Source organism: Drosophila virilis, chromosome X (genome assembly GCF_030788295.1).
Source record: "Drosophila virilis strain 15010-1051.87 chromosome X, Dvir_AGI_RSII-ME, whole genome shotgun sequence".
Lineage (NCBI taxonomy): Eukaryota > Metazoa > Arthropoda > Insecta > Diptera > Drosophilidae > Drosophila > Drosophila virilis.
The window spans coordinates 26,605,546-26,749,724 of record NC_091543.1 but is presented as its reverse complement, the minus strand read 5'-3'; the positions used below and the strand labels follow the sequence as shown (position 1 = coordinate 26,749,724).

At 42.7% G+C, this 144,179-nt stretch overlaps 3 protein-coding genes and 4 long non-coding RNA genes across 13 annotated transcripts in view; 3 read left to right on the top strand and 4 right to left on the bottom strand.

Moving 5' to 3' along the window:
• The first annotated feature begins 52,046 nt into the window (after positions 1 to 52,046).
• On the top strand, positions 52,047 to 54,935 carry LOC116652190 (uncharacterized). Of its 2 annotated transcripts, none has more exons than XR_011416798.1 (4): positions 52,047 to 52,407; positions 52,460 to 52,543; positions 53,932 to 54,183; positions 54,249 to 54,935. It is a non-coding gene; the product is annotated as an uncharacterized lncRNA (long non-coding RNA). The 2 variants fall into 2 exon arrangements; XR_004305188.2 differs by having other exon boundaries at positions 54,261 to 54,933.
• Positions 54,936 to 55,778: 843 nt separating this feature from the next.
• Positions 55,779 to 56,331, top strand: LOC138911436 (uncharacterized). The gene is made up of 3 exons (XR_011417057.1): positions 55,779 to 55,847; positions 55,986 to 56,116; positions 56,195 to 56,331. It is a non-coding gene; the product is annotated as an uncharacterized lncRNA (long non-coding RNA).
• LOC6631689 (uncharacterized) lies at positions 55,938 to 105,097 on the bottom strand. Of its 2 annotated transcripts, XM_070210590.1 has the most exons (9): positions 104,988 to 105,097; positions 104,626 to 104,769; positions 59,183 to 59,301; positions 58,457 to 59,104; positions 58,115 to 58,387; positions 57,404 to 58,042; positions 56,519 to 56,683; positions 56,282 to 56,464; positions 55,938 to 56,071 (listed from the first exon to the last, which is right to left on the bottom strand). In XM_070210590.1, the coding sequence occupies exons 4-9, from the start codon at positions 59,022 to 59,024 to the stop codon at positions 56,061 to 56,063; spliced, it is 1,839 nt and encodes a 612-aa protein (XP_070066691.1). In that variant the 5' UTR covers positions 59,025 to 59,104; positions 59,183 to 59,301; positions 104,626 to 104,769; positions 104,988 to 105,097; the 3' UTR covers positions 55,938 to 56,060. The 2 variants fall into 2 exon arrangements, with proteins under 2 accessions (XP_070066691.1, XP_070066694.1); XM_070210593.1 differs by lacking the exons at positions 55,938 to 56,071; positions 56,282 to 56,464; positions 56,519 to 56,683 and adding an exon at positions 56,926 to 57,347.
• On the bottom strand, positions 80,684 to 81,394 carry LOC6631691 (uncharacterized). The gene is made up of 2 exons (XM_002055111.4): positions 80,985 to 81,394; positions 80,684 to 80,920 (listed from the first exon to the last, which is right to left on the bottom strand). The coding sequence occupies exons 1-2, from the start codon at positions 81,313 to 81,315 to the stop codon at positions 80,889 to 80,891; spliced, it is 363 nt and encodes a 120-aa protein (XP_002055147.2). The 5' UTR covers positions 81,316 to 81,394; the 3' UTR covers positions 80,684 to 80,888.
• On the top strand, positions 82,491 to 85,084 carry LOC116652098 (uncharacterized). Of its 5 annotated transcripts, none has more exons than XR_011416894.1 (3): positions 82,521 to 82,569; positions 82,867 to 84,365; positions 84,427 to 85,084. It is a non-coding gene; the product is annotated as an uncharacterized lncRNA (long non-coding RNA). The 5 variants fall into 5 exon arrangements; XR_011416893.1 differs by having other exon boundaries at positions 82,522 to 82,569; positions 84,430 to 85,084; XR_011416895.1 differs by having other exon boundaries at positions 82,522 to 82,569; positions 82,867 to 84,597; positions 84,637 to 85,084.
• A 28,706-nt stretch (positions 105,098 to 133,803) lies between the features above and the next one.
• Positions 133,804 to 135,819, bottom strand: LOC6631692 (serine/arginine repetitive matrix protein 1). The gene has a single exon (XM_002055112.4). It carries the CDS (start codon positions 135,658 to 135,660, stop codon positions 134,038 to 134,040), a length of 1,623 nt encoding a protein of 540 aa, XP_002055148.1. The 5' UTR covers positions 135,661 to 135,819; the 3' UTR covers positions 133,804 to 134,037.
• Positions 135,820 to 141,932: 6,113 nt separating this feature from the next.
• LOC116652080 (uncharacterized) overlaps positions 141,933 to 144,179 on the bottom strand; it is a 2,673-nt gene continuing 426 nt past the window's right edge. The window contains exons 2-3 of the long non-coding RNA XR_004305077.2: positions 142,252 to 142,357; positions 141,933 to 142,193 (exon numbers count right to left, since the gene is read on the bottom strand). This is a non-coding gene — a long non-coding RNA (uncharacterized lncRNA). The remainder of the gene's footprint in view (positions 142,194 to 142,251; positions 142,358 to 144,179) is intronic.

The window sequence follows — 144,179 nt, the reverse complement described above, 5'->3', positions numbered from 1 at the left end:
CAACACATATCAAATTGAAGGCATCTCTCAAACCTCTATCAACGGAGTGATAGTATTAAGCTACTTAGAACTTAATCAAAACCCAATCTTGCTCAGTTTTTTAGTTAACTGAGCTAACTGACTGTGCTGAGTCACTGAGAATCAAGAAACCAACAGAAGCAACTCACATCTAATTGACAATCCTTGTGTCAGGACTCACACCCTCTCCTCTCTCTCCGTGCCCCTCTATATGTCTTTCCTTTTCACTCTTGCTGCTGGGCGAGCAAGCGTTGGCAAACGTTGTCACCTTCATCTTTTTTTTTGCTATTTTTTTCATTTTTTATATTTTTATTTGTTTTTCTGTAGCGCCTTATATCAACTCATTAATTTCTATTTCTGTTTGTCTTGGGCATGAGTGCAATGTGCTTGTGCCTCCGTTGGCCCCTTGAGCGCACAGCTACATATCTGAAATTATACTTTGTCCTTTCTATAACAATAATTATTATTTCTTGCTTCAAGCAGCAGCAACAACAATTGCAGTTGCAGCAGCAGCAGCAGAAGCAGCAGCGCAACAAACAGAGCGTCTCTGGCCGGTTCGGTGGCCGATGGGGTGTTTGGGGTAGGGGGTTGGGGGTTGAGGCTCGCTGGTAGAGCCAGCAAACACTTAAAAATGCTAAATAAAACATATTCCACTTAGAGCGCAGGCAGCAGGCATCAGGCAGCATTGGTTCTGTAGCCGACTCAGAGCTTAGGGTGGGTTGGGGTCGCGGTATGGGGTATGGGGCTAGGTGCTAGCTCACAGGTGCCGCTTGTTAAGAAAACAGGCACAGAGGGGCTAAAGCGGCAGAAGGCTGGCCATATTTGCAATTCATATACAGCAGACGTCACACACACACACACACACACGCAAACACACACACACATGAACACGGCAGAAAAAAAAATAATAATTTGCAAAAGTAGCGTCGTGTGACAATTGCTCGAGCTCGGGCTCGAGCCTGTGCCGGCCCACAGTTCCAACCATGTCCATGTCCATGGCTCAGTCTCTAGTTTTGAGTCAACGTCTCGCTGCTTTGCGTGCCCAACTACTTTTTGTTGTTCGTGTTGTTTGTTGTGTTGTTGCTGTTGCTACTGCTGTTGCTGTTGCTGCAGTTGCTATTTGAATTTTGAGGACATTGTGATGAGGCTTTAGTTTGCAAATCTCTTGCACACACTGCAACAACAGCAACACATGGCAAAAGATGTGCCCAGCCTCCTCACTCATAAACCATAGAGGAACAACACATAAACAAACGTCAACGAGCGACGGCAACATCAACGCCAACTGCGACTGCGACTGCAGCTGAGCTGCTGACTTCGATGCCAGCGGCGCCTCAACGCTTGATATCACCGTAGCCAAGCTCCATGGGCAGCTAACACCCACAGCCAAGCCCCAATCCAGTCATGGAGACAGGTGACCTGCAGCTTGAAATCATTGCATACTTTTGGGCACCATACATAACCTCAAAATGGCAATGTGCATGTGTAATGGTTAGATCAGAATATAATACAAGCATGCAAGTCCACGTTTCACAAGCCCGCGGCCAAAAATATTTCGATCTGAATGTCGGGGAAATGCCTTTATGAAATGTTTCTTACAATACTTCATAATTTCATGCTATAAAAGCCATATTAAGAGACAGCCTTTGAGACTTCAACAAATAGCTTACTTGCCAATATCTGTCCCTCTTTATTATTTGTGCACATTATATCCAAGTAGAACTCTATGCTTTTCACCTAATCGAATTAAACCTCATTTTCAAACATCTATGTCTAAATGGAGACCCAAAATAGAACAGGAAAAGTTACACAGTAAGTAGCTATTGTGTTAAAGAAATGAGTTGAACGATTATTTTTACCCTGAACCCATTAAAAATGGGTTATAAGAGTGGGATATAAGAGCTATAGACTTGAAATTTTAGATGTAGGTGCTCCTAGTAGGCACTAGGATCGAGTTTGTTTTTGATAATGAATAACTTACTCCGTTTCCAAGCAATCGATACAAATCGATATCGATATCCTATTTTATAGGTAAATAATAAGAGCTAGAGTCACGAAACATGATATGTTGCTTCTTAAATAGAATATATATATGCATTTGATGTTGGAAGAAGAGGGTTCAGGGTATCCCCTAGTCGGAAGCTCCCGACTAGAACCTCTTACTTGTTCTATTTATATATGTTTGTAAGAATGTATGCATGTATGAATGTATGAATGTATATATGTGTGTATGTATGGATGTATGTAAGTATGTATGTATGTATGCATGCATGCATCTATCAGTGTGTATGTAATTTACGCTTTTGATAACTCTTCTAAACTAAAACATAGAGCGCCCCTCTATGCGATTCTCAAGATTTCAAGTAAGTTCTATAGGTTTTCATGCTTTGAATATAAGTGTTCTGTTAACAAAGTGTGTTGGCAGACTAGGCATGAATATATATGTATGTATGTATATATGCATGTTTGTATGTATGTGTGCATGAATATTTGTATGTATGTATCTATCTACGTGCGTACGCACGTATGTGTGTATATACAGGTTCGCTTACGCACTTCTTTATAGTGTTGTGTTAAGAAAGTGTGTTTCACGGATTTTCAAGCGTCTTTATTAGCTTTATGGCAAATCATTTTGCAACAATAAGGACTCTATTAACGGACTAGCCTATTATTTGGACATTATCAGTCCTTTTGGCCGGACATTTAATCGCAACCTTTTTGTATGTTCCAACAATTTTGAGTCAGACCTCGTCCATTACTAAAACTAATTACTAAATTCTTAGATTTTCATATGCTTTTAGCTGCTGTCACACATACATAAATACCCACTCTCATAATACCGAGCCATATGTAATATCTCTCTCTCTCTCTTTCTCACTCTCTCACCCTCGTTTGCTCTCTAGGCTTATTACCTATTGCATTCGTAGAATTTTTTATTCTTTGGCTTTGCAGCTGCATTTCTTTTATAATAATTTCTCACTTGCTTTACGACTGGCAGCTACAACAAAATGAGGGGCAGATTTAGTGGGCGGCCAGAGCTAACGTGCAGCTGTGCAGGTGTCTCCCACGCATATGCACACACAAACGCATACACGCGCAGGCACACGTGCACCTACACATAGAGCACCCACCACAACCCCCTTATGCGCGCCTTCCGCAGTCCGTGTGCTGTCAAGTGCGCTTATGGCTGTCATGACGCCCATAACATTGTCATCAACATTAGTTTTGAAATGCGGGGGCGCCGCCTCTAGATGGCGCTGCTCTGCGCCCAACTGCGCAGCGTTTTGCATTGCTTTGCCCGTTTCGCACTGCTGTTGTTGTCATTGTTGTTGTTGTTGACATCGCTACAAAAATTGGTGCAAAATGCTTCAGTTTGTGTGCGTTATTTTTGTGTGTTTCGTATGCTGCTCTTACACAAACACACACACACAAAGATACACATCTATACAGACAGGCAGACCTGCATGCACATCAATGTAGCATGTGTGCTTAAGATAAAAATCTCGCCCCTAAATATGTGTGAGTGTGGGTGTGCAAGTTCTTCTGTCTACGCAGCTTAGCTACACAGTTATTGGTAACGCCACAAAAACTAGGCTATAGTCAAAAGCAACGCACGCACAGACAAATACACTCGCATAATTAAGCGTTGACTATTCGTAATTTTTAATAAGATGGCCGCCCAAAGCAACAAACTTCCCCGCCAGCTTGCTGCCCCTCTAATCTGACATAAGGTTCTTGTGACGTGGGCGGGGATTGTTGCAGCAGGGGTTTACGATTGGGGATGGGCTATGGCTGCTGCACTGACAAAACAATATAAAATAAGCATGAATAATTAGAATATGTTAAGTGTTTTGGGGCCAGGCGCACACTCGACATACGTAGGTGCATGTATGTGTGTGTCGGTGTGTGTGGGTGTGTACGTGGGCGCCCGCATATTGTATATTTATATACAGTCAGTCAGTCAGTCAAGTTGGGCGCATACAAAAGCCACGCCCACACAATACGTTGTCGTCACTCGCACAGGTAAACAAAAAAAAAAACGACTCGAGTGCCCACCTGACTTTTTGTCATTCAAATGAAAACTGTACGTCGTCACACTCACACTCGCACTCACACTCAAACGTGTACTCAAATCCGTTCCCATACTCGTACGTATACTCAGTCGCATAGCCATCGCGACCGTCATTATCATCATCTTTTATCATCATCATCATCATCATCGTTGTAGTAGTCATCAACAGCTCTACAACATGTACACACCCACACCGCCCCACACACACACACACACACACACACACACACACACACACTGGCACACCTACACACCTGCTCTGATTGCTTTGTTCAGCATTTTTCCAACAATTTCTCTGTCGCTGCATCTTTTGCATTGCATACACTTAGGCGCGACTTTTCACTTGTATTTGTATGCGTGCCTAGTCGTTGTTTTCTTCTTCATTTTCTTTCCACTGCTGTTTCTTCTTTCTCTCGTTGTTGTTGTTGTTGTTGTTGCCTGGCATAGAAAAATTTACAATGCAATTGAGTATGCAAATATTGCCTACTTGTCATGTAGACAAATACAACGCCCATTTCAGCCCCCAAACTCACCAACACCAACACACACGCTCTTGTTTGATGCTCGTCTCCTCTTGCATATGCATGTGGGTGCGAATGTGTGTGTATGTGTGCTGCACATTTGTTATTGTTAGGATGCGTCTTCATTGTTGTTGCAATTTTCAAAATTAAAATAACAATATGGAAGACACCGGGCGGATCACATAACCAAACACAACTGCAGATGCGTCGAGAGAACGCCAAATGAGGTCTATGCACTCATATGGATTCTGAAAATAGTAACTAAGGTAATAGCACACAAGTAATTCATATGAAGTTCTCTAAGGCCTCACCAAGGGCTCTTCCTTATAATGTTGCATAAATTACTATTTGTTCTTTAGTTCTTCTCTACTCTCTTCTCTCTACTCTCTACTCTCTACTCTCTACTCTCTACTCTCTACTCTCTACTCTCTACTCTCTACTCTCTACTCTACTCTCTACTCTCTACTCTACTCTCTACTCTCTACTCTCTACTCTCTACTCTCTACTCTACTCTCTACTCTCTACTCTCTACTCTACTCTCTACTCTCTACTCTCTACTCTCTACTCTCTACTCTCTACTCTCTACTCTCTACTCTCTACTCTCTACTCTCTACTCTACTCTCTACTCTCTACTCTCTACTCTCTACTCTCTACTCTCTACTCTCTACTCTCTACTCTCTACTCTCTACTCTCTACTCTCTACTCTCTACTCTCTACTCTCTACTCTCTACTCTCTACTCTCTACTCTCTCTAATCTCTACTCTCTACTCTCTACTCTCTACTCTCTACTCTCTACTCTCTACTCTCTACTCTCTACTCTCTACTCTCTACTCTCTATAGGAAACGTACATCTTCCATGGTTATGTTCACTATTGTTCCCATCGAGCTTAAGGTTTTAAAAAATAATTCAAATTTATATTCATATTATTCTCCGTGGTCCTTGGACTTAAAAGTCAGCGAAGACACCTCATCGAAACTTGTACGCATTTTATTTATCTCCGGCTCGGAGATCCCGCTTTATGCGCGCGTTCCGGCTGACATTTATGTCTATGCCATTTATAAGCAATGTTTTTATTTATTACAAATTTTTTGGTATTAAAAATGTACGAGTATATTGTAGGTACATGTGATATGTGAGAGGTGAAGCACCGCCTACCAGGAAAAAAAAAACTTTGCTCAAGTAAATCATTGTCTCTGGGCGGGGTAAGGAGTTGCCCTTGCTCAACCCCTGCCACTGCTTTGGTCTCGAGTGGAACAATGGCAATGCATGGAACCGGCGGTTATGTATTTCTTTTTGGCATCCAAAAATGCCGAGAAATTAATGGCACTTGGCAAAATTTATGGGCGCTGTGATATTTGTGTGTCTCGCTTTTCGGTAACTTTTGGAATGGGCACTCGAAACGGCTTTGGATGCCGTTGGTTGTCAATTGGAAAACGAGTGACTGCTGTAATACTAAGTTAAGATATTTTGAGCAAAAGCATTCGTTAAGCCAGCCAAGTTTTCCGTGTTAACAATGTAGATCAAATATGAAGCTACTATTCTTATTGTATGTATATTTTTGGTTAGTTTTTCTTCCGGGTTCGGCTATATCCGTGTCGTGTGTGGCAAGGGTTTTTGTTAAGCTATTGTTTTGTTGATGATTTTTTTCTGTGGTAGTAAATTCAATTTACAAAATGTGTGCGAAGGTAATGCAATTTATTTGGACTCGTAATAAAAATTAATAACGAAAACGTGTCGGGCCGCTCGGAGGTCGCATCAACTGAGCCACTAATATGACTAAGCAGGAAAAAGAAAGAAAAAAATAGAAAAGAAAAATAGAAATTGTGGGTGCGTTTAGTGCCATGCTCCGCATATTGTCTATCCAATAAAAATCAAACAAATTATGCTAACAAACGGGATTTCATAGCTCGTTTTATGTGCCGCCGTTGCCCGGTTGAGTCCTGTCCCGTTCTGTGCTGTCCTGTCCTGGTGATTTGCTCAATAACCCTTGTAATATAAACAGAGCCCCCAGAGTCCAGGACTGGCGCAGGAGAAGGAGCGGTAGCGGAGCATGCTTAGACGGCACGGAACGGGACCCGCAAACATAAACACAAAGCTACCCACACATGACATGACTTTCACTTGGCAGCAGTCCATCAGCTGCCGGACAAGGAGACGGTCCAGAATCTAACGGAGCCAGCAAAAAAAGGACATGACTTGAAAATCACTTAATCTACTTGCCACTGTGGGTGAACAGAAAAAAAGCAGAAACAGCACGCAGCACACAGCACGCAGGACAAATAATGCCGAGGCAAAGAAAATGCCGAGTGAAATCGAAACTGAAAGCGTAACCCTTTCAAATGGGCCCCGCCCCGCCGGTACGCTCTCCAGATCTGCCACACCCAGACCCTCTGCTTACTTAAGGGCGCGTCCGGTTAACCCCAAAAGGCGCACACACACGCTGAGGTCGAAGCGATAGATCGTGGGGCAACTATTTGCTTCGGCCAGGACATCCGCACAAATCAACAAACCATGACAACGGCATATTTCACATATGAGCCAAGGGGAAAAAGGGCAAAAAACGAGGGCGTTCAAAATTATTGCAAATCACTAAAACCAACAACAAAAAAAACAACAAACAGGATAAAAATGCGCCAAGAAACTGGGCATACAAATTCGTGAACAACCACCGCGCGCCGCGTCCTTGTTAAAGGCTTCGCTGAAAGGGAGCAGGCGGCGTAATTGAATTCAATCAAAATTGTTTGGTCCATCAAACAGACAATTACAACCCATACACAGTACTGTCAATACCCTAACAATGACAGAGAGTGCACAGCAATGAAGCAAAGAAACAAACACAACAAGATGCTAAAAAAAAACTGCAACATCCACCCCTCGTTTCTGCTTTCTTTTTGGGCATTTCATAAAGTTGTCAGTCAAAACGTGCCCCGACCCCGAACATGATATGCCCGACCATATGTCTAGTGTGTGGGTCTATAAGTTCGATATGGGACTGTGGAACACACACGTAGACAAGCAATTTGTCAATCGCTCGATTTGATGAGCTTAGGACATTGGCAATGGATTTACCGCTTCCTTCTCGTTGGCGAGGCACGAGTACAAAGGGGGTTGGAAAGCCCATAAAAGAGTTAAGAGCTGTTAAGTCAGAGATAAATATGCGTGTACTATATAATATTATTGGAGCTTTTAAGGAGCTTTCGGGACATCTTGCAAGACTTATCTGCATATTAAGTTGCCATTAAAGCTCTCTTAGATCAGCTCTACTTGTTCTACATTACACAAAGAAAAAATTACTAGAGCTTTCAAGTAACTTTCGAGTTGTAAGATTAAGAATATTTGGAAGCAATTCACATTCAGTATTTGAGCTTTTTATAATAAGAATTGGTTTGCAAGATACAATAAGTTAATCATTCGCTTAAAGCATTTTATTAAGAGGCTAATATTGGAACTCGAGCTTTTGTAATAAATAATTGGCATTGAGTATTGGGCATTAAATACTCGAAGCAGTTGTTTGGCGGGATGATTGCACTCTAGTTTACAATTGGAAGAAAACTACATTGGGTATCAGAGCTTCTAATACTCAATGAATTTATTTTCAGGATAACGCTTTTTATTACTAATCTTTTTTTAACGATATCGCAAATCAGCCTATACTTGCACTTAATCATAATGAGTAAAGTGCTTTTTAAGGTATGTTGGAATCATTTCATTATTTATAAATGGTCTTAAATGGAATATTATAAGTTGATAATGTAGAGTTTTTAATGGAAATCGAAAGATATGATCTTTTTGCTGATTTTGCAGGTAAAGCTCTCTATTACGTTTTCTATATTTGATGATCATATCAGAAAAAGTCGCTAAAAAGCTCTGGCTTAGTTTGCGGAATTTTTTTGCTATCGAATTTTGCTCGTCCCACAAAATATTGATTCGAATGGACTGCTTTTCTTAGCCGCTACAGCAAAAGATTTAACTGTATCGGTTTTAGAAGGTCTTTTAAATTTTTGTATGGGCTATTGAAAGCTCTTAAGCTGCCGCCGCATTTCCATTCTAGATATTTTTCTATTCTTTTCTATGGTCACCCCCGCAACTATGTGCATTGCTTTTTTGCCAAATCACTTGACCAATTTGTCAAGTGGCACTTAAGCGTGTGCGTCTGCCCCGAATCTGAATCCGAATCCCAAACGCCGAGTCCCTTACCCCATCCCCGTTGATTTGTAACTGGGCTGTGTTGCTCGGACCGGGGTGGATACGCGTGTTACTTGTAGTCGTCTTGTTTGCGGTGGTCTCCTTCAAGTTTGCCATTATCCTTGTTACAATTTGCATGCATTGTGGTGGGGCCCATTTATTTAGTTACAGCCCCAGACCCCAGGCCGGAGATTTGGCTGTGGCATCATCTTCAGCTGAAGCCATTCATCCATACATCGCTCCGAGCTTGTGTTTATCTTTTGGCTCTTGGCCCAGTGATAAAAAAGTCACTTGTCATTTCTTTTCAACCCTCCCACCCGCCTCCATCGCCCCCCGGACGACCCTCTTGTTGGCCACTTATGCCCAGCTATTTACTTTCTTTTTTTATGATTTTATTAGCTGCAAAAACAAGCAATTTTGTTACAATGTTTATTGGTTATAGTGTTTCCCCAGGAGCCGAAGGGTTCGCAGGGTGAGGATTCGCTCGATTTGGATTTCGTCCGGCGCTGCTTTGATGTGCCCTTAAAAATCATAAGCGTGAGTTATGCTCTATGCTTCTTATGACTGACGGTGGCCAAGGGGTTGCTACCACCCCCCGCCACCTACTCCACATATGTGTTGTGACTTTGCATGTGTGGATATGGCTTGGAATATGACCATAGATATGGATATGGATATGGATATGGATATGGCCCTTTGCTAGCCCAGGGCAAATTGCGTCAGCGATTTGGCTTGATTTGTGTGATTTCATTTGATTTGATTTGATTGTGTGTAATGCAATATGTTACTAGGGTGGAAGGGCTAATAGAGGTTTGCGACTTTAAAATATGTGGACTGGGCTGCAATTAGGAGCGCCATTCAGCTCGAAGTGTATTATGAGTGAAGCCTGCTGCTTCATGCTTAGTTGAGCCCTTCCAGTAGGGGGCTCTAGCTTCCGTTCAAAGCTCAAGCCTCAGCTGACAGTGCTTTTTAGAGGTAAGTAGGATTTATACATGCCAAATATATGTTAACCAGTCTATCAATAGCCACACGCGCTGTTCATTTTGCTGGCGAATAGAGTCTGGCGATAAAGTGGATCCAATTTGGGGCGCCTTTAATGAGCAGAGGCAAGGAACGCAGACATCTTCATTTCAATTGTTGTCTGCCCCGCACTGCAGTCCAACCCCCACCATGCGGCACATTCTCAGCACGAGACGCGTTTGCTTTTAATTGCCCAACCCCACACCCGCCCTCGAAGCCCCACCACCACATGCGTACCGGCCGGACAACAACATGCTGGACTGACCATTTCATTAACTGGGCGCAGTCTAAGCGAAAACGCTGCGGCGATTAGTTCACAGCCATAACACACCGACCGTGCCATGCCCCTGACCAGTGCCAGCCCCCAGCCCAAACACTGGTCATACCCACTATTGCTCCTGCTGCTGCATGTCCGCCCGCTGGGGACGAAACTAAACTATAAAATTTTATGAGTTTCTACAGGCCAACTCACACACACACTCACACACACACGCACACACGCTCAATTGGTTTCTGCTTTTTTCCATGTTTGCAGGTAGTTTAAGCTTTCCCCCCTCCCATCCCCTGCGCTTGTGCACCCCGCTCGCAGCGCCCAAACCTCGTTGCCGTCGTTCGCCAAATTGCGCAAAATGTTAACAAGCAATTGAGCAGACAAACAAACAACTGTTGAAGGGGCGCCGGGGGTGACAGGGGCGCCGCAAGGTGGCAGCTGTCGAATGCTGAACGTAGCTGTAAGCCGGGCGTGGTAGGGGACCGCCTCCCTCCCAGCCAGCTGCCTTAGCTGCCTTGGGTGGCTCGTCTGCAATTGGAGCCCGTGCGTTGATTAGTTTAACGCGCCCAACGTTGCGGAAAGTTGCGACGGCTGCTCATTAAATCGAACCGCGCCGCCTTTTGGCTTATTAGTTCCAATGTGTCCTCGTTGGGTGGCGTCTGCCGTTTAGCCAGCTCGCCCAATATCCGGCTGCTGTGCTATAAAATTCCTTTTTATATTGAGCTGCTGTCGTGCACTGTTTTTATGACCTGTAAATGTCCGATCACCGTAAACGTAAGCCGTAAGTCCAGACGCCACTTTAATATTGGCACTCTTTTTCTAGTTTCTTAATATTTGCACTTCATTTAATTTTTCTTATGCATCTATGCTGCTCTATACACACCTTCCTAGTCACTTTATGTACAATAAATATGCCATTTAGTGTTTGCCATTCCCTGGTCTACCGGATTGCCATAAAAGCTTGACTGTTACGAATATATCATTCATCTTGCAGGTTAAGCCTGCCCAGATATAAAATGTTTTAATAGATATTCTCTATTCGAAAGAGCTGACATGCAACAGAGATAGCGAGCATATTGCAGAACGAATGTAAGTGGAGACAACGCGCGCGCAAGTTAATTTCTGAGAATCGCAAAGAAAGGCAATACTGAAAAATACGTTTATTTTCAAGTGTAGCGCAGCGGAAAGTAAACTCTTGATGTTGACATCAGAGGACATATGCATACTTACAAACATACATACATACATTATGCATACGTACATTTATACTCACATACATACATACAAACATAGCTACTAACCTGCACTCATGGTCACTTAAAAGAATATCTCTCGAATTCTGATAATATTATACTGTGCTCTTCTACCTAGTTGGCAAATACGCCTTCCACATGTACATGATTCAATAGATCTCTGCTCAGTTGCTTCCCTCTCCACCACATCGCAATCCCAATCCCTTGCCCAACGTCAAAGCTTCACTGTCAATATTGACTCGTTGCGTGGAAATCGCGCAACTTTTTGGGCCTCTGGCATAATAACTGTCAAAAATCTTTCAAATTTTAATCAACTTTATTTTTAGCTGTGCTATTTGCTCTGGCACACGTCGGGCTCCGAGCTCACAATCCGTGTGCCCCGCCCCACAGCGGAAAAGTTTGCAGTCTTCTGTTTTTTCATAGCCAAACAAATATGAGCATAACTGTAAATGTGTGACAGCGGAGCCGGGCAACTGCCTTGCGTATCCGACTTTTCCATATGTCTGTTTGCCCGTGCAAGCCAGAAAGTATTAAAGACGCATTTAATTAAGTCGAAATTGTTCACAAAGTGATGCGGGTGGGCTCCATGGCGCAAGTAAAAGTCGAAGCCAAGGACGAGAGGCGAGGCCGAGGCCGAAGCTGAAAGTTGACGCAGCAGGCGTCAGGCTATTTTCCAAGATTTTCAATTTAATCATATGAGAGTTGCCTGCCTTTCCACATATTTATATTTATATAAAAAAGAAAGGGATCTCTTTAGATATACGTATATTTGTAGCATAAGAAGATAACAAATATTTGAATAATTAAAAAAAAATATGAAGACTTTCAATAGACCAGGTTTTCCGTCTAAGAAGTATTAAGAGATTTACTCAGATCAAGCTCTGTGAATGAAAGGTTCCTTAAGCTAGAGGACTAGCCAAGGCTTTTCGGCTAATCATATCATTGGTATCTCTATGAACACACGCATGTGTATGTTTGATTAGCGTGAAAATAAAGTGTGATTTGTCTTTGTCGATTACCGATTGTCAAAGGCGATTGCTGCAATCCCAAAAAAAAAGGTTTCTGGTTTTTTAGTTTGCGGCTTGAACCAGCTTTTGGTTCAAAAGTCAATTTCTCACACATATAATTTTAAATTTTTAATAAAACGATTTAATCCCTTACTTATTATTGCCCGTTCTGCCGAAATTATCGCATGCCATAGATATTTTCTCAAAGAAATTGCGGGCTATATTTGAACTCTGCTCAACATTGTCGTCTACCAAATAGTACAGATACAAAAGGTTATTTACTTTAATTGATAAGAATCTATCCAAATACATGTTATCTATAATGCAACATATATGCATGCATAAACGACTATTAACTAAAAGTCATAAATGCAAGTTTTCAGTTGATGTCGAAATACATTTTTTGTAATTAAGGGAAAATTATATAATTTTCAAATTGTGGGCAATCGTTTAGGAATGCATTTGAAAGTGCACATAAATTTATTATTATGGGTAGGGGTCAAATATTATGTTGACAAAATAATATTACTATGAGCATGCCATTCGACTTGTCCAACACTTCGATTAATTTCTGTCTGCTTCCCACGCCCACTCAGCCGCTTGCTTAGCTGTCAAAGCTGTCAAATGGCAAACGTCTACCCATAACAGAAAATTAGAAGAGAACCCCTACCAGTTGCCCCACCTGCGAGCCGCGTGTTGTTTGTCAGAAAATTTAACGCGTAAGTGGAAAAGCATAAAAACAGCAACAACAAGAACAACCAGAACAAAAGGCGCAACGCATTTTTAGAGGGAAAACCACCCAAAATAAGTTGTAAAAATTATCAAAGAAAATTTGTACAACCACCCGCGCGACCATTGATAACGCAGCCAGCCCAAGTTCTATCCTCATCCGCATCCAAATCGCGCAGCACCACCAGCACCACCCGAGCGGCAGCTCAAGCCAAACGAGACGTGTAAATGGACTTTGGGTGCTCGTTGACTGACTGACTTACCGATGCTCATCCGCTGTCCCACACCCGCCTGCCCCTTTGCCCCACTTGCCCCACCCACTCATCACTCAAATGCAAAATGGCGATTATTCATAAATCATTAAACACCATTTGGCAATGCGTCGGGCGATAGGCGATGGGCGAAGGGGGATGTTGCCTGGTCGCGGTCGCTGCTGCTGCCTTTTACATTTTTATCGCTTTCCCAACAAAACTGGCGAAGAAAAATTCCTAATGAGCCAAGAGAAAAGCCAAAAAAAAGCAGCCAAAAAAAAGTTAAAAAACTTCGGAAAAAATCAAAGGCCGTTTCTGACCGGCAAGCGGTTGGAAAGCGGTAGAGTGGATGGGGAAGGGGGCGGTTGGGTTTTGAAAATTTGTTGGGCTTTTTAACAAGGCGGCCAGGCATAAGGCATACGACACAGGCACAGCTACATCCTTAGCCTCCCGCTCCCCCCGCCCCCTCCACACACACACAGACTCGCCTCCTCCCATCGGGCACGGGCGAAGAAGACATTAAAAATTTTGTTTGATACTTTGGCCACGGCGCTGGCTCGGTCGCTGTTCTGGTCGTTTGATTTCCGCTTCCGTTTGCCGTTGAGATTAAAAAACATTTTTCGTGCATTTTTCCCTCGTTTTCCTGATGTTTTAACTACGACGTCGGCGGCGGCTGCTGCTTTTTTACGTTTCGCTGGCTGCGCTTCTTCTATCTGCGTATCTGTGAGATACATTAAATTAAAAATTCATCTTTAATCAAAAATTATTGTTGGCATACGCAAGACAAAGTAGCGACGGTGACGCCGACGGGCGATTCACCAAAAGATGCACCCAATCCAATCTGGAGTGTGGGGCGTGGCTGGGCGGTGCGGCACAGGAAGGTGGCTCAGACCGCGGCGGTGCTTTACAGCCGGACAAATATAGTTGACAATATATCAAAGTTTTTGGCATCTCAATTGGAAGGGGCGGGTGTGGTAAGGGAGTGTGACACGTCGCCATATTGTAATTGCTGTAATTTTGGGGGATGTGCTTGATGTGGGCTGCCTTTGCTTTTGTCCAGGTACAGTACGCAGCTGCATCTGCCAAGCAGGCAGAAAACATTAATTGACTTAAATGACCAGAGGAAAATAGTCGAGTGCGGGCTTACTGGTAAGTAAAAACAAGAACACATTCATATGTTCAAAGTTTTATTAAGATTAAAATCTACACTGCTCCAAAAAGTATGCAACGCATTTTGTTTAATGCATGCGAAAGTTGAAAAATTATCTGCAAATTATGAAAGGCTTTTCTCTTTCCATATATGATATAAAGAAACAGATTTTCAAGTATATAGTGGTTCGACATTGGCGATTCCGACACATGATCTGTCTGCAATAGTGGAAGGCACCTGGGCAAAACTTACACGATGATGGCTTCAAAACTGAAAGATAAGTTTGCAGTGAAATAGACAGACTCTTAATTTTGATCAGGCATATACATTTAGGAATGGACGTCTCCTTTTAGGCAATGTACATTCCTAAACTAGATTTCCATACCATACCAAAACTTCACTCTTGATTTTATTGTTATCAGTGCCAAAATTTTATTTGGTGTTTCCTGTTTTTCCCAACAGAAAATTTGGTGAAGAAGCTTTCTTCTAGTTAGCTTCTTTTAAGTTTCCCATCAAATCTATAACTATATTAAGGATGTTTTTCCAACTAAAAAAAAAAACTAAACATATTACCCTGCACTGAAACAGTTCTTAAACGTCTATTGGCGGGGGTTGGTTCCCTCTTGCCCACGAAGTTTCCTATAATCCAATTAGCCTGTTCCCAAAATATTTTTGTTCGCCATTTGGCCTTAAACTCACAGTTTAACTCGTTGGCTGAGTAACGAAATACTCCCTTAGCTCGTCAACCCTCCCACCAGCTCTTCAAATTTGGCATGCCACATGCCAGCCTGCTCCACGCATTTATAAGCCTGTCAATTTTTTGTTGTTCTTGTTTTTTTTATGCTAAAGCGACTTAAGACTTGGTTATCAAATCCAAGCAAATCAAGCTCGGGCGGAGAAGCTGCCATTAAACTCTCTGACAACAATGACAACAGGCAGGGCAACAACAACAGCGACAAGTTGCCGGTATTAAAGTCAAGTAATAACAACAACAAGCTGGGCAATAAAAGCATTAACCGGCACACCCCCTCGCCGCACACCACTCGCACACACACACATGCACACGAAGCCATTTGCCTATCAGAAAGTTTTGATCTTTGATTGTGTGACTCGGCTTTTTAACTAATTTGCGCCACCTCCAAGCGTCACATACGAACACATACCCTGCCCCCGCCCACTGCCCCTGCCGCATTACACCGCCACCCACACACATGGAGCTGGCAAGCAAACGTACAAAGCATTGCCTCGTCTTGGCTTTGCAAAACGCGCAAAAACCGCATGCAAAACGCGTCACATGCAATCGCTAGGGAATTAACGGCCCACAAGTCAACACACCCACACACACTCATCCCATCCACACACGAGCGCACACACACACACACACACACGCACATACGCTCTTAAATATTTTGCATACGTTTGCTGCGTTTAAGCCCCCGCCTTCGCCTTCGCCTCCGCCCCCGCCTGCTCTACCTACTCCCCCTCTATTGCTTTTATTCGCGCAATATTTTTCTGATAATAACAAATTCGCGAATATGTTTATCTGCGTTTTCATTGCCGCCGTCTTTGCTCCGTCAGCTTCGCCTCTTGCCGCGCCTCACTCTGTTCTCGCCTCACATCTCGTTTTTTCGTCCTCCATTTTTTACGAGTCTTCCTTATGGTAAACACATCTTCTAACTGCTGCTGCTGCTGCTGCTGTTGTTGTTCCTGCTGTTGATATGAAGCTTTCGCGCTTCGGCTTGGTCTCGGATTTGCCGGCATCGCAGCCTTGTTTTTTTATTCGCCTTTTTTTGTCATTTGCCCGCGTGCCGCTAATTCCATTTGAGATGTAACGAAAACGAAAATGACATCAATTTATTTGTTGTCTATGTTTGTTGTTGTTCCCTTTCTTTTTTTTTGCGTAATTTCTTTTGGTAACAGAAACTTTGAGGCACGGAATGTGCGTGCTTGACTTGCGTTTCAGTGTGAGAAAAATATTAAACAAATATTTTGTAACTACAGAATTTATTCATGCCCGTTTCTGAAATAACATTCATCCAATTCGTGCCCATATCAAGAGCCGAATACAAATAGCTTAAGCATAAGTACATATCCTATTTATGTTCATAAATATATATGTCCTGACTGATTAACTGATTGACGATGAATACACAGCATGAGCTGTACACCTAGACTTTATACTGTATTAATATATCTGAAGGCGCTAAGGCCAAAATCGATGGAATATATTTGAATTAATACACTTGCATTAAGCTCAAGCTAATTTCCAAAGAACTCCGTAATGATTTATTTTACCCATTTTGAAAAAAGGCTCCCCGTTTGTTTGATTAACGAGGAATTACATACTAGCGAAAAATGAGTGGAAACTGTTGACTGGCATTTTCTGGGTTTTCGTGTAATCGAATGGAAACTCATTTTCATTATATATTTTTTGTTATTATCTATCTATTTCTATTGATTAATCTATGCGTAACCTGGCTAATACGCAATTTAAAAAGCATTTGAGAGGCGCCTCGTATCGTCTTTATCATATTTAACTGCCACAAAGCTGGGGCCGAGTTTAAAATGCAAACAATAACAACAATTACACCCAAAGGATCAGTTGAAAAGTCAATCAACTCCAACGCATCCTGGAGACCTGGCCGACCGGACTGGTACGGAATGGCATGGAACGGCATGGGAACTTGTTGAAACGGACGCTACAGAAACGCGCCAAAAAGCAGCCGCAAAATAACCACAAAAAAGCAAACAGCAACAACGAGGCACGGGAGAGGGCTCAACGGGGCGACCACAGAGGACGCGCCCACCCTCAACTCGGGCTAACCCCTGCCCACTTCTTAACCAGCCGCCCCGCGGCGCAACCTTTTCCAGCAAAATATTTGTGTGTGTTTGCGTTATTTTTTGTTATTTACAAAAACCATAAATCAATTGGACACGCCACACACACACACACATGCGTATATATGTATATATGTATACAAATGCAAATCTATTTTTAAATGCGAAATAATACGAATTCAGCCGAAAGGAAGATAGAGATTGCCAAACAGTGAGACGGTGTGCGAGCGAGAGGGCGATAACCCCCGTGGCCATGCGTTGAAAATCGCGCGCTGCAGAAAAAAAAGGGGCAAAAAATGCCGCAAAATATAAGCGAAATACGGCGAAAAGGTCGAGCGGTAGCGGCAGACTGAACGAGAGAGAGTGGGAGAGGGATAGAGCTGGAGAGGGGGCAGCAGCGAGCAGCGAGCAGCGGCAAGCGGACAAAGGCCACGCGGGAAAAGCCGCTGATACGACATGTGGGAAAAGTCGAAAAGTGTAAAAGTCAGCGCCGAAGCCAGGCGTAGTGGAAAAGAGACAGGCGAGAAGTCGTGTCGCAGGCGCGGCATGCGGGGCTGAGGCGGGGGAGGACCAAGTGCAGAGTACTGGTTACCGAAAGGGCAAACAAGGAGTCGAAGATGCGACGCCGACCGCCCGCCGGCAATAAAGGAAACAAAAAATAAAAAACACGAGCAATAAAAATTCAACATTCTGCATGCCCAAAAGCAAGTCGAACGGGTTACCCACGGGCCGCCCACCACCCCGCCAAGGACTTTCGGGGGCGCAAGGAACAAAAAAAAAACTGACATACTTTAAAGGCAAACGCCAAGGAGTGGAAAGTGGATTTGGTCTACCAAGAAAACGGCAGCCTGCCCAGCGGGCACACAGATTTGAATGTGGATAACACCAGCAGAGCACCATCTCATAGCCGCACCACCCGGATGGGCTGGGCGGGCAGTTCCACATTAGTTTTGATAGACTCGCACGCATGTCTATGAAAATGCTTCGCCCAACAAATCAGGCAGCAGCAATGCCAACTGGCCGACAAGGATGAGCACCAGGACGAGCACGTGGCTGTGGACATGGACAAGGACAGGCACAAATCAGATTTCCGTTTGACGGCCCTGCGCCATGTCTTGTGTGGTTCGCTCTTGGCAGGTGGCTCTCCTTTGGCAAAGTGGCCAGCTTATTGGCTTAGAGAAGCAGCCACCAGGAGGAACAGCTAGTCGAGCGAGTGCAAAAGCTTTCGTATTACTTGTAGTGCATTCAACTGTTGTCTGCTTATAAGTTTTTAAATACTAATTTGAACTTTATTACGCCTAGTTCTCTGCTTTTAGGCCATAAATATTAATATTGAAACATACACTATACATAATATATATAGATATATGATCTACGTTTTAAATAGAACTCTATTTAGTTTGATTTCAATTTTATCATTTGACAGTTTTTCCAAGCTCTCTAGTGCAATATGTTTGGGTGTGCTTTGCAAGCTTGATGCCATTTTAGGCATAGCCGGCCTTGAGGAAGGGTGCATAAAACAAACTATTTGCGCTTTATCAAAAGAATTTTTCACGCGCCGTTGACAAAACGAAACGTGGCAAAAGTAAAATGGAGAACCGGAGAAATGGAGCATGAAGAGCAGGCGGACAGGTGGCCAAAGCCGGCAAAGGAAGCAAGCCACGAAGATGACGATGATGAAGAGCAGTGCGAAGTGGAACTGGATGCAGCTGTAAAAGAAGCGGCACCAACTGCAAAAACGCATGGCGGAAACATGTTTGGTGAGCGCGTATGGAACGGTGGATGTGGAACGGAAGTGGGGGCGTAGTTAGGGTAGAGTGGGTGGAGTGGGGCGGAGTGGGGCGGAGTGGGGGTAGGGCAGCAATGAGTTGCTGGCAAAAACTAGATGGTGCGCACTTATTCAAATTAACATAAATCAAAAGAATTTTCTGCGCATAAAATATGAGCGCCAAGCAGAGACAGAGAGCAAGGTGAGAGAGTGAGAGAGTCAGGGAATTAGAGAGAGAAAGAGTGTGAGTGAGCGAGCAGGAGAATGTTAGAAATAGAGATATCAGCTTTGGGATTCACCCAGTCCAATCGAATGTGGTTGGGATTAGACTAGAAAGCATTAGGATAAAAAACCTTCAACTTCCAGAATTTATAATACTTGTGATCCACTCTGAAATTTTACGGCCGAAGTACGTGTTTGGTATTTTAAGTGGGTTTCTATAAAAAGAAAACCGGATAATGATTCCAAAGTTATCTCACAGATCTCTTCTTGATTTCAATGCTCGCCCAATCAAGCGTTTATCAAGTCTTATACATTCTAAGATAAATCTTTACACATTTCTATTAACAAGCAGCATATATCTTCTCAGAGCTTCTTAGTTTAGATTCATGGCTAGCTTTTAGTAAATATATTTCTTTTGGCTTCCCTTCTTCCATTTTTTCTTTGGGCTTACATAGTTTTTGTATTTGTCGTTAGTAAGACTAACTGATCCAATAATATCCTAAGCTCCATTTCTTTACCTCTTACCTCTTTTTTTTGTCAGCTAACCCCTTTGAATACTCACAGCAGATCGTAGATCTTATGGACTTTATCTGATGCTGCGCTGTGCATGTAAAAGTCCTTTTCTAAGTGAAACGGTAGACGACTTTTATGTGTGTCCCTGTATGTGTGTGTGTGTGTGTGTGACTAACGTGAACATTTTTGTGATTTTTCATAATTTTTTTGGAGCGTGTTTTTCACACCTTTCGCGACGCTGGCGACGACGTCGCGACGTTTTCGCATCATTTGCTCCGCTGTTGAGCATTTCCATTTCCATTGCCACTTCCGTTTCCGTTGATTTGTTGCCGCTGCTACTGCTGCCTCAGGCTATGGCCGCGCGAAAGGGGCGGGGCTTTCAGGGCAGGAAGTGGCTGCTTAAAACGTCGCACGCAGCTAAAGGAGTTGAAAGGAAGCCAGCGTCGACGCCGAGGCCTCAGTCGCTGCTGCACATAATTTGTAACGATTTCGCACCCGCAGACATTCCCGCAACACCGCCCCCTCCCCCTAAAAAGCCCCAACCCCCAAGCCCTTCGCCTGCTCTTTCTTATCACATTCATATGCCAATAGGTGGGCGGGCGGTGCTTGTGGAATGGATGGCTGAAGCGTGCACAATCGCCACATGCATTTGCCCCAAATTGCTCGAATTTAAAATAAACCCCGCCAAGGCTTACCCCTCTGCCCCGCTGCCCTATGCCCTCCCCCGACCACCCTATCCTTTGGCAGGCCCCTTCCCGCCCCTTAAGTTTATAGCGCTTCCTCTTCCTAACGCTTCTTTTTCATTCTTATTTCTTTTTTTTCTGCTCTTTGTCTGTCCTTCTCTGTTTTGTATATATGCGAATATAAATGAAATTTTTGTTGTTTGGACGTGACACATTTAGTTTGGATATATGACGACAGTCGTCGTCAGTCGCCAAGTCGCCAGTCGTTAGTCAGGCGCGCATTCGCTCGTTAAGCGGGTAGGCTGGCAGCGGGGCAGAGGGGTACAGGGGTGCAGTGGAGGGTGTCGACTAAGGATGACGGCAACGGGATTTCAAACTGAAAAGTAAAACTCAAGGAACATATTGGCTCGGCTCGGCTCACCGCGAAGCCTTTATAGCTACGATCTGCCTAGAACACAAATCGGTTCGGGAATTGTGCCTCATCATTTTCCGATCTATCATCTGACAGTCATTTGTAAATTGTAATCTAATCTGCGAAAAGCTTTAATTACAACCAGATGTGTGCAAAGGAAGATTCTAATTAATTTAAAAATATCAGGACAAGGATGTTAATATCATTTCATTTTAATTGTGTATGCATGTTTAAATGTATGTGTGTATATGTGTTTGTATGTTTTTCTTATTGCAAACAAAGCTTTATCATTTCCTTTTTGAATAACGCAACCAACTGCCCTTCAAATGCAATAAAAGTTAAAACACCCTTCTATGCGATTCTCAAGAATTCAAGTAGGTGCTTTTGGTTTTCATTTTTTGATAAAAATTGTTGCTTAACCAAACTGTCTCTTAGAATTTATTTGTGTTAATATATACGTATGCATGTATATGCATGTATATACATATATTTATATGTATTTATGTGTGTGTGCATTAATGCATGTATATGTGTCCATGCACAGACAAAGGTAACTTTTCACTGCAATGCGAGTTAAGCATATCTTTATATATTTCCCTACTATGCGATTCTCAGAAATTCAAGTTAGCCTTGCGGGCATTTATGCTTCGGAATTGAGAGTTATATGAACAAGTGTTGTTGGAAATTTTAAAACTTGCACATACTCTTACTCTCATTTTGTCTTTTGCACTCTATATGTCTGCTGACGTATCTCCCGTTTTATTCCTCCTGCTCTTATTTTTTTTTAGTTCAGTATCATTCTACTACCATATATGCATTTAAATATAAATGAGAATAAATGTTTAGGCAGTGCAGACATTCGCACGTTATCTCTTAGTATTGTATAAAATGTAGTCTTAAGTAAAGTACCACGCTGTTTGCGAGCCGACCTCCTGTCACGCTTGCCAGCAATTGTTACACCTTTCGCCGGGCAGTTGTGGCCGCCCACCCCTCTTCTGCACGTACTATGTGCCCCCGCTAGGCACGTAAAGTGCCATAAATCACATGTACTCAATGTCAGCTCAATGAACTGCAATCGCCAGAGTTGGAGACAGAGCCAGAGCTAAAAGCAAACCCCCACCTCACAGCGCTACGAGACATGACAAGCCTTGCCCCGCCCCCTCTTTTTCCACATGCCTCTCTAAGGCTCTACTGAATTTCAGATGCCAGTTGGCAGTTCGTAGCGCTACAGGCAGATGCAAGTGAAGCTGGCGTCGCGTTATTTGTGGAATTTCTTGAGTACATTTCGATGATAAGCAGCAGCAGGCAGTGGGCACATGTGTAGCGAGGGGGAAAGGGGATGCTGCTTGAGTTTTCTTAACAATTTGTCATGCATGGAACGCCAAATATGCCGAAAGGAGAAAAATGTATTAAAGGCAGCCGCCTTACAGTCGAAGATGTAGAAATGCGAGAAATGCGCAAATAAATCATTTCTTTTGCGTGCCTTTTTTTCTGCTCAAGTGTGTGTGTGTGTGTGTGTGTGTGTGTGTGAGAGAGTCGGTACAGATAGCTAGAGGAGTTTTGGGTCCGTGGCTGTTGGCTGTCTGAAGTAGTTTTGGTTTTGCAGGCACTTGAAATATTTTCACGTGTTTCGAACAAATGTCAAATACAGAGAGCCAAAAAAAGGGGGAGAGAGACATACAACGAGGAAGAGAGAAAGGTGGAGAGAGCTGGATATATGTTTATACACATAAATCAAAAATTGCATTGCCACAGCTGTGTTTGTGTGTGTGTGTGCCACTCGAGAATGTATTGAAAGGTAACGCATTTATTTTCATTACAAGATGCCCGCAAAAGTATGCTATGCAAAAAGGCGCAGCGGCTGTATGTGTGTGTAAATGGGCGAGTGTGTGTATGTGTGTATGCGTCACTAATGTGACAGTCGGCAGCCCTTTAAGCCGCTGCTGTCGAGCCCTAAGCACTTTATTGGATCATCAGACTTATTTTGATATGCGGCCAAATATAAAAAAAGAAGGGGAGCAAAAAAAACAAGCAAATGCGCTGTCTATTTGTGTGTATGTGGGAGTTATACTTATGTGAGCATGTGTGTGGGTGAGTATGAGTGTGTGTGGCAGGCATTGACATTTTGCAAGCGCACAGGCTCATAAATTCTTGTCAGGCGGCCGGCAACGAGGACGCAGAGAGTCCTCTCCTCTTGCCGAGGATGTCAACTTTGGCTCAAGCTATTTTCATTTGTGTAACATTTTTGCATACTTTACGGCGCATTTGACGCACGTTTGCGTGTGTGTGTGTGTGTGTGCGTGTGTGCGAGAGTATGTGTATGTATGCTCTTTTGCCGACTACATTTTGACAAATCTACTTAGGCATTTTCTTTGGTTTTGCTTTGTTTATTTATGTTTATTTGTGATTTATTTCGATAACATAATAAATATCATGCATGTCTACGTGCCTGTCGCTGTGCGTGTGTATCTGACTATGTGTGTGCTGTGTGTATGCTGTGTGTGGATAGCTTTTGTGCACTAGCCTCACTTGGAGTAGTTCCCAGTTCACTTAGCATTGAAGGATATGCCATCTACACTGAATACTTATTAATGCCTAGCTCAGACTCATAAACAACTCCCCACGATTTATTTTGAAAGCGTTTAAGACAGACAGACCTAGCTAATGCTGAAGCGATTTCCATACATAATTAATGTATAGGGTATTCACATATATTTAAAATACCTTGCTGGGCAGCTCAATGAGCCTTATCAAGCTCTGTGTACTTTGGCTGCATCACATACAATTAATTTGCATTTGCATTGACCGCACAATTTCGATAGAGTCCGGCCCCAATTTCTCAAACAGCACCCCTCCCCCTTCTTTGGCCAGCTGTCAATTCAAATTATAGCGAATTTCCCATTAGTTGTAATGGAGGTGCTTGGCTATCAAAGCGCTGCAGGTGAAATGTGCCAACAGCATTTCGATAGACAATTTCTGTGTTTCTCATTTTCTCTTCAATCTCGGAAAGCCACCACCGCGCTCCCTCTGTCTCTTTAGCTTGGCTAGTGGAAATTTTTATGTAGCTTCGCTGCTTTTTTCTCATTTTCCATTTATTTATTTTATATTATTTTTTTACCCCACCCTCCTTCTTGCCCGCTGGCTGGCAGGGGAAAACAGGAAATATCTTTGGCAGGCCGCTCGTTCGTCCTCGGCTGGTCCTTATAAATGACAACGCCTCATCGCGCAATTTGTTTACCTTACATTTGTTGTGGGTGGGTTGGGTGGCTGACTGGCTGGCTGGCTGGGTAACTGGGAGGGGTATTGGACAGCCTCAACGTCTTCTTTAACTTTCTTCGTTTTTTCTTGGCCTGCAACAACAACATCAATTTGGAAATTGCTACATTAGTGTTGCCCACTTAACAAGTTTAAGGGGCCCTCGAGTTTCACCCCCTCCCCGTCCCCTTCTGACTGACCCTCCTTCCCCCGATGGAGCATTCGTGCTTGATGCTGGTGGCGCCGCCGCGTTGCGTATTAAAATTAGTGATTAATTTTTACGTTCAAAATATGCAAATGTGTTGCATTGATGAATACATTCACTGGGGCGGGGCGTGTTGGACGTCTGTTCGGTTTGGTGGGGCGTGGCATGTCGGGGCGTCACTTCATTTTCTACTTCATTGCCAAAGTTCGACATCGACATCGTGCCACTTGTCCGCTGGGAATTGCAACACTCGCCCAGCCGAGCGGCGTCCTCTTCGTCGATTTGAACGCACTTTGCTTGGGGAAATGAAAAATTTTATGTCATATTTTTTATTTAAATTTTTTCTTTTTTTTCTGCTTTTCCTTCTGCTCGCTTTTTTCTTCTTCGCAAGCCAAGTGGGCGTGTGCGTGGCCAGCGGCCAAAATTGATTATGGATGAACGCAGCAAGTCGCAAGTCGCGTCGCGTCGCAACGTAGCGCAATTAACATTATTTTTAATTCCGAGCTGCCCACTTTCGGGCGCCGCTAATGAAGCATGCAAATCACCGAATCAGGACGAAAGCGGAAACGGAAATGGGGCAGTGGCTGGCAGACGGGGCGCCCGCCGAGCTGGAGAGCTTGATAAGTTGCGCTCGTTGCGAACGCTTAACTTAATTTTCTCTATTAGTGTCGAATTTTTAATCTATTTCTCTGCTCGCCAATTGATATGCAAATTTTGATTAAAAAAGAAAAACTAAAACGGAATGCGCAAAACGAAAAATTCCATTGCCTACTTTTATGAGGCAGTTAAATATTTCTTTCTGCTGCAACTAAATTTGTTGTGCATCATTGAAGATATAATTGTTAATTTTAAGACGCATTAACAACTCATTTTATATTTCAATTACATTCGACTTTAAAGGGAAATTAATTATATTCGAGAGATAAAATATAAGTAGGACAAGAGAGAATATTTAATTACTAGACCCTTTGAAAACTATTTTCTTACTTAAAACTCACAACTTGGCCTTATTTGATTAAGTTTTGCCAACAGTTGAGGTTAAGGTTGAATGGATAGATCTAGTGATTCGATCCAACTCGAAGAAAACATACGGATTCATGCCAAGAAATTCTTGCCTTGATCTTTCTATGACCAAACCCATTGCTAGAGTACTAAAGTTCTTGATTCTCGTTCTCATTGTTCCCACAAAACCCTGCCGTTGGCTCACTATTTTGGGCTTTCAAATCAAGTAATTGGAGGAGCCGTTGTCTTTCAAATGACTCTCGTGTCTGGAAAATGAAAAAGCGTTTGATTTGTTCGTCTGATTGCTTGAGTTTTCGCTCGAAGTCTTTTTTTGATTGTGCAAAACTCTTTTTATTAGTTACCGCAAATAGCGTAATAGTTTTTTTTGCAAGCTATCGATAAGAATGCAGCACAACTCTTCGCTATCTGCCTGGTATATTACATATTACGCATAATATCAAATGACTGACGGCTTTAACTTTATCAGACCCTGTATCAAGGCTGCATGTACACAAAGAAGTCATTCCTTTGATTATTGGTTAACATTTGAGCGAAATTATTCAATTTTATTGCCCGTCCTCAAAAGCTTTTTAGCGTGATCCAAACCAGCTTATAGCAAAATTAAGTTGGGATTGAGTTTCGATTCTGCTGTTTTTAAGCGAGCTGGTTGGGCTTAAGGATCTGTTCATTTAAAAATATTAATACGAATTTCGGTTTTGAATATATTATGTTGGAGTCACAATTGCAAATGCCAGCTGTATAATCTGTTCAAATGTCCATTTATCCCTTCACAGAATCTGCATAGATTCACAGAATAGAATTGGAGAATTTTGAGCCCTTTTGACACTTCATCAAAGACTTTCTTTAGTTTTAGCTATTGCCAAATATCTTACGGATGGATGAGGGCTGTGCACAAGACAAGTGAATTGCCCAACAGCTGCTAAAACAGCAGCCCACGAAGTCCTTGGTACAGATCTGGTTCAGTTGCAGGGCATCTTTTGGTTTGCTGCGAGTTGGTGGCGGGGCGGAGGGGCGGCTCTTTGCAAATGCGCTGCTTGGGTTCCTTTGCAGGCATTTGCCTAGCTCCTAGGTGCCCACAACAACAACAACAACAACAATGGCTGTGTTGCTGTCTACGAGCCAGCCCACGCCCCCACCGCCCACCTGTTTTGGCCATTGTTGTTATGCCCTTTCTACATTAAGAAATTAAAATCTGCGATACAAAAATGCACGGAAAACTGTTTGCTACGCGTAGCACACGCAAATGCAGTGTAAGGCGGGGCAGGGCAGATACGAAGGCGCGTGAATGACTAAAGCGGGGGCGGTGGCGGCGCGGGGGCGTGGCTGGTTGCCGCACATGTGGCGCGCTCTCAACGCCTTCACCCAGCGAATGTTTTGTTATTTTTGTGGAAGTTTTGTAATTGCGGAAACGGCAACTGCTTTAGTTTTAGCTACACACTCCATGGCTGCAGCTGCAGCTGCCGGAGCCCAGAGACTTAGCGAGTCCGCGAATCTGAGACTACGGCGGAGTCTGTTGCTCAAGTGTTCGATATGCGGGCCGCCAGCAGCTAAAGGCCGTGCTGGGGAGCGGTGAGGCAACCAAACTTGCAAAACTTGAAGTTATGGACGCGTAAATTGAAAATACACATGAACACGAGCCCACGCGCCAGATTTATACATATACATATTTATAAATATATATATATACATATCCAACTCTCTCACACATGGCAGACAAATAGCTGTAGCATGTAGCGAGTTCTGCTTCACATTATTGAAACTATAAATTTCTGGAAGCAATCTTTTGCGGCCAGACAATGCCAGGGCGCTAACATAGAGCAGCGGGCCGTGCGGAAGGGACAGGGCTTGGAAAAGGACTTGGCGAGCGTCACACGTTGCTGCAAGGACCAACAGGCGCACTAGTTTATATTCGTGTTTGCATTGTTGTTTTAAGCACAGCGTCCTTTGACTCCACCCAAACCCCAAACGCTCGCCACTTCTTGGCACATTGCGTCGATGTTGTGGTCGCAAAGTTTTCTCATTTCGCGTGGCAGCGCCAGTTCCCATTCCCCTCCCCTCTAAACGAATAGCCCACCAGCACTTGGCAGCACAAGTGGGCCACATGAAGAGGTTGAATAGTAAGATCGTCGTTTGTTCAGATAATTCTATCACAAGCCCTATCGATTGAGCGAAACCTCACCTATCATTCTATAAATTTATCGATATTTTAGTTTGGGATAAAAAAATTAAGGAATAATTAAATAAACGATGCATCGATGGCGTTGTAGACCACAAACGATTCCTAGATTCTCCAGTATCCATCTCAATGTCCACCGCCGAGTGGTAAGCGAAGACCTCATACATACATATATAGCTTATTTATGCTACTTGGCGTGCTCTGCTAAACGGTTTGCATAACATTGCCCTTCTATGCGATTCTCATAAGTTCAGTTTACCATGCTTTTATTCAGAGTGTGGACTATCTAATAGAAAGCTCTAATTCTGCTGTTACTTTATATGAATGTGTTCATATAGAATTCTATCTTCCTCCTGCTGATTAACAAGTAGATAATTATATATATTATTATATGAAAACATGTGTCCATATAGTTTTCTTTCACTCAGAGCACCACCTGCTTATCAAATATATCAAATGAACAAAGCCGTACAGCTCGTGTAAGTCAAACCTCTGGACAAACGCTTAAGCAATGTCCAATCAACCAACTTTGCATTAGCCGTGATATTATCTTTGGTCCAGACACGAGGGCTGCGAGAGGGAAAGACTTTGGGCATGTTTGTGTAGTGCATTAGCGCATCAAAGAAATTGATAATCTCTTAATAAGCAGCAGCCAAGACGGTCGAGCAAACAAGCTGAGGCACGAATCCTTGCGGCTCGTCTCGACTCGAATCTTTTCATATTAATAATCAGGAGGGAAGCCCAAAAGCCAACAAATAAGTGGAGCGACTGCAGCGAACTTCAAAGTACCCACAGCCGGACACGTGGAAGAATATCACATGCCAAATACTTAAAGGACTCTCGCCCAGCGTACGAGAGTACCGTGGAGGGGGCAGTGTGGGTCAACGCTAACAAGACGCCCCATTCCCACTCCCATTTGACACGCACACAAATCACTTGATTCAATCATCTCGAAAATTGATAACATGCCATTTACAAATGACATTGAGCACGAGGAGGAGAGACTAAAAAACGCACTGAGCTCCTGCCGCCCACAAGTATGCAACAAATTATTTATGGGCGGCAAAAGAGCAGCCGAGAAGAAGGAGGAAAAAAAACAAGCAAGAAAGCGGCAAAGAAAGCAACAAAAAAGAAATCAAAATTAGGACACGTGCCACAAGTTGACCAAACACCACAGCCAAACAATGTGCAGCCCTCGTCCCAGCTAAGACCAACCCTAATTGTGGGATGTGGATGGGGCGGTATGGCTTGGGCTGGGCTGCGGCAGAGCCAGCGAAAGTTGCAGCAAAAGTGAAAGTGAAACTAAAACGCTTCAACCGCACAACGGCACGCACCCGCCCACGCACACGCACACGGACACACACTCGCATACCCTTAAGTACTCAGAGCACACGCACACGCACACGCACACACACACTGGCACACGCACACTCTCTCAATTCCCGACACTCATTTGGGATGCCCTGCACGCTGCGACTTTCCTTTCAATTTGAACTCATTTTTTTATTCCTTTGGTTTTTTCCTTTTTTTTTTTGTGTTCACAATCTGAACAATCGGTCCGGCTCAATTGGACAATTGATTTGAACGCATTTGCGTGTTTGCCCCAAATAACTGCAAATTATTTTCAGCCCGCGTCCCTTTAAGCCAGCCTCCCCTGCCCTGTCCTGCCCAGTCCCCATTGTGCCATAATCATCTGGCTGTGAATTCCATGGACATCGCCCATCTTTCAATTGGCTGCTCCCTGCTTCCTCACAATATGGAATCAAGTTAAGTGATTCACTACGTGCTCCTCTTTTGGGCCCCAGCAATACCAAAGGAAAGGAAAGAAATCGGATGCAAGCGACTGCGCAAATACTCTCTTCACTTCAAAAATAAAGCTGATATCAGAAGAAAGTAGAGTTTCCTATGTTAGAGTTACTTAATCTGAAACAAACACAAGACTATTTTTCGCTATAGACAGACGTCTGAACATTGCTGAAGCTTAAATACTCTCTTTACATTTTGAACAGGGTAGAAAGTAGGATGCAGTCAGCTGAGAAAAAACGACAATAACAGCGATGGCCTTTAACGAAATATAAAAACGATATCGTAGTTAAACCAGCTTGATTTTTAATGTTTACAGGTGAGATCTAGGCATTCAACTCGTTTAAATGAACTTACCCTTTCTATTATAGATTGGCATTGTGGTTTACGATGACGAACCCCATCGTGAACCATAAAGACGCTGTTTCAGAAATGTAACTTCTAAAAAAAATAGTAGACTTTTCTACAAGCGTCAATGTGTCCTCATGCAGTTTTATTGTTTTTATTATACAAACATCAAAAAAGCTAAGAAATGTTTTCTAGATTTGAATCGACGCTTTCGCTTGGTAGCTCGACGCTAACAAATCTGTTCCCAATCTATAATATTCGCTCACCAGCATCTGAATCACGCCCACCTGTTGCTCTTTTTTTCAGTTAAACTAAAAGTTCAAAGCTAAGGATGACACTTATATTGAGCAATCGAATCCGGTTAACATCCTAAGCCGAACCGAACCCATCAGCAAACAAATGGTTCATTATATGCAAACAGAACAAGCGCCACAAAAAGACTTGAGCAAACTTTAATTAAGAGTCTCAGACCCCCAAAATGCAGGCGAAGAAGATGAAGAAGAACCGTTCTACAAACAAACTCTGAGCAAACAGCCCAACAACAATGTCCTTGGGTCAGTCAGGTGGGAGGGGGGCTGCTAAGAGGTAGCTGGGTTGGGGTCCCAGTGAAAAAACTGACCAAAAGTCAGCAACACTTAAGCAAAATGTCAAATACACAAATAACAAAATGAAAATGCCCTCCGGGGTGCATTTGCTGAACTCGAATGAATAGTTTCAGTCAAACTGAAATGACCAAAAAGGTTGAACTCCATGCTCCCCCCAGGCCGAAACCGAGCACAAACCGGAACCCAAATAACTGCCTCTTAGACCCCTTTTGCGACCCAAGTATCGATAGTTTCGGAAGCAAAGTTTGAGAGGGAAATAAAAAAGAAAACAAGTGAAAAACAAAAACAAAGTGACAATAACAAGCACAAATGGACGCTCCTGATGATGACAATGGTCTTGGCCCCAGTCCTGGTTCTCGTCCTCAGCATCGTCCTGGACAAAAGCAAATTCTTTAGACGCCGCCAGACGCCGTCTGTCCGCTTGACATCCGGCATAAATGTCAAACGCCAACTTTGACCACAGAATACATGTTGGGTCAATACAAAATGTGTGACTGTCCGCCCAGCGGGTTGTGAGGAGGGCGGAGAGGGATCAGTAAACCAAATATATTCATAGCCTGGCCGATTTCAATTGGGCCGGGGGCATTATTTGGGGCCAGTTACCAACTGCTCACTTAACGGTTGCCCTTGCTTTATTCCACAATTAAAATGTTTGATGCTGTGCAGAACAACAGTCGACTTTCCGAACACCCTTTGTAGACGCTATGGAAGTTCAAAACTGATTTGAAAACCGAAACAATAGAGATATGTCTCAATTCTGACTGAAGTGCATAATTTGTGATGAAATAGTTGGTATTGTAAGAAATTGGATCTCAGGCAGATAATGCAAGCAGCAACACGTCAGTTTTAGGAAACAAGAGAAAATTCATTAGCTCCATAGAATCGAAAAGCTTAATATGTTGTTTTCTAATATGTAGAAAATCTTTCAAAAAATCAGAAAAATAAATACCAGAAAGAAAAGCTTAACTTTTTGCATTTGTATATTTTAGAAAATATTTTCAACATTTTCAAAATGATTTTGCTCAGAAAAGCAAATACATACAAGAAAATCGTTTAGGAGTTGGTTTCATATATTTTTAATATATTTTATCATAGTATTAAAATGTTTGGCAATTTATTAAATATTCCAGATAGAACATTCTTAAACTCAATAAGATAATACCAATTTCCTCGAACGCAGCAAATGATTTGCAATGTGCTCCATAAAACAAATTTAAAATTTGCCAAATTGACTTAATACAAATGAATGTATATTTTGAGTAATAGATATTTGTTATTAGAATTATTAAAATATTAACATTATTATCTCATGTCTAGTATGTCATATCGAGTAACCCCTATGTTACATATTCAATTTCGAACTATTTTATTTCGATCTAAGGGGCGCCATCTTCTTAGAAGTGTCTCATCTGTAATTGCGTGTGTGTGCGTTAATGGCACTAATATGCTAACATTTGTGGCAGTGTATTAGAAATGACCGCTGCCGCAGTTGTCATGCTGCTCATCTGTTTACCCTGGACAACAACAAGCAAATCCAACCAAGTGCGTCGTTTAATTACAAAACGAACAACGCATAAAAACCGACTCAACTGTGGCCACGCAGAAGGCGCAGAAGAGGCTGGCTGGCGGTATGGGGTAGGAAGGGCATCCAGAACCGCATTTGGTAGTGAAGTGTAAGCCTGAACGGGCCACAGGCTGGTGCAGACATGCGACATTGGCATTGACAGTGTCAACACTGGCAAACGCTGGCTTTTGTCTGCCGGGACCCATCTCGGCCTCTGGGCTCAGCGTTTGACATTTGCAATATTTGACATTTAAGTAAAGGCATAAATTTGCGTTTAATGAAAGCTAAAGGCTGCCGCATCGGACTCCGTCTCTGGCTTCGGCCCGGACTACAAGTGCGACAACAACACCAACACCAACACCCACAACGCCTACACCGACTCAGATTTCGAATGAAGCACGCGTGTGCGTGCCCCATGCGCCACATGACGCGATATCCACTGACTATGGCCATGGCCAAATTTGTGGCCATTATAGGCGGGCAGCCGCAGGACCAGATGCTGCCACTAACCACCAAAGGGGAGTCTATTGAGCGGCCATTGAACATGATGTCCTGAATGTGCTCCTCTCCCTCCTTCTCTCTCTCTCTCCCTCTCTCTCTCCCTCTCTCTCTCTCTCCCTGTGCTTACATGCTTATCCCTACCGTGAGTGCCGCATGGCCTAACCCAACTGTGAAGCTCAAGAATTTTATTGTCATCTATCGGAAAGAAAATATTTTGCAAATTGTAGAGATTACCTACTCGTCCCGCCTGTGGAAAACGAAAAAGTATTCCACAAAAGTTGGCTCTTACGGTTTTGGCTGTGCATCGACCATCAATCAGTCAATCATAACAAGGACTTTTATATGTAAGTTACCTATAGGCATAAGAAGAACGATCTGTGCATGTTAATTAGCAGCTGGCAGCTTATCCCACAACGAATCATGGCGGTTGGTGAGTGAAGAAATTCATAATTTACAGAATATACAGATTCTACCAATTGGCGAAAAAACATTGGCTTAAGCGTGAGGCGAGGCTGTGGACGGGAACAAAGAGTTTGTAATTAAAAACTTAAAATCTGCGCTACAAAACAAATAAAATGCAATTAGCATGATTTGAATTAGTTAAGTGGCAAGTACAGTAAGAACTGACACAAGGGGAAAAAGCAGGAACGAAATAAATTCTTAATTCTTAATTAATTCTCAAATATACATTTATCGATGCTTCCTATGTATATCGATAACTATGTCATGTATGTTATCGATTGGCTAGGCAAACTAAGATAAACTCCAAAATGAAAGACGTTGAGGCAAAATGAAAGGAAGGCCGGGACTGCTTTAAGCAAAACACTTGACATCAATTGCTGCTCAAATAGACATTTATTGATGCTTCCCATACATATCGATAGCTAAAATCATGCAAGTTGCGTTTTTTCTACTTGAACAGCCAAAGTGAAAGTTAGAAGTAATTGGAATTCACATTTAGTCAATTCTCACTGTTCTAAGTAGAAGAAAATGCAGCAAGTGGCTCGTACTGTGTTTCTGGTGGAGAAATTTGGCATTTCGAATGGGAAAGTAAGCTAGCGGCAGCGCCTGGCAAAGACGTGTGCTAGACTACACACACAATCGCACACGCACACACACACACACACACACACACACACAGCTGTTGTCTTTTGTTTATCTTGCACAACACACAAACGACGACAATGCGACGTGGCTGCCAGAGCCACTCAAAGCTAAATGTGGAACTGGTGCCGAGGCTGAGGGTAGACAACGGGCAACTCTTTTTGGCATGTACGAGCCTGGCAAGTATTACTGCTGCCACGCCCACAGAGCGAACAGGTTGGAGCTGGGTATAGACAGGCGGCGGCGGCGGCGGCGGCAACAGCAGCAAAGTGCAATTATCGCAAATACCTTAAGGTTTACATCGTCAATGTGTATGTGTGTGTGTGTGCTAGTGTAGGAGGTAGTGGGGGGAAGAGCTGGCAGCTACTGCTGGGTCACAGGTGTGCCAGGGCTGTTGCCACACACGTGAATGTGTGTGTGTGTGTCTGTGTATGTGTGCCATGCCGTTTGTCTGTTGCTCTGCCTTTCTGTTTACCCAAGTGCTTTGTATTGAAGTGCATTTTGGCATGTAATTTGTAGTTCTTTGCTATTTGATTTTTGAGCACAGCGCTTAAGCCCCCCAAGTCGCCCCGCCAGCCACCACTGTGCCAGACAACTCACTCTCGCAACTAGTTCGCAGCAAAGTCTCCACCCTGACAGTGACTAGCTAAGCCTGTTTTATCACTGCAATGTCTCGACTCTGATTTAAAATCGTTTAACGAACTTGTGCGTTGCGCTGATTACCTGACTGCTCTTCTAATCATCTTGATCACCACAAGGAGAAGCAGCTGAAGAAGAAAAGTAGTCGAAAAAGAAGCTGCCCAAAGTCAGGTGTTGGCACATAGCCACATAAGCTGTCATGGATCTATAAGCATTACGCGTAATTAGCTGATTACTGAAGCCGAGACTCGACTCAATGCCTGAATTGAACAATTCTATGCAATACCTGTGAATTACTTAATATACCCTGACCAAAAAGGCCATGCACGACTTGTGGGCAGGTATATAACCTGCAGAGGTAGACATATATACTCTGGGTCTTGTCCATTTGAAAATCTGTTTGTTTATTAATTTGCATACCTCTTTAAGGGAACAAGCAGAAGGCAGAACAAGCTGAGTACTGCATAACTACAGCCCTCCCACTCTTCTTATTCATGTACATAGATTAAGTTATTTGCGGAATAATTCTCAAAAAGGAGAGTAGAGTAGAGTAGAGGCTGCCTTTCGAATGTTTTCGCAACTCGTAGGGTAATCACTAGTCGTATACTTTTGTTATCTTTGGGATTCGCTGCTTCTCACAGCTTAAAAGAAGAAAAAGCAGAACTTGCCGTCACAAAGCTGAGCACAAACACGTTCAAAGCTACAACAAACAGCAGCTGGCGATCTTTTTGCAAAAGATCTTTTAGAGGGGAGATGGAGAGAGAGCCGTGGAGCAGGGAAGGGAAGCTAAAAGGAGTCTCGCCTTTGATGTTCGATAATTGCAAATTCCATGTGCATGTTTCAGTTTGCATCAAATCGTCGTGCAATGATCGGATTTAAATCAGCGACTGTAGCGCAACTAAATTGATCTTTTATCGCTTCAACGACGCTGCCAAGGAGCAGAGGAGCGGAGGAGCGTGTGGCGAGGAGAATCGGTTGGCGGCTGGATTGGTGGGGCTGTGGCTGTGATAGCCGGCGCGTAAAAGCTTACAAAATACGACAACGCACAGAAGCGCATAACTCAGCCAAAGGCACAGGGCAAGGGGTAGCCAGATCTGAGCGGATGGATCGACGGACGCGACGTTCGCGCGCTGGGATTAAATCGGAAGTTATGCGAGTGTCAAAAGCTCGTTGCTGCTGCGCTCTGTGGCCCTTGATTGGTGCGGCCGGGTGATGAGGTAAAAATTGTTACCGTATCGAATGCGGATTAAAATCAGCTAAACAAGTTGCCAGACAGTTTTGCCAGAGATCAGCAGATCGGCCAGCGATCCGCGGACCTTGTCAATGCGCCAGAGGAGCCATTCACAACGTATCAATTAAAGCTGTTGGACTGCTGAAATTTTCTGGTAAAAAAGGTTCTCAGGTCTAAAACTCGCTCTCTCTCTCTTTCTCTTTCTATGTCTTAGGCGTGCTGTAATCAGCAACATTTGAAGTGGCGGCTAGAAAAGACTGAAGCTCAAATCGCCTCAAAATGAAGAGGATTAAACAAATAAATCACTTGGCTCTGTTTTCAGGACATTCTCGACCTTCGCGTTGGGACACATAACGGCGCAAAAAAAAAGGGTTTTGCCCACACCAATTAATGAGTTAAAAATTGTGCTGCATTCATTCAATTGTGAATGAAACGAAGCACCATCCGCACCACCCACACTCCCGCCACCCAGCAACATCCACAAGCAGCTGCAGCAAAAGGCTGACCGAAATTAATGAAGATATTTTCCGTTGTCGTTGAGGGTTTGCCAGCGGGTTAGGGTTGGGGTTTGGGGTTGGGGTTTGGCCGGGTTAAAGAAAAAAATCATTTGATTTTTAATTACGCTGATTTTTTTTATTTTTATTTTCTAATATCAAGAGCTGAAACTGAAACAGCTTGGCACAGCAAACACCTTGGAAATTAATACACGAGTGTCGAGCAGTGCCCGCAGCTGTGCGAGAGATGCGAAGATGCAAAGTCTGATGAGAGCCGCCGACAACATCGGAGAGCGGGGTGTACTGGCCAAGTGACTCGCCGTCGGCTCTAAGTTGGCCACTTGAGCCACTTGCTGGGGGCTGGGGCAGAGCGTGGCATGGGCCAACGGCAGCGGGGGGACGGCCAGTGGCCCTGACACGCACGAAAGGGTTTCAACTTAATTAAACCGTTTCTTTTTTTCCCCCTTTTTTTAGGTTTTATTTCTTCTTTTTTTGTATGGTTCTCTTCACTTTTTGGCTGCCTCTTGACGGCAACTGGCAGCTAACTGGCAACTGTCATCGCATCGGCCGCGCCGAAAAGTGGGCACAAATTGACATCTAAAGTGCTTAAAATTTTCTTTAATTAAGTGTGACAAACTGTGGGCAAAACAAGAAACTGGAGGACAGCCCTCAACTGATGATGCCCTGAATGAGACAAACGCCTTCCCAAACTCCGTGCCATTCCTTTAGCGACCCATTTATGAATAACTAACCTGAGCTTTTAAAAGCCATTTCCATTACAGGTGGGACATTGATATTGCAATGCTTTTAGTGTTATATTTTCACTGTGACACTTTTCCCGGTCAAAGGTTGAAGGATTACTGAGACAACTAGGCAAGGTTCGTTGACTCCATTGTGAGAGTCTTTCAAATAAACGAGCCAACCTATGACTATTAAAATTATCGATTGTAACCATCATCGATAGCAAAGCGAAATTCTCTAAAGTCCAATTAGCTGCTCAAGAGATTTCTTTCTTATCGCAAATGTAGCCTTAGCATTCCAGATTTTCTTCATTTGTTAAGTGCTAGACACACTTGTTGAGTTGCAAAGTAGCAACTATCGATATATACTTACTACTGATAGTAGCGCCAGCCAAACCACACGCTGAAATTTGTGCATTCCTCTTTCTTGCAATTCCAGTCTCTGGCCCTGATTCTGGCTGGCATCTGGGCTCTGGGCTCTGGGCTCTGGCCAGCAAGTGACTCATCGCTCTGAAGCTACCCACGCTCCGGCGCGTGGTTGGGCCACGACTGAGGCTCAATGGAAGTCATTTGGAGCTCGTAAATAAGCAAAGTGCTGCATTAATAGCTGCTGATTAAGCAGCGCCTACGAGAAATTAAAATTAAGTAATTTAGTTCAACGACTTGTCCACTGCACTTCATTTCGCGTAGGTGGCCATCAAGGCGGGAACCTGAATTGAAACCTGTTTTGGTTAACCAAATTTGGGTAAAAATCTAGAGCTGTTGCAAAAGCATAAGCATAAGAATAAGGGAATGAAATGCAAAAATTAGATTATTTATTCTTGCTTGTAGTAATTATATCCGCAAACTGTTCCAATGCTATAGTTATCCGATATTCGCATAATTTGGCTGTTATTCTTGGAGCTTAGCTTGGCACAGAAACACACAGACCGTCGAATACCCTCTATTTGGACAACAACAACTGTAATAAAAAAAAAAAAAAAAAACATTTTGTAAATATAAAACAATACTGATATGATTAACTTTTAACGCTTTTAAGTAGATTTCGCTCGTATCTAAAATTTGGTAATGGACCCGGCACAATTAGCCGGGCGTGACGATGGGCTGGAAATGAAATGGCAAATGGCTGACATAAACTGGCATAAATAATAATCAATTTGAAATCAAATTGTTATTATGCTGGGCAAGGGGAATGGCGGCAGCTAGCCAATAGGGGGGCGACGACGTCTTGCCAAAAATCAGAATTGATGATTATTGCTTTTTGACAGAGATTTGCCGGCGAGGCGACAATAAAAACAACAACACTACAAGGCTCAGCGACTCAGCTCCTTTTATGGCCAAACTTGCCAAATATGTGTGTGGCGTGTGTGTGCGAGTGTGTGTGTGTGTGTGTGTGTGTGTGTGTGTGTGTGTTAGTATCAATAAAATAGCCACAGAAGCTGGACCAGGCAAAAATATTTATGTGCATGTTATAGTAAGTGCAAAATAATAGCCGCCAGGGAAGGGGCGGCTGTGCGAAGCCCAGGACCAGCACCAGGAACAAGAATTGAATCAGCAGCAGCAAAGGCAAGACGCAGGGACAGGGCCATGGCCAGGGGCAAAGGGCTTGTCACACGCGCAGGCTGGACGACAGGCGGTTGCTTCTAGCAGTAAAAATGCTCCAACAATTACCAAGGCGTATTGCATATATGTATATGTGTCTGTATGTAAGTGTGTGTGTGTCGGGCAATAATGCACTCGACACTTTTATTTCTTTTTCATTAGCCAAAAAGCGACAACGACGAATGCGTTCAACCACCGCACACAGCCCCCAACGCCCTCTGTTCAACAAGACAAACGCCTTTTGCTTTTACTTCGTGACCTTCACATGTGTCGGCGCTGCGACTGAAACTGCGGTTGCTTCTGAGTTCTGGATTCCGGGTTCTGGTTAGTGAGGCAGATGCCTTGCTGGCATGTCGACTGTTACAATAATAAAATGAAAACAACAGACTGAGGTTGGATTAGTATTGGGGGGAAACTAGTCTTGAAACTAACCTAACAGAAATCAATAGAAATCCAGAACTGAACCCATGGAAATAAAAAGCCAAAAGAACCAAATAGAGATCATAAGAAGTTTACAGCTGATGATGAATAAGATGAATATCTAAAAAGATTAAAAAAAGAAGCAATTAAAAACATTCCTGTCAATTGCAATCGACTGTTAAATACTCTGTTTATCAATGTAAATGTTGCCGAAAAGGTTTTTTTACCCTGAACCCATTAAAAATGGGTCAAAGGGTATATTGTATTTGTGCAAAACCCAAATGTATGTAACAGGCAGAAGGAAGCATCTCGGACCCCATAAAGTATATATATTCTTGATCAGCATCAATAGCCGAGTCGATTTAGCCATGTCCGTCCGTCCGTCTGTCCGTATGCATAAACGCAAGGATCTCAGAACCTATAAGAGCTATAGACTGAAATTTTAGATGTAGGTGCTCCTAGTGCCCGCACAGATCGAGTTTGTTTCCGATAATCGATAACTTACTTCGTTTCCAAGCAATCCATAAAAATCAACATTGATATACTGTTTTTTTTTTGGCATTTTTGGTAAATAATAAAAGCTAGAGTCACCAAACTTGACATATAGTTTCGAAAAGAGAATAGATATATGCATTTGATGCTGGAAGAAGAGGGTTCAGGTTATCCCCTAGTCGGCAGCTTCCGACTAGAACCTCTTACTTGTTTAATGTTGTGGCTGTTGGCTCTGGAACTGTAAAGCCAAAGCAGTGACCCTCAAACTGTGGCTTTAGCTCGATCCTTAAACTCAATCAGTGGTTACCTTAAGATTTGGTGTCATTAGCCTGAACACTATGACGGACATTGTGAGCAGAGTATTAAAAGTTGAACTTTGTCAAGTTAAAAATTCTAAAATAGCATGCAAGGCGATAGAGAACTGAAAGTTATTCCTATAAGGACATTTTTCTCGCAGTGAAACACAGCTTCATATTTTCTCGCTGTGTATTTGCGCCGCAAAGCATTTAAGTGTAACACACAAATCGCAGCGTCTTGGCCATTTCTTTTACTACACACAGTTGGCCGTCTCCACAGGCACACACACACACACTCTCACACACACATGTCTTTTGCTGTTTCATTTTCTTTCTTTTTTTTTATTATTGTTTATGTGCAAGACAACTGCTCCAATATGCTGGCATTGATGCCAGGCCCTGGCTGCCTGGGCCAATAGACGGGCCCTTAAGAAGGCAGTTCTCTGTTTTGCTTTCTTTATTTTGGGGGAAATCTATAAATTTTCGTATTTACAGCATTGATGCCAGTCAGTTATGTTTTTCGCCTGTTTTCGCAGGAACTGCAGGCAGAACTCACGAGCTCACGCATCGTTTTATTTGTTTGCAATCGTTTATTTGGCACTGAGCGGGATGTGTGGAAGGGGATGGTGGGTGGGTGGGGTTGCGTTACGGGCGTATGGCGCAAATTGCTGGGGCTGTCATCATTTCTAATATTAAATACGGAACTGCGGATAGGCGTCTGTTGTTGTAACCCTAGTTTATTGTATAATAATGTTGGAACTGAGCTGCGTGCGTGTATGTGTGCGCTTGTGTGTGTGGTTGTGTGTGTATGCGTGTGAGTGCGTGACGTCTGAGGCCAATAGTTTGCAATTAGCGGAGAGCCCTATAAAAAGGGCAATCAACATAAAAATAATCGAGAAAAACTCTCGTAAAACCGCTTCAAAAATCTTCAAAAATCTTTCAACTAATTTGCTAAGTTTCTGAACTCATTACCAAATATATATATATATATATATTAATTTTAATATTATTTTTAGTAATATTTCATATAAATGAAGAGCTGGAATATACAACAATGTACATCTTCCAGATCTTCCAATGCTCCTGCAAAGCCCACATATAACCACGACTTAAATATCACAGCTCTGCGCCTCAGATTGAGTTGTCCGCAAAAGAAGAATACTCTATCTCGACTGACCTTTCTGGCAATGTAAGCAGAGTATAGCGCTATCGTTTGCATTCGAATGCAATGTTTTAAGTAGCTTGGAATTGATTGGCTGCTCCGTTTGTCCATTTGTATATCCCTTGCCATTGCTTCGGAGCTACACTGCAATGCTAAGTGTAAAATTTAATTGAACACACAACTGTGGACCTAATCAAGCCGAACCCAACGCCCTGGCTCGCAACTCGCCCTTCGCCCTTTGCCACGCTGTCTGCAGCAACTGCGCACATTTCCCACCGCAAAAGGAAAAGAAAATACAAAAAACAAAAAAAAAACGCAGAAAATCTATTAAAAAATGCCAGCAAAAGTAGCCCAAAAAATGTTTCGTGTGCGCGTTGTAACGTACAAATTATGTAAACAAAGTGGTTGGAGGGAGGCTTCAATGGGCGGTGGGCTGTGTACGGGGAGGGGGCTGGAGATATAGGCAAGAAATTATGAACCTTAAGGGTATGGACTCGGGGTCGGACCAGGTCTGCGGCCAGGTCTGGGGTTGGAGCAGGGCAGCAGATGAAAAATGCGACCCTGGGCAATATTTACAATTAAAAAATTAACGTAAAACAGAAAAGAAAATGATGCCAGCGGGGGCGGGGCTACGGGCCCCTGGCCAAAAACTGTGAAAAAGCCCTAAAATCAATACAAAAAAAAAAGAAGAAAAAAACTGATAAAAACATGAGAAAAGTATGAATGTGGTTCGAGGGATTTTCCGCGAGGCCTAATGGAAATTGTATTTATCTCGTTTGAAGTTTTTGGGCATACTCGTAAAAGCCACCACCACCAACACCATCAACAATAGCGACACCACCATTCGGATTCGCCCCCACCCGCTGCCCCGGCAGCGACACTTGGCCTCACCTTGCCCACGTCTGTGCCCCGCCCCTCCTCGCAAAGCCCGCTGGGCAGCCTAAAGCGTTTTTTATAAATTAACAACAACAACAAGAACAGCAACAAGAGCGCATGCTAAGCACAAAAATTATCAGAAAAACGAAATGAATATATTTTCGGTAATTTTGTTTTATTTTTCTTCTTCTTCTATTTAATACCCTTTAACAAAAATTTCATAAATTTCAATACAAAAACAAACAACAAAAATAACGTAAGTATATTAGTTAAATTTCATAACAAATAAATATTAAATAAAAATTTGTGTGTTTAGGTAAAAAATTTCTTTAAAAATAATTATGACAAGATTATTTAATTGTTTTAAATTCCAAAATATAGTCTTCTTAAAACAAATATATTTATATGTATATATTATATGGAAAAAGTGAAAGAGTTAAAAAATGTTGAGAAAGAGTATTTCACAGTCACTTTCATCACAATCAAAATGTTGCTTTTTATTTCAACATGAAAAAAAAGAAGAAAATATGGATATAAAATGTGTTTAAAAATTTTCATAGGTAATTCGTTGGGTTGGTCTTCGGTACCTTTTTGAATGAATGATTCGGTATCTGTGCGCTGCTGGCTGCTGGCTCGGTGGTGTTGGCGGTGGTGTTGGCGGTGGTGGTGGCATTCTGTGCCGATCTGTGGTCTTGCTGCTGGGCTAATTTGGGCGTTAAAGCGTCCTGACTGACAATGGGAATTGGATTTGGAATTGGCATTGTGATTGCGATTGCGATTGCTAAGGGACAACAAGACTATGACCGAAAAATGAACAGTTGGCCAAAAGCCAGGTCGATCTACGGGGCTGCAGCGGAGAGATTGGCATAAGGTTATAGTTACAACTTGTCGGGGAAATTGCATTTAAGACTAAAGCGACAACCTATGAAAATACAAAATAAATAGTTACGCTTAATATAATTATAAGATGCATAACTGTCAAACTAAGAAAGCATTTCGTGTTTTTCATCATAATTGGCGAAAACGGAAACTATTCAATTTAAAGTATTCATCACACTATACATCATAAGGACGAACTTCGTTTGTGTATTCATCATAAATTACCGCTATAGAAACTCTTTCATTAATAGTATGCATCATAATTTACATAATAAGAAACTATTTCATCACAGCATTCATCAAATTATGCAACTCAAATGAGAATTTGTTCCAAAAACAAACATTTTCAAATGTTTGCTTTATTATTTGAGCTTACAACAGCTGTGTATGTGTGTGTGTGGGTGTGTGTGGGTGTGTGTAGCTCACATTTACACTCAACTGCCACACGTAGCAGCAACGTGCGTTGTTTTGCCAATTGCCGTTGCTGCTTTGATGATGGGAAAACTTTTTCGATAATACTCAAAAATAAGTGCGAAAATAGTTAAATATGCAAACGGACAACTAACACTAACACACTCACACTCGCACACGCACACACAGTTGCAGTTGCAGCGGCAGTGTGGTTACATTTTATTGTTGCAGCACACGGTTTGAGGCACTTTTTGGGCGACTTTGCCACTTTAATTGAAGCCTTCCTGCGTGTGTGAGTGTGTGTATGTACATGCGTGCATGTGTGTGTCTACAGTTGTTTGTTGCATCTGTTCTTGCCGATTATTCCAATTAACCATTTGCCACTTGCGCCAGCTGCTGGTGGAAAAGGCAATCACTTATTCATAAGTTGCAGCGTTTGGCAGCTAATTAACAATGGGGAAACTAATGAATGAACAATGAATAAAAGATATGCAGTGTGCTTGCTATCAATATTTCTAGCATGTTACTAAACATTTTGAAAAATTGGCAATATATGCGAGGGAAAAGTGTGCTAATAAACAAGCTGCTCTGTTTGGCTTAACAGTCAATTGCAAATGACGTCATTGGCTTACAATAAATATTAAAGTGCCTCAGCTGCGAGCACTTTGAGTCGATAGACAATAAAGTAACCCACACTACCACACACATAGCCACACACACGCACACACTCACACACACGAGAGCGAACAATCCTTTCGATTTCATATTTGCCACGACTTTCTTAAATGTTCGCATCCGCTTCCGTCTGCCACCCTCGCAGCTGAGCGAGCCCGCCAGCCACCCCCGCACCGTAGGACTCCCTGTAAGACGCACAGCATTTGCATATAGAGAAACTTCCCTGCCAGGGCTGTCAAATTTTATGATAGCGCCAAACATAACTCATTGACAGCTTTGCATTTTCACATGCCGCCCCCTTCGCCACGGGGTGTTGCCCATTGTTCTGCCTCTGGCTCTTCATGTTCTGCGTGCTGTTGTTGTTGTTATTGTTGTTGTCGTTGTTGCTGCTGCTTCTGCATATTGCACAAAGTTATGAGCCGCAAATGATAAACTGCGACGGCCTCATGGCAGTTGGGGTAGGGTGCTAGGGCGGGCACTATTGATTTTTACTTTCATTTCTGTAACCATATTATTTTTTTGCTATTTTGAATTTTCCATTTTTCAAATGAATTTTTTTTCTATTAATATTTTTTGTTTGTTTCTTGTTTGATTCGTCAGCGCTCATCAGCGTGGGGCAGCGAGCGCGTTTATTTTGTCATCAAGCTAATTAATTAATTAGAAACAAAAGCAGCAGCAACAACAACAACAGCAGCAACAGCAGCAGCAGCAACAGTTGGTGTGAAAGGCGACAGGACACACCTCAAAAAAAAAGGCGACTTTGGTGCGTTTGGTGTGTGTCAGTGCAATAAAAAAGTGTCCCCAGTCTAATTAGATAGTTGGCAATTGTTCCCGTTGTTGCTGTTCTCGTTGTTGTTGTTGTTGTTGTTGTTGTTGCTGTTGCTGTTCGGCGTAATTCATCAAATGTCAAACGCCAAGGCTGACATCGACTGCACCCTTGGGCGTGTTGTGTCCTGTTTGGATCTATCCTGCCATAGGCCTGCCAGAAACAAAATTTAAGGCATTTCGATACCCAAATATAGTTGAATCATGCATCTGCATCTAACTAATGATTATTTTATGAAAATTAAATAAAATTTAATTACAAAACTGGTTTCTTCTATCAACTTTTTGAACAATCAGAGCTATTCAGCTCTTATTCACTGAGTGGTGTACCCAGTGCTAAATCTCTACGAACTTCTTTTGCACACACTTGCTAGCTATTAAACGATGAAAATCCCGATCCCTGTATCTTAGACACTCTTTCCCTGTGTTCTATCCTTTATGCTCTGTTTATAGGGAAAACATATTTTCATATTTCCGGCTTTTGTCGCCAATTCGTTTTTATTGCCCTTTTTTTTATAGATGTTTATAGTTTTTTACGCCGCCGCGGCGCATAAATTTCAGCCGCAGACATGCACAATAAAAGGGTAGTTCGATCTCTGAGGCTGTGTGTATTTGGGCGAGAGCTCTATTTGTGGTCTGTCGGTGAGGAAGGGGGATGTGGATTTTATTTTGTTCGACGGCATTTTGTCAATTTTAGTATAAGCGCGTGCGCCTAAAAATATGCAATAACAATTGTCATGCATGCAAATGACTTCATTTGCCCAACTCGCAAATTCTCTCATTTCCCCGGCCCCGCCTATTGCCGCCCTTTCCACTGGCTTGACTCAACTGGCACTTTGCATGATTGAATTGAGTTATTGGCGACCCGCACTTCGCTTGATTTCCTCCCGGTTCCAGTATGTGGTTAGATGCTTTATGAATTTTTTCTTATATATATTATTTTGCGCTTTTTCTCCACATTGCATAGTTTCAGGCGCTGGCTCAATAAACCCACACACACACAAGCACACAGCTAAATGGGGTGTAGGGACTGTATATATATCAAGGATTTTATGTATGCAGATTGCGTGGCGCACGTAAATTCATTTAATAGTGTTCTTTGCAATGAAAATGTCATGGAAATAAGTCAACTCACACACACAAGCACTCAATAGCTGAAAGTGCAATTGACCCGATTACCAAACCAATAAAAACCCCAGATCAAATTAAAACATCCCACTTACCACAACTTGTACCCATTTAACCGAATGACGCGTTACTCTGCAAGCCGAAAAGAAATTTTCACTGATTCCGTTGAATGAACCAACTGCCTACACCAAAGCTCAAAGCAATTCAATTTCACATTTCTTAGTGCCCATTCTACTGAAAATAGTTTAAGCCATACATATTTTCATAAAGAAATCGCGGGCAATATTTGATCTCCGCCCAACGTTGCCGTCTACCAAATATGGTTAGATGAGTCCAATGATTGGGGCCCAAGTTCTTAATGCTTGGTGCTGGATTATCCACAAGAGTTTTATATTTGCGAACAATCGGTGCATTCTGATCAAAATAGAGTATTGTTATGAGACCCTTTATATAAATTGGTATCCGAACAAACAAAGAGTTGCATATTTTACAAGTACATTAGCATAATCCAGTCTACCATATAGCTCCGATTCGGACATCTAAGTGTTCAGCCCGATTCGAGCAAGAAACCTTGAACTAACCCTCAGCTAGCTATAGCCATGTGTATATGTAAATACTCTTATCTATCAGATCTGCATTTTCGTTTTGGACTCGTGTGACGCAGGCCCCATAGTTTCCGGCACAACTATCGAACGATTTGAGCCAGAGTTTAACCCTTAATTTGCCTGGCAGTGCTGGTTAACAGGGATTGGACTCGGGATTGGCAGAGTGGTGAGTGGAGTGCGGAGTGGGGATTGGCGTGGTAGTAGCGTGGCTATCTGGGCCGTTTAATCGCGCGTCATTCATCATCCAAATCGAGTTGCGTTTTGACGGCGCGGCGCGCGATGCGAACTATCGATAAGGCGGCTGGGCGTATGGGGCGAACTTCACAAACTCAACTTAATGGCAATTTTATCGATAATGTTCGTGCTGAATTTTCGATTTTGTTTGCTTGCATGTCGGGCCGCGAATTATGAGCGATCGACACGCCAACAAATACCAAGCAATTGTGCAAATCAAGTCTGAGTAGGACCAGGAATCGGCTCAAACTCTCCTCTTACCCAACTCAACTCCAGGCAGATTGGTTTAGAAGTTTAGCGAACAATGTGTTTGTAGGTTTTTGCATTTACCCTGTACAATAATCGAACTCTAATGGATAGCTCTCTAATAACAGAATTTCATTCTTTAAGTTTTCTTATGAAACGTTATCTTACATTATCGGTTATCGGATCAAGCCTGAAGAACTGTATGTTGATGCAGCCAAAAGCTACATACATTTATGGAATTTGGAATAGTTCTGTCTTTAATCTTAACTTGCTGCAAATTGTGAGTTGAACCCTTTCTATTTCTGTTGCGCAACTACGCACAGGGTATATCATAGTCGATCAATGGGCAAACTTTCACATAGCTGACAGCTTTTGGGCTTCGTTTTTGGGGTTTCAGACTTTGGTTTATGTTCCTGTTTCGGTCGCAGCAGCGCAAATTATGAGCACGCGAATATCGAACGGTTTCTGCTTCTTGTGGGCGGCTCACAGGGCCTGTGGGCGTGCCCGCCCTATCAATTAGAACTGGCGAGCGAGCATCTTGATAAGCCCGGCCCTATAGCAATACAAACAATCGGTATGCGACCAACTTGTATAAATAAATAAAAATAAAGTGCCAACAACGAAATGCGCTTCGAATGGTCATTAAAATTGCGCGTCCAGGGCCTAAAAGCATGCACTGCTAATTGCCACATAAATAACCAGTCGAATCAGTCGCCAGTGCCAGCAAAAATCTGAGGGTTGTCATCTGCCCGCTCCACAAATCGCACAAGTCCAAGTCGCAAAACAAACGAAGTATAATTTTTCGAGCATAGATTTTGATCGATAATTATCGAGGCGCACACTTATATCTAAAAACATTATTTTTTTGTGTTAGGTTAAGTCATTACAAGCTTTGAACGTATTATATGTTTAATATTTCATACTTCAACAGTTATTCAACCGATGAAAATGTCCTCTTGAAGCTGTCTACTCAAGTTACAATCGATAAGCGATGCATTTATCGAAAAACATCAATATAATGCTTGACAAATCGCAGTGCATGGCATCATGTAATATGTTTATAAAAATGAAATGCTCTCTTAGATGTGAGCCTTCTGTATTTCACTTAGCTTTACCAATAATAATGATAATAAGAAATTATAAGGAACCACACTTCTGAAGCTGAGCACAACTGTACCTTAGGCAGCTTCTGATAGGGCCGACAAGTGCAAGGCTCAGGGAATGAATCAAGGAGTAGCACACGAGCACAATATACGATAAGGTCTATATGTAGCTGTTGTTGTGTTTGGTTCCGTGTGTGCTGGCCAGAGCATCGCATTAAGTTCAATTTCAGCTACTAGATCAGAATTTATGACATTGACGAAACGATAAAAATGTCGGCAGTGGCCGGCACACACATAAATGTGCATTACGGAAGTGGCAGGGCGGCTGAGAGAAGACAGAGACGTGGCCGGAACTGGAACTGGCATGGTTTGGGGTGTGAGTGGGTGGCAATATAACTGACCAGGCAGCATGAAAATGAAATGCGACGCTCAAACTCACGTCAGCGAAAGCGAAAGCGAAAGCCTAAAACTATTAATTTCATCGTAGTAGAAAAGACTGAGACTGGGATGGAAAGCTGGAAAAGCTGGGTAGCTGTCCGTCCGCCCTTTGGCCAGGGAGAAATCTATATTTACGATTATTGAAGTTTATGACGAAACGTTTTCGTATCATTTTGCGTCGCCTCATAAATGTTAAACGAGAGACTGACAGCGGTCTCACGGCTGGACCAACTACAGCCACATAGGGTTGAGAATTTCATAAATGCTTCTGCACGCAAGCTGCTAATAATGCCAGACAGGCAGACGGGCAGACGGACAGATGGACGGACGGAGAGACTGACAGAATGACAGACTGAGAGACAAACTGGCCTGGACAGATACATCGTGTATGCGAGTGTACGAAGTGTACATGGGATATGTCTCGTAGCACAGGTGCCAGACCAAGTTTCGGTTACGGATTTGGGTTCGGTTTCGGTTTCGGTGTCTTTGGTATCTTTTGGGGGTTGTATGGCCGCAAAAGTGCAATACGCTCGTAAAACCAATGGCCAAATAGCCAAACGAGAAATGTCTAAGTAAAAATGTTGTGTAATTACGTTGCGTTACGCACAGATAGAGATACAGATGGTAATGAAAATAGAGTGGGGAAAATGGCCAAAGGCGTTGGGGGCGACATCGGTTGGAGTCGGAGTTTATGATACACGGCAACCCCAGCAGGCACAAGAATCGTACACACTCCAACTACGAATTGACCATTGTCAGATTAGAAAAATCATAATTAGGCTTCGGCTTGCCCACATGCCCCCATTTCGGTGTGTGTGTGTGTGTGTGTCCTTTTTATTGTTTTAATGAACACCCGAGTGCAATTTTTTGACCCCGTCCCCAGTCTGGTAAGAAGGTTGGCTGTTTCTACAACTGTTATGGTTTGTATTCGTTGTAAACACTATGCGTTGGGAATCAGACTAGCAAAAGATCGAATATCGATTCAGACTTGCCCAGAATCAAATCAAATCGGACTACAATATGAAGGTTGCAAAATGATGTTTCAAGTAAACGGCAAATACTTGCCCCAGGCAAAGCCGGATAATACCCACTATTCACAGACAAATAAATAGAACTAATCAGTGGAAAGTGAAAAAGCGCGAGGAGTCGCAAAATTGATGACTATTTTTTAGTTCGCATTGACACTTCAAGCAATTTATACAAAATTGAATAAATAAATAAGTATAATAAATAATAAACTAAATGTTTGTAAATATTGTATTCTTCTCTGTGCATGGCCCCTCGGGAGGGTGTGCCGATTATAATGACAGTGACACCTATGCCGCGACTGAAATTGGAGGAACTACCAAACGTGACTGTCAAGTGTAAATTTGAAAAATTGGACAGGCTCCGTGCTAATCGCACTACTACAGAGGAAAAGTATGTGCAATTTTCGCGTTCCATTATATATTTCCTATAAGCTGACGGACTTTTGTATAGTGTAGCTTAGATTTTGTATATAGTATATAGTTTAGATGTACATACGATATACGAAAAACATTGTCGCTAAGATACCCCTGGCCAATCGTTAATTGTTGACAGGGTATAAAGGTGATGGCTTGCTCAGCATCATGCCACGCCCAGCTCCTGCTCATGGACACGGAGGCACACAGACAAGAGTAACAAGCCGAGATAACATTTAAGCGAAATCGCTTTAAAATCAATTAACCGTAAAATCACTCGGCTATTTGCAACAACAATCGAGTCGCGAGTCCTGCAGGACCTTTGTTGCCCGTGGACATCGATGCGACGGCGGCCAAACAATCAAATGTGATGACAATAACATTAGCTGCCCCACCCAAATGCTGCATGCGTGTGGATGTGTGCCCGTGTATGTGTGTGTGTGCAGCATGCAGACGGGCAAACAATCTACCAGAGCAAACACAGCCCCCATTTGCCATGGATCCCCAGCCAGGCCCTGGACTGCTGCACTTGACCGCCCTGCCGCGTGGGCTGTGTTGACGAGGACGTGCTGCCAGGTATTAACCTCCATTTAATGTTAAACAAAGCCGCGTTACATGTGCATGGGGCGAGAGCAAAAAAAGAATAATAAAAACACAAAATAGAACAAGCAGATATGCCACGCCCACTCTTAACATGGGCAGCCGCCAAACATTTCGATTAACATACGCAAACACACACAGGCAGAGAGCCGGCCAGCTGGGCGGCGGGAGCGCGGGATGCACTGAAGTAGATGGGTGTGGCAGCTGGATAAAAAAAAAACACATAACGTGCATGGCCAGCAAATTGAATTGCTGGCATACAAGGCCGAGACCAGCAGGAAGGAAGCTCCGAACAGAAAAAATGGACACACCAGAATCGCAGTCGAAGTAGCAATTGGAGTTGGGCTCGGCGCCGGAGTCAGAGTCGGAGTGGGCTCATCATGGTGCCGGAGAATCAGCTTCATCGTCATCAAAATCGTTTTAAACAAAACGGACTAATTAAGCGCACGTTGGTCGTTTGACCTGCTTGGATATTACCCAGACTTGGCGGCCGCACCGGACACCAGCTCCGCTCCACACTGCGAGTTAAGTTTTTGGTAGCAAAGTGACCTGTTGGCAAAGCTCGTTAAATGCTGCGAATTGCTGCTGTTTGCAACAAACTTAATCAGTCTGCGTTTCACTAAATATTTAACATGTAGATCAATTCCAGTTGTTACCCTGGATTCATTGAAAATGGTTAAATCGGGTATTTGAGCAAATGTATGTAACAGGCCGAAGAGGAAGCATCTCCGACCCCATAAGGTATACAAATTCTCGATCAGCATCAATAGCGAAGTCAATCTAGCCAAGTCCGTCTGTCTGTCCATCTGCCCGTCTGAGTCAGCAAACTTGGCATGTTGCTTCTAGAAAAGTATATACAGGTGATGTATCTTTAATTTTATCGCCAACCCCATACATCCACCCATAGTTATAAATCAAATATTTATATGATTTACTTTTCATTTATTTATTGTTCATAAAATGTATTCTATTTATAAACATATTTTAATGTAACCTAAATAAAAGTAATTATTCTAGCTTCAAACCGATTTGATAGCAGACCTTCGAAATCTGCTAAGGTTTTTATAAGGATTAAGCTGTATTAAATACAAGCGATTTATATAAATGTAATGCTCGTGTATGTGTGTGCCTTTATATAAATATACATATGTATTTCTATTAAGCTGTTCTTGTTGCAACCTGGGCCAGACTTTATGAATAGGTAGAAGAGGAAGCATGCAGAGAAGCAAACAAACAAAAAATATCTTTTTGAGTAGTCAGTCACAATGGTCGGGTAGTTAAGGCGCTTTGATGTATATGTGTCAGTTGCTCACACCACACACGCACACACACATACACACACACACACACACACTCGCACACAGGCAGACACATTTTTGGTGTATCGTCGCGTAAATCCGTCTTTGAATAATGATGCCGTTGATAGCTGGGATTATAATCCAGGCGCAAGCAATAGTCTCCCTCTCCCTCTCTCTCGCTCTCTCTCTCTCTCTCTCTCTGTGTGTGTGTGTTGCCAGCCTGGCCATTTATTTATTATGCCACAATATTCAATGACCCTTAATGGCATTTCGTAATAAAAATATTGGATTAGTTTGTTAGTTTTGGTCGCGCCGGCATATCAACCACCGCGTCGAGGGGCCCATCGTAGTGCTCAGCCACCCACTGGACACTTTATCAACTGGCCAGGCATTACGTATTCCATTAAACGCCTAATGAGCCCATTGTGCGGCGTCTGGGGTCATCAGGGGCCGTCTGGTTGGCGGTGTGGGCGTGACAGGCGCCCAGGTACTTAGACTTAGTTAGTGATCAAAGGCAACAATGCGTGCATATGCCACGCCTACATCAGCACTGTCTACACAATCAATTCATATTTGTTATTTTTTTTTTTGAATATAATAACTGTGTTTCAAGTTTTGGATCATAGCCTATTACAGTTGTATAGCTGGACTTAGACTAAGTTGGCTATACGGAGGGAACATTCTTGTACAATTGTTGAAAACATTTCGAAATTTTCAAAAGTTTTTCAAGTACTTTTAAAAAATTCTCAAAGTTCTTTTTTGGTTTCTATTCTTATGAAACAAATAGTCAATAGCCGTGTGTTGCTTAAAATCTGAGAAAAGGGGGATAAAAAGTTTATTGAAAATATTTTGATTTGAGTTTAAAGGAGGATTCCCTGAAATTGTTTCAGGAACGTGGTAAAAGGCTAAAGATTGTAATGCGCTTAGCCTTGGCTACTTTCATATGCATGTAGCATATTAAAATAGCCAGAGTCAGTTGCCCCGGCACGTAATCGGCATCGGAATCGGAGTTTGGAGCTGGAGTCGGGACCCAGGATCCGGTAGCGAGTAGCTCAGGACCCTTAACTCAAAATGTTGGACTGCATGCATGTGACATAATAAATATTAATGACAACTGACCGACAGCATTGCCATAGATCCCTGCCCAGTGGGTGGGCCGATGGACGATTGTGGGCCGTGCTGGGGAGGAAGAAGGCGGTTGTGGCTGAGGTATGGGCCATACTGGCCGGGTTGACGTTGACACACATTCGACATGTGACAGATAAATTATGGCAATTGGATGAATGCCGCCACACCTCTTCAAACATGCCCCTGGCCAACATCATGCAATTTTGCTTTAGCTATGAGATCATTTTTCATTTTCATTTCCTTTTCTTTTTTCCTCTCTTTGTTTGTTTGTTTTCTTGGTGCGGGTTCATGGTGCGGAGGTTGTGACATATGTGCGTTCACGACTAATGGCAGTCAAGTTTACCATAACCAAAGGACTTTAACACACAAGCACACACAGGCACACTGTCAAGCATTAGGGCTATCCTTAATAGTTTTCAGTTCGCCAATGATACGGTTAGCGTACTAATGACTGGATGCCACCAGGCTCAAATAAATTACAATAATCATTTATTGTTCAATAAGCCCAAAAAGAAGGCATGCAGAAGTGGCTGAGTACATGCACGTATACAATTGTGTAACAAAAATAATGATAAAGTCCCTGGAGCTAAGTGATCAGTTTAAGACATTCATCAAATGAAATAACTTGCGATGACACGAGTTTAACATAATGATTAATTTATACATCCATTTCGGCAAATGAGACTAAATATGTTTTCTAATTCTTCTAAAAGCTTTAAAAGCACATGAGAGCTTGAAGCAGGTTGTGCTTACTTCTTCAGGCACTACTATGAGGCATTATGTAAAACTAGGCTATATTTAAAAATTTTTTAACTTGAACTCATTCGATTTTCAAGGAGCTTAAGAGTATAAGCGCTTAAAGCAGTTTGCAAACACTTGAGTGGGGGATTTTAACAAACTATCCTCCCCATAAAAATTGTATTTGCCAATCTTTCGCTTTTCAAACAGCTTGAAAGCACTTGAAATCAGGCTGCACTGTGGAATTTATTAAAGTGTTGCCTTTTTCAAAACTAAATTAAACCTTTACAATATAATAAGTTTTAACTCTCGCTTTTCGTATAGTGTTAAAACACATGAAATCTTAAATTAATCAATTAAAAGCACGTTAAAGCATTAATTAAAGAAAATTCACATTGATTGCAGGTAAAAAGGGCATGATCGATGTTTGAGCAGTCAGTTCTTCGAATTATTTCACTTATTTTAATAATTTATTTATTTATTCATTTTTTAACTATAAAAAAAGTATGAGAGCGGGAGGGCGAGGGAGAGAGAGGAAGAGAGAAGGGATAGAGTTAGAGAGAATTATATTATTTTTATAGTATATAAAAATCATCAATAAACAGACACCCTTTGGACATCATGATCTGTAATCAACCATATTGCACATTGAATGTTCAAAAAAACTACTACCTAGTCCATAAAAAACTACACACGTTTTCCAATCCAAGCTCTGATATTGTAATCCCCAGATATTTACAGACTGTTTGTGCCGGAGAGGGCTACGTGACGGAGGACCAAATTAAATGTACTTGCTGATCATTCTATTTCATCATACCATATTTCCCTTGCTTTAAATATACATTTATTCTAGTTTTCCATATAAATCGAATTTGTTTATTCTGTCGCAATTTACTATAATTTAAGAAACAATTTGGAGCCCTTGCAAATGATGTCAGCACACATTCCCTACTTATGATGCGGTTTATTGACTTTCATGAGAAGTATGTACTGTACGCCGATTTTGACATTTTCCATATGTGATCAGGTAACGCTGACAGTTTCTAAGATTTATTCACAGGTTTCCTATAGAGGTTACAGCTTGTTGAGTACGGGCTGCGCTGAGGTAGAGGGTCTTAAAGCTGGCCACAATTGGAACTGTCGTAATAGCTGAAAGTGCTACCAATAATGAAAAGCAATACAAAAGCTGCCAAGGATTATTTACAAGCGAGGAGCTTAAAGCGAAAACCAATTCAAAAAGAAACCAAACAAACAAACAAACAACAACCAAACAACGAACAACAAACGAACTGCCCCTCCCAGCCCACACTCTAGACCACCCCAAGTGGTGGTCGCTGTGGCAAGGGAAGGGCTGCGGCTGAGGAATGAGGAATGAGGGATGAGGGCTCCAAGTAATACGCGTGTATAAAAGAATCAAAAATCTAGATTTTGATTTGAGATACTATGGACTATAGAGACAGACTGGCAGCTTGTTAAGTTTGGCCAGCAGGGTGGGGTTGGGTGTTGGGGTCAGAATGGAGTGAGTGGCTGGCTGCCCTGTGGATCTGTATCAGTAGCTCCAGCTGTAACGGCAACGCGGGCCGTAAGTCAAGTGGCGCTTAGCGCTTTGTGTGCGCGTTTTGTCCGCGACTAAAACCGCGCACATTTTCCAAACGATGTCGACTTTTCGGTTCTTCTCTCTATACATATATAAATATATATATATATATATTTTTTTTTGTATTTCTTATGGATTCCACTTCAATGAATTGAAAAATTGCCTTGAACAAATTTGATGCGGCAGCGTTGCTGCTGCTGCTTTGCATTTTGCTGTCTCTTGTTGTTTTTTTTTATTTTTTTTTTTATGTTAACTCTGAGGGTTTCCTTAGGTTTTTGGGTAATTTGCGGAGTTGGGGAGCCACAGCAGCAACAGCAACAACAACAGCAGCTTTCCAAACATGACATTTGACATTTGATAATGTCATTTGCCGCGTAATTGTTTTTTGATTTGATGCTCCGTTTTGCCGTTGCCATTTGAATGCTATTGCTGTTGTTGTAGTTGTTGTCTTTTGTGCTGTTGCCTTTATCTGCCACTTGGTTTTTTTTTTTTAGTCAGAACGGAGTTGTTGGGGGGCCGCCCGCTCCCCACAGCCAGCTGCCTCGTCTTGAGCGCATGCAATGCAAATTGATTCGAGTAGAGTTACGACCAGTGACCCTTGTTACATATATTTTAAACGCTTTTCGATATATTCCATACTTTCTATTGCCTTGTTTTTTAGTTCCGCAAACCGGGATCTTTCCGTTGATTGGAAATTCATATGAAGGTAAAACAATTTTGGCCAAACTTGAACAAAAGATTGAATCGTAACTGTTAAAAATGATCGATTCCCAAACTATCGTGCATGTAGTAGATCATTATCGATACCTACAATTTTCTATCAAATCAACACTTTTGCTTCCAAAGTGAAATAGAACGGACGCGTAAAAGGAAATTATCAAGAGTTGCTTTAGATATCATCGACAACATATTATAAGCCACATGAATTTATCGATAGTTGCCTTGAATCTTATTGACAGCATATTTAGAGCTGCATTATTGGTTTTTCTTAGATTAGTTGTCCCTAGTCTGAAAAGTCCAACAAATAATATACATAAATAATTCAATCAAGTATACAATGCTCAATTTTGTTTATTGGAATACTTAAAATAGAAAATACATATATTATGTATATACATATATATATATATGTATTCACAACACCGAACCACTAATATACATTAATATTTATTTTTTTATTATTAATAGTTAACATACAGAATTTGGTTTGGCTCCAAGTGAATATAATAAAAACAATTTAAACATGGATTAAGTCAACATTTTTTAACGATGGTCTGCAAAAAAAAAAAAAAGAGAAAAACATATGAAAAGCTGTTTATGTAAGTTAATTAAAGCTCGAACTTTTACTTTTACCTTCACCTCGCATTAAAATATATTACTTCTATTCTTCTAACTAGCTAAATGACAATCTTAATGTACATTAATATATATCCTAATCACTTGGTCGTGACCAACTAGCCCTTTTTAGTATATGGCAGACTTACCAGGCGAAGAGGCAGCGTAATCCTCGCCACAGATATCCATTCGGGTTGACTGGATGTTGCCGTTCTCCTTGCCGTTTGATATACCCGACAGGTTGGGCAATGGATTGATGTTATCATAGGTAAAGTGGTTGTATACAGGCGATGGTGGCGGTGGTCCTGGCGGCAGTGGGGACGATACTAGTCCTGCAATTAACAAGACATTAGATTAAAACCAAGGAGGCAGCTGCTTCTACTGACCTGTCGAGCACATGGGCTGCCCGCAGCCCAGGCGATATCCACCGCAGGAACCGGCATTAAATTCATTTTCATTGACCGACTGGCGCGGCACAATAACCTTATTTCCATTAGCGTCTAGAACGTGTGCGAAAGCCAACTGATTTATAGATATGCCGGAGAAGCGATCTATATCGTATTTAAATTGCATGAGTATCATTAAATTACGAGCTTTTGTAATTAAAAACAACAATATATAGAAATATATGTGTATTATATGTCCCAGATTAATAGACGACAAGGTTTAACTTTTCTGTTCTTCGCTTGACGCTTACAATTCTCAACAAGTTAATGTAACGAAAGAGTAGCTAGTAATGTCTGCAGATGGTAGAACCAGAAGTTACTTAAAATACAAGCATTAAAAGACCCAAAATTGACTTTGAAGGAGTAGTATTATATATATGTATGTATACATTAACATTTAGAAGCTGAATTTATACATGATTCGCCCCAATCAGAGTGCTTAACCTGTAAGAGGTTCAATCCCATAACCTACTCATTAATTTAGGTGCTATTATAAAACGTATAGCATATGACTTGATGCTCTAATACAATGAAAACTTCACTAACAAACAATTTTGTATAGGTGACTCGTCCTTTAGCGGACATCTCAAATCATTATAAATCAGCCTATTCCCTCTTTGAGGCGGGCACTTCTCTTCAACGGACCCGACGGCCGCTGACAGCCCAAGCGAGTTTTCGCTGTATATCCATTGCGTAGCTCTGAACTCGTTCGTGCTCTCGTCTGGATTGAACTGTCAGTGGTTCAAACCCATTGTATTCATTCATATTCCTATTCAAATAATGAACCGCTTCAGAACTAGTTGGATGCTGGATGCTGTCACTTACCTGGCAAAGTCTGTATCGAATCCACGGGGTTCTGCTGTAGCAAAGAAGACATGGGTGAGCGTGACGAGAGCGGCGACGGGGGCGAAGATGAGTGCGAGGACTCGGGACGACGCCCGGACATGGCCAGCGAGAGGGCGCGCGCCTGAGCCGAAGTGCTAGGCATCAGACTGATAAAGCCGTTGCTATGCAAGCCAGTTGGCAACAGCGAGAAGGGCGCCATTTCCGGCGTACAGGGACGCGTTTCTAGCTGGGACTCAGGTGCGGCCAGGCAGTTTTCGTACCAGCCCGGCACAGTAAGCTTGGCCTGAGGATTGGGATCTTCGCTAATGGCGAGCGAGGCCAATGCCACGGCCAGAACCTCATTGTCAATATCCTCGGTGCCTGCCCCGAAACGGGAATCAATCGGCGATTGGACTCCTTGGGCCGTCTGCAGTTTATCGGAGGGCAGCACTTCCTCAGCAAGTAGCACCATTCCCTGTGAGGACTGACGCTTATGCTTGCGTATGGGCATGGTCTTAAAGCGATTATGCTCATCATCGCGAACGCGATCCGCCCGAAACTTCTCAATATGATCCATGCCGAACTCGCAGTCCAAGTCTATTTCCGTATCCAGTTGTGATGATGTCTTCTTCAGTTGCTCTGTAATTATATGTGTTGTCAATTCTCGTCCGACTCGAGCCTCTGTCTCGGAATAGATTATTTTTTTGTTACTGTGTAATCGTTTGGCTGCCTTCGTTCTGGGCGAGCGCTTGGCAGATATCTCCATGTGATTGAATTTCGGCTTCGGCAGGGCACCAGTTGGCACAGTGACAGGAGGCGACGGCTGATATGCGGCCTCCTTCTTGGGGGGTTCCAGTTCCACGATGACCACATTGCTGGCACGTGCGCCCGGCATGGCCAGGGGCAAGGGAAGCGCGCCGGTCTCGGCCAGACTCATGCAGCGCTGCAGCTGCAGCACGAGATTGTCGACAAGCGTAAAGATGACTAAAAATGAAGGACACGAAAAAGTTAGGATTTGTAATGCGGCTGGGCCTACGACTTAACTCGACCTACATAGAGCGCGTCGCTCGCGACTCTTGGCCATGCGCTTGGGATAGGGGAAGGGAGCATCGTAGCCCAGGCCGCTCCGCTTGGGCGGCGTGCACTTGGCACCCTTGCTGTCCTGCAGAAAAGGCATAGCCACCTGGTGATACCCACGTCGAGCCTGCCGCTGCATTTGTGTGCAGATGCAGCGTGGAGGTGGCAAGGGTGGCACCAGCTCCGGGCATTTGAACAACGTAGACGCCTGTTCATCCGCCTCGGCTATGGCCAGTAGCTCGGGCTCTACGGCCGATGCCGGCTCTGGCGCCATTTCGGTGTTGATTTCCTCCAGCTGCAGCGGCTGCGGTGCCGGCAACGGCAGCAACTCTGGCAATGGGGTGGCCAATCTGGCCGGTGGCTCACTTAACAGCAGACGCTGCATTTCTAGCTGACGCTCCAGACGTTCCTGCTGCTGCGCCACAATGTCCAGCAGCAGCTGCTGCTCCTCGAACAGCTCGTAGAGATCATGCTCCAATCGATAGATGAAGTACTGGTCAGAAATGTGCTCCTCGGGCGAGCTTGGGCGCTCCGAATGCGGCATCCCGATGGTCGATATTCAAATTGGAGTCGCAATTGGATTTGGATTCGGCGACCCAGGCCCAGCTACCCCTAGAATAACAACTGGGCACGCCCAAGTGATTGAGGTTACCTATTGGTTATTGGCTATTGGCTATTGGCTATCAGCAATCGATACGTTACCAGATCCCGAGCAGGCGCAGTAGCCGCACGCAGACCAAATACGTTTTTCAATCGGCCGCCCTCAAGGGGCTGCCAGCGAGGCAGCGAGGGATGCCAGACACGGGCCACAATCATAAAAACTTGCATCAGTAAAAACACGAAATAACAAAAAACCAACAATAAAAAAAATATATAAAAAAAAAAACACAAAACAAAAATACACTCGATAAAAGCAGGAACAAATGTAAAGCGTAGCATGAAATTGGCAGTCGTTTGGGTCTCGAGTGCAGCAGCATAGGATCCAGGCAGACGGGACTGGGTGGCAGTCAGCCACTTCCGGCAGCTGCCACCCCAAATGCACAACGCCAAACGTAAATTGCGCTCCATTTTTATATAGTTTTCGCCCGAGCGCAACCAGCCGGTGTCAATTTTGGGCAACAATCGCGCAGCGGGGGCAAAAGGGGTTCAGATGACCAGCAAGAAGTGCGGGCAAAAAAAAAAATAAATAAACGAGTGTTGATTCTCAGTTCGTGGCAATAAAACCATCAAATCGGACATCAGACGGGAGTGTTAGACTAGGAGATGCCTTATACGAAGCGGCACAGCAACATATTCTCATATCAGTGATCAGTTTTTGTATACCGCGGCTGTGCTTCTTCTTTCATCAGTCTTCCAACCTGAGAAAAACTGCATTCTCGTCGAACTGAAGTGCTCTGAGTCGGATCTATATAGAATTCGACACACAAACTGTGTTTCTATACCTCAGCAAAGGTCGATTCCTCTTAAAACGAGTTTGTGAGGGAAATTGGGGAACATATCCAGAAAAAGAAAAAGTGCTGGATCTGTGTCAGCCATTCCACATTTTTAACCCATCTTGTGTGGCTACAAGGTATAGTCATTGTCAATCAATACAGGGTATAATTATTGACAATTGCATGGGAAGCTTGGAAGAGGGAAAAACGAATCTTATTCAAAGTACACTTGGGGAACACACTAGACTTTTGGTACTATGCACTTCTTATCAAACATATATTTACTATACAAATTCTATTTAAATCATTGAAAGAAATATTTAGATTGTTCGCCTTAAAATATAACATTTTTAACAACAAATCATCCAAACATTTAGACAAAGCTGTTTTCGATTCTTAAGTAGATAGATATAAAGTGAATTTTATTGCTTCGCATCAGCATTTTGCACTTGGTTTTATGTTAGAAGTATTAATTATTTAAAAACAAAACTTTTTATTTAATATTGCAAATATATACGCTTAATATGGAAACCGTATAACGAATCTCTCCGGCAGTTGCCTTAAATCGTGCTTCAGCTGCATTCGGTTCGGCTTAAGAGCCATTCGCATGTGCACTCACCCCTGGCAGACCCGACTAATAACTAACGCCACCTCCTGTCGCTTCTGCTGCTCGTCGAATGCTCTAACAGACCAGCACCCAGCACCCAGCCCCCTTTGCTATCGCCTTCTCCGCCCTCCGCCTCACCATTGGTTCTGCCAAGCCCTACAAAGTTAGTTTACGGCCAAAGTTCAGCGAAAAAAAATACTACATAAAACTCATAAAAAATTGCAAAAAAAAAAAGATGTGTATAAAAAATTGGCCAAAAGCTAGTCACAAAAAGTCACAACGTGTGAGAATCGTGAAAATGCTGTAAAACAAAAAAAAAATTTATATATATAAATGGAGTCAAAAAAAGGAAAAATGAAAAAAACTGTATGCAGACGAAAAAAATTGGTTTGTAACGCAATTTTTTTTCGTTTATTCGTTTTTTTTTTCGTGCTTCGCTTTTCATTTGGCGTTGGCAGCCATTAGAGCAAAAATCAGCAGCATCAGCGGGTAAGTGCGCCACGGGGGCAGTGGCAAAGGCTAGCTGGGAAAGGGGATGAGGGGCTGGCGGGCTGGCAGGGGAATGGGTTGGGCAAAGGTTAGTTGTGGCGGCCGCTGCCGCTGTTGTTGCTGTTGCAGTTTCAGTTGTTGCCACACATGTGGAAATTGTGCGCGTTTTGCAGTTTTTTAATTGACCAACAAATTTATTTGATTCGTTAGCGAACGAGGCGGCGTTTTTGTAGCTGCTGCTTTTTACAATATTTCTCTACCTGCATATACTATATATTTATATAGTATATATATTTACTTAAATAGCATGCAGATTAGCTTTAATTAAGCAAAAGCCGGCACAGGCTCAAGCAGCAGCCAGAGCAAATCTCTCTCGCCGTCTCTCTGTCAGCCAATTGAAATTCAAGGCCAGCTCTGCTCCAGCAGAAGCGAACAGGGCGTGGCGGGGGCTCGGTAGGCTGTGCTCTTGTTGCTGCTAAGGATTACATATTGGTAAACAACGATTACAACAACAACGACAACTTATTGTGCTGCAAATTTGTTTGCCCGGCAGCCGCCCCAAGCTCACTTTTGGGGCGGGCAGCAACTCAGAACTGTCGGGCGGGCGGGCGGTCGTTCGGTTGGTCTGTTTGAAGGGGGCAAGGCGGTGGCGAGGGGAGTAGTTGTTTGGTTTGATTGTTGACTTTATTGGTCAAGCGGTCCTTTAGTGTTGTCGCCTGTTATTGTTTGTTGTTCTCGTTGTTGTTGTTCTTGTTGTTGTTGTTTGGGCTTGTGCTTGTATTGTTTTAACGATATTTAATCTATGATTAGAATCGTTTTTGGCCAGTAAAATCAATTAAACGCTACACTTGACTTAATTTATTGTCGCGCTCGATGAGCATAAAAGACAAGTAGCCGCCAGTCGAGTTTTTTCTTGTTTCGTATACCCTGTAAGTGCGTGTTGTATCGGACATGATGAGCTTGAAGTAAGCAGAAGAACTCAACAGTTTGCTAACATTTTTATATGGATTGCTCTTGACGACAATGGCTGAACTTATAGAAAATATTGGAGGTGGTTGTATATATTCTCCATAAATCTGGGCTTTATACTCTTAGAGGGCAAACTCCTTTTACGCACAGCTCCCATAACCGATTTTCATGATTATTTCTTAGCAAAGTCACATTACTTAGCTCCATGGATTCCCATCATAAAGGGTATTTGCTAGTCCAGCACACCCTGTTGTCTTGGGTTTGTGAAGAGGTCGTCTAGCGAGCGAATACCAAATCCGATGCAAAATGATATCATATGAACTGAAATGGTCGTAAAATCAAATTGGCCTCTCGCTCGTCTAGTCGAATACCAATAAAAATACGACAACAAATCTGAACACACACAAACGCTTTGTCGGCGTCTGCCCGCTCGCTTGTTGGGGGTTATCTTTATAGCTCGATCTCGTTCCCGGACCGATGTCGATGTCGATGACGATGACCGGCGACGACGGCGACGTCGGCGACGCCGCAGATAAGTGTTTGCCTTGGCCAGCGGGCGGGTGTACACATATTGCCAAAAACAAAACAAAAGCCAGGCTAAGGCAAAGAATAATTAAACAAAATAAAATAATAAAGAATTTAAAACGCAGGCATTAGATTATCTAAACTTATTCGAGCTCGCATGCGGAATTCGTTCAAAATACAAATAAAGGGCAAGGCAAAGTTGGAATTCTCTCCATGAAATAAGCTGCAAGTCTTCATGAATTCTTAGAGCCAAGTCATATTGAATTCAAATCAAGCTCAGTCGCCTTATAGTCCAAAATTAACTTAATATAATAGAAGCATAGATACAGCGACATAAGCCTTCAGGCCTTCAGGCTGTAATTAGAATAAGTTCTATGTAAAATATTGGAAAGTGTATAAATCATAGAAATCTCATTAAGGCAATTATAAGCATTGCCTTTCTTTAGGGCTGCAACTCCTTAAACATGCTCGCTTGTTCGCATCGAGTGTCAACCCTGGTTTGTCGCATTTTGCAAATGCAAATGAAACAAATTAATTTTCAATTTATAACTGCCCCTTCAGCTGAAAATATTGCATATCCTATATATTTTCATATAGAAAATGCGGGCTAAATTTGATAGCTGCCCAAAATTGGCATCTACCGAATATGGTTAGACAAGGCCTATGATTGGGCCCAAGTTATCTGTGTTTGAAGGCTTCCTCAGAAGTTTTTTATGCGGTATAAGTCAAACATTTATTGTAATAGGAATATGTTTATCTCAAGCCTAATACAAAACTTTGGCAATGCTTTTAGTAAATGGAGCTATGTTGAAATCGTGTATTGAAATATTATCAAACATTTATTGCAAACCTAACAAACGAAGAAGAAGCAGAAGATGCAGTGGCAACAGACTACCCCTACACTGAGAGAAAAAGAGATGATAGCGTGAGTGGCATTTAGAATTCCGTTTAATGATGCAATTGGAATTTGATGAGTCGGAAAACTGAATGAAAATCTGACGCGGCTGATGAAACGCAATCAATGCGTCGCCACTTCTGGGCAACAGCAGCAGCAGCAGCCGAAGCAGGAGAATGAGGAGGAACAGGACTTTCAGTTCGAATCTGCGTCCGCCGTCCGCAGTGTCGGGAGTGTTGGGAGTGTCAACAACACACGGCGGCAGGTAAATTGCAACCAATAATAATGAATAATTGAAAATCCAATCAAACACCAAATGAAAACGGAGGCGCAGAACGCCATGGCCATTGCCGTTGCCATATTCATATGCCACACACACATACACACACAGGCAAACCTATACACCCACCTGTCCGCACACCACCCCGTTGGGCACATTTGACAAGGCCGAGCGGTCGGTAGCTGCTGGTGTTGATTTTGCCGGCTTTATCGAAGGACATTAGCAAACGGTCGTTGGATTCGGTGAAAATGCAATCAAAAGTGTGGGCCAACAGCCAACAGACAAGCAAAACAACAACACGAACAACAACAACAACGTGAAGAGTAACGACAAACCAAAGCGACCTGCATAGATGACACCCCAGGGACATGGCCAAAGTCAATGAATGGTAATAGGTGTCGACATGGCGTTAGGGCGTGGCAGCCATACTCAGCCTCCGTCTGATGTGTGTGTGCAAGAGTGTGTGTTGTTGTTGCTGCGGCTTTATTGGTGTTGTTCTTGCTGATTGCCACTCTCGGCCATGGATCGAATATGCTCCGGTCAGAGAGCCACACGGACGGATGCACGGGATGACAGATACAGGCACTGACTCAGGTTGAGGTTCAGTTCCAGGCACAGGTACAGGATGGGGGCAACATGCATTAATTGCCAGTTAAATTGACTTTGACTTTCTCGACTGGCTCTGTGTCCTGTGCCAATGCATTGATTCCTTCATTTCGCAGCACTGTGGCACATACGAGCTATACTAATTGCTGTTGCCGAGGTCACTTTACAAATTAATTAAAATTAATATATGCATTTATTAGGAATTCAGAATTATAAGTTAAATAAGTTTCTCTTTATTTATAGATGCAATTGTTTTCTATTCATTTCATTCGTGATTTATTATTAATATTTTTATAAGCAGTCAGTCAATCCAACTATTTATAAAAAGGACTGTATAGAATGGACCTTGGCTAAGATCATACTACATCCGTATACCCCATCCCAGGATTCGAACCGGCTTGTTATGCCACCTTCCACCTATTTCAATATCCCATTTAGGTTGACGAAAACCTGGCAAAAATCTAGCTGAGAACTGCGTTATGGCGCGTGCTCTTCTCTGTTTGTTCAAGGCAAATAGGTTAAATATTTTTATTGGGCAACGCATGCAAACAAACAAATGTTGCGTATTGGAAATGCCAAAAGGCGATCGACAGTGCCAACAGCCAACAGCAGAGCTCGCTTCTACCAGCTCTAGATTGGGACGCATGCCGCATGCCGCATGCAACCCTCCGCATGAAAACCGCAAACGCATTGCAAATTGTCGCCTGCGGCTGTGGCAAGACAAAAGTTTATATTTGCCTTTTTGCAGCACTGATATGGCAAATACACACACCCGCTTGCACACATGTGAGTGTGTGTGTGTGTGTGTGTGTGTCTATATTAAATTTTGATATAATTACACGCAAATATGCCGCCAACGTTGAAATATTCGCCAAATTGAGTTGAATCCGAGTTGCGAACGTTGCTGTGCGAGCGCGTGTATGCATGTGTGTGTGTGTGTGTTGTGTGTCGAATGTTGTTCAATTAACGTGCCGCAGTGTTTTTGTTTTTGTTGTCTGTTAGTGTATCGAGCCCCGCCCAAATCTCCTCCTGCCAAACACACACACACACACACACTGAGAGAAATGGCACCGCAAGCGTTTTACCGGCTGTCGAATTTGGACTGCAATGGGAGACGGGAGACGGCCATCGCAGCGTGCTCAGCGCGGCATCAACATGTTGCACAAATATAAACATAAATCAATTAACAATTTCGACGACGAGCAACGACGTGCGCCAGGTCCTCTGCACTTTTTGGCATCGCGCCTGCGGCCCTCAATTCCAAAATCGACAATTTGCGACAGCAGCCGCGTTGTCTGTGCAAATTGCGCGTTGCCTACTTTTAGGCGAACGCTGAAATGCCAGCAAAAGCCAATGGCTTTTCTGAGTGTGTGTGTGTGTGTGTGTGTATGTATGGGTGTATCTCGTTGCATACATGTGTAAACAGAGCTTTGTTGAGTACAGTTGACGCAGACCTATACCAACTGGCTTGAGCCAGATGCTACAGGAAAGCGTTCCATTTGAGTGTCGACTGGTAAATGGATTGGCGATAGAATGATACAAAGAAGACACTGTGCTTTATTACTTTTTCAGAATGTTAATTGAATTATAATGAAAAAATTCAACTTCATTTTTGACTCTCTTCGGACGAATGCGTTCCATTTGCTAATTGGGTATAAATATTTACTAACAATATAATTTTGTTAACACAAAAGAACACCACAACGCCTCAAAATGCTCTAGCCCCTTTCATGTTAGTGGAATTCCTGTTGTGAAATTTATAATGTTTCATTATTAAAGAATGTTCAGTTTATTTCCTCAAAAAAATTATACTTTATATTCCTTAAGTGATCCACTCACTTGGGCAACTGACTCCTAAGAACAAGATTAGCTAATAGATGGCCAAGTATTAATTATTATTATTAATAATAATAATCATAATAAAAATAATGATATTGCTAATACTGAGGTTAGTAATAATAATAATAGTAATATTAATATTACTAATTATAATAATAATAGCATAATTAATAAGAGTTTTGTTATGCAATTGATAATTTCAGATCGTTTATATAGAAGATCCTTATCCAGACTCGCTTGGTTTCTGTTAAATATGCTAGCGCTTAGCCAACCAACAAAAACAAAAACAACAACAGCAACAATAACAACTAAAACGTAAAAAACAGTTTTGGCTGCTTGTCAATTATTCAGTTGAATGCCATTTTGCGGGAAACGGGGGTCACGCATACTTTATGTGGTCTGATTCACATAAAGTCAATGGCGGCCCATAGCCATTATGCCGAAAAGCACACACATACGCACACACAGGCACACACACTAGAGGGAGACAGTTGGGTGATATAACACACATGCCCATAATGGCACGCCCCGCAACAGACTCGAGCTAAACCGAACCGAACCGAACAGAAACTGAAAAACTTGTTTCATAAATTTTCTATTCAAAATGTAATTAAACCCTTTCGCTGTTGCTGCTGCTGCTGCTGCTGTTCATCTAATTACAACAAAAAGGCATCCTCGAGCACTCAAATACCCCCCTGGCAACCCTTTCCATGCCCAGCCACAAGCGCCAGCACGGCCGACAGCCAGAAGCGTTACAGCTCGAGTTCGAATCGAGGCAAAAGGCGCCCAGAGCTGCGCCGGGCACGAGACGGACCAGCCAGCAGGGGATTGGGGCAATATATTCGATAATTGCAAACGAAATGGCAAAAGGCGGCAACAACAACAATAGCAGCAACAACAACATGGCAAATGGGAGCAGGACGAAACGGAGAGTCTCGCCTATTTCCATAAATATCTTCGGAGTCATTAAATTTCACACATGTTGGAGGCGAGCGCTGAATTGTTTTAATTTTAATTTTAAAATTATTGTCATTAATTGATTTTTGATACACACCCCCCACCTCACCGCCCCGCCGACCCACCCACTACACGCCCAGCTCCTCAGCAGAAGCCGAGAGCGAGCCATAAATCTGCATGTGTGTAAATAAACACTAGGCAGAGGGAATGGCAGGGATAGGGGTGAGTGGATGCGAGCAGGAGCATCTTTGCCGACAGTTGCGTTAAGTGCGAGAAAAAACAACAACAAAATAGTAACAAATAATTAGAGACTCCGAAAAAAGCAAAGGGTTAGACGCCTAGGCTGGCTTACGGGTTGGCAGGGGGATGGGGGTTTGGATGGAATTGAAATTGGAAATGGGCCTGGCAGGCGGCGGGAGGCTGGGGAATCGGTTGCTCTAGTAGTCGGGTGGTCGGGTGGCTGGGTGGTTGGGTGGCTGCCGGCCCGCCTCGCTGGGCTGCTGCACTTTACGGTTTTGTGTGATTATTGAGACCATTATTTTTGTTTAATTACGTTACGGGCGTTAATGTGCGGATGGCACCAGCAAATAGCAGCCCGACTTTATATGCATGGGCCATGCCATGAATTCAACTCCCCGAACTCAACCTGGTCGCATTAATTTCATTTTATATTTATATTCAACAACAACAACAACAACAACAGCAACAGCAACAAATTTTTGAAATTTTCAATATATGTTTTTATGTAAGTGTTTCAGTAGTTTAGTATCGGGGGTTGGCCTCTGAGTTAGGGTTGACTCTCGTGCTACGCAACGCGGCAAAAGACTCTTCACTTCTCTGGGGAGTTCCAGCCGAAAATTCTGTGCATACATTCGATGTGCATATATGTCTAGATACTTCCTATGTGGCTGTAATACACTTCTCTTATGGAATATTTCAATATAAAGAGACAAACTCAAAAATTGTCTCTCTTTGTTATACCCTGTACCCATTGGCAATGGCTAAAAGGCTATAAATGTTTTGTGCAAGTGTATGTAGCAGGCAGAAGGACACATCTCCAACTCAAAAGGAATATATTGTCTTGATCAGCATCAATAGCCGAGGCGATCTCTCCGCCTGTCCGTCCGTCCATTCGACCGTCCGTTAGGGCTATAGACCTAAAATATTGAACGTAGGTTCTCCTCAGGCTGTGGGCTAATAATCGATAGCTTGTACGTTTTCAAGCAATCGATCAAAATCGATATCGAAGTAGTCTTTTTTGAGGAAATCTCTTTGCTTTTACTAGCTAGAGTCACCAAATTTGGGAGAAGGCTTCTAGAATAACATATACAAATCAAGTATCTTTCATTTTAAAATGACATAATGACATATTTTCTATAAACTAACGCCTTGTAGATTTAAGCACAAAGTAAACTTTTGCAAAGAATTCTCGAAAACAACTTGGAATCAAAACTAATCCAAGCATGCGACAAATGCCAAGAGCCTACGTAACGCCCATTTAGGGATTTCGACTGCTCGGCTTACCCAGGGTAATCCCAAAAAGTAGGCAACGTTATTTGATGTCTTTTATTTTGTTGCTCTCTTTAGTTTCTTTTTTTTATCTTTTGGTCTTTTGTCTCTTTAGACAAATTTGTGACACGTTTGCGACACGTTCCCCATGTCGATTTTTCTTAAGCAAAGCGTTTGTCGTGCGCCCACATACTCATATATATTTATAACTCTAGACGGGGACGATTTCGCAGGAGGCGGATGAAGCTGAAGCTGGAGCTGGCTGCCATACAGATCACGCTGCTGGTTTGGCGAGGTGGGTGCGGAATCGTAGTGTGGGCAGCTAGAATTCGACGCTGGGGTGCAAATGCATACCTGTGCCAATTCCACATGGGACATGAACTAGGGTGGCGCTCGTCCTGCTGGCGGTGGTTGAAAGATAGCCGTCATAGCTGTTGACTCATACGCAAATTTTTACTCATATGCCAGCCTGTTCTGGCCAGAGGCGGCTATGTTTCACTCCCATTGTTGTTGTTGTTGTTGCTGTTGTTGTTAATGGTTTGATGGGTTTAAAGTCGCGTGGAGGGTGCGTCAATGTATCGCCTGCTCCGCTTGCCCTGCACACTCGTATGCTCATAAACTCGTATATTTTGCATATGGACGCACGCCTGGGCGGGCATTGGATTGCAGAAGCGTTCACCCAACCACTTGGCTGTATCTTATAGCTTTAATAACTTTAGTGCTGCTACGTGCCATTGATCCTTGATATGTATGTTTGTGTGTGTGTGTGCTGCTCTTATATGCATATGTATGTATGTATATATATATATATATATATAGAAAAAAGTGTGTTAAGGAAAATGTGATAAGAGTCATGAGTGAGACATGCTGAGACAGGATGTTTAGTAAGATGCCTTCCTTGGAACATGACGTCCTAACAGTCAAAGCATTTATGTCAATATAACCACAGGCTGAGCTTGTTGTTTCCATCCCAAGAACTAGTTCAATTTGCGATTCCAGTTGCGAGCTTAAGGCTGACTAGTCACAGTGTTTTGTCCATTAAGGCGATTGATCGCACACCAATTCATTTAGAATGCTTGTAAACAACGATTTGCTGAGAACATTTTGGATAGATATCTCCTTAGATTCAGTTAGTTGGGGAATCGGATTTCCTAAGCGAGAACTGTGTCTAGTAGCTCTGTCTGTTACAAAATCGTAGTTCTTATATATTTTTGGCTGCGATCAGCTTGAATTTTAACATTCAGAAGTATTCAGGAATACTATAAGCTCATAATGAAGGACCAGTTTTGTTGGAATTTTAAGAAACCTTGATTTCTTATTGAGATTTGTGTCCAGAAAAGCTTCTACTCTGTCTGCTACAAAGTTGTAGTTTTTGCATATTTGTGGCTGCAAACTAGTTCCATCAAAATCCATCAGAAAGTAAGCAAATCGAGTTCTCCGAAGAATTCACATTTAAATAAGTTTGATCTGCGCGCGATAGAGCCCAAAAAATTCGCCGCGTTTCTGCTGCTGCTCTGAGCGCTGCCTCAGTCATTGGCAATATATTCGAATTCGCCTACGCTTTCGACTCACTTGCTTTGGCGAGCAATTCCCCAAGCAATTCGCCGGCCAATAGCTGCGCCTAGTTTGTATTCGCCTTTGTGTTGTACTTTTTGTTGCTTTATCGCTTCTTTTATTTGCCACGCTTTTGATGGGCCATTCGTACGCCCACTTCTTTGGTATTTTTTTTTTCTTTGGTTTTTTTATGCATAAATTTCATTTTTCTGCTCTACGCTTATTGTTCATTTCCTTTGCATTTTTTGTTGCTCTTCCTTTTGCTTATTTATTAACGAGAATATGTGTGTGTGTGTGTGTGTGTGTGCGTGTGTGTGTGTGTGTGTGTGTTATTAATCTTCGTGGGAGTTATTGCTATTTTCTCGTTGCTCTTGAATTTATTTGTATTTTTTGTTTTTTTTTGTTTTCAGCAGGAAGCCACAGCAGTTGGAGCCCCACCCCCATTTCCCCACAGCCTACCACCATGATTTGCGTTCATTTGTGTATGAAATTAAAATCACACCCATGAGATGCATTCACTTTTGGGGGCGAGCTCTGATCAGGGGCCGGTGCCCATGGACCTGCATTTGGCAGCTGATGAACGTTGTTACTTATTTTTTTTTATCATATATAATTTTTCTGTTATTTTTCGTTTCGTCTGAAATGGTCACCCTGTGGGCAATGGAATTCCGCATTCGCGTCCGGCAACTGTAAATTGAGTTGTTGCCCTTTTGTCGAAGCGGACGATGCTCGCCAAACTTTGCCCGTCGCCTAATTCATTCATGAAATCCGTTGGACGCAGCCTTAACCAGCAGCTACACCTCCATCTCCTCCATCTCCTCCTGCCCCTTCGCTTACTCCTCATCCTCCCTCGTTTGCTGCTGCCTCTTCTTCTTCTACTGCTGCTTAGCATACAATTGCCACATTAACTTGCCAGCCCCCAAAGATAAATCGCGCAGCTAGCTGCGAAATTGTTGTTGCTGCAGTTGTTGTTGTTGCAGCTAATGTTGCTGTTGCTGTTGTTGTTGTTGGTGTTGCAGCTATTTCGCACTAAAGCCCGCAGCGCAACACACACCAAAATCGGGACAAGTTTGGAGGAAATGCTTTTTTGCAAAGTGCATTTGAGGCCTCGAGCCACAGCAACAACAAGCAAGACTAACCCCAATTGTCTAAGCCGAACCTGGGATACCCGAACTGGATCAAAAACAAAATATATATAAATAAAGAAAAGCTAATAATTAACTGAAATGCATGCACATATTTCATATAGAAAGCAAATAAAAATAAATAAAAATTTTACTTAAATTTTCCAGTTATTTAATGTCCATAATATGCATATTTATAGCTCTATAGAATCGATGGCCTTAGAAGTTAGCTCTGCTTCCCTTTAGTTATTATATTTTTTTTTTTTTTTTGTGTAATAATTAAAAACTATAGTTATTATGAAAAGATCAAAACAAATGTCGATAAAAATAATTGCAATTTGATGCCGACAGGGCTGAAAACCTAAAATAAAAATCGCTGGTTCGATTTCCGTTTCACACGAATCTTTCCGCCCAAAAACCCAGGTTTTGGCTCAAATTTGGATTCACATATTTTCAAAATTCATTTTATTTTTAATGCAATATAGAAACAATGTAGATATTTTCATAGCGAAGTTCCGGGCTATATTTGCCAGGGCCAGGATCTTTATGTTTTGGAACTGAGTCTCGATCAATTTTCTTATTTAGACTTAAGACTTGGTTTATTCTTTGAAAATAAATTGGGTAATTTCAATCCGAAAGTTCAAACGTTTTACAGTTTTGTTAGCAAATATTGGGAATAGTAAAATAAGCTCTAGTATTTTATGTGTGATATATTATCAGAATATTTAAGGAAGTTTTGTTAAACCTTCTTTATTTTCTTATACTTATTATAATAACTTTATACCAGGAAATATTGAAATCAAACTTAAACGATAAGAAAATACTTATTTTAGTTATAATTTGTGAATTCGCATAATCTAAATGTTCTTTCGTTTCAACTTATTTTCTTTGTGCCTGGCATAGCTCTCTTTTAAGTACTTTTACTTATAATAAATATTATTCATATATATATATATATATATATATATACATGAAATATGTGCCTAAAACAGACACATTGAGGAAACTACCTTCCATTGTCAGTGTAGGGTAGTGTATATCCGGCAACAACAACAACAACAACAACAACAACTGACATGCAGCAGTAGAAGCATTTTTAATGTGTTTGCGCTTTAGCCAAAAGTTGGCGTTGGGCCCATTTTTCTTGGGCTTGTTAGACGCGACTGCTCTCAAGATTCGAAATACTTTGCCAAAAGGTTCGCCGGGCAGCCAAGTGCAAGAGCAACCGCCCGAACAGACAACAAGTTGTTGTTGTTGTTGTTGTTGTTGCCGTAGCAGTTGTAGTTGTTGTTTATGATACGTCAGTTGTTGCAATTGTTTGAAGAAGTTGTAAGAAATAGGCTTGCCAGCAACTGCTGCGAGGCTGAACTGAGGCCCGCGGGCGGTTGGCTGAGGAGCCGGCAAACCACCAGACAAATGAGCAGCCACCAGCTGCACAGTGGTGCCAAAGTGCGCAAACGGAGCACAGATGCGCAATTGGTCGCAGTGCCGCCAGCAAATGGAAGCGCGGACAGTGTACGGCCCGAAATGAAGTAGTTAAAAATGCGCTAAAAAGTCGTAGCATCTATTACCCGAAATGCATTGACTCCGGCCTCAGTTCCTCAGCTCACAGTTGGCACATGCAAATGCAGGAAGTGGCCGCTGCACCGTGGCACCGTTGCACCGTTGCACCGGGCCCAGGTCCAAGCCCACTGAACCAAGCGCTTGATGAATTAGACACAGCCTCGTGGGCAATGGACAACGCGGACACTGGGCAACCGGCAACCGGCGAATGGCAACTGGCAACTGGCAACTGGCAACCGGCAACTGCATAGCTCATTTTTCGCATGCTGCAAGTGAGAGACAATTCATTTATTAAACTGCACTTAACATCAACACCACATCATCATTAATATTATTGTATGCACCAGGCGAGGCCGTGGACACATGCAACACGACCTCTAATCGCCTGAGCTGTTCACAAATTTGTCTGAAGAGTCTATGACAGGCGCTTTCCAACATTAACCAACGATAACCATCTTTGCCAGCGCATGGAAACTATCGATAAATTTCGATTTCGATAGCTCTCAATCAGTCCCACACTTAATCCATAGACAGTTCTCAGCAAGCGTTAAATTGGAAATTCTCTCTCCCTCTCGTTGTCTCGCTTTAGCTCTTATTCCAACGACCCTTTGGGCAAACCAAATTCAACCTGCTGCCAAGAGGCTGGACTCGGCCTAGCAATTGCCTGGATATGGATCAATGATTGGGGGTCTTTGGCTTTAAGCAGCTCAAAACTAAAAATTATTTAAAAGCCAACAACGAAAAGCAAAACCAAAGTCAAAGCCAATTCCCGCGCGCCAATGTCAAGAACTCATGTTCAACTGTCAAACTCAACCGACAAACCGTTAATTAGCAAATCAAAGATATGCCATGCCATATCCCAGGCCAGAGCTGCGGAGCTGGAGCCGGAGCCGGAGCTGAAGCTGGAGCTGATCTGTGGTGAAGCTGTGGAGCCACAGCCACTGACAGCGCACAGAAATCCGACAGTTGCGTACATTCGAAAAAGATCAATGAGAATTGTGAAAGAAGCTGAAGAAATACAGCAGACGACGGCGAGCAATTAAAAGCCGCGAGAGGCGCGACGCGAGCTGCAAGCTGCAAAAGGCGGCGGCTGAGGCAGCGGCCAAACCGAAATCCAAAACGTTTAAAGCGCCCAAAGCACGTCAAGTTGTCAGTGCGGATGGATGTGGACGCACTCGAGGATGGCGATGAGAATGGCAGCGTCAGGGCAAACATATCCACCAGGCACACATCGCAAAGAATACCCAGAGCATATCCCCCCAGTCCTCCTCCAGTTGCCAAGCTGCGTACATCCACGGCTCACACTGCAGCTCAATTCAGTCGTAGTCAATCATAAACCACCGCCTCGTCCCCCACCAACACCGACAACACCGGCGACGACCAGGAGTATCTTTGAGTGCGTCGCGCAATCTCTAATTCTGCGCATATCTAAGCGCTTCTAACGCGCAGGCGCAGCTGTCGGATTTGCATTACCGCGCCGACTTGCCTTGAAATTATGTGAAATTGATCAATTTCAACGCTCTGTGATCCGGACTGGCTCTGACTCTGGCTACGGCACCGGCCATGGCTCTGGTTCAGACGCTGTCTCAGTAAGAGTCGCTGGTTCTAATTCTCGTTCTGGTTCTGGTTCTGGTTGTGGCCCCGACGGCCCTCTCTCAGTTCCAGCCAGTTCATTTAATGTAAAATGTCAATCAAAAATTGCATATACACAAATAAAAGAAAAACACGTTGAGAATTTAATTAGAAATGCGGCGATTGCGGCGCTCAGTCTGCGTTCCGGCCTGGGAAAATGCAAAATATTTAGCTCAAAGCAAAAAATGATTAGTCAATTGAAGCCATGAGAACTCAACTACATTTGATGGATAGTTAAATAAGAATGTGAAAAACGATTTAATTGCTTAAGATTCTATTTGAATATATGCAAGAATTTATTGATAAAAAATACTTGGGAATACTTCAAATACTTAAAAGTATTGCAGGAGAAGAGAGCATAATATTTTTTTATTATAAATATTTATAAGATACTTTGGAAAAAGCTTATTATATTGCGACGAGTTTTCTTTCATTTTAAGCTAAACAAAACTAGACAGCTGATCAAATACTTAAAAACTAAATTCATCCGATATATAAGATGGATATTAGTAATATCAGTATATGGATAGATCATATAATGGAAAACCCAGCACGAAAAGCTCGTAGACAGTGAATACAAGAAAACTGATTCAATTTTGATCAGGAGATCAATATAGCAATTAGTATACGCAGCTGCTGGACGGGTAGAGAAATGACGAGCAGAGCGAGAAGCGGAGATAAGTTGCATGTAAAATATGTGTATGTGGCAGCAGCAAGAGCTTATAAAGACATAACTCATATCCTAATGATTATAAATATGTTAGCTTGTGTGTTGACATGTGTGTTATTAAAGTTTTAGCTCTATTCGCTGGAAAGTGTAAAACAAGGTAACAGCCGAACACCAAAACGCTCAGCAAACGGTGAGAAAATGCTCGGACCATCAAATTATGGCACTGTCCAGTTGAAGTTGAAGTTGTATTTTGTAGTTGTTGCTGTTGTTGTTGTTTTTGTTGTTAATTGTTGTTATTTCGCTTTTTATAGCACTTCCAATTTAGGGGCAACTGCAAGCAGCTCCAAATTAGAAATTCAAGTCCAGGCCGCGGCGGTCAACTTCAAACGAACCGATTGACAGCCCCGCAAAACTCGCCGATCGCAGTTTTGTGTATCAATTTGTCAACCGATTTGACAATGCAAAAAACATGCATTAAACAAATAAAACACGAAAACGAAACATGGAAAATGAAAACTAAACGCTAGAGCTAATACACTGAGAGAAAATCTACAGCACCCTCGTAAAATTTAATTTTTTTTCGACTAAAGCAAACTATCTTTTGACCAGTGCTGCAAGCCTCAAGAAATTGTAACTGGTTCGTTTGAACCGATTTTATTCCTTAAGGTTGGGTTCATGAACCAGTCTATAGTCTATCTTCTGGTTCAAACCTTGGGTTGTCATTTTCAAAACCTTAACAAAACAGTTTAATTTGGCATTTACAGCGGCCCGTTCTACTGAAAATATTGCAATTCGTGAATATTTTCATAATGAAACTTCGGGCTATATTTTACTTCTATCCAGCATAGCCAAATTTCGTAGGATAAATGCAATGAAAGAGGCCTTAAAGTTTGGGGCTGTGTCTTCCTCAAAGTCTTTCATTTTGTTTCATTTTATTTTTTTTTTAAATACAGTTTCGTTCTGGTTTTGGCTCAGCTGTTGTTTAGTTTAAGTCGCGGAATGTGATAGGTAGAAAATAAAATATGATTCCGAGATCGAACCGGTTCTCTTCAAGCCTTGTTGCACGCGACCTTTCCCCATAACTGAACTTGCCATTTACTAGGTTCACAATAATATAAGCATAATTTGATTTTAACCGAATTGCTATATAGTAAAAATTGGTCTGAAATAAAGATAAGGAAAGCGAGTAACCAATTTTTTAACCAGAGTTTTGGTTCACAAGCCAAACGGACATCATAAAGTTAGTGTTAATCAACTTCTCAAATTGTTTGCAGTGTATGCAGATCTCATGGCAAAGTCGAAATGCTCGACTGATAAAAGCCAACAGCTCGTCGCTGGACATCATCAATGGAGCACCAGCTAATTTAGTTATGAGCACTCGAATGCACACACACTTACACAGCATGCATGATGTATGCGCGCGCGCGCACGTGTATGTGTGTGTGTGTGTGTACATATCTATAACATTATTTTTTAATATGCTTCATTTCTTTGAATTTCATAATTACACGGCTTTGACCGCTCAACGACTTTGTCTTTGTTTTTGGCTTATTTTTTTTCGTCGTCGTCGTCTCGGGGCCGTCTTCAGTTATTGCTACTCGCATATGTGTACAGAGGTAAATACATGGTTGCCCCCTGGCACCCGTCCCTCCCCTTCCCCTGGTACCCCTGTTGGTCAGCCAGCAGAGATAACTGTGTTTTTGTCGCCATTCTCAGTGTTCAGTTTTTGTTTTTCTTGAATGAAGTGGTAACTGGGCAACTGGGCAACCGGGCAGGTTGGCAACTTGGCAACTTGGCAACTGGTTGAGTGCCTGTTGACTGGTTTTGGGCTCTTTTAGCGCTTGGCTTAATTAATTACGCGTATTGTTGTATAATTTGTAGTTGTTCAAGCATAATTCACAAGAAGCTCATGAATGGCGCGCTTTACACATTTCCGGTACAGTTGCGCACAAAAGTCACAGCCAATGGGCCGTGGCCCGCCCAGTCAGCTGAAAGAAAAATACAAAAAAAAAAAGGGCGTTGTGGGCAATGTCAATCAATTGGTTGGCTGCTTGGCCCCTGGTTCCTGGGGCTGGTTGGCTGCGGACTTGGACCTGTGGCCCAAGCAAAAATGGCAGCTGACTGACAGACAGATCGAAAATGCTGCCACAGCAGCAGCAGCCAGTAACAACAACAACAACAACTGAAATTGTGCCGGGGACTGGTCGAGACTTGCGGACTTGTCAGGCGGTGGCATGGCACGGCCACGACTTGCAGCCAGCCAAATCGATCGAACTGCCTTCATTAAACAGCCAAGACACTGGCGCTCTCTCAGCCTCTACTCTCCCTCTCTCTTTCTCTCTCTCTCTCTCCCTTTCTCTTTCTTTCTCTCTCTCTCTCTCTATATGCAGCATTGGCTGTCTCTGTCTGACTTTAATAACTCCTTTCCTGCCGCCGATTTGCAGCCGCCACAAGTTCCAAATCGAGATCACGGCTGCTGCTGCTGCTGCTTCGATCAGGCAGCAACCAAATGGACGAGCTCCACTAATTTCCATGTTGGCCACAATTTGACTTCTGTTCGTTGCGGCTGCTGCTGTTGTTGTTGTTGGCCACATTTTGCAAATTTGCGCGCCGTGATTGCGGCCTCAACAGCAGCCCGGCCCCAGCTCCAGCTTCGAATGCGACTGGCACGCAATTTGCGCTAAGCAAAAAATACAACAAAAAAAAAAATCGTATGAAGCAGAGCCGAGCGGAGCGGAGCGTCGCGCAAGACACATCTGCAACAAATTGGAAGCCAATAATCAAATGTCAGTCAGTGAGTTCTGCTGCTCGCGCTCGCAGTGTGTCAGCTCGCCTCAAAGTCATTCGCGATCTGGCCCCTGCCCCTGCCCCTGTCCCGGCCACGGTCGCGGCTGGCCACGTAGTAAATCAGTTTTTTACCCCCAGTGCCTCATTATTCAAACTTGGCTCACAACTGGCTAAGGCGGCCTCCCCGTACCCCATACCTCGCACCCCGTACCCCACTCTGCTGACGCTGACGCTGCCGCTGCTGCCTGCTGCCTGCCCGTCTTACTTGGAGCAATCTCTGTTTTATTTTTCTGGGGTTTGGTTTTTTTTGTTGAATTCTTGTGGCGTGTCCGATCTGCATGTCTATTCATTTAAAAGTTTTCGATTTTGATTTCATTTCATTTTGGCATTTGGCATTTTGCCTTCACGCTTTGCTGCTTCTTGACGGCTGCTGCTGCTGCTTCACAGGAGGCGGGGCGAGGTGGGTCAGTTGCCAATCGGGTTAGAAGTGTGTGAGTGGAATTAACATGGCTCGGGGCTCGGGCTTAGCTATTAATTGTGCTCGTTGTCGATCGCATTCAGCATTCTTAGTATTGAAATAATTAAATGTTTAACTCAGAATCCCATTTGATATCAATTCTTCTGCATAGATGAGATCACATAAATAGCTCCGAATCGTGAGATTATCGAAGTTGTTGTTATTAAATACCTTGTCAGTCAATTGAAACTCTCAGCTCTTCTGGACAAGCAATACCAGACGGAACACAAACTGTACAATTAGCATCGTTAGCTCTTAGTACTAGTAGAATATTGTCTTTGATTCGGCACACCGAAGATTTAATGCCCTTATAGACATGTGAGAATATTGAAGCTTGTAATCGCAGAGTTTGATAAAACCATCTTGGAAGCAAAATATTTTGACACACAAAAACTCACACTTCTACCGAACCTACCTATAGTTTTATATAATATAGTAGTGTGATCTTGGCATACAAGATCTTAGTTTTCAACCAAATGTTTCAATGCCAGCTATTATACATAATGGTCCGATGTTGAGAAGATTTTAGCTAAACGAGCTTATGCCGAATTTGGCTAAGATATCTTGATAAACCACCCTTTTAATGACAGCTCCTTGATATAGATGTCTGATCCGGCCGGGGTAGGCGATGTCTGCTTCTGTGTCATGACGAAAATACAACACCCTCTGATAGGTTATAAAAATCTTGGGCGTATTTATAGCTGAAATTCATATAAATTCCTCACAGCAAGAACATAATTAATGCAATATGTTATTAGAAATCACAACTTCATGATGAAGAAGTGTATTGATCGACTTTGTCTCATTTAGAGGAATATCTCAAATCGATACTGTCCATAGGGCGATCGATGGTACCCTAGTTAACAGCAAAAACCTTAACCCCGATCCAACGTGCAGCTCTCAGTAACTACAACAAAAACATAATATGGTTGATCAATGTATCCCAAGTGTTGTATTTTTTTGTTCATGATAAATTGTGTGCCATTGGCGTTGGCAGCATATTCGATTGGTTCCCCATTACGCGCGCTTCTCAAATAATTAACAATAAAAAATTTCAAACACATTTTGACACAATTTTAATAGTCAATAAAAGTTCGAGGGGAGCGCTGAGTGGAACAGGAGCGCCGCCAAAAGTTACACACAAGAACAACAGCAACAACAAAAACCATAACAACTGCGGCAACAATCCACGACAATGTTAATGTGGCCATTGTTCGAGTTTTTTGTGGCCTGTCATTTCGATTGTTGTTGCTTTTGTTGTTGACAAATCGATAAACAGCTCAATTAGCATTTTTGATCTTAAAACGCCGCCCAACCCAACCAGAGTCCGCTTCACCCTGCCCCGCCCGGCCCGCCATGGAACGCGACCGTCACACAGAAGCGAATCGCTTGAGTGGCGAGTGTCGGTTGGATGCGGGGCAAGCTACTTTGGACGGGGGTCCGTGGTAAATGGTAATCATAAATAAAAGCATAAAAATTCAGTTCAATAATAAATTTGTATGCTCGGCTCGTAACGCCGCACAATTATGCAAAATGAGCTGTCAAACTTGGCAATTGACAGTTACAAGTTCGAAAATGGAAATTAAAAAGTTTTCAACTTTTGGCTTCAAAAGTGAATGTTGTTCAACTTCTGATTGGATCTTGAAAATACGGAAAATCACATGCTTTAGGCGGATGCATAGCCCAGCAAATGGGCAGCACTGGCTTACAAGCGAATCGGGCTCGTGCCAATTGAACAGCTTTTTCTTCTTTTGAGGGACCATTAAGGTATCCAATCTTTTCCTATATATCTTTACCCATGCATATCTCTTGTTATTTTCCTTATTTTTCTCCTTCTTCTATGCTATTAGTTTTTTAACAGTTTGGGTAGCACCGCATAGCAAAAATGTACAGCACTTTATTGCCTACTATGAAAATAACCGTCTTTTTTACCTTTCTATTTCTTTTGTGCTTTTTTTCATAGCAGTACTGAATCTCTTTTACTTTAAGTTTCATCTTTTTCCTTGGCAGAATTGGTAGCACCATATTGGCTGACCAATAAAAATGTGCCAAATGGGCAGCACTCTAAAGTTCCGTTGACTATTGAAATAACCCTACCTATCCTGTCCGTGTTTTTCGTTACTTTTTCTTTGCAAAAAAAAAAAACCATTTTCCATAAAATCTTTCCCTCTATCTCACTCCCCCTATCTCTTACCCCTTGCGAAAGGGGCAGCACTTTACCATTCAAAACAGTTCAGCGTATATGTTAATTGGCATACGCGCCACGCCTTTTATTTATTAGATCAGCATATTGCTGATCCTCGTTTTGTGGAAGATCTAACAGACGATTCTTAACAGTAAAAAGTCTATAAATATGTATAGCTAGACAAGCTGTTGAGTATCTGGAATCGCAATTGGCGCTGTTCGGTAACCTCTAACCCAACAGATGCTACCTGTTTGCCATTATATTAAATTATTGGAATGTTTTTTTTGCTTTCTCTTTAGCTGTAAATACGTTTCCATTAATAGAGGCCAGTTGGGGTAACAAATGCCGTGTCTCGCTACTAACCATCTTCCTCTTTCATTTCTTTATCCTGATTCTCCTTGTTGGCAGCCATTAGCTGCTGTGCAGTATCGCCGGACGACTCTTCGGCTTGGGCACCCGGCATGGACTTTTGGTAGCTTTCAACGCTAAGAGTCTGTAGACCCTGCAGGGCGGACACGGCTGTGGTTGCGGTATTCAGACTGGCCAGGAAATCCTCAATGGTAGTGAATCGCATGCCACTGCGACGAGAGCCATTCTCCTGCTCCACGTCCGAGGTTTCATCTTCCGAGCTGCTCGAGCTCAGAAACGATTTGACTGGCACGCCGCGAAATGGTTTATTTGGATTTTTGTCCATTTTCGGAAGCAAAAACTAACTCTTCTATTATTTTTTACTGAATTTGAAACGAATCGACTGAACTCGAATTGATTTCTGAAATAAAACGACTGCCCATATCCAGCACACGTAAAGATAAATGACACTTGCCGCATGGCTGACTAGGATTTTATGAAATATTTCATATAGATAACAACATTTTTGACAAAATATATTTATAAGTGAACATATCGACTGCAAAAAGCCAAAGACTTGGCTCTATAGGATACAAACGAAGTTTGGCTCTGCCGCGAGTGGCGAATAGTCAAAGAGTTATTTCAATAATTCAATCACGTGTTATCGAATAATTGAATAAGTCATCGTGTCGAGCGACACAAATTTAATTTCAATACGCAGAACGTTTAATGTTGAACGTTTAACGAACGGGCGACAGCGTCAAAGACACTGCCGATTGAGGCAGGAGGCATTAACCGAGCGGACCCCGGTTACAGGGGAACAGCGGCAGAGACGTAGACGGAACCGCTGTGCCACGGGCAGACCAGGCCAGGTGAGGCCGGCCAGCCAGGGCAGGCATTCAGGCAGGCAACGTGAGTGATTGTCGCAAAAGCTCAAAGGCAACGACTACAACTCTTCGAATTGTACTGATTTTTATTTATTTTATGTTTGAACCGAAACGTTTATGGAATTCCAAATGAAATGCGACTGCGCCCCGTACTAATGGGGGCCCCGCACTACCAGAGCACCAGATATAGCCCAGTTATTCGTTTAGCCGAGTCAATTGGCAATTGGTGTGGGAAAAAGTTTTCGTCTTTTCGGCATACGAACTACACAATTTTTAACAGGCGTGGCAAATTTCCATTTCCATTTGCATGTCCAACTCATGGCGAACTCGATCGAATTTTAAATGTTGCCCGTTTTATGGGCTACCTTGAACTTCAAATTGTCGACCATGGGGATGGGTCGCCCATGAAATTGGGCCTTGCATTTGACCCAGAAAATATAATAATATATATATTACATCGGTCGATACCCTGCAAGAAGTGCTGAAGTGCTGCCCATCTGGAAACTTTATGAGTTCTGGTTAGAAAATACATGACTCCAATCGAAACGACAGAAATTGACAATCAAATTGTAAACAAAATTTTTATTAAATTTTTTAAAGGAAGCCTTGTATTGTTTGTCAAATTTAACTTAAATGCTGCTGTCTGAACACATTTATAGTCCGTTTATTTTCTTAGTTATTCGAAGAGAATAAGCCTCTCTCAAAAGTTTACAGTTCGTGTATTTTTTATTATTTTTGTAAATATTTGTTTCTCTCGCTTAAGCTTAAAGATTTTTTTCGAAAATTTCAGATTAAATAGTTACACATCTTCTTTTATTATTTTATTTATTTTTGTTATTTACAATAATTTGATCAATTGTTTGCCCAAGCATCTCAATAAAATTTTGTAGAATCTCAGTTTTAAAATATTTAGTTTCTGAAGCTTTTTACATTTTATTCGATTCTTGTGGTTCTTTTTTAAATTTAAGAAATTGTAAAATCTCATAAAAGTTAAATTTGATTTTCCTTAGTTTTATTTTTATACAGAGAGGAGATCTATGAGACACAAATAGCCTTTATAAGATCTTTATACTACACATAAAAATGCAAGTATATGCGACACAAGAGGTTTTCCAACTGGAGACAACAAATTGGAATAGTCTTTCGAAATGGAAAAACAAGCCGTTCTTTCGGAAATGCCAGCCAAACAGCAGCGGGAACATCCTCACGTAAACTGGGTCGATAACTGACCTACAGGACGTCGCGGAATGCAACCAGTCAGTCGATCGAGCAATCGACCAATCCGGCAATCGGGCAATCAGCCAATCAACCCGTTCCCGTCGGTCGTTCGTTTGGCGGATTCGATAGATTTTTGACATACTCGTATTTTGTCGATCAGCTCATTGAACTTGCGAGCGAGTCGCTTCGAGTGGAGTCGAATGAATTTTCTCATTCACACGCTGCTGCCCGTGGGAGAAAAATGTGAATTTTGTTCTTGTTGTTGTTGTTGATATTGTTTTTGTTTGAATTGTTTTTTTTTGCCCTTTTGGGGGCCAAAATTTGCACTGATTGGCCTCTGATGTTGGCCAGAACTTAAACAAATCAATACGAAAACGATGCAAATGGCAAAAGGCATGTCAACAATGCTGGCGAGTAATTGGCAGAGTGCTCCGGAGACAATCAACCGGGAGGCGCAGCAGGAGCTGGGGAATTGTCTGATGACGCTCACTGTGATGTTGATGATTGCATTTTGAATGTGCCCAGGAGAGTGTGTGCGTATGTGTGATAGCAATCGCCGTCTCAGTTGCCGCCAAAGTGCAGCTAAACATCTGGAGCAGAAGCAATGGCAAATCGCCGCCCAACTGTCCAACTGTCCAACTGTCCCACTGTCCCAAGCAGGTGATCAGTGATCTTTGCCGACGCGCCCAACGCTCAATTGTGCTCCGAGAGAGGAGGGTTGCAGAGAGAGCGGGAGGTGGGGGATGGTGAGCAACAGCAGAAGTTGGCTTTGATCTGTCACCGCTGACCGCTTACCGCTTACCAATCGAATCACGGCTGGCGCGCGAGCACCACCAGATAAAATTATTGAAATTACATTGGCAAGACGCCGCAACGTCGATCAGCAACAACAGCAACAGCAACAGCTGCGGCGATCTGGCACAGCAGAGTTCCACAGAGCTTCAGAGTTCCACAGTTCCACAGCCCTGCAGCTCCAGCTCTTTGTGCTTACGCGACACGATCGCCAACACTTTGGGCTGAGAGAAAGATCCGAATCCGTCTGAGCCTGAGCCAGAGCCTGAGCCTGAGCCGGCAATAATTATCGCTTTTAGTTTCAACTTGGCCTGTCAATGTAATTCCAAAAATGTCGTCAGTGTCGCGTTGTACTTGTGTAGTAGCTCATCAGGGCCCAGTCCAGGCACCCAGGCACCCAGGCTGGAGTCCAGCTTTGATCGGTACTGTGATTCGATTTTATGCTGCTTGTTCGCCTTCGCCTCGGCCTTTGCTGTTCTCCTCACTCGCTTTTTAAAATGTAATCATCATTAAAATATTTATGGCCTGTCTCTCGCTCTAACTAACACCATGAGCCGCAGCAGAACCAACAGCCCAGGCTTGGGTCAACGCAATCCCGCCAGTTAGTTGGGACAAAACTGTGGACGGCTTGTAATGACCATACATAGCAATTGGTTCTCACGTTCGGAAAGAAGCGCTGCCAATTTGGCGTCATCGTTGTCACAGTCGACCGACTTGCACTTGGAGCTGAAGTTGGGAGTCGGAATCGGGAATCACAGTCACCATTCGAGTTAGCTTTGTCACCTGTGCGCTACGAATTAACAGAAGCTAACCAGACGGGTAGCTCGAGCACAGATCATTGACCACAGATCAAGCAATCAAATTGAGAGCGGCAGACGAGTCACAGTAAATGAATCTAAATAGCAACCTAAGATTGATGCCTTAATAGTATGTCCAGCAAAGCACATGAAAGTTTTAAGATACAATTGCTTAGAATGAATGCCATTGAAAGGTTTGAAATTGTCATCGTAGTTGTAACACAATATAGTTATACGCTAGTTCAAGCCGGGAACAAACATTTTTGCAGCTTTGAAAGCACATTGAGGCTTAATCACGAGCTTAAAGCTTTGCGCAGCTCAAGCACAGGCAAACAAGTAGGCAAGTGCGGTGCAATAAAACAGAAAACAACTGTAGCGAAAAATAATCCAAATTAAAATAAAGTTTGTATTATTTAATTTATCTATTAGAATATCAGAATTGGAATATTATTGTTAAATGAATTATGAAGATTTACTTAATATTTGTACTAATCTCTAGATGTTATGACTATGCTTTCGGTTGAAAACACAAAAAAAAATAACGATTCACGGTTCGAACCCTTGAGCCAAATAAAGGTTCGGTATGCTCGTCTTTATCCAACTAAACCGTCTTAAGGCTTGGTTCATGGCTAAGATTGGAGTATTCGGGGCTCAAACCGATTTGCAGCCCTGCTGCCGCCACCTTTTGGCCCTGTCAACGACCACCCCTGATGACTTGTTACACCCGCTGCCTCTGCTGGCTTTCAGGCCGCGTCCAAATAACGACGCTTCGATTTGTCTGCCCGTCGAGGCGTTTCACTGTCATTGCCATTGGCATTGGCTTGGGCTCTGGCGGGACTGCATCGAAGTCGCGCCTGTCTATCTGACTTACTGACTAACTGACTGACTGACTGACTGACTGACGGACTTGTCATGTGTGGCATATGTAGCCTCAAATGTTGCTGCTGCTGCTGCTGCTTCTTCTGCTGTTGCTGTGGCAGCTGTTGTCGTTTATCAATTATGACAAATCTTTGCGCATGCGTGGCCAGCGTCGCAGCTATTTTTATAAACATTTATAAAGTGTTTGCCCTGCCCTTTCCCCTACACTCCTTCACCTCCTTCTTTTCGCCCTCCTCCCCTTGCTGCTTACGCCTTGCTGCCCCTTCGTTCGTGTTTCATTTTAATTTGTAATTATTTCTTGAGCGTTTTTGCTCGTCTTGCCGACTGCTGCTGCTGCTACTGCTGACTCTTCTAGTCGAACTGCCACTTTTTACTGCTGCTTCTTCCTACACATAATGTTTATTATCATCTTGTATAATTTCAAACGATTCCTTCATACATATTGTTGTTCTTCTTGTTGTTGCTCTTTGCATGTTGCTTTTTCGAACTTCATTTGCGCTTCGGTTCGGTGACAAATAAATTAAGTAGCTGAGCAAAAAGCTGCCTGGCGGCTTTGCCCATCATTACAACAACAACAATAGCAACTACAACAACAATAATAATAGCAACAACACAAGCAACAACAACAACAACTATAACAACTAGCTGCAATTAAGAGAAGTTGTCGTCGTCGTTGCTGTCGTTTTGCTGAAGTTGTCGTTGTGGCTGGCGGCTGGCTCTGTGCAAGTTGCTCGGCTGGTAACAACGCCCCTTTTTTTTGTTTTAAAGATTTATTAAATGTTCGGTGATTGGAAGTAGTCAACGCAGACCGAGCCCCAACTCGCGGCAATTAGTCATAATGGCGGCCAATGTAAGTGCGCGCGAGCTGGCCACACTCTTGTGCGGCATAACATTGATCTGGCAACGCTGCAGTATTCGAATATCTTTCTTTAAGTACTGTCAATTACTGTATTAGTTATTTGGGTAGATATAAAGTTGCCAAAGAGAACTTGTCCATGAAATCAGGTTTATTTTTCGAAAACAAAATGAAGACAAGGATTTTCTTTTATTTTATTCTTCTCATATATACTGGCTTAACAACAAGCCTTGTCGATAGTATAAGAACCCACTGTTTGCTTGTGTGAGTTCCAGTGTCTATCTCAGGAACCAGTTGAAAACATCAATGTAATATACAAGGAACTATTATCAAAATAATTTAAAAAGTCTAAGCAATAAGCAGTCATGGTTTTCATATTTTGTATTATATATCATTTAAATTTTTAATATTAGTTGCAAATTACAAAGGTATAGGACAAATTAAAAAACTTATTCAATTCCTTTTAATTACTTATCTGTATTTTCTCAACTTTCTCTCACCTAATTATGTTTGGAACCTGAAATTAAGACCGGCCCGTTTTCCGGCTGTTCCTGCAGAATATTTCACTGCTTTCGGTGCTAATGCCCGCAGTCTCTCCCTCCCTACCACGCTGCCAAGCCGAAAGCTCCCTCCCCCTCGCGATTCACCAGAGGCCGGCAAGCTACTGCCCACACTCGGGCAGAAAGCAGAGCCACTCAATCAGCAGTTGCTCTGCCAACTTGAAGCCAAATCAGCTGCTACTGTGCAGAGCCACCGCTGGCTGCGGTGAGTGGTGGTCAGTGTGGAGCGGCTGGCTGTGGTTCAGCGGTGCTGCTAATGCTGGTGGTGGTGGTGGTGCTGCTGCTGTTTCAATGGCTTCGAGGTGCATCACTCGCAGCTCGAGTCGTTTATTAATTTGGCATATGACAAATTATGCGTTGGCCAGCAATTAGAACTGAAATCAACAGACAACTGTGGGGCTTCAGCCACTGACTGTCGTCTTGGCCGGGAGCTGGCTCTGGCAGTGGCTTTGACTCTGACTCTGGGCCCATCTCCGTGTCTCAGTCGCAGTCTGGACCTTGTACATTTAGCGCTGATTTAACAAAATTTTCTGCAAGACACGTACAAAAGCTTCGATCTGCCGGCGAGGACAGAACCCAACCTTAAGACAGCTGTTCGGGCAACGGGGGCAGGATTTGTGGGACGAGGTGCGTCAACAGACGACAAGTGGCACTTTGGCGCATTAAGAAAATCTGTACAAGTGTCACTTTGGCAGGCGAGCACAGCGCAGCGCAAAGCCAGAGCTGGAGCTGGAGCTGAAGCTGAAGCTGGAATTGGACTTGGCCTCGGCCTCGGCCTTCGCCTCGGCATCTGAGCCGGTAGTCGAAGTCGCAGTTGCAGTTGCAGTTGCAGTCGCAGTCGGTAGTCGAGTAGAATTATAACGCCAACGTTTACCAACGGCAGCAGCCAAATGCAATTTCACTGCACAACGAGGATTATAAATTTGAGGCTGGTGTCTCCTCCCGTGTTAAGTTACTTTTCATTTAAGCAGCCAGCAAAAAAATATATATTATTTATTTATATATATTGTATATATATATGCATCTATCTGAAATTTGTCCAGTCATCGGCATTATTTAATGAGTTGCCAACAGGTTGCCCCCGGCCCAAGGCGAATCCAGCCAGAAAATCAGCAGCCACAGTCGCAGTCGCAGTCCGTTCTGCTTCAGTTTCAGCTGCGAATTGCTGAGTCAGAGCCGCAAACAGAAGCCAACAGGCGCAGTCGGCGCATCAGTCAGAGTCCGCCTCAGTCCGCTTCAGCTCCAGCTCCAGCTCTAGCTCCAGCTCCAAGTCCCGGGCCAGGGCCAGGCCAACCTACGCCTGCTGCTTCCTTGTGAGCCTGCGCCTGCCAGAAGTGTCATGTAAATGCAACTTGTTGGGCGCTGCCATCGCCACCGTCGACGTCGCTGCACTTGACATTGCCGATGCTGCTGTTGCTGCTGCTGCTCTGCCGCGTCGCAACGTGTAATGTCAATTTGACAGACAAACTGTCGACCGTTTGAAGCATATTCAGCTACTGTCTACTGTGTTGCCCATCCACCGATTATGATTTGTTTGATTGTGATCCTCTACAATTCAACACAGACGGCATATCGATATTGCGATGTCTGAGAAAAAGCTTTATCTCATTTACAGCTTAGCTTTGCGACTTGATCCCCTCGACGACCTTGCAGTCAGAATCGTTTTCATGAGATTAGTTATTAGCTCATAAAGCTAGAGAGAAGCTTTCATATAAAACTGTAAGCCTTTTCTAGCTCATCGCTTGAATATCAAAGTTTTAATAAATTGATTAAAGTTATTTTGTTAAGGATTTATAATACTGAAAACTGATATTTACGTGATAATGTGAGAACAGAATTTATAGTTTAAGTAACATAATTCAGTTTACTGTCCATTAAAGCTTCGCAAAACATTTAAAAATAAGACTTACTATCCCTTGAGCTTATTGGCTATTAAAGCTTTTTAATAACTTTAAGTAGAGCTTTTAGATGACTTTAAAGTTTACAGAATGGTTAACAGTTTGGTAGCGCCACAAATAGTTTTTGGTCACTGGTCAGATCGAAAGCAACTGAAGGCATGTGCTGAAATCATATGCCGAATGGTATCTGGAGGCTGCCTGGCTGGCTGGATCGCGGATCTCGGGTCTGGGGTACCTATGCCACTGGCTGGCTCGCTGGCTGGCTGGCTGCCACAGCTACTTCAACTTGAGGCGCAGACAAAGTGCTACTTCACATGCTTAGAGGCACGCAGATTACACTTGTATACACACACTCGGGCCATACATACGATATGGTACATAGCTATACATATATACACTTACATAAATGTCTACACATATGTATGTTTGGGCCGCCTGGCGTTGGCATCCACAGCATTCAATAAAGAATTTTTGCGATTTTTATCTTGTGCGCGCCTTGCCGCGTCACCCGAACACAAATACAAATACAAATACAAATACGAACTCGAATATGAATACCCCTTTGCCCCTTTGGGCAAGTGATGTTAGTGTACGGCTGCCCCTTTGCTTAATACTCATAATTGATTAAAAAGAAAATTTCCATGGCATTTATGCGTACCACGCCACTCAAACACAATGTCGAGTTGTTGACAGCCCCCAAGAAGCCAAAGAAGGAAGAGCTAAGCGCTCAGCGCTCAGAGCTCAGAGCTCAGAGCTCAGTCTGTAACTGTGGCTGGAGTTTGTTCTTTGGAAGTAGTTGTCGAAATGTTTTTATTTGTTATCGATTAATCGCTTGAATCAACAGCCAGCAGTCAGTTGTACAGTGGCAGTTGTCTGTCTCCCTCTCGCGCTCTTTCCCCTTTGTATCTTACAGATACTTATACTCATATGCGTATCTTTTTCTGTGTCCGTATCTGCATCTGTATCCGTATCTTTTGCATGCCGGCTTCGCCTGCTGGAAATGTTGCTGTGTAATTGTTTTGAAGTTTGCCTCAAAGATTGGTAGCAACAGCAGGCCAACTGCCTGTCAGCCAGACTCTCGACTCCCGACTCCCGGCTCTCAACTAACCAAGACTCCTGCCCACCGAAACTCTCAGCCAGCAGCAATTCTGCATCTGAGTAAACCCGAGATTTGCGCTGCTGTCAAATTCTGATTGATCGATTGTTTGCACACGTTTTTATGAGCTTTCTTCTGCAGCGCATTTATTGAGTATTTTATTAATTTCAACTGATCGATGAGCCAACTGTCTGCTGGCAGGCAGTAGACCCCGCTGCCACTGCCACTGCTGTTGCTGCCACTGCTGCTGCTGCTGCTGGCGCTACTCTTTAATTATCCACGGACCTGCTGCAGTGGGTGGGTCTGCATTGAGTTGAAAGCGTGTCGAAAGCGACAAGTACAGAGCTCTATAAAAATGACACAACAGGGTCACCCGGGTACTGAGAAACTAAGGCTTACTGCAATCGCCAAACCCTCATAAAAAGTCTGACTAGCTCTTAACTGGAAACTGGGCAACTAGCCTTGGCAACTGAAAGCTTAGTCAATCATTTCAATAGATATTTTTATTTGTTGATAGTTCTTTCGTTATATACATAGCTCAACTTTGATCGAGCACTAATATTTGTCCAAATATCTTAAATGTTCTTAGAGCGCAGTTCCTTGGAATACATATGTGTATTAAAGTTGGCCTAATGATATGTGACTTCCTAACGTTTTACAGCCACTTTATCAATTGGCACTGGGTCTCAGCTTTGAGGTCTGCTCTTCCGCGAACTGATTGATTTCGATTGTGGATCTATTCTACGAAGCTTGGCTACCAGTTGACACCGTTTTGTAGGCCGACCCCCACTTGTCTCACGTGTCGATGGGCGCGCACAGATAGCACAGATGAGCTGCAGCCTCCCTGCGCGCACAGTGGATCAGAGCGCTTAAAACTAGATCGAATTATGTTAGCTCTGCTGCAGTTTGGTAGCTCAAGTTAAAAAAAAAAAAAACGAATAGTATTTATGGTGTAGTCTCGTTGACAGTGACAGACAGTGCCTCGAAATGTTGCACCCGAAACGCGGAAAAAACGCGGAAAAACGTATTAAACACAAATTTCCTGGTAATAAAACAGAGACACACACAGCAACATGGGACTGGACCGGGGGCAGTCAAGGGGCTGCCAAATAAAGAAATAAATCTTTACACCCAAAAACCCAAAGAAGCAGAGTGCCCAGCCCAAGGGCCAGACAGAGATGGCTATACACCTGGCTTTAAAGACATCTTACACCGAGTGACTAACTGCTGTGGCCATCGACAACCGAAGGCATCGGCTGTTGTTGTTGCTGGTGTTGTTGTTGCTGTTGTTGTTGTTGTTGTTGTTGCTGCTGCTGCTGCAGTTGTTGTAGCGCGATTTGTGCCTTTTGCCTTTATTGTTATTTTTGTGTATTTCTTGTATCAGCGTGTAAATCTCGCTCACAGACACACACGCGGTCCGCCAGATGAAATACTGAGCTGAACTGAGATCGGCTCAGCTTCGGTCCAAGTGAACTCAGCTCGACAGAATTTTTATTGGAAATCTGTACGTAGAAGTAGTCATCATCATCATTATCATCATGATCAACGGCATCCACATTATTACGTTTATCACGATTATCATTATCTTCAACAGCAGCCCGCAGTCACAAGCGACGCTTGTGTATTCCTTGTATTTGGTTTTCGGTTTTTGATTATTTTATTTATTTTTACTTTTTATATTTTTTTTGTTTCTGTTTCTGTTTCAGATGCATATCTCAAAGCGCGTTGGCAATAAAAATATATATGAGCTGTTGATGACTGCATATAAAAATGATTCGAAACAGGCACAAAAGTACAAAGAAAGGCAACGACAACGACAACAACACCAACAACAACATTGAAACCCTTGAGTACTGTGATATACAGATGTATGTCGAGCCACTGACAACGCCGCATCTGCAACTCGACGCCCTGCAGCAGCAGCATCAGCAGCAGCATCTCAGATCCTGACAAGCGCCATAAAACGCAGTAGTCAGTGTTTCGGTAATGCATCCATATGAATATCATAGCATATTATATGTGATATGATATGATATGGAAATTGTCTTCGAAGCCTAGCTAAGATACACTTTGACTGATATATAAAAAATAGTATATGCTTGCTGTTGGCCAAGAATATCGTAAATCTTATAGGGTTGAGTTTGGATATGTTGATTTCAGCATGTTATATATTAATACTCTAATATACTAACTTTTAAGCATTCTCTGAAACAAATCCTGATTTTAACACTTTGTTTTTTTTATCTCTCATAGTTTGGACATCTATTGGAATCTAGATCTGTAATTGTGCCATGAAGTTATGTATTGAGAAGGCAGGAGCTTGTCTATATGCTTAACGATACGATATAATTGAATGCGTTTGCAAAGCAATTGCTTAAGCAGATTCCTAAACGAGGCATTTGTCATGATGTGGGGCTTGGCTATCATTTGAGCAGTTGTTCATTTGGCCAGCTCGGGGCTGGGTACAGAAGGGCATGTCGATGCAAAATGCATTTAATTACTATAATTTTTCAATTGTGACAAAAGACATCAACAAACAGACCGTCCAGACAAAGCAACAAATCACACAAAAGGCAAATGCGAATGCGAATTGTGATTGTGAATGTGCATGCGAATGCAACGAGCCATTCAGCCAGGTGGATGAGCAGTGCGTGTGTGTGTCCACAGAGATTTCCTGAAATCAAATCTAGCAAATCAAACCGAAAACCAAACACCAAAAACCAAACCTAACCAAACCAAACCCAACCGATGCCAAAACTGATGGCTGCCTGTGCAGCGATGTCAGCAAAAACTAAATGGCAGCATTTTAAAGTGGTTTACAATGCGTAGCACCGAGCCAGAGGGTTGCCGAGGGGCGCGGTTGTGGTGGCGGCAGCGGTGGCAGTATTGGGGCTGGGTCGCACAGGCGCCGGAGCGTGCCATCAATATGGCAAACGACGACAAACGCAAACTTAGAAACGACTGAGTGACTCTCAACGCGACGGCATTGAACAGAAGCCGCAGTCGCAGTCGCAGTCGCCGTCGCCGTTGCTATCGCCGTCGAAGTCGCAGTCGCAGCCGAAGCCAAAGCTCAAGCCTTAGCTCGGTATTTAGCTACCACGGCGACAGTTGTGGATACAACCACAACTATAGAAACAGATACAGCTATCCAACTATGGCTAAAGACACAGATACGTCGAGAAAGAGTGCTCTAGTTGAGCAAGCCCGACTGCAAGATGCCCTGTACTCTCCTCACTGCAAGCGCAACAATTGTTTTCGTTGGTTCAGTTCAGGGTTCGAACCAGTTCGCGCAAACTGTAAAACCAGTTTCCGGTTAACTTTTTTTTTTTACAATATTTATTAATAATTTACATATTCTTGATGCATGCCACGCACACACCCAATGCAAATGAGATGTTTCTAGCTGTTGTAATCCCTGAGAGTTATAGTCAAATTGGGGTTGAATCGATTTTTATAGGGAGAATAATCGATTTCAATATGGTTTTTGTCTCCTAATATGTGATACCCTTTAAATGGTGAATATGCTCTCGGGCTATGCCCGTTTATGATTGGGTACAGGGTATAAACATACTTATAAATGGGTCGGCCTTGCTGCTGTTGCGCAGCCAGCGCTTGGTAGCTGGCATCTGGGTGTACAATTACCTTAACGCATCGACAATTATACGAATGGTTGGCCGCCCCACAATGGGCCAGAGTGCTGGCGACGCGAACGGAGACGGCGGCCAGCCCATCGCCCATCGCCCATCAGGTGCGATATGCGATACGCAGCCGGGCGGCTGAGACAATTGCGCCACGACGTTGCGACTGGGCGCCCAACAAGATTGTCAGTCAGTCGTTCAGTCGCTCAGTTCTTCAGTTTTTCAATTGTTGCTTGCCGCCAGCTAAGTAACAACAAGAACAACAAAACGACAAAGAAGGCTACAAAAACAACAACAACAACAACAAACCATAACAAAACGCCCCAAAAACACTTTGGCCTGCTGGGCACGGGACATGTGTGAGATGTGTGCGTGTATGCGAGTGTGAGTGCGTGTGTGTGGGTGTATGCCATAAGTAATTTGGGGGCGTTGTGGAAGGTATTGACACCGCCAACAATGACTACGACAACGGCAACAACGATGATGTTGCTGACGACGTTGGCAACGCGGCGCATCTTCTTATTGCCTTGCGGTTTTAATTGTAGCCGCGCACAGTGGGCCACAATGTATTCAAATCGGAACAGAATTTGAAAAAGTAACAGAAAACATAAAAATTGTTTTAAAGTCCTTTTAATGCAACAAATCTATAAATTATGTTGACATTTTTGATGGGTTTTAAAGTTAGAGTGCTTAGTAAGCTTTGGGGAACTATTAACTTAATCATAGTCTTGACTTGTCCGCAAAAAATGCCAGCTCAAGAAACTGATCAACTGGTTCAAGAACCGAACCAATTGGCTTACTCTTTGTGGTTCTTAAAACTGAGTTTTGGACATGATCATGCTACTAATCTTAAGCATCAAGTAATTTTAACGAAATCAACTAGCAAATTATTTCATAAATATTAATTTCATAAAGATCGGTTAAAAAAAACCCAACTTATATGCAAATGAGCAGCATCTTTAAGAATTTCTGTATGTACATGTACAAACACACATTCATACGCGTCTGCTTCGCATTTTAACAGCATGGTTATATCGACTTTTTTCTATAATGCTATTTAAGTTCCTTTTTTATCATAAGTGTTTAATTCAAAATTTTGACCAAAATCGACAAAATAGCAAAATTTTTTTTCAAAATCGAGGTCGGTGGGAAAATCCAAACTGTTTCAATGATTTTTTTTAATATCTCAGGTAAAAGCTCCGCGTTGAGATATGACGTTTCAAAACGACATAACTCCGCGAGGAGATATGACGTTCCAAAACGACATAACTCCGCGCGGAGATATGACGTTCCAAAACGACATAACTCCGCGCGGAGATATGACGTTCCAAAACGACATAACTCCGCGCGGAGATATGACGTTCCAAAACGACATAACTCCGCGCGGAGATATGACGTTCCAAAACGACATAATTCCGCGCGGAGATATGACGTTCCAAAACGACATAGCTCCGCGGGGAGATATGACGTTCCAAAACAACATAACTCCGCGGGGAGATATGACGTTCCAAAACGACATAACCTCCGCTCGGATATGACCTTCGAAATCGTTCTTTTTTAAAAATCGAGGTCGGTGCGAAAATCGAAACTTTTTCGATGATTTTTTTTAATTTCTCTGGTAAATAATGTCTGATTTTAAAATGTTATACCTTTTTGAATACGTACAAATCCTTACCATCAATTGGCATTCAAACAAAATAATCATCGATGGGTTGAAAAATGTTGTAGACAAAAAAGCGATTCGTTCGTATTACTATTTCATTTTAAAACTTTATATAATCAAATTTTAATTTTGTATTTGTATTGTAAATTGTTATTTTTGTTTATATAAGATACAATTTATTGCAGAATTGCAGAATAACGAACAAATGCCCAATTTTTGCTCGTTTCTTTAACTTTTATGTTTGGTGAATTGGCCACAAATGTTCAAATCATATTATTCACATATTTGAAAAGAAGTGTCCAAGCACAAGTGTGATAGTTCCACTGTGCGCGCTGTGCTGGCAATCGCTATGATTTGCGCGCTCTGCCGGCGCTCTTAGCGGGGCTTCACTCTGCCGAGCGGCGACCAACTGATTGACACAGCGGCGCCCAGGCAACTGCTGCAGGCACTTACACACACACACACACATATTTATATGAGTGTGCGTGTTCAGATTGGATTAAATTGTATTGAAAAGTTTAAAACGCCCAAAAACAACGCCCAAGTCAATGGCAGCGTCTCCGGCTGAGGGCTGGGCTTGTGCGAGTAAGGGGTGTAATGGTGTGTGTATGTGTGTGTGTGTGTGTGTGTGTGTGTGTGTGTGTGTGTGTGTGTGTGTGTGTGTGTGTGTGTGTGTGTGTGTGTGTGTGTGTGTGTGGCAAAGGATGCAGGCTCTATTTACTTTTTAATTGGCAAAATTAATGCAATGCAATGAAATGAAGCCCATCGAAGCAATGGATGCGTCATGGCAAGTGGGCGGGGCAGGCGGGCCGAAACTGAAACTGAAGCCGGGGGAACTGCTCGGTGGCTCTCAGCGGTTCGGCGGCACTCGGTGGCTCGGTGGCTCGGTTTACTGGCTGGCATGCCAACGGCACTTCGACGCACTGGGTTGTTGATATTGCTCTTCGGTTTGTTTTTGTTTTTGTTTTTTTTTTTGTTATTATTTGTTGTTGTTTTTTTGTAATTCTTAGAAATTCAATTTTCAACTTAAAACCGCCGCCAGCCGACGCCCGGCAACTGTTCAACGCGCTGCCACCCGCGCCCGTGCCCGCGCCCCCGCCAACCAGCTGGCGGTCCCTGCTCGGGTGCTCCGCTCTACAAGTGATTAAGTGAAAACAACAACAATAACGAGAAGAATAATAAGAAGAAGAGCCCCAGAGTTGAAGCACATGCAAAAAAAGAAAAAACAAGAATAAAAACAAGAGAACTTGGCGGCTTCACGGTTTTGATCCATTCGCATAATATAATGATGATCATGACGATCATGAAGAGCGAACGCTGGCATTGGCATTGCGCCCTCCTGCCGCCCCCGCCTGCCCAGTCTGCCCAGTCAGTCAGCCAAGTCAGTCACACATATTGAAATAATTATTATCTGCATTTCGAGATCAACGCGCCAAACGGAGCCGAACCAGTGCCCGGGGCAGACGGCGACTCCGACTGCGACTACGATCGCGGCCTCAATTCCAGCGCAGCATCAATTTGAAGGCCATAAAAAATCAACGCATATTGCACACTGTCAAAGTCATCATGCAGCAGGGCGGGCAAGCGAATCCTCAGCCGAATCCCCAAACCCACAATCCCAAATCCCCCTCATGATTACTTTCAGAGTTTAGGCAGAGCCACCCAGCAGAGCCACAATGCACAGCTCATTAGCAGCCGGGCCCTTGGCCTCCGCAGTCAGCTCAGCTGTCCTGTTCTCGCCTCCCTCTCGCGCGCTCTGTCGCTCCTGGTCTCTGGCATATGCTCAGGCAACTGGCACAAAAAAGGCAAGTGATAATCCTTTGACAAAGGCTGCGGCTCCTTCCAAAAACTTGAGAGATTTCGCGCATTTCGGCACACGCAATAAAGGCGAAGAAAGCAGCCCTACAACAACAACAGCAACAACAACAACAAGCACACCGACAACTACAACAACAACAACAACAACAACACATTGAAGGTGAGCCAAAGCTGAGTTTTAAACCTGAACCAGAGACCCAGGTTAAAAGCTGAACGTAATTCCCCCAGGAGTTGCAAAGGCATGACAACAATCAGATTGCCAGGCTCGATTCTTTGCAGCAGCAGCAGCAGCTACCCTACCCCTCCAAAAACCACCCCCTCGCCAGCCCTCGACGATCCACCGCACCACAAGCCAGCATGTAATGCGACGTGTTTGCCTCAATTCGAGCATATGAAAACGGTTTATTTTGCTCGATTAAGTCGCCCGCTTTTGAAATGCGAGTGTCATGCAAAAGAAAAAAACGAAAAATAAAAAAAAAAAATGTATAAAGAAAACGAGGACCCAGGCATAAAAGATTTGCGGGGGCGACATTTGTCGCACAGGAAGCTGGCAAGCGACAGGAAGCAATAAAAATCCAAATTGGATGCCAACTATTGAAAATCGTTTGCCTGCCAATTTCTTTTCAGTTAACAGACGTCCGTTGATAATAGATAAGCCGTTTAAGCTGTGCGACTAAGTAGCTGAGCGAAAGGTACCAGGAGTTAAAAGAGAACATAGGCTTAGGCTGCTGGTGGAATCACCGGACTTCTGCCTACAGCCAGTCAGTATCAATATATTATTTAACGCACATCTTTATATCGACTATAGTCGATAAACTGTATAAAACGACAGCTACTAAATGATTATGAATCTTATTAAGTTGTTCCAAACCTATATTCCAAGATTTTTCAAAATAATATATTGGGTAGAGCATTTGTGTGTTGGCTATTAATGTGGCTTTGGAACTGCCTGAAGTCTACGCGAGTTACAGAAATTTGCTAACACATGCTTATGCAGCAATATTCATTAGACCCGGCCAATGCCGGCTAATTTTTTCCTTTCCATATTAATATATAACGAATTACGAAATAGATCCGAAACTTCAACTTTACAAATACCCAGGTACAGCTTTTTACATTCTACGCTCCTTTCTCTTTGGCTCTCACGAGTCCGCATTCAGCTGGGCCAAGTCAATGGAAGATTCGAGCAACCCGATAACATCGAAGAGCCGTAAAACTCATGGAGTTAGCAGCTGACGGCGATCAAGTGCAGTTACGAGCGTAACAAGTCGTAAAACTTTCACCGATAAACCGATAAACATCAATGAGTACATTTCACTCAATGGGCCAAATCGAAGTTCCCAAATGGCAATAGAGATCCGAACAGGTAGCCCTCGACAGTAGCTCTATCCCATAGTTTTATGATCGACATAAACCGGTCCAAAGGTTTCAATTACGCCCGCCCCTGAGACCCCGTCGATAGCATCTATGCTCAACTAGGTCCAACGCGACAGTAGCTGACCATAAAAACCATTTGGTTTGCGCTCATAAAATCAAGTTTTATGTGCAGATATTTCAAATCTTGATGACTTTATTAGCCGCCATCCTAAATATGAGAAGAAAGCGTAAAATCAAATAAGTTGGGAATCCAGCTGAAGGAAATCTTACCAGACAAGTTGAAAATTAACTATTTGATGAATAATCGAGTACGAATTGGTGGGACGAAATCGGAAAACTTTAGAGGACTTACAATCAAGCTTAAGCGAGGCTTATAATATTGACCACTAATTCAAGTACCAGGCGTACGAACCATCTAAAAACTAAGAAGTTTAATACTAATTACCAACATTTTCGTAAACCTTAACCGATTCAAAAAAGCTTTACATCAATTTAGAGGCAATAAATATGGCCAAACATTTTACACATTATATAAATTAAATTTTATAGTTTATTATATATTAATTAATATAATATAATATAATTATTATTGCGAAAAATTGACAACATTTAACTGCAAAAATGTAGAAAAGTTCAAATGCAAATTCTAGAAAGTCCCGCAGTCATATATTAGTACATATTGGAGATGTGGCTTTGTAGTTTCTCGAACCGCTTCGATTTGTGGCAACCAAGTGGGCCTCCATAATGCGTGCCGCCCACACCTACAGACAGAGGGACGCTGCAATGCCGGCGACTAACGCCCCGCGAGCCAAGGCGACAATATTTATAACCCTGTGTGGCGCGTCTCAATTCATTTGGCTCTATATATGTATATGTATTTGGATATATATATATATATATATATATATATATATATATATACATATATATACATATGCGATTATGCCCCGGGTAGCGGGTATACGCGTTACCGAGTACCGAGTACTCTCTGCCTTCATCTCAATCTTTGACTGTGCCTGTGCCTAAGTGTCTGCCACCTACGTAAGCGTATAATTCGTTTAGCATCAGCAGCAGCCGCAGCAGCAGCAGCAGCCGCAGCAGCAGCAGCAGCAGCTGCAGCAGCAGCGGCAACAACAACAATTGCAACAGTGTAGCAACAACAACACAGAACTTAATCAGTCACTTTAACACCAAGCAGTTGCCACAGTTGCCACTTACAACGCACTGTTGCCACGTTGAATGCGTGAGCGTTGGCAGAACTGGCGAAATGTAGCAAGGGAGAGATGGAAAGATGGAGAGGTGGAGAAAAGTTGGAGATCGGGCGAACGTTGATCGCCTGGCCGGGCTCCGGCTCCAACTCTGGCGCTGGCGCTGTCATGGTCGATATTGCGTTGACACAAAATTTGCATTAAAATGCAATTGCCGCCAGTTTCAGACGTAGTCGCAGTCGCAGTCGCAGTTGATCGCCGGGCTGCGGCAGGGTATGGGGGATCGTCGTAATGCATCTTTAGTGTCTATTGAGTGGTGCATTAGTCATATGTGAAGGTGGCCAGACACAACAAAGCGCGAGAGAGAATCAGCGAATGGGCCAGAGGACAACGAGAATATCAATTAAAGCCGCTAAAATAGAAACGAAAGCACTCAAAAAGCACTTTGATCTTGCCCAACTTTACGATCGCTGGAAGATCTTTCACTTTCTATACACCCAGAGAGAGAGAGAGAGAGAGAGAGAGAGAGAGAGAGAGGGACAGAGAGTGCGATAGATCAGGTCAGACGCACGATTGCGGACATTCCAATTAAAAATAGTTTTGACACTTCGCGAGTTGCGACAATTTCTTGATGCCGCGCCTGGGGCAATAAATTAATTACAAAATTGCCAACTCGGGCGGCGGCGGCGACTGCACATTTTATGGCCATGGCTAAAAATCAAATGTGCTGGCGTGTGGGCGTGGGCCAAACAGAAGGATGTGCTACAAGCTTTGTAGCTCTTCATTTTGGCATCAGCTGCAAGTAGCATGTGTATGTGTGTGTGTGTGTGTGTGTTTGTGTGTTTGTGTGCAAGCAAGTGTGTGTGTGGGCGTCACGTTGACAACAACAACGAAATTAAATTCCATGCGAAAGGGCACTTGGTGATAATGCAGCTCAGTCAGCAGCAGTCGCCTTTCTCTCTCGCGAAAATCTCCCAGCCGCAGAGCTCAGTACGCTCTCTCTCTCTCTCTCTCTTCTCCTGTCGCTGTCGCTGGCCCTGGCCCTGGCTACCTGCTGCTGCTGTTGCTGCTGCTGCTGCTGCTCTTGATCTACGCGCGCGCCTCTTCAGCACCTGGAAATGCAGACTGGAGTCTAGTGTTTGCTTGCCTGTTGTTTGTAGACAACTCTCTGGCACAGCCAGCCAGGGCCTCCAGCTTGATGCAGTCGCTCAGCCTGAACGCCCCCGGTGCAGGAGCAGCCGCAGCAGCAGCTTTCAATTATTCACACATCATCGAAGCTGAGCGGAGAGGCGAGGGGTTCGGGCAGCAGCTTGATGTTAAATTAAATACTGCCGACTTAACCAGCTTCAAGTCAAGTTATTTATGCGTCAAGTTTCTGCGTATTGTTTCGTTCATGTCAAATTATTGACCCGCACCAGGCGCTTTGAAATGTTTATGCGTTTTCATGACCGAGATGAGCAATTGATAAGTCCAGCTCGAAATTATGAATATGCAAGCGCGTCAGACAGCCAACCAGACAGTCGGACAGACGGACGGGGCAACCAACAAGCAGCAGCAAAAACAACAACAAACGGCAGCCAACAGACACCGCCCGCTGCTTTTGGGCCTGGTCAGTAGCCATCACTAGACTTGGGCCACGTTTACACGTGACAATTTGATGCCCGACTACAATATGAGAGATAGGCTAGCTTACAACTAAGGGAGAAAACACTTTTATATTCTGCTAGCTTGTGGTATGCGTCTTCAATATTGCAGCTTGCAGTTTTTCACCTATTTTCCGCACCTGTCGGGGAATTGTTAGAATTCGCTAGATGCAGTTTAATCAAATTTGATATTCAAATTAAGAACTTGTCACGAAACCCCATATAAAATTTATATTAAGCATAATTTGAAAACAAGACTCAAGATTAATGTGGAGTAGGATCAGGGCTGCAAATCTAAAAAGAAGCTGTCGATGGTTCGATCGATTCAACATAATATTTACTATAAATATAATCGAAAACATTTGTATTTTCAATTTTAAATTACAGCTGCCCGCTATACTGAGAATATTGCAAGTCGTAAATATTTTCAAACACAAAATGCGGGCTAAATTTGATGATCATTTTTAAAAATGGCATCTATCAAGCATGATAGGGAAAAGAGTTGGGCCACAAGTGCCTGAGCGCTTGTGCTCCCAAAAGTTAATTTTAAAACAAATATGTTATGGTTCTTATTCTGTTTTTTAGCTGGTTTAGTCAAAGATTCGGCTTATAGTTAAAAATAGATTGCAGCTTCGGTCTTATATCTCCATTATATATATTTAAGATATTCAATAATTGATGAGCCAGAGCAATTAAACATTATTAAGAAAAATACGTGAAATATGTTTTTAGATTATATTTGAGTTTTAAATATCTTTAAAAATAATTAAGCAACACTGAATTTAAGTCTATAGCATGGTCACACTGTTTTCTTTAAGATTACACACTGCTTACTATATCACGCTTTGGGCACACCGTGTAAACCCATGTAATCATAGCAGTGGGCTGCTCATCGACATGAGGCAAACATCGATGGAGGCATGGAGCGGAGCATCGGTGCAGTTGGTGTGTGAAGCATCCAACTGGGCTGCTGTGGCATGGCTGGCCATTTGTTTGTTATCAGGTACAAGCGATCAATACAGCAGCAATCAATATGGTCAATAAAGTTCGGCCCAGTCGCTGACTGGGTGCCTCACTCGCTAGGGAGTCACAGTTGAAGTCGCAGATGGAGTTGATGTTGCAGTTGGGAGTTGGCATTGGGAGCTGCGAGCTCGAGACAGCAACAGACGCAGATCGCTGCGTGGCCAGGCGCTGTGGCTCTGGTTGTGACTGTGTCACTTGGTTCGATACAAGGCAGCGTGATGTACACAGTTGAAACCCAAGAAGCCCAACTCACAGCTCACAGTTCACAGCTTGCTGTGCAGCAGCAGCAGGAGAAGAAGCAGGTTGAGAAGGGGGGCATGTTGCTGGTTGTTGGCGGACGACGGTCGTCACTGGGCCCATGTTGTCACTGTTGTTGTCGCTTGATCGCAAATTTGCCATGGCAAGCTTGACAACTTGCAACCAGGCAAGCGGCAGCGGTGCAGAGGCAGAAGCAGACGGGTGGCAGGCCGAAGGGGACCAATCCCAAGCCGGCACCTTAAAATAATGTTACAAACTTTTTGGCATGTAGCCCAAGTACGGAGCTCCAAGATTGGGGCCCTGTATGCGATTCAATTCGTTGCTGCGACGCACCCCTCACCCAAAGCTCCAGCCAAAGCGAGGCGATGCGATGCGACTCCACTTTGTTCGACTGGCTGCAGCCAACAGCGAGCAGTCAACAAATTGGAGATCACGGTTTTCATGTACTACATGCAAATTCATTGCTACTGTTGCTCTCTGTCCAGCCACAGCCACAGGCACAGCCACAGTCTGAGATCCAACTGCAGCTAAAGCTTAAGCTCAGTCTTGGTCTGTGTTTGGGCTGCCTGGCTACTGTGTATCTGTATCTGTATCTGTATCCATAACCATAAAGCCACGCTGCAGCCGGAAGAGCGCAAGTTAAATAAACAATCGCAACAACTAGCTGCTGCTGCTGCTGCTGCTGCTGCTGTTGAGGTCCACGGCTCGAGCAGACAACCCGCGAACCAACCAACGTAACCAAAACAACTGAAGTCATTCACAAAAGCAACAAGCAGCCTAATGATACCCTACACTTCAATTCGCCGAGCATTACAAATTTTAATCAGTCAATGCATTCTGCATTTAAACAAAGCAATAGATTAGATGTAATCTAACTATCAATCAACTTACATTAACTAGATGTTAAATGGTTATATGTAGCTCTTAACCTGGCATTAAAATTCGTTTCACTCTTTAATCTTAAGACTATATAAAGTATATTATTATTATGAAGAAATGAAATAGTTGCCACTGACCATCATTTGGCTGTATTCAGAACAAAATTATCAATAGATCAAAGACCTTGCACAACATTTCTTAAAATGTTTGGAGGTAAATTCAATTAATTTAAACTTAATTTCAAACCCTATCCAAGCTATCAAGAATTTCAGGAAGTTGGGTGAATTTTACATTTTTGAATACGAATACAACTTCTTAGCTCTACGAGCCATTCCAATTATTTCTTATTTCTTATTCCTTCGAACAAGAAGTTGTTCCAAAAAGCCACCAGACCTTGTAACTATAAACCATATTCATAATCTTTCGCTAAAGATCAGATTCCAGGGCCCATCAAAATAAATAAATAAAAATAAAGATGTGAATATGCGCCTTAAGGGATTGCATACAGATATCTTATTGTATTCTATGTATATAACTTTTAAAAGACTTCGTCTAGTCAGTCTGTGCTTGATTTATACCTCTGCTTAGCCTGATTTACCCCAATTATCTGTAGCATACATATATATATATATATATATGCGATATCCTTAGTACTTTTAGCAACCAATGGACTCTTCTAAAGTAGACGTAGCTCCATATGCAAAATAGCTAAACTGTTTGATCAGCTTGTCCGACTATCGAGTATTCGTCGCCTTTTTGGGTGCCCCGAGCAGCATTTAGCCACTGGCGACAGGAAACTCCCCCCTCAAGTCCACGGGTAAGGAATGGCAGAGCACGTGGCTAACCTGGCTGACGGGGGACAAGCAGAAGTGACTGGGATTGGAATTGGAATAGGGTTTGGGTTAGGATTTAAATTTGGGCTTTGGTTCGGGTCTGCAACTGAGCTTGTAATACGAGGCACGGCCTGGCGTTGCAACAGCATCATGATGTACTAATAGACGATACACACACACACACACACACACACGACTGCGACTGTCATTTCTGGCGCCATTCAGTGGGCGTTCAACTTGATGTTACACTGATGGCACTGCCCCACAGCAGCCGAAGAGGATGGCAACAACAAATTCCGACAACTTAGGAATACATTTCAACGGAATACTTACCCAGATAAGCACAGGTGAAGACTTGGCAATATGGACTCTAGACAACCTTCATCGATTATTGGTATTTGTTTATCTGGTGATTTCAGCATAAAGAATGTTCCAGGGGGCATCACATATCAACGGCGCGTCACACGGGAGCCGTCGCTACGAGTATAAACAAAAATAGCAAATCAAATCAAATCGGATCGAAGCTAAAGCTCGGAGTTGATAGAATCTTGCATGGGGCTTAAGTTACAAAGTCCCTTGAAATCGATAAGCAAGCGCTTTTATTGCTGGAAGAATTTTCTCCTTGTAAATTTCTCCAAACATCAATTTCGCTATGTTTAATTGATTTCCAAATTTTCGAACCCCTCGTACCTCACCTGTCTGCTGAGCATAAACAATTTGCCACAGCTTAATCTAATTTCACATTCACTTCTCAGATTCTGCGAAACTCCGACCGACCAACGCATTCAACCTTACAAAGCTCCCGACGATAACGAACTAACAAGATTTCAATTGGAAACCCACGACTTGACGCCCGATCGATTTCAGGGCTGCCAACTTGTCCATATATATTGATATTTCGCATGATTGTATGGCAGTTGCAATCGAAAGAAAAACATGATCTGTTGCTTATAAATCACAGGCAGTTTCTTAGCGATATTCCTACAGTGAAATTATTTAGCTCCATCGAGAAATTTACCATAATTTATAAAGAATATTTAAGGGAGCAGAGCAAAACGCTTGGCTACCGTTATGCATATATCGATAAATGTAAGCTTTTATATTTTTTAAATCAATCTTTTCATAGTTATATAAAAATACAGGAAGCATAAAATACTTTGTGGTAGAAATATTTTTTATGTTATATTCTGAATGCTCCTTAGCTTCCTTAATAGTCAAGAAATATGAAAATCATAGAAATTTCGCTTACAAAGTAATTAATTATATTAACAAAAAAAAAATTAAATCTGGTTTAGTGACGTCACAGAAAAATAGGCTAGCGTTTGCGTGCGTCATCTTTTTCACTGACTGAACACAAATGCAATTGCAAATTGTAAACAAATTGGAAGATCTATGGACAAATTATATAAAATTCCTATAACTAATCAAACGGCAAAGTGTCTTTGATCATTTTATATATACAATTTAATTTCGAAGTGTTGCATGAGAATGAGATCGAATGGTGAGTAAGCTCCGCAGGTTGTGGATCTGCATAGGCCAAATGGCAAATGTCTGTCAACTCTCTGGCGAGGGTCTAACAATTTTGTGTGCCATTAATTTGCGGCATGTAGGCCATAAATTCCAGTTGCCGCTCGCCAGTTACAATGAAGAGCGGCCCGGAAACGCGACTCGAGAAATTTGTAACAAACCGAAAAAATATAAAAAATGAAGAAGGCAAAAATAAATACAAAAACAAACATTTCCTGTGGGTTTTTTTTCCGCCGCCGCCTTGTTGCACAGGTAGCGCTTTACTCTCTTGAGATTGACCTTAAAAATTATTTATATTTATTTTTATTTTGTTGTTAGAAAATCAAACAATTAACCTCGAACTTGCGCCTTGTTGTTGCTGTTGCCGCTGCTGCTGCTCCGCGCTTACATGTTTGAGACATAAAAATTTCCAATTAATTTTTGTTTTTGGTTTTCGTTTTTTTTTTTTTTTGTTTTAGTGGCAACGTGTACAAACTTCCACGGAACGCCAACAGAGACAGAAACAGAAACCAGAGGAAAAAAAAAACAAAATTGTCACAGTCGCCGTTTACAAATAATTTTTGTTTCTTTCGGCTCTTTGGGGTTTTCAATGGAAACGAAACTCATAAAACATGGCCAACAAGCCGGCCAACCGGCCGCCACACAAAATACAATAAAAATCCACTCACACACACACACACACATACGCTAAACGTTAGCCAGGCCGAGACCCCGCTTGTCGATCCAACCCGCCCCACCCTCGGATCGCTCAGGCAACTTCAAACGGGAGCAATTAAAAATTGCTACATTTATTTTATTTTTTTCCTCTTTTGTTTGATGAAATTTGATGGAACATTTGACTAGTTGATGCTCTTTCATTTTAGCGGACGCACGATACTGGAGCCGCAGCTTGTGAAAATCCTGGAATAATGCAGCTGAGGTTGAAACCTTGACTGGAACAGATGACCTCAAAGATCAGCCATTGAACTGATCTGAGATCAAGCCAGGAAGAACTGCATCAACTTGGCTGGAAATACATTATCTATATATTTCCTCGATTTGTCACATGTATATCAGAATTTTAATACCCCCTGTAGAAGAACTCTGTCCATATGTGTTACAGTACAATAAGCTAACACTCGATATAGGTCCTAAATTCAGCCAATCCCAGCGGAAACTTGGGCAAATTCTCTGTCCGGGCGGATAAACGAATGTATTTTATACCAAAACATTAACATGGGAGAGTTCAATAATAATTCTCTAATAAGCAACTCGTTTATACGTGCAACCCCCAGTAATTCCAGTCACTGTTGCATGCCACATGTGTCCCGTTTGCCGCCACTAGTGGGAAACCCCATTCGGCTCATCGAGCTGATAATAAATGTTCATTAGGGACGCTTGAAAGCGTCTAATTTTGAACTGAGCGAGGGTTTCGAACGGGGGTTGCTCTGGTCAGTTGGTCGTCTGGTCGCCAGCTTGAATTTATTGCTAATAAATATTGACTCGATGAATTCATAATTAATATTTGTGGTCGCAGATTTGCACAGTCGGGGCTTTGCCAACCGTCTGCTTCTCTGGCAGTGTTTATAGCTTTCTTCAAGATGCGCCCTCTCACACTTACACACACACACTCCCACACGCGAACACATATGTGTACATATAATTTAAGCAAATATTTTAATTGCTTTTTACTCTGGCGCAGTCGGAAAATGTTTATTGTGGCCACGACCATCGCCCACCTGCGCAGCTAAATGAGCAAAGCCTTTGGTCCCATTTGCCCGTTGCGTATGATAAAATTTTATCGTTTGGAAATTTTTCAATTTTCCAAAAGGAGTGCTCAAATGAGAAGCAGCAGCCGAGTTGGGAAAGCAGGCGGATCGGGAGAGACTCTGCTGTCCTGTATGTGGATAATCATGTAGGTAATGATGATGATGGTGATGAGCAGGTTTGGCAGCTGCAGCATGCAATGTCTCGCTGGTTGTGCTGGCCAGGCAAAAGCAATGATGCCCCTTATTAAGGATAACAACCCGCAACAGGACGAGAACACAGTGTGGAACCCTCGTGCGGCGTCGGCGGCGGGCACTAAAAAAGGACATGTTCCACTTGAAAAATAACAATTTCATTCAATTTTTGATCATTTGCCACCAGAAATGGCAAATCAAAAAGCTATAAAAAACCAGCAACGACAAAAGCCGAGCGACCCACCAAGGGCAAGGACAAGAAACGACCCAAAATGCTTGTCCTGCCGCATGCCACAGGAGCCACTTCTTAAGCGGTTCGGGGGCGGTTTTTGCTGTTTTTCTTCCACTTATTTTGTTGTTGTTGTTGTTTTTTTTTTTTTTGAGAAAAGGGCCGCTCGTTGGCTTTAAAATTGAAATGACACACGCACAGTGCCCTCGCCCCTCCCCTCCGCTCCTCTTCAAACCCACGACAAACTGTTCGCTTGCATGTGATTGAGTCCTTTGGCCAGCAGGCGGCAGTTCCAAATCCTGCACGCAAAATTTATGTTGCATAAAATTTTTCAATGAATTTTATACCAGGAATTTGACTTGGTTTTACATTTGGCTGTCGTCTTGCCTCGACAATGTCTTAAATTTTTAAATGACTTTCGTCTACGCACGTGGCATATGGAGCGTAAACCATTCGCATTCGCATCCAGATTGAGTTTGACTCTGAAACACCCGCACCCCACTCAACATACCACCCCGAGCGCATCATCTGAGCAACCACCAACGACAGCCGCCGTATCGAAATTTAAGCCAAACACAGGTCATTCGGCATTGGGATTAAAGGTTTCAGTTTGGTTGCGAGGCTTGGCCTCTGCCTTTGGCTTCGGTTTGTGCCACAATGTTGCATGTTGCAATTGCCTGTCGGCAGGCGGTTCCACTTGCGGTTACCATTTGGCTGGTCGCTCGTTATGCGAACGTTTCCTTTCTTTTGACATCGCTGCTAATGCGGAAATTAAACTTCCTTCGAGCATTTTTAATTATAATAAAATAATGTTGGGTATGGGCTAAACTATATAGGTTCTTGATGAGATAAAGCAAAATGTTAAGCACATTATTCAAGGCTTTGATGGAACTCAAAAGTTAGGATAAGAGCTCATTAGGCTGGCTGGACTATGGGGCTTTACAGCTGATAAGAAGAGATAGAGCTTCACAAATTGGAATTGAAATTCAAAAGCAGAAGCTGTTGATGAAGAGCAGGAACTGTCCAGCTCTTGGTAAGAGCAGAATCTTATTTCTGGGATCTTAGTAGTTTTTATATGATCTACCAGATATAAGGAAATAAATTTATATCCCAGCCTCAATGTTAAGTGTTCAAATCAAAATTTAAAACCTTTACTCGACTGTTAACAAAAAAGTCTTAAGTCTGGCTAAAACCGTCAAAGTCTTGCTTGGGCGTTATTGACTTAACGCCAAATTCGAGACAGTCCCACGCAGCGGCCACTTCCATTACCATGCAACAGGCAACACGTACGCCAGAGCCAAGGCAACATTGAGGATCATTTTCTTAAAATTAATGCTTACAGAATACTTGCAGAATCAGCAGCGCGAGCGGGAGCAGGAGTAGCCGAAGCGGACTGAACGCCTGGACATGAAAATGCAAAATCTAAACACTTGATTGTTGTCAATACGAAACAAGCGATGCTCCGACTCAAGCTCCGACACCGACTGCGCCTCCGACTTCGACTCTGACTCCGAGTCTGCAGTCACAGGCGGGTTGGCGGCGCTAAGACACGACTCGATCCGTGTCCATGTCTAGGATGGCGATGGTGGGGTTGGGGATTGCGTACAATTATTGCATTTTGCTGTTAAACAATGCGAAGGTGTTGCGAGGCAGGTAACCACCCGGGGGGCATGTAACGAATTTGTCGCTGTCTGTCGCTGTTTAGCTGCGGCCAGCGAGGTGTGAACAACAGCGGACGCTAAATTTAGACAAGGGGCAGGGGCATGATCCGCAGCAGCCGCAGCATCAGCAGCAGCATCTGCAGCAGCAGCAGCAAAAGGTGCACTCGGGCTAAATAAATCAAAAATTTGGTTGCAACGCGGATGGGACCACCAGCGACAGATAAACAACAACAACAACAACAACACAAAAGAGTAAAAAAATAACAACCACAACAGACAGAAATGTGGCCAGGAGCAGGGGCAGTGGCACTAGGACGGGTCATGCAACCTGCTGCGCATTTTGACTGCTGTGTTAAACGCCTCGACTCGACTACTAGCCCAGCATCGGGCAAAGATGCGTTCATTGTAATTTGATGAGGCCCAGCGAGAGACAGAGACAGTGAGCGAGGGGGAGAGAGAGAGAGAGAGAGAGAGAGAGAGAGTTCTTGAGCTCGTAACTCATGTGGCTGGCTGCTGCATGCAACACGATGTGGCATCGATATCAAATCGATTTGCCTGAGATTTCCAACTAATTTGCTGTATGCTAGACTCTAATGGCAGCGCCTACAACAGGTAAAGGATCTCATTAGGGGAGAAAAGTGAAAGTGCCGCCCGACATGCAGCGTTTACAGTTTTCTCGCTGTGATCCTCTGCGAGCATAGCTAGAGGAAAGCAGACAGTAGAAATGGTAAGAAAGGCGGCCCATCAATAAATCCGTTCTAGGAGTCGATGTGCCAGCACTTATTTTGTTTTTGTTCTCTGCTTTTTCTTTGTTTTGACTTATTACCAGCGATTTGTCCACATCGGACATGGCCAGCCACTAGCCTATCTATCCATCCATCTGAATCTATAAGAATTCTATGAAAATAATCATTGAATCGCTGCACAGTTCTCATCTCTTTTAATAACTGTACGAACGTGATCCGATGCCTACGCATCTCCCCTTCTCCTCATTCTCTGTGTTTGTTACTCGTTCACTCAGTTCTATTTCTTGATCTTGCTGCATTTGGGGGCACTTATTGGGGCGCATACAAAATTAATCGATTGCCTTTGATTATGGGATTCGATGTGGTATATTTATAAAAGACACAAGTCGTTAGTTGGCTTTGAAAAGCGACTATGTACGAGAAGGAATATGTATATACATTCAAGCATACAATAAGCCCTACGAACGATCAATATTTCTGAAATATAGAAAACTAGAACATAACTAAGCAAGCATACATTAGATAATCTTCATGAATATCGAAGAATAATCATCAGATCGCCAGAAGAGGGAAACTGTGTATGATTTGGTTAGATATTATAAGCTTAGAACTCTACAGATATATAGCAATGATAATGCGATCTATTTTCTTATCTCCTTTTGATTTCTCACTCCATCCAGATCGTAACTTTTGTTATGTTATGTTAAACATATATGGATTTCTCTTATATGCCGATCTTAAAGTGCTTACTAATAGAAATTCTAATCAATCAATATAGTGTATATCACATTTGAATTTATTTAGTTATTTCTCGCTTGACTAATAGCAATTAAGATCAAACAGCTTAAATTTGATTTTAAAATGATTTCAGTTTTAGCTAGTTCTTTGTCGCTCCATCCAGATCTTAACTTTTACTCTCAAATTGGGCGCCTGTTCAATTCTTTTCTTGTTTCTTGTCCATATTATGGACCCAGTTGGATATATGGCTGGGGGCTTTCTCTGCCGCTTACTCATTTTATTGCCTTGGGCCAAATAAACAAATTACTTGCCGCGTTCTGTTTGATTTCTTTTGAACGGGCCCCGAATATTTACCACAGCCTCAATAAATTCTGCAGCGCCTGCATGCAGCGGCGTTCATTGAAAACGTTGCGCGCGCCTCTTGTTTAGACAACAATTTTCATTGTTGACTTTACTTATTATGTTAATGAGAGAGCCCCAGCGAACGAGCCAACGACCATCCATGGATCTGGATCTGGGTCTGGGTCTGGGTCTGGGTCTGGGCCCATGGCTCGGGCAGCCTGGGCGATCATGCTGCGGGCGGGTTGAGGGTGCGGTCGATAGAGCACTGCGCCTGACGCGTGGCGACGCGCCTGTTGACATTCTGTTTGACATTATTGACACACGAGTCAACGAGGAACAAAGTAATAACAGGAACGAGTCAATCAACTGTTGCCGCGATGCTTGCCTACAGATAGCAGCCCATAGCAGCCAGCTTTTGATTAGCTGCGACTGCCCAATTAGCTTGAAAGTGATATTAAGATCTTTAATAAATTTATGACAAAATTCACAAGCAACAGCTTAAGATGTGCTGGACTATAAAATACCCTTTGTAGTCAGGGGCTGGCAGCCCAAACCTTATTTAATATGCGCTCTTAAACGCATCTGCCAATAGTTGGGGATCAAACTATTTCTGCCAAACCATTTCATTATAAAGCGAAACATTCAGGTGTTTGTTGGCTTGAGCTTTAATTGCAATTTCGGGCTCGAACTGGTTAAGCTTAAAGCCGAGTTGCATCATTATTGATTATTATAATATATGTATATCATAATTCCTTGCTTCATTTATGTAAATTTATGAGCATCCCTTATCTTTCTATATATTTGAAATGAATATATCCTTCTGTCTAGGTTTGTGGCAAACCCTATGTTATTTACTTTATTGGCACTGGGTATAAAAATATACATATATTTATATAAAGGCGGCTTGGGCTCTGGAGTTTCTGGAGTTTCTTTGGGCCGAAGCTTATCTGCAATTTGGCGATCGTAACAGTTTTGACAAATCACACACACGCACAAACACGCACACACCGTAGCCGAGTGACAGAGATGCCGCTATTGTAGGGGCGATTGGCCAGCGGTTCGCTGGAAGGGAACTGCGGGTTGGCAACGGGCATGGGTACCTGCCCAGGCCGCCTTGTCGGTCGCTTTGAGCTTTATTTTGATTTTAATCTAAAACACACAAATCGTTCATTCTGCCGCTGCCTGATGCCTGTGACGAGCAGCTTCGACTGCGACAGCGGCTGCGACTGCGCACAGTGGAGCAAAGCAAAGCAAGACAAAGCCAAGCTAAGTGAAGCGTTTGCCTTGCCGCCCACGGTGCGCAGTTCCCCTCGCCGCCCTCTCAAAGGCTGGCAATGGTGGCAGGACCCAGCCTTTGCATTGAATGACATTTTTATGATGCTGACGCGCGTTGCTCAACACGAGCCGAGCACAACAAACCGCCGACAACAACAACAACAACAACAACAACAACAACAGCAACAACAACAACAGCGACAACTGCAGCCGAGCGTGTTTTGCATGCATAAATAGCTCGCGCAGAAGACGAAGTCGAGGCAGAAGAGAAGTGGAACCAGTGCATGAGCCGGGCTTTACCTTGCTGCAGCCGGCCAGGGACAGCGGTGGGTGGGGGGTAGCAAAGGGGCTTGGCTGATTGAGTTGACAGATTTGTTTGCCATTGCTAAAAAGAAAAAAATACTTATTAATATTATTATGTGTGTGTGTTTATTTATGTCTGTGTAGTTTAATTGGTTGTCAGAATACTTGACATCGCGAACTGAAACTGAAACTGGAACTGGAACTGGAAGTGGAATTGAAACTAGAACCAGCAGAAGTGCTTGTTAGCAGAGGAGGTTGACGCCATTTTGTCACGCACTCAAGCACATTTATACCGAAACTTTTTCAACATTGTATATATATGCATATATATTTGTAATTGGTATTTGAATTGGGAATCGAACCCTCGCTCAACTACAGGCAATACCTATTTATATTAGAGACAATTGAATCGCAGCTCCAACCGATCCAGACTTTGATTTGACATTCAAATATATATAAATACTTATTAATAAATCAATATTAACAATATATTTTAAAAGTTAAATCAGTTTAATGCAGAAACTCTTGGTCTGCTTTGGGTCCGCACTCCAGATTCGATGGATGATGGTATTCACAGTTCTTTGCGAACTATAAATCGTAGGGTGTACGCGCGGTAACAATTGATTTGTCACATGAATTTGAATTCGAAGTGGCCCATTGAACATTGGGCAGAGATTTGGCATAGTCAAATCAATCAAAAGGCCACAACGTTGTTGCATTTTCTTGGGCCATTGCAACGGTCTTGCCCAGTGCATTAAGCCCGAGGCAAATCAAATCGCAGCCAAAGTCAGAGTCGGAGTCAAAGTCACAGTCAGAGTCAAAGTCAGAGTCAAAGTCAAAGTCAAAGTCAAAGCAAACAGTTTTGCGATCGTGTCACGTACGTGGAATTGGGTTGGCTTTGGCAAGGTGCCGTTGAAGATCGTCATCGTCATCGTCATCGACATCGGACGATGACGAACGTTTACTAGAACGAATTTGGTTAATTTTTATTGTGATTTCCTAGAACCGAACGAACGGCAACGGCAACGGCAACGGCAAAAGCCCAACTCGCCCGCCGCAGACCAGGTAAATCAGGTAAATCACGAAAAAGTGTCGGCGGACACGCGCCTCTAAAACAGCCAACGAACGTTCCAATCGAATCGAAATGCAAATTATGCAATGCCGCAACGTTCTCCTGTGCTCGCTGGACTGGTCGGTCTTTGCTCTTGTCTCTTAAGTCTTAAGTCGCTGCGGTATCTGGTCTGGCTATTGTGGACTGCTCTGCAGTTAATTTTTAACGACGCAAGATTTGTGCATTCAGGCGCTACAAATTGTTTATTGTAGGCCCCATGGCCCCAAAATATGCACAAGTAATTCCCTTAGACCCGCCGACCGACCGACCACTCATTTCCAAATAAAATTTGCTCTGGTCAGTCCTCAGCCAGTGTTCGGGCCAGTGTTTTGTCAGTCTTGTCAGTTTTGTCAGCTCTGGTTTGGAGCATTCAATCACGTGACAGTGACACAACTCGTATTTGTCCTGCTCATTCGCTCTGCAGTTCACAGTTGCACGCCTCACGCCTTAAAGTTACAAAAATTGTATAAGAACTTCATTCTGAACTTAAGAAGGGGGTTCAACAAGCTGTCTTAACTATCTTAAATGTTCAGATTTTTCACTTAACGAGTGGAGATTTCTGAAATAAAATGGATATAGGTGAAATAAGATACAAATATTCTTCAATTTCAAATTGATTTGCAGTTAAGGATTTTCTGTCACTAGATAGACATGCAATTCTTCTCAAGTGCTTTGTGTATACTAATATATACTATTTAGAACATGAGAATACTTTAGTCAATTTTTATATATATAATGAGTAAAAGCATATCAATACCTTTTCCAACAATAGTCCATAACAAAACCTGGCTTAAAGCCAACAAAAAAAAAACCCTGTGTTCCTGTTCCGGTTTTGAGCAAGGTTAATGATCTCTGATCAAGCTGCCACATTGAATGGCATTTATAAGCCTTTTTTAATGCTATGCACAATTTGTCGAAATTAATTGAGTTATCGGCTAATAAGCCATCGGGCCCAAAAGACGACGCGTTGCCATCATTAATAATTCTGAAAGCGTGTTGCCACCCCAAAATAGCCAGCCAGCCAGCCAGCCAACGAGTCAGCCAGTGAGCCAACATCCATGCACTGGGGGAGTCCCAGTCTGGCGTGGCGATCGGCGCATTGAACAGATCAATTATCGTCCGGCCGGCTGCCCCTGCCGCTCGCTGATGCCGCGTGATGCAGTTGCCGCTGCCATTGCCATTGGGGCGCATAATCAGGAAGGCAAACGGGAACGGCAGCGACAGCCGCTGTATAATTTTGGTTTTTGGATAAATCACGCAAAGGCAAACGGCATTGGGAATGCCCACGGGCAGGGGCACGGGCACGGCAGCAATAATCTATCACCTGTCAGCACCTGTCATTCAAGCGTCGCAGTTGCGATTGGCAGACCAACACACACACACATGCAACATGCCACATGAGGCTGCCACTGGTACAGAGACTGAGGCACGTTTGAGTTTGCGTTCGCGTTTCGTTCATTTCATTTCTTGCTCGGCAGCAGAGGCAGCCAACCAGCCGGGCAACCAGCCGGGCAGCCAAGCAGCCAAGCAGCCAGGCAGCCATCCAGGCGTCTGCCATCGAGCCATCGAGCCAGTTGCCTCAAGTGTCAGTTTGACATCATTAATCATGCGATTAGTTAAGTGGGTGTTCGTTTATACCATTTTCTCACACAGCATCCTCCACGTTTGCTGCTTATGTAAAATCAGTTCCGAGCTGTTTAATTTGACGTTTGAACGCATGATTGCATTTTCAATTTGACAACTACGCACAGCACAGCACGCACATATTGCCTCCATTTGCCCCCCCCCCACACACACACACAAATACCCACAAACCCCGCCCCTGTCCAACTCCCCATTCCACAAACCCCTGTCGTGTGGGTCTTGGCTATTGGAACTTGCTCCGTTGCTGATGCTGCTGCTGCTGCTGTCAAAATAATCACACGTACAATTAGCATGACGACAAGCTCATCAATTTGTATGGCCAGACGGGGCAAAGAGCGGGGCAATGCTGTGTGAGGGGCAGGGGGGGTCAGCACAGGTATTAAGCAGGCATTGGAATTCGAAAAATGCTTCGAGATTTAAGTATTCCTAATGGGAGGAGTAAATTGAACGAAAGTGAAAAGAACGGAAAGTGGAATTTAAGGTTTCTTATAGTTTACCAAATAATAATAGCCATTTTTGTATTAATTTCTTTTATATTTATGTTGCTTATGAAACTGAAACTTGCACTTAATTAATACTTTATCATATCTAATTTTAAACAAATCTAAAGTAAGTCAAGTAAGAGCCCGACTAGAAGATACCCTGTACCTGTCGTGCTTTCACAACCCCACCCTATGCGAGATATATTCTTTAATAACTTTGATGTCTACTGTCCGATCCTAATAAAATTAATCTGTTGTCATTAAGCAAAAGTCAACATTACAAATCTGATTGTTCTAGCTCTCATAAGCTCCAAGATATGTTCAAAAAGCAGATCTGAAAATTGATTTTTATCTTGATCTGCGCTTGCAAAAGAAAAAGCTACGTTTCAAATTTAGTCTCTGAGCAAGTAAGCTCAACAAGCATTTGCATAAAACTATTATATCCCTTTGCCAAAGACAATATATGTAATCTAAATATAAAGGTCTTGATCATGCACACAGGGTATATTATCAATAATTTTCCATTATACAACACTATGGCTCTATAACTAACTTTCTTTTAGTGGAAAAAAATATTCACAATATTCTTTTTTTGTTTTGGGCATATTTATTTAACAAGTGAGAACTTTGTGCTTATAAATGAGTTCGAGTAGACTTTGTACAATTAATTACTCTTAATGGTACATTTAAGGGTATATATATGTACAAATTGGGCTCACTTTATGCTTATCAGTTAATGGTAATTCGTACAAGTGTTTATGTGTATATACAGGTGAACTTTGTACTTATATGTATATATATATGGTATATATAAGTTTTATTTACATGGAAACATAGACACATATGTTGATTTTTAATATGAATCTGGAGAATCTAACTACTACTAGACACACACAGACATCCATGCCCTAACGTCCGGGATTCGAACCCGGGTCCACGCTAGTCAGCTGCCTCAATGACCGAGTCACTCAGACAGCTGATCTACCGCGGACGGCGAGAACCGGATTTTCATCTAACAGCTTGGGCTTTACGAGTTTGATGAATTGCAATTGTTCCTGGAATATAGTCTAGTTGTGGCTAGTAAAAATTGTATAGGCAAAAAAATGGTCTAGGACCATATGCAACTGCATACGCATATGAAAATAAGCCCAAGCATCCTGAATGTTTTTCAACACTGGCAGTATTCTGGTATTTTTCTAGACATTTCTGTGAAATGAAGATAATTAACACTGGCTACGGCAATGAAACTGTCGCAAACTAAAGTTCTTAGATTTCATGCGAAGTTTAAAATCTAAAGCAATGCTTAACTTTTTAAATATGTATATATTTATTTGACACAGGTGAATTCCGGATATCAACAATAAACAAACTATTGAGCATATTGTCGGGCGAATAGTCCCGAGTCATATCACCCTTCCATCTGCTGTCAGTTTGATGTAGTCTATCCATTCATTCATCTGCAAAACTTTCCTCCTCGCCAGCTGCGGCCCAAAGCCAAGCGAACAGCTTCAAACTGCAGCATTCGGTGGCTGCTCGCACATCAATTTTGCGCATCGTCATCTAACGTGTGGACCACCAGCCAAGCCCATGCAACACCTACAACGACACCTCATAGACAACGACGAATGCCCCCAGCCAGAATGAGAGTCAGAGCCAGAGCCAGAGTCTGGCCAGGAACAGCAACTCCAGCCTGCAGCTCTGCGGCCCTGGGTATCAAGTGTGTAATTAATGTTTTATTAATACAAGCGACAAGCGATCGCTGCTAGCAACTGAGCAAGGGATTGCGATTGGGATTGGGATTGGTCATGGGAAGTGCTGGCGGCACACGGCAGGCCCCGTGGTGAGTGCCAGCTGAAGCTCAGGTAACGACATTCGCGTAGCTAAGATGAACAGCAGTCGAATCGCAATCGATGCAGCAGCAGCAGCAGCAGCAGCAGCTCCGAGTCCCGGCAAGATTCATATGCACAAAGCCCATAAAATATGTGGCCAGCTCCTCAGCCTTTTTTGCATAGCTCCAGAGAGCGAGAGAGTAAGAGGGGGAAAGTGAAGCTGGGCTCAGTTTCGTGCGCTTAAATGAATTACCAGATTAATGGACAGCATAAATCACATTATCGCTTCGGCTTGTGGCCCCAAAACACACGCAGGCCGCATTTAGAAGCCGAGGATGTGACTGAGGTGGAGGCCAAGGCTGGGGCGGCCTTTGTGGGCGGCCGCGCTGTGGTGTTTGTGGTCTGGTGTCTCTGTGCTCAGTTAATGATGCTGCGCTGGAATGGCATGGGCAGAATTTATTGAACCATTGCCTAAAAGTCCATACACAGACGAGGCCCGAGCCAGGCACAGGTCCGAAAGCTGATTCACTCAATAAAAAATAAATGCCATGCGGCCAGACAGAGAGCGACATATGGAAAGGGATAGATAGAGAGGGGATGCGAATGGTTAGCTGTGTGGTAGAGAGGGGAAGGAGAGTTAAAGGGGAGGGGGCGGGTTACTGTGATCGGTACAAAGACAAATCACACCTTCTGCATTTGTTGAACAAAATAAATCTCGTAATGAGTTACGATAAGACGACGATTTCGACAGCTAAACAAATCACCTGCAATTGATCTTATGTACGCAAATCGCAATGGGGAGACGGCGGGAGACGTGAGACGCGATGACGCGGAGAGCGGAGACGTACGATCGCGTCGTGCATAATGCGCTTTAAGAGGAATGCCTGCGATTTCGAATACTGGAGCAGGCTGTAGACGGTTGTTGCCCGTGGACTGCGGACTGCGGACTGCGGACTGCGGCCTGCGGCCTGGTGTGGTGTGGACAATCAACAACCAAACATGACATTTATTGACTGCACTGCTTGAAAGTATAAATTACGAATGAGTGGACGAACGCGATGCGCGGCGAGGCGAGGCGACGCGACGCGAGGCGGTGATCGTGCCTGAGTGAGATATGGCAACGCCGGCCAGTTTGAGCCAGTTCGATGCTTGCGCCGCAGGATATTGGCCCACTATGGCCAGGCATATAACTCTTACGCGCTTTGCGATCAGACACGCGCTCTCTCTCTCTCTCTCTCTCTCTCTCTATCTCGCTCTCTCTCTCTCTCGATCGTCTCTCGCTTTCTGCGATCGCCTCGACAAGTAGCACCCAAATGGTAGACCAACCACAGCGGCTGGCTGTGCGTGCCGTTTCTTAGTAGTAGAACATAGTGGATTGTGATAATGATCATGACAGTCTATATAGTCGCTCGAATGCTGCCAAATGACATTTGTCTCGACGCACACACACGCACGCGCAGACTGGGCGACCTCTTGCTGTGTTTTTATGCCTTGGTAAAATCAAAACCAGTGGCTAAATTGCAATAATAAGCCACCTTTATAAATCGACCAGAGAATGACCACAGAAACAACAACAACAAAACAGCAATAAGCACAAACAGCAATGCGATGGCTTTTTTCTGGTCAGGTTATGCGACTATTTGTCTATTGCCAACCCGCGGACCTCCGGAGCGGGGCAGTGCGGTGCGACTTGGTGTGGTGCGATGGATTCGTTCGTCTGTGTGCAATGCGAGAAACGCCCTCAGTAGGTGGGCGATGGCAACGGCACCGCCGACTACCGATGGCCACACTCCGATCGAGCGTAGCGGCGCGATCAGAGGGACGGCTGCAAGCGCACAGAGGTGTCAAGTGGCGCCCAAGATGGGGCGACTCAAATGGGGCCAATAAAGAGGAATGCTGAACGACATCTACAAAAATATGGCAGCGTTTCTTTTTGGATCCACTAGGCCTCGATGCAAAAACAATCATATCCCATAAATAAACGTATGCTCGAAAAAAGGTTTATTCGGACTAAAACATATAATTAGTATATTATTTCAGCAATATTTACCAATAACAAATAAATAATTTACTATTAATCTCTTTGAAAGTATAAATGAACAAATATAATAATATTAATATGTTACTGAGAAATTGTCTGAAAAGTTACAAAAAAAAAAACTTATGAATAAATGAATGATTCAATTTTAAAACTTGGGTAAAAAGTTGTCTATAGAAGAAAAAAAACTTGAAAATAAATTAATATTATTATTATATTAATACATCATTTTAAAACAATGTTTAAAATATGTTTGTTAATTGACTGCATCAGCGTATATAACATATTTAAACATGATAAGGAACTAATTAAAACTTAAGACTTGTAAGACTGCAATTATTTATTACCCTTATTTTTAGGGATAAGAAAAGTTTCTCCAAATGTAATTTGGTTAGAATTGGCGCCCAATGCCCGTGCAAGCGAGATGCGCTTCTGGTGTCAGCTACTAGACGTTGCGCCTCGCACTATAAATTTTTGACAGTTTGAAAAAATTGCGATTCATTGTGACCCCTATTGTGTGCCGTGTGGCTGCCAGTGCCACTGATCAGTGATCATAGAGCAGGCTCAGACTGAGACTCTGATGCTGAGTCTGAGACTGAGACTGAGTCGGAGTAGGAGTCTGAACGGAGACTGGACCCGGGGCCGCGCGTTGTGTAACACGAGCCAACTTATACCATAATGGCACACTGGTGGGCCCAAGGCACGACGGCGACTTTGTTGGCTTTCGGGTAAAGGTAAAGCGAGGCTTTTGTCGTTGTTGTTGTTCAATAGAATTGTTTGCCAAGAATTATGCTTTATTGATGATGATAATGATGTCCTTGTGGCCGGCTTCTGACCACACCGAACACACGCCACACGCCTGTTGTTCACCCGCTGTCTGCATTGTGGTGTCGCATAATAAAAATGCCATAAGTCAATATCAGGAACCCAACGTGCAGCCTACCCCGGACCAGCAGCACGCCCGCCGGCTGACTCCAGTGTGTAACCCGGGCTCTGGCTCGCGACACTTGCTTAATGAGCTCCAGTCTCGGTAGCCGGAGCATTGTCTTTTGGCCGAGGCGGCGGGTCAACTTTATGGGTTCGACGGCAGCTGCACTCGACGATAATAATGTGCCAATGCAAACGCTTCATTTTGATATGATCAATTAATGCAAAGATCGTTGCTCCAGCGCGGAAGGGGCTGCGACCGACCACTGATCGACGCGTGAATTACGAGCGTGTCTATGTGTGTGCGTGTGTGTGAGTGTGTGCGAGTGTGTGTATGTGTGTGCGTGTGTGATGTTTGCTCAGCAGTTAGTTTTAATTGAATGTGACATTTCAATAAATTGATAAGCCCCGCTGCACTCGCTGCACTGTCTCCTGTCTGATCTCTTGCCCAGCGATCATTAATGTCTCTCGTGTATGCGAGATCTCGTGCCGTACTCCACACTACACACTCCACGCTCCACACTCCACGACTTCCATCCGCTTTTGGTGTTAATATGATCAACGGCAGCTCATCAGCATCTCAGCTTTGCTTCGGCTCGTTTTCAATTATCATTTTTTCTTCTTCTGTTGTTGTTGTCTTTCTCTCCTCTTGTCTTTTCATTTTTTTATATTCCGTTTTTTATTTGTCGCTGCCAATGAGCGGCGCTGATCATCGCTGATCGCATGGCAAAAGAGCGTGTGAATATGAATATGATTGTGAGTGCCACTGTGAGTGTCAGTGTGCGGAGACAACAGCATTTTAGTTAATTGAAATTGAAAATGCTGGCTTTTCATGTTTCCATCATTTTAATTTCCATTGCAAGTCAAGTAGGCGCATGTAAAACAATATCAATGATCAGCCGATCACATAAAACGGAATGAAAGATGCTTCGAGTTCAACACTCGCTCATCAGGGTGTTCTAATGAGCTGTTAAGATCAAAAGGAGTCTTAAATTTTCTATTGAATGATTATCATCATTGCATCATCATTGCAGAAACATTGATCATTAAACGATCAGCTAATTATTAGAATCTAAATAGACGACCGTTCGCAGCAACTATCTGTTTTGTGGGTCGACTCGTAAGCCACATCATAAACATAAGTTTTGGCTTAACATTTTGTTTGTCATTCATTTTTAAAATTGTTAGGCAGCACTCTTAAGTTTTTTATTTAATTATTGCCCGTTTTAATGAAACTATGTAAAGCCTCACATATTTTCTTATAGAAGCTGCGGGCCAAATTTGATTTCTGCCCAAAAATTTGCATTTACCAAATCTGGTTCAAGCTTTGGTGTTGCGTTTATTTTTCAACTTTCGATCAAGTCATTTATTATAAGTAGTTCGCTTTGGTTGCGGGAGACGGGAGAAAGGCCATCAATTTTCTTTTTAGCTGTCCCATCTATATGCTGTATGGTTAGTTACCTGGCTTAAGTTTCGGATTATGGTAAAAAATAAATATCAATTCCGAGCTCGAATCGAATCGGTTTTGCAGTCCTGCTTAGTATATTTATAAGTTCTTGACAATCGCAGGCATAAAGCTAGATTTCGCTAGTACCTTCATGGAGGGTATCTACCTTTTTTTGTAATACTGCTAGTACCATTTGGCCTGTTCAGCATTTAGCCGCCTTGCTGTCCAGTGGCCCAAAAATAGTACCCGAATAGAGATCGGGTCAGATCTAATGCGCCAGATACCATCAAGGTGGTCCAAGCTGGCACCGGGTGCATTGTGGTGTGTCGTGTCGGCTGCAATTTTTATGATTTTTGTTCATTTTTATATGTTTATTTGTTGTGCCTGCCAGCAAGTGAGTGAGTGAGTGAGTGAGAGAGAGAGAGGAAGAGAGAGGGAGCGAGTGAGTGAGTGAGAGCCCATCATTAACCCATTAAACTTCCGATTTTCCTACAGCGATAAACGATGCCGTTGGCGTCGTCTTCAAGCATTGCTCTTGTTGTTGTTGTTGCTGATGTTGCTGTTGTGCGTGTGTTCTTTTTAGGTTTGTTTTTCGGTATTTTTTTTTTTTTTTTTGTATTTTGTTTTTTTAATGACATATCGTAAAGATTTGTTAAAAGCCGACGCAAAGATCTTTTGAAATGCGCTATGCTTCCTGCGTTCATGGGCTAATTTTGGTGATGCGTGAAAATCGTAACGATAGGAAAAACTACAGAGCGGGCGGGGGCAAGGGGACCCTCCGGGCGGAGAGTGGGGAGGGGCTCTGTGTAATTGAATTGGAAGTGGGCCACCCAACGGGCCAATTCGCATTGAGCAAATATAATTTCGCTATAAATTATGGGCCGCAAAATGGAAAAACCTCAAAATATTGAAACGTGTTCGAATTGTTGTCGTTGTTACCTGTGCTGGCCCACCCCAGAGCTGGGCATTGCGATTGCGAGTGAACCTTTAAACCGCAGAAATGCAAACAGAGGTAATCAATTTTTTGTTATGGCCACGACTTTTGCGGCATTTTGCTCGCGTTTTTGATTGAAAATTGCAAATAAATTGTATAAACGTCATCTACTCGCAAAATGCAAATATCTCCGGTGGTGGGTCCACGGTCCGAGTCCACGTCCAACAGTCAACATTCAACTCGACTCCACTTTGGTCAGGCAATTGAGCAATTTGTGAGACGACGACGCATAATTGTGCCACGTTCGCGTTGAATGATTTGCTCTAAGGTGGGGCTTACGGTCTTTTGGGGCATCTGCCTCATTTCGGAAGCCGCCGAGAAACCGCAGAATATCGTGATTATGGCAAGCGGCAAGCATTTCTTCATTTCAAATTATATTTACTTATTTATATAGTTAGTATTAAGCTCATCTTTGGAATTATGTTTATCATTTTTACTCTTCTTTTTTACGCCAACCCCGGCGCCAGCTCTGCCCAGACCTTATAATGATCGCTACCGGACTTGGGGGTCTTAGGCGTTGGATGTTAGGTGTTAGCTGTTGGACCAGTTCAAAGATCGTTCCACTTTAGCTGCTTTCCGGCCAACTCAATTTGCTACCTGGTCCAGATGTTTTATTAAATATAAAAATAAAAAACAATTTGGACATTCGCTAGCTCTTTTTTTATGGTGGAAAGGTGAAAAGTTGTTGCTCATATTAATTTCTCGGGGAAAGCTTAAGCAATATGATCTTCAACTTTGAGCCAAAATTTCTCCGGTATTAGCTAGAATTGCTAGCTGTAAACATTTTCTATCAACCTATTTAAAATTGAAACCATTCTAATTTAATCATTTTTTTTTTTATAACAAACAGTTTTTAAAGGAAGCATATAAGAGATATGTTCAAGATAGAACTAAAGCCCAGTATAAACATTGACTTTGGTTGTCAATCTTAATGCAAAAGAATGAAAGAGCTGAAAGTAAGCTTCAGTGTAAGAGATAATTAAATTTAGAAAGAGAAATCTAAGTACAAGGAACACAAGATTTATGAAAATCACATAGAACGGCGATATTTGGGAATGTGAGAGACAGAAAGAGAAATTGATGGAGTGTAAGAGCGTGAGAAGAGTACGGCTTAGGGTTAAAACCAGATAGAGAGTAGGAGAGAATGAATCAAAGGTTGGGAAAGAGAAAAAGAAGAGGGAAGCAGGCAGTTAAAAGGCGGGAAGTTAAGTGAGTCGCATATCTACTTAAATTAATAAATAAATATTGGAGATAAGTGAGGCCTCGAAAATCGCATAGAAGGGCGCTTTGTCTAGCCAGTATCATCGCAAAAGTTAAAACCAATAAAAAGATGTTAGGATCAATGAGAAACTTGCAGTTTATCACTAGGCTAAGAGTATTAAGACGGCCCTTGGTGCAAAACCCTAGGCGTACATTCATATATCAAGCTGCCAAAGCAATCAACGATCTGGCAGCACTATCTGCGTTCCAGAGGCGCCATTGAGGGTACGTTTTATGTGATTTTTTACACAAGAGTCGTTGCGATTGGCGATAGGCTGATCGTTCGCTGGGCAACACCCCAACAATAGCGAAAAAGTAAACAAAACGCGAATGAAAATTAAATTAAAATGCTGAAAATGGAAATTGGAAATGGTAACAGGCAGGTGACGCTGACGCTGACTATAACGATGACGATGACGATGACGGAAAGGAAACCGTCACATGCGAAAACAAAAGACGTCGCGAGGTTGTTACGTTGTGCGATCATCAGCAAGCGGCGGGAACCAACACATAAGCTCTACATGGGTATAGGTAAATATTATACAGGTACAGGTGCATATATGTATATATATGGATATACATATAGAGCATGGGCATTGTATGTATGCTATGTGTGTGGAGTCAAGTGTGGTAAGGCCTTTTTGCAGAGCTTCAGTAGTTCCCTCATTTGATGTTGTCTATTGTGTGGGACCTTCCCCTATGCGTCTCTTCACACTCACACTTACACAGATATACATATACTTATGTATATTTATGTAGCTGCTGTCTCTGTCTGGCTGAAGGGGGCATTGCGTTGATAGCTCGTATGTAACAGGAGACATGCTCTACTGAACATGAGGTTCGATTAAATGTTAATGTTGGTTAACTTTGGGGTTTTTCTTTGGCTTGCTTTTATACACATATATATATAAATATATTATCGTCGTTCTCCCTCTCGCTCTCCTTCTCTCTGTGAGTGTGCATCTATTTAACTACCAAAACTTGTCTACGTTCACACATAAAAATCGCATACATATCGAAAGGGGGTCTGCTCTGCTTTTTATAAGGTTACTTTTTGGATGGCAGCAGGGCGGGCGGAGCGTGGGCTGGTGGGGGGTGTCAGGTGCTTCTTTGCTTGGTTGGCTGGCGCGCTCAAACGTAATGAACGACGCATCTTCATACGGAATCGGGGCTATAACTTAGCTGCCGCCTGCGTCTCGTCTGGCGCATTGCGTAGCGCGCACTGCGCACTGCGCAGTCGCAGCGCTGCCTTTTTAGCTAGTGCCATCTCTGTCTGACGCCCACACACGCGCCTGCGATTGCTTTTCGGCTGCGCTTTTGGCGCTGGGCACAATCTAAACTGTTGTTGTTGCTGCTGCCGCCACCGCTGCTGCTGCTGGCAGGTGTTTGGGAGCTCGTCTCGTTTTTGAACCCAAAGTCAAGTAGTCATTGTTGTTGTTATTGTTGCTGCTGCTGCTTCTGTGGATGTTGTTGTTGTTGTTGTTGTTTGTCTTTTGCACTTCACTTCACTTGAATTTTGCATCGCTTGGATGCTTCTTCGCTTAGCTCAGTTCAGTTCAGCTCAGCGCAGCGCAGCTTGACTCGGCTTCAGTTGGGCTCAGTTCAAGTTGGTTTGCTTTGGGGTTTTTTTTTTTTTTTGGGTGACGGGGGGGGGGGGATGTGGACCTAGTCGTAAATTTCTTTAGGCCTCAGTTGTTGTTGTTGCCTATTAAAGTGCGATTTGTTTAATGATTTTCTACAACTCGCTGTATAAATTTTCCATTTGAAAATTACCTACATGCGAGACGAAACTCAGAAACTGAGTAACTGTTGCCGGCCCGGACAGACGCTTCAGTTGAGTTTTAGGAGTTTTGGAAATGCGCATGAAAATTAAGTGTTTTATTATGCAAAAACAAACCAGCAACTACAACAGCAACAATACCGAATGAAAAAAAAAAAAAAACAACTGCGGCCAATGCGCTGATTGCGCTTTGAGACCCCCCAAACGTAAGACCCCAACTCGCCCCTCTCCCATCCCCTTGCAAGCAACCCTCGACTTACCAACTGAGTTACGCTTTTGGCTTTTGTTTGAACTTTTGCTGCGCTTTAAATTCCACTTGGTCGCCGCTTTAGTTCAGTTAGATGGTAATATTAGTGGCTTTAATTAATGGTCCACCACGCTGTCCTAATCTGCATGTGTGTGTGTGTGTGTGTCTGAATGTGTGTGTTGAGCAATGAACTGATTTGCATTGAGCAAACCTCCAGCTGAGCCATGGGAAATTAGTTGAACTGAGGCCAAGCTTATTACCAACTATTGCTGGGAATTACTTAAATAATAGGTAAGCTATATAAGAGCAGATCCACATAGATAAGCGCGTGGGCCTTCGTTCCAATATAAAAGAAAGTGCGAGGTATAAAATAGACGAGTGTTAATTGAGAACCTTGATGAATGCTCAATAATAATGTATCTCTATTTCTCATTATAATCAAGAATACTAATACCTAACATTGGCAGTTTAAGCTAGTTAGTGTGTAATATCCATGTGGTACGCCATTCTGGCCGGGGTGGGTTCTACATTGATTTATCTTCTTATTCTTATAAGTATAATAGGATCTCTTGATTTGTCAACTTTGAACCACTTTCAACTGCCTCAAGAGAACAACCAACTCCTGATAGCTTATCATCTACTCAGCTTGGCAAAATGGCTTTCTAGACCAAAGGCAATCAGTCAGTGCCCCAATTGAAACTCCCGGTACCTGGAAAGACCAGGGCCAATTGCCGCTATTTACCACACACATTACACGATGCGAGCAAACCAAACAAACGCCAATCTATAAAGCCAAAGACGACGACAAGCCAGACGTTATGCTATATATGTCTATATATATACATATATATATATGCTCCTATATACCTATGTGTGGCGCTTGGCTCAAGAGGTGGCAATCAAAGAGCCGAACCAGCAACAACAACAACAACTAATTCAAATTGTAACACATGCGACGTCTCGGCTGCTTCTCTAGAGCAGTGCGAAAGAGATAGCACTAGTTGGTAGAGGTACAGGTTGAGGTTGAGGAAGAGTGAGAGAATTGCAGCGACTTCTTAGACTTCTTCCTCCTCGTGCTGGCTCAACAAGCGGCGTCATAATTTTTTGCCGCTGATTTATGTCCGGAGGCATAATGACTGGAAGCAATGGAGTATGCATTACATACAAGTCCATTGCAATGGGGATTAAGAATAGGGAATGGAGAATGCGAAATGAAGACTGGCAGGTGGCGGATAGGCGGAGGGCAGAGTGTGTTCAGGTATTGGGGTATGGTCATACATCAAGGAAGCCGTAAACGCGAACGGCGATTCGCGTGATAGAACAATGTAAAAATTATGAACGTGTAAAATATGGGCAAAAATTTGCTGCCGCCCATAAATAATATATACATATGCATGTGCCTTGGGGTAGAGGTAGGGGTAGTGTTAGGAGGGGCAAAATCTATGTACACAAAATAATTGATAAGACAGCAGGAAAAAGAGATCCAATAGAAATGCTGCCCCAGCAGGCCAAGCTGAGATCGGGATTGATGGCTTACTGCCGGCGAAAGCACATTATAGATTAAGCTATAAATCCCTCCCATAAAGATAAGCTTACGATGTTGCTCAGAAATACGTTGCTTGCCAACCCTCCTGATTTGCTTGAGTGGTTCGCTTTAATGGGCGCCTCTGACGCCCACAGACTAGACTCGACTCAACCGAAAGCTGTTCTTTGGGCTGGGCGAAGTCATGCTAGCAGAATGCTAAAAAGAAAAGCTTGTGGAAAAAAATATTTTCAAGCTGCTTCTTCACTTGACCTTTTCGATCAGTACTCTCGATTTAAGTTGATATATCGATCTGCGACTGTCGAATCGATATACCGATCTAATCAAAACAATCACAACAAGGTTTGCAGCTCGAATCCCAGGCAAATGTATGGATGGTTAATAATTTGAATATTAATAATAATAAATAATATTTTAAATTTCCACCTCGGTAAGATGTCAACATTCGAAAGTTATCGATTTGTCATCGATAGTTTTCAAGCACTATAAAAGCTTCATCAATTATCGATAAGTGCCAGGAAGTACGGCGAACAGAGCTTGCGAAATCTATTTTCCGAATGAACACTGCCCACTTCTGCGTTCTTTCGTTCTGTTTTGTCTGTTGTATCTTTGTCTAGGCGGACCACATTATAAAAAGAAGTCGGACCCAAAGACAACCAATGGAAAGCAACTTCCGAAACGCGGCCAGAACAATGGGTCATAGATCAAGTTTTAATGTGGACGCCAACATCGTTTCTGCCGTACAATGAACTTTCAATACGAGTTGCCGACTGCTCCCAAAAAAACGCGTCTCAAAAGTGTTCGCACATTTTTTACATATATACTATATGTACCTAAGCATATATATATATTTGTTATATTATACATATTTTATTAAATTATGCACAAATTTTTATACATACATATGTACATATTTCCATCTATTTGACATTCAATTGTCAAGTGATACCCTACCTTTTTACTGCTGAGGGTATATAACTGCTTATACATCTGTATGTGTATGTGTGTGTGTTTTCATATATTGTAAATACATACGTATCTGATCTTTAATAATTTCTTGTTGTTGCCGCTGCTTTTATGACGACGCCGACAGCGCGCCTTTTGATTGGTTCAACTTGAAAGTTTTTTTTAACGAGCTCTGATTTCGTGCTGTTGTTGTTGTTGTTGTTGCTGTTGCCGCGTTTATCGTCACCGCGATCAGCGAGTGGAGCAAAGCCGTCAGTTGGCTATAATAATTTTTTTATGGCTTCTTTATAATAATTCACCTATACGTTGACGCAACGCAATTAGCTTGCCTAGTTTCCATAGATTCATAGAAGAGCCAACTCCAGTGCGTGGTCGTCGTCGACGTCGTCGTGGACGCCGCCTTAAAATGGCACACAGACACCACGAAGCAAGCAGCCAACCAAACGACCCAACAACAACACCGCCTGAGAACAACGTGACTGCGATGCTTAGCGCTAGATTAGCTGAAAAGCATTTGAGTGCCAGAGCCTCGTATATCATCTGGATAGGGGTAGTCACTGGGAGGGGGCTGGTAGTCAGCAGTCAGCAGTCAGGAGTCCAAAGATGGCGAAACGTAACAAAAATCATAATTCTCTAAGGATGTCGAGCAGTTGCACAGCTGATCTGCCAGCTCGATAGGCAAGCCATGCAACTAATGAAGATCTTGGGCCTGGGAAAATTTGATCAGCCGCTAAACCTGCAACATCATGAATGACCACTTGGCAGTAGACCAGCCCTACACAAGACCATCGCGATCCCCAGCTAGCAGCTGCTGACATGACTTTATTCGCTAGACCTCGAAACAGCATTTAAATTTGAAACGATCGAGCGATCGTCGCCGCGATCGATGGTTCGATTGATGCGGCGGCGACCCTCACATAACTTCCTAATTACATTACACGACCGCAGTGGCAGCGGCAGTGGCAGTGGCAGGTCAGGCGGTGGCTGACAATCGCACCTGTAGCTGCCGCGCGCGCGCTATTTACAAGCAGCGGGGGAGGGGTAAGGGCTCTGGCGGTGGCGGTGGCGGCTACGCTGGTATTTTAATTGAAATTGTTTGTGTTTTTGGAGTTTGCTGCGCTTGATTGATTTAGAGCGAGCTGCCGAGGACCCGCAGCAAAGAGAGCCCCTAACAACCACCACCACCAGCACCACCAGCCCGCCTGCCTGCCTGCCTGTACACCTGCCTGCCCGCTGGCTGACTTCTGGTTGAACCTAACTGACAGTCGCGTAATGAAATTCCAAGCGGCGTGCGGCATGCAATGCAATGCGATCCGCTGTTTTTTTTTTATCCCTCACCCTTCACAGCCTAGCGATGACCCTCGCCCTCACTTGTTAGTTCCCATTTCCCCCCCTCACCGTTTGCTGTTGCTGAGCCAGCGATCTTGTCCGTTGATCTTTTTGGTGCATTGGCTAAGTTAATTGGTTGTAAAACAATTTTTCGAATTAACATAAAAATGTTTCATTGGAAAAAATATTGCAGACACAATTAACATTTACTCGATGCGAGTGCGAGTACGAGTACGAGTGCGACTTCGCCAGCAACTCCGACTCTGACTGCGACTGCGGTTCCCAGTTTCGAAATGCGGGCACTCAAATGGTCCAAGTTGTAGAGAAAGAGAGTGATGGGCGGAGGTTGGTACTCGGATCGATTAGCTACACTTCTGTGTGCAACAAGTCAGACACATGCGATTTCCAGCTGAATTAAGTTAACTTACTATTTCGATATTCTATTATCAAAATACTGCTTGTTATTTACTTCGATAAGACTTCTTCTTAAGACTTCTTCTCTTCGAATAGTTATACGTTCTTGTTAAGTCTGTACCTCTCATATGGGGGGTTGGTTAAGGAGGCAGAATTGGGAAGCTTCGAAAACTTGAATTCAGTTTTTGTCTAATTTCTGTTATCGATATTTAAGCGATTGTAATATTCCCCATGTGTTGAAAGGTTTTGCTTTGGTCTTTGATGGACACTTGATTTAAGAGGCTTGCCCAGCTGCGACGACACATGCTTGGGGCAAGTAAGACACTTCTGAGTTTTATCAGCCATTTGTGGCTCAATTCAATGCTGGTATTGATATCGTTATCGTCGTGATAGTGTTAAAGATCAAGTTCAAGAGTCAAAAGCAGGTAATAGATTCAATTTGTTGAAATTGAAGTAAATCTCAGCTAAATTAAATTGAAAATCTTCCTTGAATATATCACCTAAATTAAGTGCAATAAACTGTAAGATTCATGAAGCAATGTTACACAATGTGCATCAAATTTCTTTTTTTTTTTTATTGTGCTATCAAACAACCAGACGACAAATAAGAGATATGCATTGCTCACGCTGGGGCCAGGGTCGTCAACAGATGCGATTAGTTACTAAGTAGTTATTTCAAACAGACATACGTCTAGAGACTAGAATGTTTGGTATGTGTGAGATGTTCAACGCATCTCAACACGATACATTGTCATTGTCATTGTTATCGTTATCGTTATTGGATTCGTCACATCGCTAATGTGTGATATTCAATGTACCGTAACTGACAGCTAAAAAACAAGAAAACCAACACCAAAAAACCCAACCAGCCGGACAATTGAATTGTTTTGGTTGCTGTGTACCCACACACACCCGCAACACCCGAAAGACCAGCACGACCATTCAACCAAACAGTGTCCGCGGTCGGGACGGCGACCCGCGGCCAGCCGAATGCAAATTGAATGAAATGCTAATGGAAATGAGTGCGAGTATGAGTACATTGAGTGCAGGCTGCGCACAGACGCGCGACCCGCGCAAATAAAGACAATGAAGGCAACTTTTATTGGTTCCATTCGATGATCAGACGCTGAGCTGAGGGCCACCGCGCGTCCGGTCGGTTGCCAGTTGCCAGTTGCGAGTCGATTGTCTGGTTTTTCCGTTTGCGGCGTACTTAGTGACACCATTAACGCCGACTCAACACGGCCCGGATCGGTTGCCCCAGCTACCAGACACATTCACATCCGGCCTGGCAGCGTATGCGCATGCGCAGATGTCGACAGAGCTGGGTCCCTGCTCGGGTGCGAGCCCAGCCACGATCGTTTCTCAGTTTGATTGATTCTGTTTCAATGTAGCGCCTTTCTCTTGCCACAGCCCGTTTTATTGTTGGCCGCTTGAATTTTTTATTGCAATCGGTGTGAAATTTCACACCGCAATGCTTAAATGATTCCAAACACCCTTTCAGCCGTTCAACAGCCAATGCGTTTTTTGGCTCGCGAGTGAGCGTCACAAAGGCCAACTCGCCAATGGTATCGGAAATTGACTTGGCTGGCGATAAGGTCAACGAAATTTATTGAATATAATATTATTAAATAGCTTAGTATTGCCAAATGTGCATTATCTGATCTTAGTATCAACATAAATAGAGGCAACAATTTATTAATACAAAAATGAATATATTTTGTATATATTGCTGAAAATAATTTTAATACCCGACCATATGATATGTGGCTCAGCTCATTCAATCAAACAATTAGCTTTCTTCTACTTTTGATTGTATTTTTTCTTTTTCTATTCATCTTCAAGTGCGACCAGACAAATTGTATTATAATGCAATATAGTTATATTTTGCTTTTATTATTGTTCTTTTGTAGATGTGGCTTTCTACTTTTAATAGTTTATGTTAATATTCACAGCTTAGAAGCTTTCCCGCCAAACTGCATGCATTGGGACCGAAAGAGTGGACCCTCAATTTAAGTGCAGTACACCAATTACGTTTTTTCATTTCTATGGGAAAATTTTAGCTGATCATATACAACGAATATTATCTGATATAATTATAAAAAAATAAGAAACTTTTTTTCCAACTTGAATCATATTCATGACGTTATTTAGCTAAGATTAAGATTTGGACTTACAAATTTTTTGCTTGAACATCCTTTGAAATATCTTCATATTAAAAGAACACATCATTCAGATTTTGGGTCAGAAATTCTCATTTCATTAGGGGCAAGAGATCAAGATTAAATATAAATTTATTTACTGTGTCGACTTGAGGTGCTTCTTGATTTTTGTCAATTCGTCAGTTGTCAACTCCATTATGGTATTAAACAATAAAACTTTAATATACCAACAATGTATGTGAACAATATCCTATTGAGCCTGAGGAAGGGTAACATCATATATATTTATGCATTCAATATTCCGGCAATCTCTATGTCATCTCTATTAAGTACAACCAGAAAGAGTGCCTGCCTAAGATTTCTATATCGACTTGTATCGATTGCTTCAAAACGTGGCAAGTTATCGAACTCGTCCGACGCGGGCACTAGGAGGATACGTTTACACATACGGACAAACGGAGACAGAAGAAACATGAGGATGCTGATGGTGATCAATAATTTTGATGAGGGCGGAGATGCTTCCTTCCTTTTAACCACTTTAAATGGATTCAGGGTAAAATAAATGGAAAAGGAGAAAGAATTGCTGTGTAGTTGTTTTATTAAAGTCAATGTCTAAAAACTAAATGGAACACATCAAATAAGTTATTACTTCAAAATTTATTAGGGTGCCCACGAGAAAGTTACAGGACAAGTCAGGACGCACTTTAAGAAGAACAGAGAACTTCCGCGGGCCAAAATGAAAGAAACCGTCGACCGTTTCCGGCTGCCGGCTGCCGACTGCCGACTAACATCTCGATCTCGTAACGATTTGCAATTATCGCCAGAGCACGCTCTGCTTTTGGCGTGGACTGTGTGGACTGCGTGATCCCTCTTTGTTTCTGAAGGCGAGTGTCAGGTTGCGCTTAGCCGGGGACAGGCCTGAGCGTGAGGTGGCCTTTAGGCCCTCAATGCTGCCCAGGCTGCTGTCCACTATAACGCGGCGTCTGCGGCGACGTGACCTCAGCTTCGACTTAGGCCTGAAGATCGGAGAACGGGTGCGAACGGGTGCCGACTCCGGGTTGAATCTGCGATGTGGCGGCGGCTGGGCCAGCTCCTGAAGGCGTGCGCTGATCTTATAGACGCGCTTGACCCGTTTGACCGGGGTATCATTCTCATTGGCTCTATAGAGGTTCATGCTGCCTGCTTCCAAGCGCTCCGGATCGTCTATATTCTCCTTCCCCCCCAGATCCTTGGCTAGACGCGCCTGCGAGCGCATGTTGCGCATCCGCCGCACGCTGTTCACGGGCTGGACCGGTTTGTTTTTACTGTTTGTTTTTGTTGGCGTTGGGCGAGCCCTCGGTTTGCCTTTCAGCTTGGCGTTTCCTGGATTTGGTCGATAGATAGCGGTTGCGTTGGCTTGGAACTGGCAGTTATTGCGCCAGTTCGGAAGCTCGCGCCTCTTTGCCGGCAAGGTCACGCTGCGACTGGTTTTTGGAAAGCCACTGCCGCCGGCGGTAAGGCGCTTCGGTTTCTTTTTGCCCTTCTCCTCCAAGGTGTTCTTGCAGCTGTTGATGCTCTTCGTTTTCGTAAGTTTTACGCCCTTCTTGGTCTTCAAGATGCCCGGCTTTTTCAACGTGGTGCCAGCTGTGGATGGTGGGGTGCGTGGGCGACTAGATGGATCGCTCTTTGATTTAGGCGCCTCTTTAATGACCGGAACCGTTGAACGCACTGCATCGCCAGCAGGTAGACGGGCTTTGGCTGGTTGCAGCGTCTGACGGGATTGCTGACTCTTGGCAGCCGACAATTTGGCCTTCGCAGGCTTCCTTTCGGCCTTGGCAATCGATTTCTTCTTAGTAAGTTGTGCAAGCTTGGGCTTAACCTGACTTTGGATCTTTTTCAAGGATTTGGGCTTGCTCAGGGTGGCGGGACGGACTTTCGCTGAGCTTTTCCTTTTCACCTGACTTTTGTGTGGGGACTGAGACTTGCGTTTGATTAGCTGCTTGCTCTTGATTTGAATAATAGGCTTGGATATTTCGACCACAATGTCTCTGGAATGGCCGCCTGGTCGCAGATGATTCTTGTCAATGATGACGCCAGTGAGGCTCTTCTCCGGCTTATCCCCTACCGCCAGCTTGTATGTGAGGGATCGGGAGCCGGAAGGAGAGCGCTGCATTTCATTCTTGGACCGCATGCGCTTCTGACGTAGCATCTCGTCGAATGCTTCTTTGGAGTGTGTGATCTGCTTGGTCATATCAATGCGTTCTGGCTTTACATAGAACATGTGTCCATTGTAGTCACCAACATGACCCTGGCCATGGCACTCCGATATGACGCGAGCTACCACGCGCTTCATTTCCGTTCGATTTAGGGTCAATTGATTTGCCAGATTCTTGGCCAGTGCCTTCAAAGCGCCTCCAGTGCCAGCCATTTGAGATGAACTCCATATATTCGTGTTCATATTCTTAGTTCCTGTGAATTTGGCTATTTTATCTGCGCGTTATGTGAAAATCCCAAAGTGAAATTTGCTTTCAATCCCAAAATACTTTAATAATACTACTAGCAATTTTTATCTATTTTTTTGGTGTGACATAATAATAAGCTGAAAATAAATGTAGCTATAATTCCTTTAAAAACAACACAAGCGATTTTTGTTTAAAACTACGCCTGCTTTGATTGCAAGCTTGCCCGAAAGAACTTCGGTTGGGGAGATATATTTTTTTCGATATATAAGGCGGTACACTTTCCTAAAAATAAATAAAAAAGCGAATATACCATAATTAACGCTGATTAGTAGTAGGTAAATTAATAATAATATCAATAAATGAGAAGAAAAAAACATATCAGCTACTTACTGATTAAATACCAACGAAATACCGATTAAATACGCATTATTGGTATGATAATTATAATTAATATAACATGATAATTAATATAATAATTATTTGTGGGGATTCGCGTTAGTAAGTTACCCATACAATATAATTATTAACTTTAAATTTGATTATTTTAAATAAATAATTTATATTCTAATTTATTTCAGAGAATATTGAACCCAATGAAAAATAGCTGTCTTTTTAGGTAAACAAAAGAAGTCCTTCTGCTTCTCTCCCTTCCTCTCTCTCTCCCTCTCTCTTGCTCTCTAATGTCTCAGCTGTCGCAGCTGCGCAATAGCCACGTGCTCGACCTCTCTGCTGTTATCAATGGGCTCAGGACTCAGATAGAAATAACCGAATGATCCTGGCTACAGAGAAAACTACTTACAAACAAGCCCACATAGACACCAAACAAAAACAACACACGCACACACACGCACAAATTGGTCATAAGGAAGAAAAGTTATAAATGATTTCATTATAGCAATTCAAGGGTCATCAGCAGTCGGGGTCTTTGCCTGTGCCTGGGTCAGGGCAAGGGCCCGCCTGCCTGCCTGCCTGTCTGTGCACTTGCAACATGCACCTGCACAACCTGTGGCACCTTGGGCAGGTGAAGGCAAAACACGCAGCACGTTCGCCCTATTTCAGGGGTGGGAAAAATGATTTACGCAATGAGCGGGACAGGCTCCTAAAGTTGCTCAGTTTCTGATCAGTCAAAGTGGAAGTCGAACTGGCACCCTTTAACCAAGTTCAATACGTCTTGTAGTAGCCCAGGCCAGTCTATGCCATGCCCTATCCAAACTCTCCCCCCGGCTCTATCGCTCTCGCTCTTGCTCTCACTCTTTTTCTCCTGGTGCCCATCATATAAGACTCGTTTGGGCCACTTAACTGTAATTAGGGCTTTTCAATATTATTAATGATGATGGTCGCTCGGAACGCCGCTGAATATGTGGGAAATGCATTGCGAATTGATGATGACCCCGACGGCGCTGCAGACAACCAACAACCGACAACCGACAATGGACAACCGACAACGGACAACGCAATGAATATAAAATGCTAAATGCAAAATGCAAACACGCAAACCGAAAGCGCAACAATTTTCGAACTGCAATTTTTGTGCAGCGCCGAGCTGCTTCGCTCTATTTGACTTTTGTTGTTGTTGCTGCTGCTCTTGGTGGTGCTGGTGGTGCTGGCGCTGGTGGTGGTGGTTTGTGGTCAACCATCCAACCATACGTTTTTAGCGTTATCAGTGCAAAATAATCTTTCAATCAGCCCTATAGAGCGACGTCGTCATCAGCCTCACAGTTGTTGCTGCCGCCGCCGCTGCCGCCGTTCAACGAAGCGTGACAACAATTGTTGCAGCCGCAGCAGCAACAACATCAACTTCAACGGCAGCAGCAGCAGCGCTGGCAGGATGAATAGCCATACGTGTATGTATACAAGCATGTATCCCACCTAAGTATATATGCTGGCAATGCAGATCATCAGCACAACAATAACTACAACAATTTTAATAACAATAGAACCTTTGACTGGTCGATTGGCTTCATTTCTTTTTAGTAGTTGTTAATAGTTCGGACTGAATAGCCCGCTATATTAGACTAGTTGTAGCTAACCTTATGTATGCCACCTTTTATATGACATGGCCCATAATGCAAATTTCAGCAGTTGATGTGGATACAAAAACATGATTTTACATGTCATACACATATGTTTCAGACGAGCAAAATTAAAACACTGGTTAAACTGTTTCTGATTTATTTAAAAGTATTTTATTTTTGACTAAATAATATAATTTATATTTAACCGGGCAGCTTGCTTAGGCTGACAGATTCTTTGCATTGGCAGCACACAGTTCACCAATGCTGTATTTGATGCATAACGCTCAAATACATAGAAATATAAATAATATAGATACATCAACCAGATATGCCATACCAACTATCCATATTAGTGCTGAACAAAGCAAGTGAAATTCTTAACAAATTTTATGTTTTTACTCCGCTCGTGCACTAGTCCATGCATATGATATGCAAATCTGAAATCATTTCAATATATAACAAAATGTTATTCAATTTACACAAAGAGCATTATATCTTTAATGTAATATGATTATCCAGCTTTGACAGGTGCCATTCCTCTTCCACCCACCCGACCTTGTGGTTTTTAAGATAATTTGGACAGGAATTTTGATATTTATTTATATATTATTAATATAATGAGAATATAATGCTGATTTTCGATTTTTTAAATATTTAATAAATATATATATATATAACAAGAGGTTCTAGTCGGGAGCTCCCGACTAGGGGATACCCTGAACCAAAGACAATATGAACACTAAGATGAGTAACGCCCTTACATTTGACTGCGACGCAAAATTTCTAGCCTGGCCTTTCATCTGGCCTTTGAGGCTTCGTGTTTATATTGTCTTTGCCTGAACCCTCTTCTTCCAACATCAAATGCATATATATATTCTAGAAGCAACCTATCATGTTTCGTGACTCTAGCTCTTATTTTTTACCAAAATTGCCCAAAAAACAGGATATCGTATCGATTTCTTGGAAACGGAGTAAGTTATCGAAACTCATTTTTAATGAGTTCAGGGTATAATCATCGAAAATGTTTCGATTTTCGCACCCCTTGCCATTTTGTCGATTTGAGTCAAAATTTTGGATTTCCTTTTTTTTTGATGCCAATCGATAGAACTGATCCTTACGAGTCAAAAATGGTATGAAATTGCAAAATCTGACATTATTTGACGGAAATATTCCAAAAAATCATCAATCATGAATTTACGAACGAATCGGTTTTTTGTCTACAACATTTTTTCTTATCAAAACGATGTTTAATTTGCTTGGATGCCAGTTGATGGTAGGGATCCGTACGCATTCAAAAAGGTATAACATTTTAAAATCAGACATTATTTACCCGAGATATTAAAAAAAATCATCGAAAAAGTTTCGATTTTCGCACCGACCTCGATTTTGAAAAAAAAAACGTGAAGGTCATATCCGCGCGGAGGTTATGTCGTTTTGGAACGTCCTAAACGACATAACTCCGCGCGAAGATATGACGTTCCTAAACGACATATCTTCGCGCGGAGCTATGTCGTTTTGGAACGTCATATCTCCGCGCGGAGATATGTCGTTTTGGAACGTCATATCTCCGCGCGGAGTTATGTTGTTTTGGAACGTCATATCTCCGCGCGGAGCTATGTCGTTTTGGAACGTCATATCTCCGCGCGGAGTTATGTCGTTTTGGAACGTCATATCTCCGCGTGGAGCTATTACCCGAGATATTAAAAAAAAATTATCGGAAAAGTTTAGATTTTCGCGCCGACCTCGATTTTGAAAAAAAAAACGTGATGATTTGGAAGGAGTTATGTCGTTTTGGAACGTCATATCTCCGCGCGGAGCTACTTATTAAAGAGATATTAAAAAAAAATCATCGAAAAAGTTTCAATTTTCGCACCGACCTCGCTGCGCAGTTGCATATAACTTTGGTTTATTTTTAACCGATCTTTATGAAATTTTCTACAGTATATCTTATTGTATCATAGAATATTTGTGTTTACTGAAAAAGTCAATTGCATTTAAATTTTGGCTTAAATTAGTTGGCAATACAAGTTGGGTTATTAACTTGATTTATAGCTTTGGGGTGGTAGCGGAGAGGTGGCGATAGGTATAAAATGAAAAATACTTGACAAATATATAATATTTTAGAAGCAACATATCATGTTTCGTGACTCTAGCTCTTATTATTTACCAAAATTGCCCAAAAAACAGGATATCGATATCGATTTGTATCGATTGCTTGGAAACGGAGTAGGTTATCGAATATCGGAAACAAACCCGATCTGCGCAGGCACTAGGAGCACCTACATCTAAAATTTCAAGTCTATAGCTCTTATATGTTCCGAGATCCTTGCGTTCATACGTACGGACGGACGGAAAAACGGACGGACGGACGAACGGACGGACGGACAGACAGACAGACGGACATAGCTAGATCGAATCGGCTATTGATGCTGATCAGGAATATATATACTTTATGGGGTCGGAGATGCTTCCTTCTGCCTGTTACATACATTTGGATTAAATTTGAATTAAATATTTAGAAAAAAATAAAACAATTTGTATAACGATTATTAATTGGATTATCCTTTATTTATTTTAAATATATACAATCTTACTATTACAGTTTTTTTAATTTTTATTTCTAACATTTATTGTTATGTTCAATTATTAGATAAAAACAAATGTAATATTTATTTATATTAATTAGTAATTTGTATAAATTTTCTTAATTATTTTTATTTTCTATAGTTTAAACAGAAATCAAATGTAATATCTTAAGCTTTAAAATTGAATGGGTTTTCTTTACTAAATCTCAAGCTAATGCCTTGCAATAACATCGCCCAAATTTTGACACAAGCTGAATGTAAAGCCAGTTACTTGAAAAAGGTCACAATGCGGGCAATTTTGAGAAATCTTTGGAGGCATTAGCATAGCTTGTGCCCAAGTTGAAGCTCTGCAATGTTGTCAATACCAATACACTGCCGAATCCTGCTCCTTGCTGCTTGTGGCACAATATTTTTTCATGCATGCAACGAAACAACAGCGTTAAATTCCCCATGGAGAGTCAAAAGTCAGACTGTCAATGGGTAAGGGGTAAAAAAATAAGAACGAAAGCCCAGCCAAACAAGTGGAAAGCAAAAAAAAAAAAAAAAAAAAATAAATAAAAAAAAAAAATACAAAATAATAAAGAAACAGAAACAGAAACAACCTCATAATTTAACTCGGTAAACTTTTGCGCCTTTTGTTCGGCTGCTTTCACTACAAGTTATTGAAAATCGCGCAAGGGTTGCCAGCCCGCCGGAGTCGAAAGGGTTCGAAATTGAAAAAGAAAGCGCTCGCGTCAGGTGGCCACCCGCCAAAAGGGTGAAGTGGGCTCAGTGGCTCATGGGCTGGTGGGATGGTAAGGTGGTGGGACTTCAGCGGTTGATGGCGTCTCATTTGTGCCGGAGTGTGGGTGATTTAGTGTTAAATAAAAACTTTTAAATTGCCATTTGATCGTTTGTTTAGCGACAATAATGTCGTCGTTGTCGTTGTCGTTGTCATCGCCGGGCCCGACCCAGGGACCGTCGCATGCCTTCAATTCCAGTGCGAGCCGCAGCCAGTGACAGGTTTATAGGTCGAGTCAGTTCGCCTGCAACTCGGCAGCGCCGTGACAATGACATTGTTTCGCCTGACAGTTGTAGCAAATTTATTGAAAAGGTGTTTCTACGTTTTCGGTTTCCTATGTGTCTCTCTGTCTTGCCTTACAGAAATTGTCAAAAATTTATTGATATGTCGAAATTGCTTCTTGGCCTGCTCCCCCATAAAGTGAGGGAGAAAACAGAAAAACACTGACAGCTCAATTTTTTTCTATCGAGCATTTTTATTTCTCCCATATTTTGGCTTTTTATTCATCTCACTTCCTTTGGCCGCTTTCAGCGCCCGGCTCATTGTAGTAAATTTGACAGCAATTGTTTTGTTTGACAGTTTGTCGTCTCGGCAAAATGATGATGTCAATATGCAAAGCAGTCAAAGCAGCCATGGCCCAGAGAGCGTGCCCCATGAATTTGCATTTGCATTTGGTATGTGGCACGCACAAAGGGGTGAACACGATTCCGGCTGAGTTATTGAAGCGTTGCTCGCTCTTGGCAGCTGACAGGCTAGCTTTGATATGTGCCAGAGTTATCCTTATAGGTTCTTGAACTGATCAATATGGGTTTCATATGCAACAGGGCATCAGCTGGCAATTCAAGCAGTCAGTTTTTGCGAAAAAAAAAACAAATTTATTGAAAGTTAGAAGGCTGAAATATATTGAGTTTATTCTACATTCGTTTCATTTAGAATCCACATATTTACATTATTCATAATATACGTGCTTTTTCCTGCATCATTGGCTGACTGACAATCAATGCGCTTCAAATTAAAATAACTTTGTGAATATGTATTGTATACATGTTTCATGTTTTGCGGAAAATCCACGCCTCTGGGCATCAGCATAACTGTTAATATATTTATTATATATGTAGATATATAATTTGTTATCCGATTGATCATTTCTGTGTGAATTGCAATTTTAAGCGATTTAACGATAGAGAGGTGGAAATGGCAACTCACTTTAATATTTCTGCTGGGCGAAATGGGTGAAAACTTTAAGGAAATACTCGCTAGCTATAAGTTTCCACAATGTGTTCCACGTGCAATTCCTTATTGGAAAATGGATCTGTTGAATAAAAACAATAAATATATATAACACTTACATATGCACTCCAATCCGCATCCAATCCAAATAGAATTATCGACCAGTTTGCAACAAAATACAAAATAAATGCAACAAAGCTGATCACGCAATAGAGTCCACATGCAATCCACGGCGCAATTTGCCATTGAACTTTGCAGGCACATATAACATCAGGTAACTTCAATTTGCTCTGAGATCTGAGCCCAAGCCTAACGACAACGCAATAACAGCCACCATTTTTTTAATTTTTATGTATGTGCTGAGTTTTGATTGTTATCCACAAATACACGCACACATACACACATACATAGAGTTAGAGGCAGGCGCTGAGCCACAGCGATATTTTTTATGAGACTGTTTCGTTTTTCGCTTAATCGCACTAGAAAATCTCTAGAAATGGTAGAAGGAAGCAGAGAGAGAGAGAGAGCAAAAAAAAAAAATAAAATAAAAACAAAAAAAAAAATTGCCGAGCGTTCAACTTGAAAATATGCCAAAAGACAATTGGTCGTCGGTTGTTGGTTGTCGGTTGTTGGTTGTTGGTTGTCGGTCGCAACGTTAAGGGCATGGCCCAGGCCCAGGCCTAGACCCAGACCGAGGTCTATTCACTGTATCTCAGTTAAAGACTCAGTCTAAGTTCTAGTTCCAGTTCGAGTCGCCGTCGCCGTCGTCGTCGCCAGAGTCTTTAAGTTTTCTTCAATGTTTAGCCAAGCGTGAATATTATTAGAGAGCGGAGGAGGCGCAGACGAAAGCCAAAAGCAGCAGCATTTATTAATAATTACCGCAGAGTGTTGGGCGGAGTGGATGTGGAACTGAACTGGGAGAGCTAGAAGTGGGCTCAGAGTACATACTCATAGTAAGAAATTTATTTGTTATTTATCTTTTTGGCATTATGCATGAATAACAATAAAAATATAAGTGAATGCTGTTGTTGCTGTTGCTGTTGCTGCTGGCATAAATAGTTAGCCAGAAATGCGGCAGCATAAAGCGTCATAAAAATTATAGCAAGCCATTCGCTTGTTGCCAGGTTCTCAGGTGGCGGCCAGCACCAGCAGAAGCTGCAGCTACGACTACAAGTGCTTTGGGTTGGCGGCGGGGACTGGAGGCTCTCTGGGAGTTCAGTCAATAGATTTAGATCACTTTTAGTGGAAACGCTGGGCACAAAGAGCCATAAAAATAATGAGCCCAGCACGACGATGGCGACAATCATGAGTAAATAAAGCAAAAATGTGGAGGAAGCAGAGATAACAATAGCTGCAAAAAAGCCAAGAAATAAAGACAGAAGTATTTCAGTCCATTGTAAGTAATATTTAAGTGGAATATCAACTTCTTCCAACTACTGCTAAGAATACATTTGCTACCATAGATACGGGTACAGATTCAGATTCGGACATAGATACAGATACAGCTTAATAAACAGGCACATTTATAGACAGATTCGTTCAAAGCAATAGCTACACATACAAATACAAAGAAAGATACAGGTGGAATAAGGCTGATAAATATAGCTTCAAATATAGTTACATATACAACTAGGCTTACTTTTACATAAAAAGATTGCAAGATGCAGATATTGTCATTTATAGATAAAGATACCCATATTAGTCACAAGCATGCAACCCAGATATTGATACAGATACATTTACATATGCAGATATATATGCATATTCAAGCTTATTATAAAAACTGATAAAAAGTCATGGTATATACACAAGATATACAGATACAGATTTGTTCATAAACAACCAATTCAGACATATTTACAGATATTGATGCTGATACAGGCTTTTATTTAGATACAAGTAGA

Excerpts from the sequence above, each read along its gene's own strand:
- LOC6631692 (XM_002055112.4), bottom strand. The coding sequence starts at position 135,660 with ATGAACACGAATATATGGAGTTCATCTCAAATGGCTGGCACTGGAGGC.
- LOC6631689 (XM_070210590.1), bottom strand. The coding sequence starts at position 59,024 with ATGCCGCATTCGGAGCGCCCAAGCTCGCCCGAGGAGCACATTTCTGAC. Across the intron at positions 58,388-58,456 it reads TCGCGAGCGACGCGCTCTAT|TCATCTTTACGCTTGTCGAC; the intron begins GTAGGTCGAGTT and ends CTTCATTTTTAG. Across the intron at positions 56,465-56,518 it reads GCAGCCCATGTGCTCGACAG|GACTAGTATCGTCCCCACTG; the intron begins GTCAGTAGAAGC and ends TGTTAATTGCAG.
- LOC6631691 (XM_002055111.4), bottom strand. The coding sequence starts at position 81,315 with ATGGACAAAAATCCAAATAAACCATTTCGCGGCGTGCCAGTCAAATCG. Across the intron at positions 80,921-80,984 it reads AGAAATGAAAGAGGAAGATG|CTAAAGAGAAAGCAAAAAAA; the intron begins GTTAGTAGCGAG and ends ACGTATTTACAG.